At 40.6% G+C, this 130,564-nt stretch overlaps 1 protein-coding gene across 1 annotated transcript; it reads right to left on the bottom strand.

Moving 5' to 3' along the window:
• IPCEF1 (interaction protein for cytohesin exchange factors 1) lies at nucleotides 31,044-122,168 on the bottom strand. Its single transcript, XM_021086620.1, is given in 14 exon segments — nucleotides 31,044-36,241; nucleotides 44,175-44,320; nucleotides 44,323-44,367; nucleotides 61,554-61,730; nucleotides 61,733-61,876; nucleotides 61,879-61,924; nucleotides 72,946-73,034; nucleotides 74,327-74,385; nucleotides 81,161-81,232; nucleotides 82,679-82,752; nucleotides 104,914-105,083; nucleotides 105,703-105,742; nucleotides 119,271-119,323; nucleotides 120,255-122,168. Coding segments are annotated over 14 exon segments (1,404 nt in total). The 5' UTR covers nucleotides 120,337-122,168; the 3' UTR covers nucleotides 31,044-36,034.

Raw genomic sequence — 130,564 nt, 5'->3', positions numbered from 1 at the left:
AAAGTTAGTAGTGGGTCAATGAACACATAACTTTATCCATGCCGAGAGTCAAGCACTAAGATATTCCCTCTGTTTCTCAATGGTTTCTCCATCCTGCATGCTCCCTTTACACCATATTTTCTCTTTTTCAATGCTGCTCAGAATACTTATGCCTTTTGAGTCAGCACGACAGAATGACAGATGTGTTTTGTTGATTTTTGAAATGGTTTAAACTTTTTTAAAAAATATGGATCCAATGAGTTTAATCTCAAAATGGAAAGACTCAAATGACCACAGAGGAAAATGGGTCATCTCCTTTTCACTCCTGTGTAGTTTCTTGGACAAGAAATATTAACAATGACCCAAGAATATTTCCCTGACAATTATGTTGCTATAATGTCATCACCAAAATGTGGGTCTTTTTGATCTTTGCTGAATGTCAAGATTTCCTTTGTAAAATGTCAGTCTTCTAAGTAGTTTCTCTAGGACAGTGCTTCTCTTTGACTGGTTTTCTTTGGTATGGAATATAGTTCGAGATTTAGCAATCACCCATCTTACTTGATCTAGACAGGCAAGAGAGGCAGATGGTCCATGCTAGAAAGCTCTTCACTTCGATCTTTTGTCTGTATTGATTAAATGAATCACGTGCATTGTAGCTTTCTAGGAAGACAAAGAAGAAAACAAGAGTGCCAGCTTCCCTTATAAGAATATCCCTGAGTCTACAAGCTGCCAGTAGACTCAAACTTACAATTTGAATTTTATTCTTCAATCTAACAAGGCACAAATATACACCAGATACCCAAGAGCAATGGTAGCTGTTGTGGATCATCATAAGTTAATTTACTGTCTCATATCCAATTGGCTGTAATTATGTGGACCCAATCCATGTATCTGCTGGATTAGAAAAAAAAAGTCCACGATAAGTGTTTTAATGTTTCCTTTTAATGAAGTCTTATATTTGCCTTTAATAATCTCAGTTTCCAAATATAATGTCCCAGGATGGATATGCATAATTTTTTTTTACATTTTCTGATCAAAGTAATTAAAACCAGGGTCTTAAAAATATCTAGAACGTCTAACAAATGCATTTGTGTAAATACATTTACGTGTCTATGTATATACACAACTAGAGCTTCCACAAGTAAAAGGGACTCAATAAAGGAGAATGAAATGTTTGTGTATAAGTCATGGGAGAGGAAAGTTCTGGTTTTTAATGGACCGTAAGTAATCACATGAGTTTTCTCAAGGGATGACATAGTACTGCTTTCCACTTATAAGGCTGTTTCTCAGGAATCGTTATTTCTGCTTGATGGCCCGGTCTTAGTTAAGATATGTTAAAGTAATTAATAAATTAGTGTGTTTTCAATATTTTTCATTCAAAACCATTTTTAGCATACATTCGCTAGAACTACCTTGCAATGTCACGGTGAATAGAGACATAACAGCCCAAACTTGGATGAGCTGAAGCTGAAATCTGATGAAATCTGGTGAAGAAAATTTAATGTTCTGTTTCGCTCCTTCTTCTCTTATTCCCGTATTTCAGCCTTGTCTTTACACATGGAATTTCTTGCTAGTCTGGCCACCCAGCAATGCAGACGGTAGATGTGAAGGGGAAGCTTTGCTTCTTTGATTTCTTTCTTTTTTTTAATTATTTAAAACATACTTGAATCAGTTACCTATACCCATCGAAATGAAAACATCACAGCGGTAACTTAAAAATCTTTTCCTGCAATACCACATTTCGTGAGAAACAGTTTTAGTCACATTTTTAACTTTTTTATCTCTAGAAGTTTTGCTGACGTCTGGTTGATATGTAAGGTTGGGACTGTTTCTGCTGTTCAACAAAGTGACTCATTTACACATGTACACACATCCCTTCTCGTTCAGATTCTTTTCCCACATAGATGATCGCGGAACACTGGATAGTTTTCTGGGCTACATAGCAGGTGCCCACTGGCCCATCATTCCACACACCTTAGCTACATATGCCAGTCCCACACCCCCACTCCCTCCCTCCACGACCACCTGTCCTCTTTGGTAACCATAAGTTTTTCAAATCTGTGAGTCTTTGTTTCCGTCCTGCAAATAAGTTCGTTTGTATCCATTTTTAGATTCCACAGTGTAAGAGATGTCATATGGTGTTTGTCTTTCACTGTCTGACTAACTTCACTTGGTAGGACAATCTCTAGGTCCCTCCGTGCTGCTGCAAATGGCATGACTTCATTCTTTTTTCTGGCTGTGGGAAGTCTAATCTCCAGTGGGTAAAGGCCTTTCCTCCTTCACTCTCTGCCTTCACTGTTTTTTTGTACTGCCTCCTTCTCTCCTTGCCAATCACTAGAGAGGAAAGAAGAGGGAGATGAGACCCAGCTGGCGCAAAAGTGAGTCACAGAGACTTTACTGCTGATACCCCTGCTGGGGGCATCCTTGGAAGGGATTTCATCAAGCTTTTGCTTTGAACCTTTTGCTGTAATATTCTGGATCCACCTGAACAATCTGATGGTGTCAAATAAAAGCGTTTAGTGGAGAGGCAGTAAGTGTGAACTTCTAGGTCACCTGGATCTAAGTCTGAAAACACACTGTGGCATTTTTTGGCTTTGTGGCTTTGAGCAATGCTTTTCAGCCCTTCGGCTCTTCAGTCTTCTCTTAAAATAGGGCCTAGGAGTTCTCGCGGTGGCTCAGCGGTAACGAACCCAGTTAGTATCCATGATGATGCGGGTTTGATCCCTGGCCTTGCTCAGTGGGTTAAGGATCTGGCGTTGCCCTGAGCTGCTGTGTAGGTTGCAGATGAAGCTTAGATACTCTGTTGCTGTGGCTGTGATATAGGCTGGTGCTGCAGTTCTGATTTGACCCCTAGACTGGAAATTTCCATATGCTGTAGCTGCTGCTCTAAAAAGACAAAAAAAAAGTAAGGCCTGTAAAAGCACCCTTATTGGTTTATGGTCAGGATTACATGAGATAATGATACAAAAAGTTTGGTTCGCCATGTAACAGATGCTCCCTCTCTGCAGTGAAAATTAAATGGAAACTATCAATGTCAAAAAAAAAAAAAAGAGAGAGGGAGAAACTTGCTGAATTCACTGGGAACCACCTCTGATCACCCTTAGCACAAACCCTTAGAGGGACCTCTTTTGAGAAAGCAGGAAGCACCTCAAGCAGAACTTCCTATGATAGAATGGCATTCCAAATGTGCCATCAGAAGAAACAGGACTCTTAATTTGGCCACTTGAAATACTTCTTCACACTGAAATAGACAGTTGGTGGTTTTAAAATAGACTCATCTGAAAAACAGCTTTGAGTTGGTAAGAGGATATTCATTTCCTTAGGTAAGATAACACGTGTTGCTAAAACTGATATCTATTCCCTTGCAAATGTCATTATTATCAATATATAAAACTGATATCTATTCACTTGCAAATGTCATCACACTTAGCTTATTTAGTATCACACCCCTAACAAAATTCAATTTGCAGCATTATCACAGGAGCCCCTTTATACTTCAGAATCCAGGCAAAAGTTGAAATTCAGAAGTACAGATACAAAACATAGTAGGGAAAGGCCACTAAGGTACAAAGAAAATACCTCTGAAAAGGTTCTCTCTGACCAGGTTTATCACGAAGACCCCAAAGTTTCCAAGTCCTTACTTAAGCATATTTACATGTTTGAAAGATCTTGTTGCTCACGCTTGGATTAAATGTTTCATTCAAAACACATAGAAAAGATAAAATGTGTGCAGCATCTCTCATACAATAAAGGTAATCAATTTATATAGATGTCTCCTTGGTCTACCAACAATTAGCAAGATGAGATGACCCACAAGTCTTTTTTCCAACTTCAGCCATGAATACTACAGAAGCTGCTATTTCCAGATTCTGGAGCATTCTAGCCGGAGCAAATTAAGTATAGGACATGGGAGCCTCAACTTCTTAGCTCCTTTACTGGCCACACATGCTCCTGCCCTGGCTGTGCAATTCCAGGGGTTGGTCATGATCAAAAACACTATCCCTGGAGTTCCTGTCATGGCACAGTGGGTTAAGAACTCAACTAGTATCCATGAGGATGTGGGTTCTATCCCTGGCCTCACTAGTTAAAGGAGCTGATGTTGCCGTGAGCTGTGGTATAGTTTGCAGACGAAGCTCAGATCTGGCGTCGCTGTGGCTGTGGTGTGCACTGCAGCTGTAGCTCCAGTTTGACCCCTTGCCTGGGAACTTACACATGCCACAGGTATGTCCCACCCCCCAAAAAGAACAAAACCACTATCATAGAACCTCCACCAGCAGAGTGTCTTGTAGAATCCTTCCTGCTGTTACAGAAACCTCAAAAATTTTGCCTAGATTCTCAACACAATTTTTTTTTTTTCATGAGCCGTATCACTTTGGGTTAGGGAGGATATGGGAGCAAAGATGAACCTTTATTAGTACTTGTCTTAGGCATGGTATTTTCCCTGCTGGGAGAGGCTTCAGGACTCACAGTCACAGAGCGCAGCATTCAGATTCTATTTAAGACTATTGTAATCAGGACCTTGGGGCCTAAAGTGACAAGTGAATTAAAAGGCCTAACTTCGAGACCTCCAGCCAGGAGCCAGTAGAATTTAATTAGAAATAATTTTAACCCATAGTCCTTGTTTTCCACTGAGATCAAATTACTAAAACTGCAAGGAAATATGTACACAACAAACTGTTCAAAATTAGGCAGCGCCAAATGTCAAAAATCTTAGTGTGCTACCGTGTGTGGCAAATACTCCAGCTCTTGTTATGTCATGCCACGGTGTTTCTGCAATGAGTCAAATTCAACCTAATTCGACCAGTATTATTGTTTCTTTGGCACTTGGGTTACAAACATAAGGACCACTGACACTGAGATTTTAGGACTCTGAAAAGGGGGTCTAGAGTGGATTGAAAGTGCACTCTGTAACAACAGTACTTTTCAAACAACATTGGATAGCTACATATGCATTTTAAAGGAATGTTAAGAACTCAGTAATCATTAAAATTAATATATCAATCTTTGAAAGCCTCTCTTGATTCAAATATATAAAAAGGTGATTCTAGACCCTGGGTACATATTCAGAGAAAGATTCAATTTTCTGGGTTCTTTCCCATCACACTTCTGATACATATCTAATAATATGCCTTTCAACTCACTTTGCCTTTCCTATAAGCTTACAGTAAATGAGAACTCCATTAAAATCTGCATCTGGAATTGTTCTTAAACTTTACCAATTTAGAAAGAAGTTGGCAGAGTTATTCTTCTGCACTTTGAGAGAAATTCAGGTTTGCATTTCATAGAAAACCCACCTGGAGACTAATGCTTGGAGTTCTAAGACTCTCATGTCCCAGACCCCAAACCTAGATAAAACTGTTCAACAGGCGTTCCCATTGTGGTTCAGAGGTTCCAAACCCAACTAGTATCCATGAGAATGCAGATTTGATCCCTGGCCTCGCTCAGTGCATTAAGGATCCGACATTGCTGTGAGCTGTGGTATATGTAGGTTGTAGATGCGGCTTAGATCCCATATTGCTGTGGCGGTGGTGTAGGCCAGGAGCTGCAGCTCCGATCTGACCCCTAGCCTTGGAAATTCCATATGCCACAGCTGTGACCCTGAAAAGCGAAACAACAACAACAAGAAAAACAGTTCTGGAGTCTCGTGTGATACAGTGAATGAGCTTTTTCCTTCTCTCCCAAACTCCAAACTTAGCAAATCTCTGATCCTTTCGGATCTAAAACAGCTCCTCATATATTTGAAGACAAAATAAAACTCTACAGCAATAGATTAAGATATTCCTAAAACATACTGCTAGGTGTGACATGCTGTGAAAGGTTTATTATTTATTTGGGAAAAGTGAGTTAAGAATCAAATAGAACCGACATGATATAAAGAAGGAAGGGGAGATTTTTAATTTTTATGGTTGATTTACAGTGTTCTGTCAATTTCTGCTATATGGCATAGGAACACAGTTTATATATATGTGTATGTGTGTGTGTGTATATATATATATATCATTTTTGATCATACTACCATTAGAATTACTTGGCGTCACATGTCCCTGCCATTCAAAGAAAGTGGTTATCTCCTTTATACAAAGAGATTATCTCTCAAAAGTGCTCAGATGTTTTACAGAGCAGGCAGCAATCCGTTCAAAGTTGCAAAGCTTCTACAGAATCCCTTAAACCAGAAACAAGAGGTACTGAAACCACATTTGAGTTCCAGGAGCTACACTGTATAGTTGTATAGCTCTGTATTTCTGGAAACCTCTGTTCTTGTGGCAATAGCACCAACAGCCCTGTATCAGTGTAAAAATGGCCCAATATTTATCACAACATCCCCCAGATGTTCAATGTAAGTATAAATATGTTTGTATTTTTCAGATGGTTTATCTTCAGTTTTGGTTTTAGAAGAATGGTTCTGGGTATTTGGGTTACGTGTATATATCTCATGAAAGGAGATACAATTTTCACATTAACTAAATTTGCCTCTGTACATCCCAACGATTATGCTTTTTAATGGTTCGTTGTCATTCAAAGCTATCTCATGAACCAAATATACTTTGCTTTTTACCCTACAATCATGGGCAAGAAATTTAAATCAGTGCAATCAAAAAAAAAAAAAAAGATGCAGGTGGCTACTACCTGTGTTCCAACCTATAGCACCCCATTCTTAGCAATATTTGCATTGCCCATAAGGAAAAATGCACATTTGATCAGTAATTTCAGAGAAGGAACACAGAGGTTCTTTTGGAGACAGCGAAGAAAATTCATCTTGGTGGATTGTCACATGCCCTGTAATAGGAATGTTTAGCAACAGAAATTTCCTAGGACAAGTTGATTTTAAACATTACATACAAGTTTCTTCTTCTTACCTTGCAACCCAATTTTTGAGAGAACCTAAATCTTGAGAACAGGCTTTCATATTCACTACCAAATCTCTTTAAAAATGAAATTTCTGTTGTTTTGTTTCAAAGCCATAAATGATTACATCATTAGCATCACCCAGTCATGTTAGAAACTTCTTAATGAATAAATAGGATTAGAAAACCCCAAATGGGAAAACACCAAGGGAGATATAAGAAGGGAAGGGACAGGAGTTCCCACTGTGGCTCAGTGAGTTAAGAACCCAACATAGTGTCTATGAGGATCCAGGTTCGATTCCTGGCATCACTCAGTGGGTTAAGGTTCCGGGGCTGCCCTGGGTCATAGATGCAGCTCAGATCTGGCATTGCTATGGCTGTGGCGTAGGCCAGTAACTGCAGCTCTGATTTGACTCCTAGCCTGGGAACCTCCATATGCGGCAGGTGCAACCCTAAAAAGAAAAAGAAAAAAGAAAGGGAAGCAACAGAATAAAGGAGATAACTATTTTCCTAAGAGTCCAGAGGAAATTGAGCTTACCCCGAGTGACATGACTTAGCTGCATCAATTTCAGCACGGTAAAATTATTTTAATTAACAAAGACCAGAGAAGAGGGAGAAGAGATGACATTTGTGTGACCTGATGACTGTGATTTCACCGTCCTCAGTAGAGGACAAAACCAGTGAATCTCTGGGAAGAACAGCAATTGTTTTGTTCCTATTTTGAGGAGGGCAGAAGTGACCCAACACTATATGACACTTGTTTCATCCATATGTCCCCTAGACTTTTCTCTCTCTGGTTCCCTCAGAGAAGAGTTTTTGGGTTCCAAAGATACTTTTTAGATTCCATATCAAGTTGTGGCCATAATGTCACCACCCCACACTGCTGTGACACCAAAACAACCAAGCCTAGAGGTGGTGGCTCTTCTGGGCTGCAAATGCCTGGGTAGATTTGTACCCAGGATCTTCTAATCAGGAAGGTCCACTTATAGGCATAACGTCTTCATTAAGCCCTCAAAGGATCTCCAGTCAGAGGTAAACCCATGGATCCCACCAGTATTTGAGGGACACGTAGAGTTCCTATTTTCTCCAAGTCAGAAAATACAATGAAGTTTCTGTTTTGGAACAAAACATTGCAAGGCAGCATGAAATTCTGTAGTTTTCCTGGCAGAGTAGTACGTATGATTTTTCTCTTGCCGTGGTCTAGACATCAATGCTCTGAAATCGATGCACATTATTGTCTAAGCTTCTGACACTCAGAGACCTCCAAAAGAGCAGAAGTCCCATTTATGGAGTGAACCTGAATACATTGACCAGTTAGGTGACTCAGAATGCCTACTCCTCACATGATGACTCTTGGAGACTTTTGTGTTGGTTGGTTGGCTGGCTAGCTGGTTGGATTGGGGGATTTTGTTGCCGCTTTCGAGATTTTTCCCATCTCCCTAGAATATTGTCATCACACACATACCTGCTCCTCTAGTCTACGGAGTGGGTTTCCCCCTGTAATGATCAGTGTAGGAGGTCGGCACCCCTGGTGCAAAGTGGAACCTTGAGACATACCTTTGCCTGTGGCCTGAGATCAGCAGGGGGGCCACTTCCATTTGTTTCTCCAAATGATGCCCCCACCATCATTTTGACTTGAGGGTAGGTCAGAACTCAATCTCCAATATCCTGTCCAGCCCAAGAAAGCCATGCGCTGATTCTCTGACATTCTGCATCTCTGCAGGTGGTAAACCTGACTGCTATTGCCTGCTCCTCTCTCCACAGGGGTCCTTTCAGAAAACAGAAAAATAACAATGTCTTCCTGTGACTTCTTTGACTGTGAGACAATTTGTTCCCTTCTGCCCCTGGCTCACCCAGCACTCCCGTCTCAGTGGGAAGCTGCTACTGATCACTGCTGTATTAACTCAAAGCTCATTTGCTTTATGGAAATTCATGGCCCTTATTTCTCAAGGGAATGGAGAAAACCAATAGGCCTCCTACCAGCTGGGTACTTTCCATGCAAGCTACTGCAACTGTGTAAATTAGGTCCAAATAACATTATTTTCAGGACTTATAAACTCAGTATTGCAAATAGGAGAACCCAGCAAGTGTTCTTAGGATCCCCTTACTGCTTGGGAACCAATCACATAACTTCTATGTGGACTGCAGAAAAAATAACAATAGTAAGGACAACTTGTGTTTAAATGAAAAACTACCAATGATGTTGTTTGCATACACCCCATCTATTCAGCAGCAGAGGACGGGTTAGGGAAGTTCATCCAGATGACGTGATTCCTTTTTCACTTTTACTGTGAAATCCTTCCTTCTCCAAGAATGCACTAAATCATAACCAAATTCACAAACCCATCTCTGTAGGAAATTGGGAGATCGATTTGGTTAGTTTTCTTATTGATCCTAAAGATCATTGAAGCAAACTTGCTAGTTGCTAAGTGGCTGGTTTTTAACTTAGAGCAATTAAAGACACCATGAGAAAAAGAGGCTGCCTTATCCTTCCTGCACAGCTGAGGGAGAGAAGGAAATGCTTAGTAACAGCCATGCCATCACTGACAAAAACTAAAAACTACAAGTGTTTCCTCTAGCTCTGTTTTTGTAAGGCACACAGATATCTTCGTAAATAATAGGAAACTGACAATAGGTTGGACCTATAAACTAAGTCAATTAAACTCTATTATGTTAAAAGAGTATAGTTTGGCCTGAATCTGTGCTTCATAATATTTGAACCCTAAGAAGTTCATGTCAACATTACATAACACTGGAGACTCCCACGTACAAATATAATCTGAGTTTGAGTGCACTCTGTTTCAGAAAATCCATAATGGGAAAGAACTAAAATGTGGAGTTCTCTAGGCGGGCAGCAGGTTAAGGATCCAGCATTTCTGTAGTTGTCACTGCTGTGGCATGGGTTCAATCACTGGCCCAGAAACTTTCATATGTGGTAGGTGCAGCAAAAAAAACCCAAAAAAACAAACAAACAAACAAAAAAACACTAAAAAAATCAGTCATACTTTCACATTGTATTTTATTTCTAATAAAAAATCTACATTCATTTTTAAAATAGTTCTAGGCATTTTCTCAAACATATTTATTTAGTTCATGGCCTGATAAACATGTGACTTCCCAACTGCTGGAAATAACTCTACAGCATTTGAGGATGAGAAGATCCTGTAATTTTTAAATAACTAGTTTAGATGAAGTTTCTGTTATCCATCAGGTACTTTACATCATACAGCATCCTTTAAAATAACTACCACTGGCACACACGCACACCCCAACACAACACACACACACACACACACACACACACACACACACACACACACACATGCCCTACAGCAAAAGGAAGCCTTGGAAATTATATGGTAATTGTAATCAAAATAGAAAGCAATCAATAAAATGAAGTTTATCAAGAACATAGCCCCTTATTTGAAAATTCAGAATCAATAAATTCCTTGTAAACTCTTTTATATTTATACTCTGGAAATAAACTTAACGTGAAAATTAGAAAATGCTTTCAACAACACATTATCTTGTTAAACCTCAATTTGAACTTTATGCTATTGTCTCCAACCAAACCATCAATTTCGTTGAAAAGTTTGAATGATCATAAATCCTGAATCCATAAAATTCAATGCTGCAGTTTATAATTTAATACTCCCACCATAAAAATTCCTGCTCTATGAATATCTGAGTATAAATTCCCATTAATCTAATGAGAATTAAATTAGAAATACTGGTGTTTATACACATATTTCCATTATATGTCCCATTATGTGAGAATATATATCTTAATACAGATGAAATATATAAAGGTAATATATACATTGATATAAATTTACCCATATATTTATATAGGCATATAAATTCCCATTAATCTAAGGGGAATTAAGAGATACCAGTTTCCACTAACTCATTTTTCCCTTGGTAACACATTTTCTGAACTTTTCATCTACTAACATAATTCCGGAAACTTAAAATGACAAGTACCTTATTTTCATTTTGTTCCGTTAAATGAAAAAAAAGAAACCATTTTGCAAGTGGAGCTTTAAAAGAAAAAAAGAAATCAAAAATCTACTCTATCAAATGTAGCAAATAGAGGAACTGAAAAAAAATGTATGAATCTAAACATTAGGCGCTCTGTCACTTATTACATTTTTCATAACATTATTGACACATTTTCACTTTCTAAAGATAGTTTCCATTAGAAAAGAAAAGATTGCTGCATGCTTTTAATTTCAGTTGAAATTCAGGTAACTAAAAACACTTAGTTTATAAAAGTAACCATAATAATTTCCTTGGGAAAAAATATTATAAAGGATATGTTTAATTAAATGAGATTCTCTGTGGTTGACTTCAAATATTTTTTAAAATAATCCTTGCTTACAAACTGCTTTTTTCTTCCCAGCAATAGAAACGGCAGCAAAAGTGTTACTTCCTGTTTCTATAGCTTAAAGTCAAACCTAGCATAAGCAATCAACTCTGGGCATTGATCTCATTCAAGTGGCTCCCACTCAGATCTGAGAAGAGCAGTATTGATCATTTTCCTTGAAAGTATTGGAGGTGAAAAGGAAAGAAACAGATCTGCTGTTCTGCCTATGCATTCAGCTTCCCTGCTGCAATTAAATATCTAAAGAACAAGTAGAAATGCCAACAAGTAACATAAAAAGAAAGCCTAGAATTGTTCATGTTTTACAGATTTCGTATCCAAGTAAAGGAAATCATAGCAACGTCTTTGGAAACACAGCATAATATCCATGTATTTAACAACAAACACAACGTCCTTTCTGTATGTATTTTCCAGATTCTCCTGTACAACTGCCTTCATCACAATAGGCTAAAAGTATTGCCTGGCATCCGTATTTCAACTCTCTGCCCCTGCCAGGAAAATAGGGACAAACAAATACATTGTTGATCGCACTCACACACAAAGAGCAACGTTTTAAATACATACAACATCCTTTTCACTTTGGTGTCTGGTGGTTTTTCTTTAGCTTTGTGTTTGTATTTTGGCTTGAATGAGTGTGTTAGTCCCATCATCATGTGGTTTTCCGTGTTGAAAAGCAAATATGTTCACTTGCAGTAAAGACTAAGCTATCATTTCACGCTAAGTGCACAGTTCCAGGTAGGACAGGATGATCAACAGCAGCTTTCAAAAGAATGAGCCATCAGATACAGCGGTCTCATGTGCAGCTCATACATCAGACAGTGAGCATGTCCACAAATGAATTTTACATTATTCCTGTTTGACCGTTTAAGATATTTGTATGTAAAAACATAAACTTTTGCACTGCATTTCTCTTGTGTCAAAATACACAAACATTTTGGGCTATATTGTGATTTTCTTGCATGTAATGTATAATGCTATACATGATCAATAAAGAAAACCTGATAGTAATAAAAATCTAGATTTTTTTCTTGTCTTTCTCATTCACACTACAACTGATATGTTTAAAAAGAATACTCTCCAGATAAATGTTCCAACGTACATCATCAGACTAACAGATGACTTTGATACTGAATAAATACTTCAAATGAAGGAAAGAAGTGGGCTTTTTTTCTCTTCATGAATTATTTCTACTTTTAGAGTGAAGCGTCCCTAAACCTGACTTCATGACTCCTTCAGCTAGAACTGCCAACCAAACGAGGCAAAGAGAAAAAAATCCTCTGCCATAAAGTCCCTATTTGAAAATAAACATAGCTACATTTTCTTCTAGTCCACTTTTTAAAAATGAATTTGATACCTTAAGCAATGGAATTCTTTACAAGAAATAAGACGTTCAATACAGTGAAATTTAGAGCATACTTTAAGTAGTTAAGTAGGATTTTTTTAATGTAGAAGCAATCTTGATGGGAAAACACTTTATGGTAAGAAAAAAACTATTTCAAAATAACATTGGATAGCTTCAGATTACATGGTTAAAAGAGTCGTAATCATGAGCCTTTTGAAATGGAAAACCTATGTCCAAATCCCAATACATGCAAGTATCTTCTGTGCATCGCTTTGCTAGATGCAACTTTCTCATTCACAATTCTGTTCTCCTACTCAGCACCTCTGAATGGTGTCCCATTACCTAATAATGAAAGTCCAATCCCTCTGCATGTCATCCAAGGTCCTTCACACTTTGTGTGAATACATCACAATTTATTTGTCCATTCAGCTATTGATGGGTAGTTGGGTTGTTTCAAGTCTGAGGCTATGATAAACAATACTATATAGTATATACACCTCTTCCGGTACACACATATGTGCATTTCTCCTGGGCATGTACCAGGATGGAATTATTTGGTAGACGAATACCAAATGGTTTTCTAAATTAACTTCACAAACTTACTTTCCCTTTAGTAATGTTTGAGTTCTAGAACTACCCAACATTGCCAATATTTGAAATTGAAAAATTTAACAATTTTAGCCATCTCGGTGGTAAACAGTGATATATAACCATAGGTTTAATTGCTTTCCTTTAATAGTAATTATGTTGAGCATATTTTTTGAGAATATACTTTATTTACAATGTTGTGCTAATTTCTGTTGCATAGCAAAGGGGCTTAGTTATACACATATATATGTTCTTTTTTTAATATATTCTTTTCCATTATGGTCTATCTCAGGAGACTGGATATAATTCCCTGTGTGATACAGTAGGACCTTATTGTTTATCCATTCTAAATGTAATTGTTTGCATCTAGTAACCCCAAACTCCTAGTCCATCCCTCTTCCTCCTTCCTCCCCCTTGGCAGCTACAAGTCTGTTCTCCATGTCCATGGGTCTGTTTCTGTTTTGTAGATAGGCTCATTTGTGTCCCTAGGTTAGATTCCACATACAAGTGATATCATATGGTATTTATCTTTCTCTTTCTGACTTATTTCACTTAGTATGATAATTTCTAGCTGCATCTGTGTTGCTGCAAAGAGACTTTTACCCTTCTTTATGGCTGAGTAGTATTTCATTGTGTATATGTACCACATTTTCTTAATCCACTCATCTATTGATGGACATCTAGGTTGTTCACAAGTCTTGGATATTGTGAACAGTGCTTCAGTGAGTACTGGGGTGAATGAATCCTTTCGAATCATTCTTTCATCCAGGGATATGCCCAGGAATGAGACTGCTGGATCATATGGTAGTCTATTTTTAATTTTCTGAGGAACCTCCATGCTGTTTTCCAGAGTGGTCACACTAACTTACATTCCCACCAACAGTGTAGGAGGGTTCCCTTTTCTATGTTTAGCATCTTATCATATCCTTATGGGCATTTGGAAATTCTCCTTTGTGAAATGACTGTATAAATTTTTGCCTATTCTTTATTGGGCTGTATGTTATTTTATGCTGACTTATAGTTCTTTATATTCTCTGGCAGTAAGATCTTGTTCAATAGATGTAGTGGAAGTATCTTTCCCCACTCTACAGCTTGACTTTTTATTCTTTTACAGGCATATTAGGATGCATGAAGGTTCTAGATTTTAATATAGTCCAACTTATCAAGGACGGTGGTTTTTTATCTCCTGTTTAAGATATCTTTGCCTAGTGCCAAATGAAGGAGATAGTCTCCTATATTTTTCTAGAAGCCTTTACCTTTCATAGTCTATAATCCTTCTGAAAGTTATTTATTTGTATTAATTGAACAGAGCACAGTATTCACTGTTGTGTTCTTAGGGACATCCAATTGATACACCATCACTGATTGAAAAGACTAGTCCCCCTCGCCTTGCAGTGTACTTAAGCTACAATTCAGGTAGCCTTGTATGTATGAGTCTGTTTATATTCAATCTGGTCCATGGGCCTATTTTAGATACCGTAAACTTACAATGAGTCTTGACTATCTAACAACATAAGGCCTCCAACTTTTTCCTTCATCCTCAAGATTGGCTTTGCTATTCTTGGCTCTTTATGTTCCCATATGATCTTAGAGTCAGCTTGTAAATGTCTAAAGAAAAAGCCAAAGGGATTTTGATTAATATAAAGTATTGCCTTCTGGGAATGGTTTATGACTGGGGTACAGGGTTTGAGAGCTGAATGATAGATGAAGCTTTAAGTCAGGCTAAAGCCAAATTTTAAGGTACCTGGATGTTATTTAAGAAATGTTTGTTTTATTCAGTGGCCAGTGGGAGACATCAGAAAACTGCAAACAAGGAAGTCAGATGATTAGATTTGGCATTTTTGAAAGATCACCAAGAAGAAGCATCCATACCCAACTTCATCCACCTACCTTGAAAGTAGGGTTATGTTCATACCCAGATGCTGAGAAATGACTTTTTCTTTCAGGAACCTGAAATCAGAGAAGTCGTTCATGCCCAGGGCGGTGAGGGGACGTCCTCTCCATGTGTTGGAGTAAACCACCCCAGCAACCTGCTCTTTTGTGCTGCACCAACATTCAGCCCAAACCTTAGCTTGAGAGGCGGGAGAAGCAAGTTACCCTCTATGAACCAGTTTGTATCTGAAAGGAAGACACGAAGTTTTCTGGGATGTTGAGCTGATGAGAGCAGACACAATAGCCCTGGTGCAAGTGTTGTGCCCAAATTACCCACCATCTACTCTAAACCAACCCCTCCTCTTCCTCTGACCCCCATACTGAGGCAAAGGACATGCTCAGACCTAAAAGATCTGGAAACATAATACATCCAGAAGCCACATTATGTACAATAAGACACACACAAAATGGTAACTCGCTATAAGACATTTAACCATGACTCAGGCTCCTTCCTCTCCAACTTCCGACCCAGATAGCAGGAGCAATCCAGCAGTCCTGCAAAAGTACAGACAGTTCTCTTACCGAAACTGGCTGGAGAGCAGCTTATTTAAAAATTCATGTGTATTTTTAGGACAAGAGTCAAAGGAAAAGACTCTTTGAGAAGAGGAAATGGGAAGAGTAGTTAACCCACTTATCAAAAATAGATGACAGGAACTACCTATCTAAATTAGATTTCATCTAATCATTGGGAAGAGACACCTTGGAGCCCTTCTTTATTTCCCACTCATCCCCTGTGGGGCTCTGGGGTCAGGGGACTTCCAAGTTCAATCTAGTGGTGGACTGAACCCTTAGGTCACCCCTGTAGGTCAAATCTATATGTCACCTCTTGACAAAGCTTTGTTCACCATGCCTATCATGGAACTGATTGTAGGTGTCTTCTGCAAAAGCAAAATAGACCAGAATAAGTAGAAGTCCATGAGAATAGATCTTTTTCCTTATTAAGACTCCATATCCATTATAAGTGATACTTTGATGGACCGATTCTTTGTCCAGATTCAAGCAGAACTTTAATTCTTTTTAAAACTATGTCTTCTCTCTGGTGGCTGGCTCCATGGCCGGTATATGAAAGGTTTGGATCAGCCTTTCCGAGCCACCTGGACCTCATATCCTGGCCTCTAGAGCCCCTTGGCCTTGGCAGGGAGACACAGATGCTCCTGGGCAATGAAAGCAGTATTTGGAGCACCAGCCAAGCTTTTCCTAGTGCAGCCTGATACTGGAGCAGTGCCGAGCTCCCCCAGACATGTCCTTTCTTAGAAAAAAAACTCAAAACAGGCATATTAAAAACACCAGAATAGAGAGAAAATTGAATTATTTAATATTCCCTGAAGAAGCACCAATATAATCATAATAGAAAAATTCATGCTCCCTGGACTTCTTATTGTTTCGTATTGAGTATTTTCTCTATTTTGATTTACATATGGAGGGTGAGGAATGATTGTCTTTTGCTTGTTTAGGACCTATAAAGACATAATTTAGCTCTTCCCTTCCAGAAAGCCTGAGACCCTGTACCTGGAGAAGGGTGGCTGGTCACACGGAAATGACTGAAATAATTTGTTGGGACCTGCTATCAGAAAAGAGTGAGAAGGCGTTCCCGTCGTGACGCAGTGGTTAACGAATCCGACTAGGAACCATGAGGTTGCGGGTTCGGTCCCTGCCCTTGTTCAGTGGGTTAACGATCCGGCGTTGCCGTGAGCTGTGGTGTAGTTTGCAGATGTGGCTCGGATCCTGCGTTGCTGTGGCTCTGGTGTAGGCCGGTGGCTACAGCTCCCATTGGACCCCTAGCCTGGGAACCTCCATATGCCACAGGATTGACCCAGATAAATAGCAAAAAGACAAAAATACAAAAAAAAAAAAAAAAAAGAAAAGAAAGAAAAAGAAAAGAGTGAGAAGCCATATCAAAGGGATCATATGCACAATCCTACCTGTGTCACAACCTGTGGCTAGTGCCGTTTTTCTGGGATGCAGCTTCTCCACCTCTCTGTCACCACTCTCCCTAGGTCTCCCCCCCACCCGCCCCCGCTTCCTGACTGCACCAGCATTTTGTTCTAAGGCTCCATATTCAATATGAAAAATATTCTGCCCTAGGTAGAAGGAGAGAAGTAGAAATGAGAGAAAATTCAGTGGGGACTTGATATCCAACTATCCTTGACACTTCTAGTAAAACAATGGTGTCAAATTTCAGCTGAATCATGTAGAAAGAGATGACAGATGCAGCCAAGCGATTCTGTAGACTAAGCTTATCTAAACCTCTCATGCCCACCTTTGTTCTTTCTTTAGAATGGCTACAGGATCTCAGGTCCCACCTAAACCTTCAGCCCCTCAGCCCCCTTTCTGAGCCATCTTCCCCCACCAGCCCAGCACTGCTGTAGACAGTGGCCAAGGCACATCCTGAACTTCAGGCACACCAAAAATGTACAGCCCTTTAAATTCCACTTTGTGGGGAGAGCATTGAAACCCAGCCCTGCTTTTCATGATCAGCTCTTGCAATGTGGATGGAGCTGGGCTTTGCAGGGGTTCCAACCTGTTCACTTACCATGGGAAGGCAAAAGAGAGAGGCAAGTGGAGTGGTAGGTAACTGCCCACACCTACCTGCCAAAAAAATATCCCACTACTAGTGCGGACTATAAAGTGCCTTTGGAGGACTCTCACTTTAGAACTCTTATAATGATAATAAAGATGTCAATAGGGATATTGTGAACATACATCAAGTACAAATTATTTAACAGTTATTCTACTAAGCGCCTCACAATGAGTACCTGATTTAACGTTCACACGCACGTTCTCAGGCCGTGCTACTGGTACCCCATTTGAGATGAGGAAATCAACATTGAGAGATTATACTCTCCTTCGTAACCCAGGGACTGAGGTATTTCAAAATTATGCTCTTAACTTCCACATCATGCTACTACTTTCAAAAATTATTTCCCAGGAGTTCCCATTGTGGCTCAGTGATTAATGAACCAGCATCCATGAAGACGCAGGTTCAATCCCTGGCCTTGATCAGTGGGTTAAGGATCTGGTGTTGCCATGAGCTATGGTGTAGTAGCAGACGTGGCTCCGATCCCTCACTGCTGTGGCTCTGGTGTAGACGCAGCTACAGCTCCGATTGGACCCCTAGCCTGGGAACCTCCATGTGCTGTAGGTGTGGCCCTAAAAAGACCAAAAAAAAAAAAAAGATAAAAAAAATATTTCCCAAGCATACAAGTAACATTCAAATAAAACATAAATAAAGCCCATGATTGGAAAAATAAAGCTAGAGGTAATCTTACGGTAAAGAGAAGATTTTAGCTATTTACAATTATAAAAAGAAAGAATTACATAGGAGTATTTTTACTATTTTAAAAGGTGTCTAACTCTGAATATGTTTATTTTCTGTGGCATGATTTGTGCAAGATTTTTTTTTTAGGGTTGCACCCATGGCATATGGAAGTTCCTGGACCAGGGGTTGAATCCAAGCCACAGATGTGCCCTCCACCACAGCTGCAGCAACACCAGATCCTCTAACCTACTCCGCTGGGTCAGGGATCAAACATGTGCCTCCACAGAGAACTGAGCCGCTGCAGTCTGATTCTTCACCCGCTGCACCACAGCAGAAACTCCATGACTTGTGCAAGATTAACAAATTATGGTTTATGGTTAAATGGTTTATGGTTAAACCAAGAAATAAACTTTTACGTATGCAGTTTATGGTTAAATCAAGAAATAAACTTTTACATACTCAGTTCTTTGTGCCAATTAATTTTATTTTCTAATGTTAGGGAAAAAATTCTGTAATTTGGACAGAATAATTTACACAGAAATTAATTAGCAAGTGCTCTCTATTTGGAGTATTGGGGGTTACTGGAAATTCAAAATAGGAGATTCTGGTCTATTTACAATCTTACTCCAATTATCTTACAAACACAAAGGAGAGTGTATGGTCTTTATACACTGATTTAGTCATAAGTCAGATCACATAATATATGTGTTAAGGGCCATGAGAGTTCAAAAAAAAAAATCATTTCTGCTAAGTTATCCTGGAAAAGTTAGTAAGAAAAAATAGGTAGTAAAGGAAATAAGTACAGCATGGAGATCAATGGATAGTAAAACGAAGGGCATTGGAGGTAGAGGAATTTGCAGGAGCAGGTACAAAAGAAGTGACCCTTGTTAAAAACCAGGCAACAGGCTTAAAACGGAGTGTCTTATGCTAAGCTACCTGTCATCACACCAAGACTTATTTACAGTTTCAGCTCTCCCAGAAATGGAATCTTAAACCAGTCAATGAAGGATCACCTGGTTAGCATTATTAGGTATCTACCTAATAAAGCCCCACACTTTCCTATATGGAAAGTAACCTGGTGATACCTAATCCACTCTTCTGTCCAGTACAATTTCCTTGCACCTGCTCCCTTCTGTCTGCAAAATCTCTCACCTTGTATAGCCGTTTGGAGCTCCTTTCTATCCGCTATATTGGATGTCGCCTGACTGATGAATAAAGCCAGTAAGACCTTTAAAATTTACTCAAGTGAATTTTGTTTCTTGAGACTTTAAAGACCCCAATGTCGGTGCCAAGACTTGTCTCTCTACTGAAAGGCCCTGGAATTCATGAGCATCATTTAGTATTCATCCTGTCCACTGGCTACAGTCATAACGCTAAACACTAGAAAGAGAGAAAAAGACTTCATCTCCTCTTTCCAGGAGCTCAGATCCCAGTGTAAATTGAAAATTAAAGCAGCCTCTGTAATGGTGTCGTAATTAAGATTCTGAGCTCTAGAATCCACACTGACCAGGCTTAACCCCTCACTTTTCGACTCACTAGCATATTCTTGACCTCTCTAAGCCTGTCGCTACCACTGTAAAATCATTAATAACTGACACAAGGATTAAATTTTTAATTTACATGAAGCTTTCATTAAAAATAAGTGACTGTTATGTGCCTTTTGATAGTGTTAATATTTCAGAATGTCCAGCAATCGCACTCCTGGGCATCTATCCAAAGAAAACTCTCATTTGCAAAGGTAGATGCCCTCCAATGTTCAATGCAGCACTGTTTTCAATAGCCAAGACATATAAGCAACCCAAATGTCCATCGACAGAGGAATAGATAATGAAGATGTGGTGCATATATACAATGGAACATTACGTCAGCCAAAAAAAGAATGAAACAATGCCATTTGCAGCAACATGGATGGATCTAGAAATTATCATACTAAGTGAAATACGTTAGACAGAGAAAAACAAACATCATAAGACATCACATATACAGAATCTAAAAAATACAAATGAGCTTATTGGCAGTGCAGAAACTGACTCACAGACTTTGAAAACTAACTCATGGTTACCCAAGGGGACAGGTTGCGGGGGGATGGAGGGTTTGGGATTGGCATATGCACACTGTGGTATATGGAATGATTGGTCAGCAGAGATAGCACAAGGAACTCTACCCAATATTCTGTGATAATCTCTATGGGAAAAGAATTTGAAAAGAATGGATTGTGTATATGCATAAGTGAATCCCTTTGTTGTGCAGTCGAAATAGTGTCTGGAGCTGGGGCCTGTCATCAGGACTTTTTAGAAGTTCCCCAGGTAATCTCACATCCCTGCCCTCCAGGTTGAACCCACAGAAGGGATCAGGAGCTCTACCCGTGTATTTGGAGGGCAGGGAGACAGCCACAGTGGACATCCTGGAACGGACGAGTCCTGTCTTGGGCAGCGGGTACCCGAATGCCACAGAAAAGGTGGGAAGAGGATCAGATGTGTAACAAACCTTGGCAAAGTCGCGGACAGGTTTCTAATTCTCCCCTGGGGGACATAAAAATGGGTTCTCTTTTGGGGGCATCGCAGAACCATGGCGTTCTCCCCTTACAGTCTCTTGCCTTTTCTTTCAACCAGGAGCAAACCACAAACCAGAAAACACATAAGGTGCTGCAGTGGAGCAGCTGCACTGGAAAAGGACACCAATCAATAACAGTGGCCCTTTGAGTTGTCCCAGGTCCCTGTCCGCGCTCACCATGTTCCTTCCCTCTGTCTGGTCACTGGCATGTCAGAAAGCGCCCCTGACATGGGGTGGGGTGGGGAGCCCCGAGGATGCCCTTGTTAGTTTTGAATGGACCTGAAGGAAGGAAAGGGTGTCAGTGTGGCTGCAGCGGGGTGACAGGGCCGTGAATCTGCAGTAGGCTGATGTATCTTCAGAGAAGCAATCAGAGTGAGAGACACTTAAGGACCCAGCAAGTGTGAGGAGCCACTTAGATCAGCCCCTAATGCCCAGCTTGCTAGAGATTTCATCAGAAGCTTGTCCTTTCTCCCCACTGTATATGAAGTGAAATACACGCTCTGCAGACCGACATGGCCAGAAACAAGGAGCATTGATCCCACGGCCTACATTTCAAATTTCCTAGTGATGACATCTCTTGGCAAAATCCCACTTGAACTGGCCTAACGCGCAGGAGGTCGAGGACGCCGGTGTGCAGCCTCCGGGAACAACACTCCAAGTCCCTGCAGAAAACCAGCACTTGGCGGGGCCTGGAACATTGATATGCAAGTCACTCTCGGGCTATGAGTCAGTTTTCTTCTCAAGGCAATTAGCAATTACCAGCATTTATTCACTGAGCAGGACTTTGGCAGACAGACACTGACAGTCTGTCATTATCGCAACCAAAGAGCCACAGCTTTTATCCCCCCCTGAGGAAGGAAGATTTTTAAGAACTCCAGCTTTCGAGCGCACGCTCTTCCTGGACCTATGACTTACTTCATCGTCACCCTTAAAAACAGTAAAGACCTGCTGTTTATTTCTGAGGGACGGCTCCCAAGAATTACCTGCAGTCTCAGAAGGCTCTGAGAGAGGACTGAAGAGAGATGTATTAGGGCAACCGCCAGGGGGCGCCACCTCTACATTTATGCCCCATTGACTCCATCCTGGGAAAAGGCACCCTTCTTCAAACTTCCTGCCAAAGGGCTTCCCTTCTGTCGCAGCCTAATCACTCCGCTGCTGTTCTGGTGTGCTCAAGCCAGCCATTATTTGTCACATTCCGATTATAAGCCACTATTAGACACCGTTGAAGCCAGTACGAACTAAGGAGGCATTCATGCTCCCAGCTCTTGAGCGCTAGATCCTACAGTTTGGTCAGAAGCTCAGTAATGAAGCCAAAGTCAAACTGGAATCAAATCAAATCCACCTCTTACGGGAGGTAGGATTTGGGGCAAAGTATTTAATCATTCTGGGCTTTAGTTTAGTTTCCCATTTATCAAAAGGCTAAAACCTCTTCATATAAAAAAGTGTACTATCATAATAGCATAAAACCTTCTGCCTTACACGCAATACGCGGGCAATATGTACTAACGTCGCTAAGTCATCAGTGTGTCCCTGCTGTACCAGCTGATGCGTATATTTATTCCAGTGGTCAGCCCTAGCCCTAAATTTTAGTGCTAGGTCCCCCAGGTCCACCATGTCTGAAATTCCAATCCTTCCCATTAATTCCCTCTCTCATTATTCCCTCTCAGGGGTCTTGATGGGGATGGGGTTATGGCGTCTGAAGTTCCCTGGGCCAGGGCTGCAGCATCACAAAACTTTCACGGTCTGCAAGGCTCTGCAGCTGCTTTGCCTTTTCACTCTCATGACCAAGTTTTACACAAGAGGTTCAGATGTAAACCAATGGCACCTGTAGCACCACAGATACAGGTACTCAGGGTACTCAGGGTACGCAGGGTACGCAGGGTACGCAGGGTACTCAGGGTACGCAGGGTACGCAGGGTACGCAGGGACTGGAATGGCAGAGCAGGTGCAAACGGCCCAACCCTCTGTCACTCTGAACCTGGAATCTGAACCCTCCAAACACTGGTCCTCCCTGCCAGACTTCTAGCCTCACAGTTCATCCAAGTTCCATCCAGTTCTCCCAGTCCATCCAATAGATGTGACGTTGTCTTAACTGTCCTTGTCAATCAGCACTTTTTCATAAGCCTCCTAGGCTCTATACCAATCGGGGTATGGTTTTGAATTCTCTGAACATTCAATGCCCAGAGTAGGGAACCTCCAGCCAGACTAACAGTCTCATCTCTGACACAGCAAAACACCTAGTCCCGAATGCCCCTGATTAACATAAATGTAAATATTCTCAACAAAATACAAGTAAACCAAATTCAACAACACATTAAAAGGATCAAACACGCTGATGAAGTGGGATTTATCTGTGGGATACAAGGAGGGCTGAACCTACGCAAATCAAGAACTATGATGCATCACATTAATAGAATGAAGGATAAAAACAATACACATCTCCAGAGGTGCAGGAAGAGCTTATAACAAATAAAACCTCCCTTCATGATACACTCTCTCAGTAAATTAGAAGAAAATGCCCCTCAGCATAATTAGGGCACTCTATGGCAAAGTCACACATTACCTCCTACTCAATGAAGAGTTGAAAGATTTTCTTCTAAGACCAGGAACAAAGCAAAGATGCCCAGTCTTTTCACTTCTCTTTGTTAGGGTACTGGAAGTCCTAGGCAGAGCAATTAGGTAAGAAAAAGAAAAAAAGCACCCAAATTGGAGAGAAAAAGGTAAAATTGTCTCTGTTTGCAGATGACATGATTTTCTGGACAGAAAATCCTAAAGAAGAAAATTCTGTCATTTGTGACAACATCAATGAACGTGGCCGATGTTATGCTACGTGAAAGAGGTCAGACACAGAAAGACAAATACCACGTGATCTCACTTCTCTTTGGAGTCTAAAAAAAGTCAAACTCATAGAAGCAAAGATTAGAATGATGGTTGCCAAGGGCTGAGGTGTTGGGCAAATGGGGAGATGTTTGGAGTCAAAGGGCTCCAATGCTCAGAATTTCTGGCCATCTAGTGCACAGCAGTGTAACTACAGTTAACAATACTGTATTATATAACTGAAACGTGTAAGAGAGTAGATCTTTTTCTTTTTTTTTTTTTATGCGTTTTACGGACGCACCTGCGGCATATGGAAGTTCCCAGGCTAGGGGTCCAGTCGGAGCTACAGAGGCCAGCCTATGCCAGAGCCACAGCAACATGAGATACAAGCTGCATCTGTGACCTACAGCACAGCTCAAAGCAAAGCCAGATCTCTGACCCGCTTAGCGAGGCCAGGGATGGAACATGCATCCTCATGGATACTAGCCAGATTCATTTCCACTGCGCCACAACAGAAACTCCAAGAGAGTCGATCTTAACTGTTCTCACCCCCAAAAATTACAGCTATGTGGGATGGTGGATATGATAATTAGTTTGACTCTAGTAATCATTTTACAACCTATATGTATACAAAAACATCACATTATATACTGTAAATATACACAATTTTTACTTGCCAATGACACCTCAGTAAAACTGGGGGGAAAATTCCAGCAAGGTTTTCTCATAGATACAGACATGATTATGCTAAAATTTCCATAAAAGGACAAAGAGCTAGACTAGCTAACATATTTTGAAAAAGAAAATAAAGTGGGAGGAAGCAGTCTGCCTGATTTCAATTTTTATTTATATAGCTACAGTAATCAGGAGTGTGAGATACTGGCAGAGGGACACACACATATATCAAATGAACAGAATGGAGAACTCAGAAGTAGATTCACGCAAATATGCCAACCTGATTTTTGACAAAGGTGTGAAAATTCAATGGAAGAAAGGTAGCATTTTAAACAAATGGTTCTGGAGCAATTGGATGTCCATACACAAAAATTAACCTCAATTCATAAGGTTTATAAACACCACACCTTATACAAAAAGTATCACACTGTCCTTGATAAAATGGGCTAATGATAAGGAAATATTAGGGTGTGACATCTCTGCAATGCAGTTATGTTTTTAGAGAGATATTTGCTTAAATTGGATGTTTGGGTAAAGCAAGGAAGAAAGTAAATCTGGTACAATCTAGCTCTGATCAATAATTTGTAAGATTAAGTGATTACAAGAGTAAACACTTAAATTCCAACCAATGTTTTAAAGGTAGGAAATGGGACATTCTGTGCATAATGTATAAACGCAAATTGTGTCGTGATGGCTAATGAACAATTCTGACTTCACTCGTGGATTGGACGATACTTAAGGTACATTAAGGTGATGGTTTAGGAGTGTGACGTGAAGAGCATTGCATTCTGGGCTCATTCTCAGGGCCAACAAACAATTGAGCAAGGAGAAACACTCATCCTCAGGCTACGATTACAGAGCAGAGGACAAAAGAGCTCCCCCCGCCCCCCGATGTGAAAGAACTAGGCAGAGAGGTGGGTAAGTGTCTTAGATGAGGTTCCACAGAGGCATGGCGGAGACAGAGATTTTTGTTGTGATGTATTGAGGCGTGCCCTCAGGACAAGGGACAAGGGCAAGCAGGATAGGGAGGGAAGAGAGCTGATTAACAATGTGATCTAGACGTAAGCTAGCTTTGATCTGATCTCAAGGACCACTCTGGAGGACACACCGCACCACAGAGTTGGTCTTGTCTCAGTACTAGAGCAACAAGCTTGAACCCTCTATAAATCAGTTACTGGTCACTGCCTTGTGGGGAGAAGTGTGGAGAAGGAGCAGGGGGACAGTCTTTGGGGAGGCAGATGCTATTCCGTGAAAGGCCAATCTCAAGAGAAGGAGGCAGTTGTGAGTAGCCAATATTCACTGGGTTTGGGGTCTGTCTGAACAAGGATCTGAGCAGTGAACCACCTACATACAAAGGCGTCCACCTCCTGAGCTCTTCCTCTTGATTTTCGTATTGAGTTGATCATATTTGGGCACCGTCACAATTTCTGAGCAAGCTTCCAAGTGGCAAGTTCAGGTGATGCGCTCCAGCCCAGCTGTGCCGTTGGTCCTAAGGACACATTCTCTCCCTCCTCCGAAACTCATTCTGGCTTCCCCTTGCCTTGCACATCTGCTATCTGATGGTCCAGATCCCCATTCCTGAGCTGGAAGAGCCCCTGGATAACTATTTCTCAGCCCAGTTGCTACCCTTGCCATCTTACTGGGAAAGTTATAACTGGGCATGGAAGTACCAAGAGATGGCCCAGTGGATTATGTGAGGGCCAAACAGAGTTCTCCCCCTTCCGTTATGTAGAAGCAATCTTATCTCTTCGTGATTATCACAGTCAATAATCCCACCAGCATGGTAGATCCTGTCAGTCCTGCTGATCTCCACGACCTAGAAGTAAAAGTAAATATGTGGCTGCCATAATCTTTGGTTTATTGGGATTCTTATGGAACCCCTCATAGAGGTAGGACCTCTAGACCCACAGAGACTGACACTGTAGGTATCAAAAACTCAAATTCTTCAGCTGAATCACCTGGAGTGATGGTGAGCTGGTCGTTCCTATTTTCAGCCCCTTTTTGCCCTGACCTACATAATTTAGCCTTTTGTAGATAGGGCACCATACAATGGCCACTGGCTTTTAAAATTGTACCATACTCTGAATGATGGTGCTCCATCCTTATACTGTGTCTTCTACCAGTAGGTGTCCCAACTGCACCTGCAAGAGATCTTCCCAAAGTTCTTTCAGGCCACCAGCTTCTCAACATACAGAATGTGACAGAACCACTGGATCCCATGGCCATGTGCCCACTGCCTCACTAGGGGATATCAGTTGGCTGACTCATCCTATCCACTTGGTTGTTTAGTGCTTCTTCTGAAATAGATGCTCTCTGATGGGTATTGGCATTCAATACAAAGACAGATCCTCACACATTGCGCCCATTCCCACGGGTAGATATTTAAGCATCTCCTCCAGACCTCTTTGTCCTTAGCGTTACTTGGGCCACCTCTCTCTCCACACAAAGTGGATAACCAGTCACACTGCCTGAAGCTCTGACTCCTGGGAAGTTTTCCACTCACCACTGGCTTTCAGAGTCAGCCATAAGTGAAGCTAAAGTGCAGTTGAGCTGTCCGTTTCTTGGCTTGAACTCACATATGAAGTTGACCCCATACTGATCTAGGTTCAGGCATTTTCCTCTTCCATCTGACAATGAGAACTTCCCACAAGGTCAATGTATGAGCTAAGGGAGAGATGACTATGTAGCAGTAGTGAGTGAGATAGGTGTTTGAGTCACCTGTTCATGAAATTTTCTTGTGCCCTCTAGAGCTGCTTGAGCCCAGTCTTGGATGTGGCACTTCCATTTTATGTTGAATTCCTCTGGACAACCCTAGAGTTATATCTATCTAATAATACCCAACCCTTGATGGTTAGTTCTGGCTACAAGTCTGTTGATATGCCACAGTCATACATTCTACAATAGTTGATATCTAGCAGAGCTAAATAGCATGCCAGGAGCTGTTTTGTAATGACGACTCTTCCTCTGTTGTAGATGGCACGGCCTTGGTCCAGAACCCTAGGGATCTGTACCATGACTCTGACATTGGAAACCGGCATGGATTCCACCTTGTTTCTTCCTGTATTGAATATACCTCTACTAACATGGGATCTGCCATATCTCAAGCAAGAAAAGAATGACTTGCATCACAGCCTGTTCTTACTGTAAAGCCCATTCTGTCCTGGGCCTCACTCAAAACTAGAAGCTTCCCTTGTTGCTCATTGAATGAAGTCAGGACCATCTTCCCAAGTATGGAACTTGTTGCCTTCAAAACTGGAAAAGGTCCACCAAGAAAAACCCTTCTTTTTTATTGGTAGAAATCCAAGGTACGCTAACTTGTCCTTTGAATGAGATATCCTGACTTTTCCCAAGCAATTGAACCCCTAAATATTCCACATATTTGGCAGGCCCCTGAGTCTTTGTAGATTGAGATTTATCTTTAAATAGAGACTGAGTTCCTGTGTCAAATCCTAGCCTCCAGAGCTCTTGCCACTTCCCATTCATCAAGTTCTTGCTATTTATTATATGATGTCATAAATGTGGTGAACCAATATGGGTTTCTGTAGAGTGTTCCAGTGGTGTATGAGCACATGGTGTACGTGACACTTTGCAGAAAATCAATACAGGCCTTGGGCAGGACCATAAATGGGTATCGTCATCCATCCCATGTAAACTGTGAAATGCTTCTGATCCTCCTTCGTGGTGTTGAAGAGAATGCACTTACCTAACCAAAGTCTAGGTACTTGAGCTCTGTTCTGCTCTAGTAAAGATACCATAGCCAATACCACAACTTCTGTTAGGATTATAACTTGGTTAGTTTGAAAGAATCCACTATAATTTGCCATTGTCCTTCTTGGGTTTTCAGGAGACCAACTGGTAACCCGAACAGGTATGAGTGGGGACCACTATCCCTGTACATTAAATCTTTTAGGGTAATTACATCCCCCTTGTGCCACTCAGAGTGGCCATTATAAAAAGTCTACAAATAATAAGTGCTGGAGAGGGTGTGAGAAAAGGGAACCCTCCTACAGTGTTGGTGGAACTGTAAATGGGTACAACCACTATGCAGAACAGTATGGAGATTCCATTAAAAAAAAAAAACTAAATATAGAACTGCCATGTGACCCAGCAATCCCACTCCTAAGCATATATCTGTTGAAAACCATAATTCAAAAAGATATATACACCCCAATGTTCACTGCAGTTCTATTTGCAATAACCAAGACAGGGAAGCAATGGAAATGTCCATCAAGAGAGGAATGGATAAAGAGGACATGGTACGTATATACAATGGAATATTACTCAGCCACAGAAAAGAATGAAATAATGCCATTTGCAGCAACATGGATGAACCTAAAAATTATCATATAAGCGAATTAAGTCAGAGAAAGACAAATATCATATGAGACCACTAATATGTGGAATGTAATAAAAATGATACAAAAGAACTAATTCACAAAACAAACAGGCTCAAAGATTGTGAAACCAAATTTATGGTTCCCGAAGGGGAAATACTGGGGCAAGGGATAAATTAGGAGTTTGGGATTAACATAGACACATTGCTCTATATAAAATAGGTAAGTACCAAGAATCTACCAGAGAGCACAGGAAAATCTGCTCAATACTGTGTATTAACCCATATATGGGAAAATAAGCTGAAAGGAATGAATGGATATATGTATAACTGATTCGCTTTGCTGTTCCCCTGAAACTAACACAACATTGTAAGTCAACTAAACGCCAATAAAATGTAAAGCAAACAAAACGAAACAGACTAGCATCAAGGAAATACCTATAAGGATAAGGATGGATGTGCTAGGGTTTTTTAAAAAGAAAAAACAAATACAATACTCACATTTTTTTTTTTTTTGTCTTTTGTCTTTTTGTTGTTGTTGTTGCTATTTCTTGGGCTGCTCCCGCGGCATATGGAGGTTCCCAGGCTAGGGGTTGAATCGGAGCTGTAGCCACCGGCCTACACCGGAGCCACAGCAACGTGGGATCCGAGCCGCGTCTGCAACCTACACCACAGCTCACGGCAACGCCGGATCGTTAACCCACTGAGCAAGGCCAGGGATCGAACCCGCAACCTCATGGTTCCTAGTCGGATTCGTTAACCACTGCGCCACGACGGGAACTCCACAATACTCACATTTTAAGCTACAAGCACCAAAACCTGTGGAAAGTCCATGCTGATCCGTATAGTTGACCATCATCACACACTCACAAGAAACTGCGACTTGGCTGGACCCCTGGTCAGGGTGACATTTTCATCCTCTGCTTCACAACACTCGATTCTCAAAAATCGCTTATTTTAATTCTTTGTCTTTAAAGGTAAGAACTGTTAAAACCTGATGTTATTGTGAAACTACCGTACATGTTATATATGTATATGTGCACATTAAAAAAGCTAGAAAATTTTTCACCCTTCTCCTCATAGAAGTGGAATTACTTTTCTGGTGGTGGACAGATTTTGAGGCAATCAAATTCAAGTCACCAAATATGACAAAGGTCTTTCGTGTTTATAGTTAAAACTTAGACATCCTGAAATTTCTGGAGGAAATGGATGGTGCCGGGGGCCTATGTGAGATATTTGAAATGGAGGTTTGCAGCCGGCAGAACAATGGTCATGAATCACTGGAATGTGTATAGATGTTACAAAGGGGAATTAAAGCTGCAGGTTGTTTCACGTTGCTAAAACAGAGCCGGTCGCCTGGATTATCCAGGAGCGCCCAATGTAACCACAAGGGTCCTTAAGAGTCAGTCTGGGGAAGGTATGACTAGAGAGAAAATGTGTAGAAAGATACAGTGTTGCTGATGTTGGAGATGGAGGAAGGGAGGCGAAGAAGGCGGGTGACCTGGAGAGCACAGGAAAATGTGTTCTTTCCTGGAGGTTCTGGAAGGAACACAATTCTGCCAACACCTTGATTTTAGCTCAAGGAAACGAGTGTCAGACTTCTGAATCCACAGCTATAAGAAAACACATTTTTGTAAGCTGAGACGTGTGTGGTGATGAGTTACAGCAGCAATGGGAAACGAATGCAAGACCGTTCCAGAAAATAAGAACATGCTGTGTGGATGCCTTTGGTAATCCCTTTGGTCTAGAATAATGTTACTGCTTCCAGATGTGTGTAGATAGATTTTGTGGTGGCCGATGGAAGGAAAAGAGGATGGAACTCAGCATGACCCATGAAAATTGGGGGAGAGAGAGAGAGGGAAAAAAAATAACACTTTGTATAGACAGCAATCACCATGTGAGTCAAGCTCAGGGCAGGCTAATTTCCTCTCATCAGTGGATCCAGAATAAAGGCAATTGATTAGGCCATTTCAATACTTTGTGTTCTTTTTTTCACAGAGATTCTTATGTCTCTTAAGGAACATATGTGCTACTGATTGTAACTTTATAATCTGTCATTTTTTTTTAAAGATTCTGTAAACAATATGTGGGGGGGCCTAATAATAAGTCAAATTTTGGGCACCAACAATTTTGGAAAATATAAATATCTTTGTACAAAGAAATCTGTGAGTTGGGGACCAGTGTAGAAGACCACATCAGTTATTGTTGAAATAGAGTCCCTAACATAATTATTTTTATTTATTTAAAAATAAAAGCATCAATCGCCTGGAATCAATTATTTTGAGACTGCCACCAGAGGGCGCTAAAACCTTGGTAGAAGAGAAAAAGCCCAGCCATTCAACACCTCCCAGGGAAGTTTTATTTTGAGGAAGCAATACTGCAGGGCAGAAGAGGAACAGCCATAGGACATTCCCAATTTTTTCCATGTCATTTTACTAGGTATATTTTCTCCTGTTTTTATTATCTTACAAGTCAACCTCAAGCACATAACGCTGGAGAAATGAGTCATGCCTCTTTTTTTCAGTTTGGTCGAAGAGGGTTCGGTGACAGAGAACGAAAGCACAATGAGATTGAAGGTATCATTTCCACATTAACATCTTGTCCCCAGACACCATGCAGTGCTAAATGTCACATCCCCGTCATGCAAGGACATTAAAATAGATGGCAGTTTAAAATCCTGGACTTCATTTTGAGACGCTAACCATCTCGATGGGGCATGCTTCCCCTTTGGACTCAAGATGAAGAAATATCAATACAGAGCAGTGAAGTCTCCTCACGGCCAGAGAAATAGAAAAGCTGGGGTTTTTAAATGTAGAGTCCATTTCTTGGTTGTTCATTTTCTCTGTGGTCTGTGGTGGTGTGAGGAAGAATGAAGATGTGCCGAAGAGGCGAGAAAACTGCTTCCTGTCTCACAGCCTCGAGAAGCACGTAGCTGTTTGTCATCTGGTTCATTGCAGCGACAGGCGACAGGCAGCTCTCTGTGCTGGGTAGAATTATCACCCCTCCCAGTCCATGTCATATGGGTTGTTAGAGTCTAGTTTCAGGGCTTTTCATGTTTGGTGACATGTTACAAAATCCTAGGCAGGGCAGTCACCTCGCATTTCCTAGAACTCCATTCCTCTTGTGAGATAAGTATACAAAAACGATGGCATGGGAAATAAATTGGAAAGCCACAATCAAATATAAGATTCTATTAGGTGGAAGAGGTGCATCGAAAAGCTTCATTTGGATACGGCAGCTTTGCAACGTATCTTGACTGCTGGAGAGACAACCTCTGCACCTAAATTACTAGCTAAATCTTCTGTGTGGCTGCATCAAAACATTACCCTTCAATGAGAGCATCATACAAAGAGGTATATGTCCACGAATTTAAATATGGCTGGAACTTGTGTAGCTTCCCTCTTCAAACTGCTTAAAAGTATATCTCTTTCATCTCTATCATATTGTTTGTGATTTAGAGGCTATCTGAGGCATTTAGCATAATTACATGAAAAGGAATTAAGACAGGAAGCTAAAGCCTTAACATTTAGTCACTAAGCCCAGTCTCTGGCATCTCCTGACAGGTGTGAAAAGAAAAACAGAAAAATGCACTCCAGGTCTTTCAATGTATCCCTTTCCTCTGAGGATCTCCCAGCACCTAAGGAGCAGTGTTTGTTACCCAAGGAAAGAAAGGAAGCCCAGAGCTAAGTTACACCCCAGCTTGCAGCTAGCCCAACAGCAGATGGCTACAGGGGGAGAGTTAGCTTTGGGGCCATGAGGAAGAGAGGCTGCACTCAAGGGAAAGAGTGATTTTCAGCAGACAACCCTGCAAAAGGCACTACGTCCCTGTGCCCCTTGCAGCACGATGCCATTTACAGTCGAGTCCAATGGCTGGTCCCCTGAGCAACGGCACAAGGTGGGGGAGGGGGGACAAGACACTCGAGACTCACATCCTGGCCATGGCCAGCCGAGGGTCTCCCAAGGCACCTCACTCCTCCGCAGGAGGAGTAACGATAATCCACAACCATCCTCGATATGCCCCAGGGAGAGCACTGGGGGGGGGGGTGCTGAAACACACCCATTTGCAAACTACAAAGTGCTCCTTAAATATAAGGCATCATCATTTCACCTTGAAATCTGCCTCCAGCATAGTCTCACTTTCAGGCTTGCTTGCCAGAATCTTGGTAATAGCCTGCTTAGCATCTCTCCAAGCTTTGAGTGCTGCGCTGAGATTGTGGCACAACTAAGAATCATTCAAAGCAAGAGATACCTGCCAAGGGTCGGAAACGACTCAGCAAGCACTCCAACAGCCCGATTATTAAGGGCATCACACCAGGCACCAATTTGGGTCCATAGGCTCTCAATGGAGCCACACCATTCTTCCTGAGCCCCCAGAGAGGTCCGGTCTGTATCCTAAGCCACGGCAGGTGCGGCAGGTTTGGACGTGGTTATGCTCAGAGATCCTCCTCTTCCTGAGCGGCCCTATGGGCACGCCATCCCACAGCCTTCAGACCCGACGCCTGCGGCAGTGGGTTCAAGAGCCTCCCTTTAGACCCCATGAAACTGCCCAAAATCTGTTTCAAGATGCCCCAATCCTCAAGAATACACTGGAAATGAACCAGTTTTCTCAACACCCTTTGCTCCTCCCCGCCCCCCAAAAAATGGCTGGAGGCGGGACACACTGGGATCACTGCTCAAGAATGTCACCCCTCTTCCTCTCACTTCCTTCTCTCCCCCACCCTCCTCGGTGGCCGCAGCTGAAGGTGGAAACACACAACCGAGCCTCTAGCTACTTCCTAGCTCAACACAACACAGCTCGAACATTCACAGAAGGAAGTCCTACCAGCAAGCAGGTGGGTTTAGGTGTGAAATCGTGCAGCTTAGTTTAACTTTCATTCTGGGAGGTTCTGCCAAGGGACTGCCTTCCTAACAAAGCAAAAACATCCAAACAACCCTGAAAAATAACTTACAGGCTGCATTAATCTCATGGATCTATTCTGTCTTTACTTTGGAGTGGTGCTGAATGACTTTAAGAGGCCAGGTAATTTGTATTAATGCAACGTCAAAGTAGAGCATTAGAACGTATGGGCAAGTTCTGGCCAAGAGCTTTTGGAGTGCTTCAACTCAGCACGAACTGGTCTGAAGTGTACAGGCTGGTGCTGCAAACCAAAGAGAAGAAGGTTGAAGAACACCTGAAACTCGTCTTCCTCCATTATTTTTCTCCTTTCTCACCACTGTTTACACTGTGAATGCTAAACAATCCACCTTCTGATCACAGGAAGGGTGCTGCTAATTACAGAAAGAATCAATGATAATTTCTAGAGGCAAGAGAGGAAAGCACTGGCCTCTCAAACCAGAAGCTTTGGGTCCAATCTGAGGACCTGAATGATGGCTGATCTCTGTGTGGCCAGCAAACTCAGGAAGGGAAGGGCCAGGTCCTCACTTGTGCACAGTCTGAGCCTCCCCCACTCACTCAGCCCTCCCCCCCCCCCCGGGCAATGAAATGTTTACTGGGCCAAACTGACTAGTGTAGCCTTTATCTTTCAGAAACCTCTGCTATTACAACTTGCTTCCTGTTTTTCTTTTTTTCTTTCTTAATGCTAAGGCTGCTTTTTGTTTACAAAGTATGAAGACTTCTTAGTAAAGCTTAGGGAAGATTTCGAAAAACTATTTCCATTTAGGTTACAGATAAAATTCAGGGGTTATTTCCACTTGAACGTCACGCCACACACTGACATTCTAGAGCTGACGGTGTCATGCTGACCGTTTGCTAGAGATCAAACCAAAATGGGGTTTGGGTGGGTTGCGGTTCTTCTTACGGGGAGGAGAAGTCGAGGTGATGAGCAGGTGAAGACCTTCCTACCGGCTCTCTGACCGGGGGAGTCCTTTGTAACAATGAACCTCAAAATTTCTAGTGGTCTTTAGTCAAAAGGTTGCATTCATTTGGTTTAGGGTGTGTGGGCATAAATGGTACGAAGCTTAAGGTGTATTTATTAGATGGGATAACATCAGATCAAGTCCTTTTCCAATGAGGAGAAAGGGTTACAGCAGATAGAAATCTAAGCATTCTGGGGGGAGAGAGAGAGAAAAGCCAGAAAGTAAAGATTATTAATGCATGCCCCCATTTACCCCGCGAGATTTCCTGAGCATTCCTCAGACATTATAGTGCAACATAGTAAGTCCACTGAATCGAGAGTATTCCTACTTTTCTCAAGCAAAAAGTATATACTTTGAAATATACACTGAACAAAACATAGGAATAGTATGTCATCCTTTAAAACACTAGTAATCTGAACTTCTATAAATATACTTAAATAACATATTATACATAGCTATTCACATAGGACACAAAGTGATGCATAAACATACAAAAATAAAACAATCATGTTTTAATTCTTGTGTTGGTTTTGTTGGGTTTTTGTTGTTGTTCTGTTGGCATTTTTTTTTTTGAAGTAAAGATACTAAATTAATTGAGACACCAGAATCCTCTTGTCAATATCGATCCTGGGCAAGCTGGATGTACACTTGTACCAGGCATAGGGACCGCACCCAAGGGCGAAGGCAGTAAACATTCCTTCTGGACGTGTTACTGTCCTACCATGATTTAGAAAAGCGAGGAGCAGAGGTCTCCGTGTAATGAGACCATTTAGCTGCTTCCTGGAAAGGAAACAGCAATCAGATCCCCCATCCCAACCTGGACAAAGTACAGACACCTTGAGCTGTCCTTGGAGAGAATGGAATATGAACATGCTTCCTTCTGGGGGGCACCCACACGCCACATCCTATGAAGTATTTCTCGACACATCAAGAAGGCACCACCACGCTGGACCAAAGGCAAGGGGTTTGGGTTCCCATCTGTCACGTCACATCTGTCCTGCTCCTGTGGCTGCTATAGAAAGTATCCCTCCACCCAAAAGATGATTTGGGGACCTTGGCTCCCCAGCCAGATGGAATATGTCTGTTCTTCTTTTGCAAAGCAAAAGACTTCTGGGAATTCATATCCCTGGTAAAAGTGACCTTTGGGCCATGGAAGGCTGTCCAGTCTCTTCAGAGCAAGAAACGGAAGATACAGTTCTCGCATCCCACCTAGACGCTAGCACGGCAGAGAGCTCCCGGGAGGAACAGAGGACGGCTCATTCACCCGGACTCCATCCCTCCAGCTGGGATGGAAGCACTGGAGCTGGTGACGATGCCACCATCAGGGTTTGCCCTCATCCCAACCGCATCCCTAGAGGTTCCACGAACTGGGTCTCAGTTTTCCTTTTTAACGGAGAAGGTCAAGCTCTTCCAACATCTCGAAGAGTTGCTTGGGGTGAGAGAGAAGGAGGAAAAAAATCCTGGTTTGTTCTCACATAGAATTTTCAACGCAGGTAGAGGAAGGTGGTCTCTCGAGTCCCTGGGGGGAGGTTTCGGGAGCAGACGAAGAGACCTGCCGCTGCTGATAGATATCCTGGATCAACATCGTGTTCATGACCTTCCATTCCCTGTATTTTGTGGCTGTCAGCTTCGGATCATCCAGCAACTGGTTAATCATGGCCAGGTCGTGTTCTTTACACTGTGCAAGTAAAAAAAGAGAGAGAAGAGGGTGAGATGTAGTGATTCATCTTTTATCTCTTTTTACAGCTGCACCCACGGTACACGGAAGTTCCCAGGGTCCTTAACCCACTGAGCGAGGCCGGAGGTCAAATGCACAGCCTCACAGAAACTATGTCCAGTCCTTCATCTGCTGAATCCTACGGGGGCTATCTTCATTTCAATAAACCACCTTCAGCCCTTTTACAAATAAACCCACATAGGGAATGTAAACTGGTACAGCCGCTATGGAGAACAGTTTGGAGATACCTTAGAAATCGATACATAGAACTTCCATATGACCCCGTAATCCCACTCTTGGGCATCTATCCGGACAAAGCTCTACTTAAAAGAGACACATGCACCCGCATGTTCATTGCAGCACTATTCACAATAGCCAGGACATGGAAACAACCCAAATGTCCATCGACAGATGATTGGATTCGGAAGATGTGGTATATATACACAATGGAATACTACTCAGCCATAAAAAAAGGATGGCATCATGCCATTTGCAGCAACATGGATGGAACTAGAGAATCTCATACTGAGTGAAATGAGCCAGAAAGACAAAGGCAAATACCATATGATATCACTTATAACTGGAATCTAATATCCAGCACAAATGAACATCTCCTCAGAAAAGAAAATCATGGACTTGGAGAAGAGACTTGTGGCTGCCTGATGGGAGGGGGAGGGAGTGGGAGGGATCGGGAGCTTGGGCTTATCAGACACAACTTAGAATAGATTTACAAGGAGATCCTGCTGAGTAGCATTGAGAACTATGTCTAGATACTCATGTTGCAACAGAAGAAAGGGTGGGGGAAAAACTGTAATTGCAATGTATACATGTAAGGATAACCTGACCCCCTTGCTATACAGTGGGAAAAAAAAAAAAAAACAAATAAACCCACATATACATTGACCATAAAGTTATCCAAGTGCTTTTACACATAAATATTCAAATCCCCGCAACTCTCTGAAGGGATATGACAGGACACCCATCTACATAGGCTAGCCACCAAGAAGGTAAGCAGCCTACCCAAGACTTGGAAGGAGAACTAAGCCGCCTAGTCTCCCATGGAGCTCTTCCCTGATCAATCCGCTGTAATAGTCCTACCTCCGTGTGAGCTTTATTCTTCCAGGAACCTACAACTGCGTTATCATTCTGTTGACCACCCAAACTGCACTCAGTAAAGCTAGGACATAATACGTTTCCTAAGACATAAGACAGTATAAAACATATGTTTTTAATTTCTATTAAATTATCTTACTTTTTAATAAATCACACATTTACTTAATGAATATCTACAGAATAAATATGTAGGCTCTTTAGTCAAAGACTGCCAATCGTCCACCAAAGCAGCGTGTATTCTGATGACGCCAGCAGAGTAAACAACCTATTCATACGATTTCTCCCTGCCGCCTCTGAAACCAGTGATACCCATTTCTGCAATGTCTATTGGGTTAGGAGACTTGGCTGTACCCCAGGAATGGAGTAAAAATAAGATGTATCAGCCTCCACATTCAAAAGGATCGCTCATCCTGACAAACTTATCTCAAATCTATTCCTGCTTCCTCCATTGCTATGACCATAAGCCCAATTCTGGATAGAAAGTCAGACTCGACCCACTGCTGCAGTCTCGCAAGTGAGGTTCCTGCCTCCAGCCCCCACTTTGTATCCACCTGCTGCATAGCAGTGCAGGGGATCCACCTAAAATCCTGCGTCCTCTTAATGGTTCTCCTTCACGTCCAGGGTTCCGCGGACTTGAGCCCATCTGTCGATGCTCTCCTTGCTTCTGATGTGCCACACTAACCGTGGGGATGTGACTTTTCTCCCTCACGTGGAGCTAGTTCACACTCCACAATGTGCTCCAGGGAGGATCTTCCTCACCTTCCTTCACCGATGGACTCTAACTCCTAGAGTGACTTTCACCGGGAACATTCTCCCACCATTTTTTTCTTACTGGATTTTACTGCAGCTCATAAATGTATATTCACTTCAGGCATCATGCTCTCTCAAAACTCTCTGAACCCCTAGATTGATTGGAAAAGTTCTTTTCATGCTAGCCTAGAGCCCTCTTAGAACTTGCCATGTCACCCAAGGATGCTCATGGATCTGTCATGCCACCTTTTCTAAAGCATCTTAAAGAAGGTGACAGGGAACACATTTTTTTCATATTTTTTATTAAAGTATAGTTGATTTACAATGATCTGTCAATTTCTGCTATAGAGCAAAGTGACCCAGTCATACATAGACATACATTATTCTTCTATTATCTTCTATCATGTTCTATTACAGATGATCGGATATAGTTCCCTGTGCTATACAGTAGGACCTCACTGCTTATCCATTCTAAACGTAAGAGTTTGCATCTACTAACCCCAAACTCCCAGTCCATCCCCCTCCCCCTCAGCAACCAGCAAGTTTGTTCTCTATGTCTGTGAGTCTGTTTCTGTTCTGTAGATAGGTTCATCTATGCCATATCTTATACTCCACATATAAGTGACATCATATGGTATTTGTCTTTCTTTCCGACTTGCTTCTCAGGGAACATATTTTATTAACACCTGTATCCCCTGTAGCTGAGTGCCAGGCAGACATTCAATATATGTCCACTATTGAACTAATCTCTCTCTGCCTAGATCCAGGGCAGCTTGTGCAAAGCTAAATATTCACAACTGTGTTTACTGGCTGAAGTTCAAATTCATGACCACTGCCATTGAGTGGACTTCCACTACTATTCAGTAATCGTATCTTCTCATCTGTTTTCTCTCCCATGCTCCCAAAGGACTATTTCAAAACTTCTCATTTCTACCCAAATCTCCTTCCCAATCCTCCCTCGTAGCTGTTGACCCTGCTGTCTATTTTCCGAGGAAAGGAAAACGTGAAGAGTGGCTCTCCCAAGCTCCTACTGCCCTCTTCCTACATCAGCGCAAATATGTGCCCCCTTCCTCCCCGGTCATTTGGGTGAAACATCTGTGCTCCTAGCAAAGACTGATGTCTCCGCTTCTGCTGACGCTTCCTCTCTCACAGTCGAGAAATACACTCCAGCACTTCTCCCCTCTTTCCTGTGACTCCTCAATTCCCCATCTCCGTGTGATCATTCTCACTGCCATAACATGCATAATCTTATTTCTCTCATCTTAGAAGCCCTTACTTTTCTCTTTCTTTCTTTTTATTTATTTATTTACTTACTTTTGTATACAGAAGTTCCCAGGCTAGGGGTTGAATTGGAGCTGCAGCTGATGGCCTACACCACGGCCACAGCAATTCAGGGTCAGAGCCGCATCTGCAACCTATACCACAGCTGATCAAACACCGGCTCCCCAACCCCCTGAGCAAGACCAGGGATCAAACCTGCAACCTTGTAGATACTAGTCAGATTCGTTTCCACTCCACCTCAATGGGAACACCCAAAAGCCCTTTCTTGACCCCACTTTCTGAGTCCAGCTAACGCTCCACTTTCCTCTGTCTCCAATGTCCTTGTGCCCATTCTCCCATAGGCTCACTCCCTTCAGACTTCTGCCCCCATCATTCCACCCAACTGCTCTTGTTAAGACCATCGATGACCCCCATGTTGCTAAATCCAATAATCAATTATTCATCTTCCACTTCTATTTCCCGACAGCATCTGAAACGGTTCACTTCTCCCTCTTGAACACTTTCTTGAACATGTTGTTGCTGGGACAGAGTCTCCAGATTTTTTAGAGATCCTAAGATTAATGAAAATTGGAAAATTGATTTTTCAAAGGCAAAAATGAATTCACCACCACTCTAAATCAGAAAAGAGACCTTAGGAAAGGGTCTCTTCAACTTTGGGCTGACACTTCTCATAGGGTTTTATCTCTAAATAATTCAAATTTCTTACTCTTTGGCCCAAGTCTGTGTTAGCTCTTTTACAGATTAAAAAAAAAAAAAAAAAAGTAGAGAAGAATAGAGGGGAAGGAAATTAACAAAAGAACAGAATCCTCTGAGCTCCTTCCTCGACAGGGCACCCTAGTCAACAGCTTCACATAAAGGCCTCGTATCCACCCCCCGCCCTCCAAGGAGCAGGAGGCTTTGAACGACTTTTACAGCATCCTTCTGGCTTTTTTGGAGGCAGGCAGGGTCTGGTAGGGATGCCAAATAATACCGTGAAAGAATGAAAGTGGAACCTTCATTTTTCACTCCAAATACTCAAAACATAGCTTACTCCAAGACCTAAGCACTGGAAATGTGTCCTACCAGAGCAGTGGGGCAAAGGAGAGCTCATTCCTCTCTTGACCTAGGTGAGAGAACCCTGGGAGAAAATTTCACTTGGACCCATGAATCATGCCATTAATCCTTCAATTTAAAATAAAGACAGGCTTAGCGAAAGTCAGGGATGTGGAGCTGTCAGAAACTCCTAAATATCTAATGGTCTTTAGTATGTGATGTGATAGTTTGCTCAACATCCAAAAAAAATTTCTCAAAATGCATTCATTCCAACACAATCACAGTGTGAGGATTTTTCTTTATTTCCAGAATGTGCTACCACTAATATAAACATGATTATTAAAGTTTCCTTGTTTCTACATGAACCTCTGTCCTTCTTGCTTGTCCACACTCCAGCTTTGAAGTGCTTTTCTTTTCTTTTTTCTTTTCTATTTTTTTTTTTAATTTAGGTCTGCACTTGCAGCATATGGAAGTTCTCATGCTAGGGGTCAATCAGAGCCACAGCTGCCAGCCTACACCACAGCCACAGCAATGCCAGATCCAAGCTGTATTTGTGACCTACACCACAGCTCATGGCAATGCCAGATCCTTAACCCGCTGAGGAGGGCCACGGATCAAATCCGTGTCCTCATGAATACAATCAGGTTTGTTACTGCTGAGCCACCATGGGAACTCCTGAAATACATTCTTTAAATGTATTTTATTTTATTGTTTTGGCCGCACCCACAGCAGGCAGAAGTTCCTGGGCCAGGGATTAAACGCGAGCCACAGCAGTGACAACACTGAATCCTTAACTGCTAAGCCATCAGGAAACTCCTGAAGAACTTTTTAAATAAACATTTATATCGAAACGTAACATACATGAAGAAAAGCACATGTACAATAAGGTTTGTGCTTGACAAAATTATCACAAAGTGAACACATCTGTATAACCATCACCAAGACAAAAAGATTCCTACCCAGAACCTCAAAAGCTTTATTTGTGTCCCCACCCCCGCCAGTCATATCCTCCCTCCTCCTCCCCCCACTCTCCTGACTGCTTTGAGTTTTAAAGACAGTTAAAATACACTTAGAGACGGTTAAAATACAATTAAAGGCGGTTTTACAGTAGGAAAAAAATTTAATAAAAATAATAATTCTGATAGCTTTTTGACATGAATAAACATGCATGTGCCAAATGATGTTTCTCTAATGAATAAACAGATTGATGTGCTTTTTTGCTTTTTTTCAACTGGTCAATTTCAATGTCATCATGTCCTCCTGACTCCTGGGTGGTTCGGAGGAACACAGAATACATTTCATCAGCCCCAGCTCAAAGGATCTATGGAAGGGTCTTCTTTCCAGGAATGTTCAGCTGGGTGAGGCAGGTGGCCTCTGAGACGGCCCCAGTGTTCCTTGCTCCCTGGTAGTCATGCCTTTTATAATTCACCTCCTTGACTGCAGGTAGGCTGACCTAGCAACTTGCTTCTAATGAAGAGAATACTGTAAATGCAGTGTGCTGTCACTCCTAAGATCTGGGGGTGACCCACCCTGCGCCCTCACCCCTTGCACGGGAGGCCAGCTTCTCTCTCTTGAGCTGCCTCAGAAAGAGGCTTACATGGCCAGGAACTGGGGGTGGGCTCTAGCCAACAGACAGTGAACAACTGAGACCCTCGGTTCAACAACATGCAAGGAACTGAATCCAACCAAAAACCACGTGAGAGAGCTTAGAAGCATACCCTTCCCCACCCCGGTGGAGGTATGAATGAAGCCCCAGCTGACAAGTAGATTGCAGCCTTGGGAGAAGCACCTAAGCAAGTCATGCCTAAATTCTGACTCACAGAAACTGTAAAATAAGACATGCTTCTTGCCTGTAGTCACTAAGTTTGGAGGGTATTTGGCTATCTAGCAATAGATACCTAATAACTGGGAAGAAAAGAAAAAGCTACTGGACTCATCAATTCTGTGGCCACAGTGCATGGAGAACAAGAGGTCACAGAGAATCAGCTATAAACCTTTTACTGAACCAGGTCAGTAAAACCTTTGAATCTTTGTACAAACCTGCACTCGCAGCAACTGAGCCCCAAGGCATGGCCTGTAAAGGTCTAGAATCCTGAGATTGCTGCTCTTTGCAAAGCTGAACCCTCCCTTTTTCTCCTTCTAGAAGTAGCCTGAACTGTCCATGCTCTCCTTGGCTTCCATTTCCTGTTTCTCCCAATGTGGGCTGCAGCATCCCATCCACCGATACCCCTCTGCCTCGCCCAGAGGCCGATACCCCTCTGCCTCGCCCAGCTCCTCCTCCCTGAATGCATCTTCTTCTCTTTCTGATGTTCCTCATCTTTCATCACAGGCCAGTTTCAGCATCTCCATGGCATTGTCCCTCAAGGCCTCAGGTAGGCAGCTGCTTCCCCCTCTGGACCACCCAAGTGTCCCAAGCTGATGTCAACTTAAGTACTTATCCCATCTCATTCTAACTGTTTTCCTTTACGTTTCCGTTGTCCAGTGGCATCTACTCAGGGGTCCCAGTATCCTAGAAGAGTGCCTCATACAGAGTCAGGAAATACTTGTTCAATAAAAAATGTATTCACGCCTATCAGTTATTACAAACTAGATAGTAAAATCACAACCTATAATGGTATATTTCATTGATAACCATTGACATTTACCCACTCTGTAAATATACGGAATATAACACATTTCACTTTGAAATGAATGCTAGTGATATCTTTCATCACTAAGTGCTAGGGAATTTCCTCTACATTCCTCTACATTTCTTTATGTTGGTAAAATACACCCTTGCCTTTATTTTTCAGCCTCATGTTTGCAAGGCTTTGAGGGTGCTTAGGCCTTCACTGACTAGCTGGGACACCTAAAGAGTCACTTGGCCATCTTTTGTAGCCCTGTCCTTTTGACGGCTGATATTTCTTCCTGGCAAGGGATGCCAACTCATGATGCCAAAGGATATATACAAAATAGAATGAAAATGCAGGCTTTATCAAGGCTTCTCAGAATCTATAAGTCTTCTGTTAATTCAGGACCATTTTATGAAGTATCCTGGCCTCCACCTGTTTGTGTTTACAATCTAAACCTGAAAGCAGGATGCTTTTGTTATGAAGAACCACTTCAGCTACAGGAGGCCCTGAAAACAGCTTCAGTATAGCTATAAACTGTCCCTCGTTCCCATTATGAAGGCATCTGTTGGTCTGCTACCAGGAAGTGTCTATTTCCCACAGCCCAGCTCTCATGGCGTCTCTTGGCTCCAGGGCCAATAGCTCAGAGATACTATGCTGTTGCTATATCTGAAACACAGAATTTTTTTCTGGCTATAGCAGAAAAGAATGGTACCTTTTAATGAATCAGGTGAAAGCCCAATATCTTATTAAATATGACTGTGTTCTTCCCAATTGACCTCAGGTTCTCAGCATTTGTTCTCTCAGGTAGAAGGGTACAAAAACACATCAAACATGATCCTTGCCTCCTAAAGGAGCTTAATCTTTGAAATTTTATACCAAAGTGAACACAAAAATCAAGGCCTACTGTAGAAAACTGAGTTGGATGCTGCTGGGTGGATGTCCTAGTGCTTTCAGAACGTCAAGGGGCAACTCACCCAGTAGAGCCTGCACTGCCCTCCGCAGCCTCCACCCACGCAAACACTGCGGTTTGCATGAATCCTTCTGCAGAATCAGCATTTTTCTCGACCCACATCCACAGAGTCCATCCATAATCTGAAACTTCTTACCTTTAATGTGCTATTCAAAGTTCGGATCTTGTGGAGTTTCTCATTTATGGATGGATTTTTGCACCGCTTCACAAAGGACTTCCTCAGCTCCTTTTTGGTTGAAGGTCGCCGGTCCCCAAGAGGAGACAGACTGGCTTGCTCTAAGATTTGTAGAGCTTCTCCATTTCATCATCCTCAGACACTTTTGTCTCTTCTGTTAAAATAAAAAAATAGCAATAAACCAAGTTAATCAAGGAGAGAACATTTGAAAGTGTAGTCCTAAAACAAGACCCTCCTGACACCTTGATCTTAGACTGCCAGCCTCCAAAACTGTGAGACATAAATCTTTATTGTCTAAGCCACTCGGTTGGTGGTGTGTTGTTATGATAGGGCCAGGTTCCTTTTGAAGGCACTTATTTCAGGTCTCTCTCCCAGCTTCTCATGGTTCCTTGGCTTGTGGCAGCATAACCTTAATCTCCACGTGGCGTTTAACCTGTGTGCATATCTCTGTGTCCAAATTTCCCCTTTTATAGACACCAATCCTTCTGGATTACAGACTCACTCTATTGACCTCATCATAACTAACTATACCTGCAAAAAAAAAAAAAATCCATTTCCTAATAAGGTCACATTCTGAGGTACCAGGTATTAAGTCTTCAACACAAGCATTTTGGAGGGACACAATTGAACCCATAATAGTGTATGCCCTCTAACCTCCCAAAATTCATGTCCCTCTCATATGCAAAATGCATTCCCTGATCCCAACATCTCCAAAAGTCTTAGCCCATTTCAACATCTAATCTCATCCAAATATCATCTAAGTCAATATTGGTGGGACACAGGGAATGATTCATCCTGGAGCAAAATTCCTCTCATCTGCAAACTATGGAAACAACCAAGTTCTCTGCTTCTCAAATACAATGGCGGGACGGGAAAACCTTAGCAAACTAATACACACCCTGAAGCTTGAGAATCATTGTCCCAGATTGCTTTTTTTATCCTTCCTAGAACTGCCCTTTGAGAGAAGAACTCCACCTGTGGTCTGTGACTCTGAGCAGATAATAATCATCCTTATGCCACATACCTCTGTTCCCTTTCTTAACCATGCCTTGCCACCCTCAGTTCAAATGCTTCTAGTGAAGTGACTCCACCCAGGATCAGGGGGGACTCCATATGATAGACTAAGCCAATGGCAGTTCCATCACATTGGCCACAGTCATCAATCCATCCAAGAATGCACATATGTTTCAGGCCAGACCCACTGGGGCCAAAGAGACTCAATTCTGAGACTCTGGTTTGTGGGTCTCAGGGAATCAATCTCTCTATTTTCCTAAACTGAGTGGTATGATCATGTGACCTGGAAGATTCCAGGAATCATGCCAGAATCATGAGAATGGAGCTAATAAGAGGATACACTGAGATATATATCTTTGTGATACCATTAGAATCCTCTCAGCTTATGGGAACCAATACATTGCCTTTATTAAGCTATTCTGGGTGCTGTTTTCAGTCATAGGCAACTGAAAGAGTCTCAAAGGATGTAGAAAGTTACTCAAAGGAAATCAGCCCTTAATGTTGCTTTAATTCCTTACTAAAAACTTTAGTTCTTTATTCACTTCAGTCTCTAAAATTAATCTTGGGAAAGATACACAGTAAGATTTCTTTCTACTATATACTCCTTAGTGTCTGTGCATTTTAGTTCCTGTCCTGAAAACAAGCCTGATAGAGGACCATAGAAAAAGTATGGCTTTAGGAGAACTATAAAAAAGGGTTTCTTCAAAGGGGAGGGAAAGGCATACAAGAGTACTCTAAGAGCATCAAAATTAAGCACACTCACTTTATAGTTTACTCCTGTAAGATTTAAATTCTTTAGGCAATAGTTTCCCCCCATTTGCCACCAGAGAGCCACCACAGGAGTTCCCAGCACTCTTTCATAAAATGGAGAACCAAGATGTTGGGCTAACTTTTCACCTAAATTATTAGTCAGTAAACTTTGTTCTCTACCAAAACATTCTCCAAAAGGGGAGAAACATTAAAAACTATTCTTAAACACAACTAACTTTTTGGCTCCATCTGTGTGCAGACAGCAAAAGTAGGTTTTTGTCAATAAGCACATGAAAAGATGCTCAGTATCATCAGTCATTAGAGAAATGCAAATCAAAACCACAACGAGATACTATCTTACACTCCCCAGAATGGCTAAAATCAAAAAGGCACAATAACAAGGGTGGGCAAGGATGTGGAGAAACTGGAACGCTTATACATTGCTGGTTGGGAGTATAAAAGACTAGCCACTTCAAGAAACAGTTTGGTAGTTCTTCAAAATGCTAAATGTAAAGCTCCCATATGACCCAGCAATTCCAGTTCTAGCTATATACTTAAGAAAATGAAAAACATATATTAACACAAAACCTGTGCATGAATGTCATAAATAATATGACAAAAGGTCTATATGCTAGGTGTTCATTAACTGATGAGTGGATAAATAAAATGTGGTATAGGCATGCAATGGGTATTATCCGTGATTAAAAGTGGTATTCGATACATTCTAAAACATGGATGAACCCTGAAAAATTCTCTGAGTGAAAGAAACAGTCGCAAAAGACACATACTGTATCAGTCCATTTATACAAAATGTCCAGGCAAGCAAAGCCATTGTGATAGAAAGCAGATTAGTGGTTGCCTGGGGCTGAGGAGGGGACAAATAGGAACTGAGAATGATAGCTAATGTGTATGGCTGTGTGTGTGTGTGTGTGTGTGTGTGTGTGTGTGTGTGTGTGTGTGGTGCTAAAATGTCTTCAAATTAGACTGTGGAGCTAGTTACACAACTCTACAAATATACTAAAAATCACCAAGCTCTACATTTTTAATGTGTGAATCTTTTAGTATCTGAAAGATATCTCATAACCATTAAAAAGTAGGCTTTTATATAAGATTATCATGGTAACTGATGTCACTTGCAAAGCAGAAATATTAAGCATGGCAATAATCCTGGAGTTCAAACTGCTGGAGACTTCAGCAAGTCTTAAGAAATTTATTATTTTTTTATTTTGAAATTTTTATTCAAAATGGGCACAAAAACTAATGAAAACCCAATCGTTCATAGAAAACAACTGCTAAAATTTTAGTACATATCAGTATCAGTCAGAGTTAAGTCAGAGAAATAGAACCATCAGAACAACCAAAAACACCTAATAAAAATCCACTCATTCAGAGAAAATAACCACTAAAATTTAAGTATGTATTAGTTATCAATCTTCAGGTTAACCAGAGAAATACAACCATATATACATATATTTCACTGCAAGATTTATTGTAAGAATTCAGATTATGGAATATGAGGGCTGATAGGCAAGTCCAGAATCTATAGTAGGTCGTTAAATAGGGTAAGCCTGAACTTTTAGGCATGAGCTGAAGCTGTAATTCACGGATGGAATTTCTTCTTCTTCATGGAAGCCTCATCTCTGCACTCAAAGCCCACCCAAATTATCTAGATCAACCTCGTTTAAATTCAACTGATTATAGATGCTAATCACACATGCAGGATAACTTCACAGCAACACCTAATTTAGTGTTTGAATAACGGAGGACTACAGAACAGCCAAGTTGGTACATGAAACTAACCATCATAGTCCACTTCTTGTCAACTTGCTACTAACACATATCTTCTTAAACCACACTTACACTCCGAATAAAGACAACAGCAAAATCATATTTCCGCCTAACATGATACAACTACCCCACATATATTGAAAATACAATAACCTTTTCACCAGAAAAGGATGCAAAGACACCTGACTCTTAAAGGGGTTCATTAGCATCGAGGACTCTGGAAGTTTTCAGACTCACAACAACACAATGATTTTATATACATCCTTTTTTTTATAGATAGGCAGGCAGGGCTCTACTTCAAATAAAGCCTAAATACATAGTTTTTAATACCACTTTAATATTTTTAAGTGTTTTTAAAGTTTTATTTTATTTTATTTTTCTTTTTGAGGCCACGTCTGTGACATATGGAGGTTCCCAGGCTAGGGGTTGAAGAGGAGCTATTGCTGCCAGCCTACACCACAGCCACAGCCATGTGGGATCCAAGCAACACCTGCAACCTACACCGCAGCTCACAGCAACACTGGATCCTTAAGCCACTGAGAAAGGCCAGGGATCAAACCCACAACCTCATGGTTCTCAGTCGGATTCATTTCCACCGTGCCACAACCGGAACTCCAGTATTTTTAAGTATTTCATATTTAACAAACTTCAAGAAACAAATCAAACAAGATATAACAAAGATAAATAGAAAGACTACTTCTCTGTGTTCACTAAGCTAATCAGTTGTGCTAAAGAGATTGTAATAGAAGATAAAGTGACTTTTGACTAATACATTAATTTGTAATTAGACCAGAGTAAAATGAATCAGATCTAATTTGACAGGTAGTAAATCCATAAAGATGAAAATAAATGTTAAAATCTTGGAATAACATGGCATTAAGTACAGTCCCTAAATTAAAAATGAACAGGACTGCCTCTGGATAATTTTATTATTATTTAATTTATTTATATTAAGATATATTACCTTTAAGTTAAAAATATCTGAGATTACCTCCTCCCCCCCCCCCCCCCCACACACACACTCCTTTCTTAAATTAAAATGTGGGGCATTACCTATGAGGGTGTGTGTGTGTGGTGTGTGTGTGTGTGTGTGTGTGACTTGATCCTTCAAGAAATAGCAGAACTTTAAAATTAATACAAGGTAAAGTAGCCTTGGTGGGATTACAAAAAGTTAATACAGAATTCACCTAAAATATGATCAGTGTTCAAAAAACAAACACTCTCTCCTTGGGATTCGTGTAGAAATTGGAGAGAATAGTTAGAAGTATGTTCAGATAAGGTTAAAGCTCTTGGAGAAATGGGGGAAAATTAAAGGCAAACTACCCTTATGGTCTCACCTCACAGCTATTCATCTCTCCTCAGAGAAAACCTAAACTTTAAAGACTATAAAGTCTGGAGTTCCTGCCATGGCTCCGCCGTAATGAACCCAATTAGTATCCATGAGGATGCGGGTTCCATCCCTGGCCTCACTCAGAGGGTTAAGGATCCGGCATTCTGTGAGCTGTGGTGTAGTTGCAGTCACAGCTCAGATCCCGAGCTGCTGTGGCCGTGGTGTAGGAGGCCAGCAGCAGCAGCTCTGATTTGGCCCTGGCCTGGGAACTTCCATATGCCGCAGATATGGCCCTGAAAAGCAACAACCACAAAAAAAGTCTTAATGTCTGATCTTTAATAATCTTTCAGAATCACTCACAGATGTAAGGACAAAAAAAAATAAATGATGTTAGGAGTCAAAAAACACCCTGATCGCCTTTTTTTTCATGTCATAATCTGAAAAATATCAATGTATTGCTAGAGACTCAGGGGATAGATTGTGATCCAACACGGTTCACCACCTGCATGGGGCTTTTATACTGTTTTTTACGGGTGCTAATGGCTGATGCCTAGGTCTTCCCAGGACCAAAAAATGAACATCCAAAAATGATGGACACAAATGGTAAATAAGATCTTAGGACAAAAAAGGACCTAAAGGCTACAAGCACACAACAAAACAGCATGCACCTGATCCCACCGCAGAGGTGAGGGTCCTTCCTAGTCACTGTACGGAAGCCTCGTGCTGGCTGGTTAATCCTCAGGGCTAACCCCGTACCTTTCAAAGCCTTCCCAGTCAAATAAGCATCTCCCTTTCATCTTTTATGTAAATATTTTTCTAAATTATAATTTCGTATTTGAAAATACTAGATTATTTCCCTTATCTTACTAGATTATAAAAAGAGCAAGGAAAAAAAATGATTGGCAGGAACAACCACTGGTCTCTCTCCCACTGGAAACAGAAGCCAAGTTCATTTTTTCCATCTCTCTTATCTTATCTTCTGTGACAAAATTAATGGGCTTTGTCTGACTATCAAGTGTTTCCAATGCAATTGTTCTCCTTCCTCTCAAGTGCATATTCTGGTCTTGTTACATAAAATAACATGGCTTGAATTCCCTTCATCACGTAAGGCACAGTGTAGTCTGTCTCACCAAGCCTCACAAGTTCTTTGCCAAGGAAGATGAAGTTATTTTTATTTTATAGATGAGAAAAAAATGTGAAGATTCTTGAAAAACAGTCCGTGTTCTTTCCAAAATGTAAATCCATGATGGAATGAGGAATAAAAGTTCAGTTCCACAGTGTACAGGCCCATGCCCTTCTGGACCAGTCTTCTCCAACTTCAATCAGCAAACAACCATCTAGGGATCTCATTAAAATGCAGTTTCTGTTTCAGTCTGTCTGGGATGGAAGGCTCTGAGACTAAATTTTTAATGAGCTCCTAGGTGATATCAGAACTGCTGGTCCATGGACATACTTTGGGTAGCAAGGCTAGATTGCTTTCCAGCAATTAGCCATGCCGCACCTCCGCTCGTTGGAAGAGAAAGGTTTGGAGTTACAACTAGAAAGTTGGGGCTTGTCCAGAAAGCAGCATCTATTTTCTCTATGCCATGTCTTTTTTTTTTTTAATCTGGCTTGCTCAAAGAATGATTCCAGAATCCCAGCTGTAAAGCCTCAGTATCTCACATGTTGAGTTGGTGGGAATTTGAGGTACATGTGACTGACCCTTCACTTCGGTTAGACTCGCTCAGAATGCCTGGAAGAGTCAGACTAGGAAATGGTCTCTGAACATAGGTCAATAATCTAATGATTTAGACTCAAGAAAGGTAAGGGGTTTTTTTAGCAAGATCTTTCTTGTTGACATTAGCGAAAGACACAGCAACACTTTTAACCAATAGTGACTAGTTCACTCCTTTCCAAGATGCTGCCAAATGCATGTGCTCCTCCCACGTAGCCAGCCTACTGTCTGCTCCTGACAGGACAGGCACACCCCAGCAGGCCCAGAATTTGGCTGTCGAGAACACTGTATGCAGATTCTCTCTTTAAATGCTGTATTGTCAACGCTGCCTCCCCCACTGTCTTATTTTTGGTGTTTCCTTGTGCTTCCTAGAATGTGATTTTTTTTATTTGCTGTTTAGAACATAAATACCGGCTTCCAGAGACAAGAGGGGACTTTATATACCATATTTTATATCAGAATTTGAAAGGAAAATTTTTGAGATTGGACAAGTCTAAATGATATCCCAAGAAAGATAGTATTAGCTCCCAAAGTGAAACACTTGAAATGGTTTAGGTAGAAATTGGTATTCCCTGTTTCATGTGCAATGTTCTAAGTGTTTGAGAAAGGAAAGACCATGGAAGGCACTTGTTACGAAGAGAAGAAAGAACTTCGTGGTCATTTGGACATTAAGACTTTAAGAATTTACAAATGTCATTTAATACAGCACCTGGTACCAAGAGATCAAAAGCATTTTACAGGCTTCCTCTAATTAATGATTCTGACAACTCTAGGACAAAAATCTTGAAATCCGAAATTATAATGACAGACGAATTTAAACCAGATAACTAAAATAAGTCTGGATAACTTATTTTTAGACACTTAGTTACTTGCTTTAGGATACTAAGGATACTACTAACCAAGTTTAATTTAAGAGACAGATTGCCTGTTTCTGCTGCTGTTGATGCTGGCAGAGATAGCTCTGTGTATTGAGTTTTTAATTATGTCATAAGCATTATGTTACCTGCTATACCAACATGATCTCACTACCTTTGTAACAACCCTATGAAGAAAGTGTTATTAATAATCCTTATATCAAGGAGAGAATGTGAAGACACAGAAAGATCAAAAACTTTGACCAAAGTCACAAAGAGACAAACCAAGGTTCTGACTCAAAGCTCATTGCCTTAAACACTATGCTCTGTACTATAAACCTATTTGATATACTTTTTTGAAAAAAGTTCATTGAAGAGGATTTCTAATCAGATGATGCATAGGCACTAAGATGGTAGCTTGATTGGACTGGAGAGGCCAAGGCTCAGATTCCTGCCCCAACTACTCCATTTTCCAAGTGAAAAATGTCCACCCAGAGTCTCTGCTTCTGAGGGACCCAGTTTTATACATCAAATTCTGTTCTCACAGGGCCACAGGGCAGTAGATCCTAGCACAGGAAATTCATAAGTTGGTCAGCAACCTAAGACACAGGCTGGATAACCAGATTCTCTGCTTTGGCATTTGAACTGGGAACCTGGGGATAATGAACCGGTTTGAATCAGGAGTAGGAGGTTGGAGTCGCAATCATGCTAGGCAACAAAGACATAAGTGCACAGAAATGGAGAATGCAAAGTTGGGGTTTAAAATGTATATACGGCAGGTAAAAGAAATTCTGTAAGAGAAAAAATCGAACAGATTGAGAGAAAGCCAGAGAGAGTGCCCAAGTATAAAGCAGGTAATTTTACTTATGTTCTTGTAAATCTGACAGTAGTTTCACTTTGGTTTCCCTCATTTTCCTATATTTGCTTTATCTTTTCTGCCAGAATCAGACACCTCTTGGATACTTAATGTTTCTATTAAGCAACTCAGTACTCTTACACTGTATTATTATTTTTATTGATAAGAATAAAACCAGCCTATCAGGAAATCGTTAATGTTGTTCTTAGGTTTTATTATTTTTGCCTCTGTGGCACTGATCTTCAGAACTAACCTTAGGGTAGGTTCATTGCCCAGGATTCTAATAAGTAGCTTCAGATTCTTAAAACTAAGACTCTATTTGTTTTTAAAATGCATTCTTCCAATCATATGAGCACCTGGATTGTGTGAAATATTTAATGCAGACGTAAAATTTCTCTATCTGCTCACATCTCTTAGGATGTGATAAGAAAAAAAAGAACATTGGCATGTACATAAAAAAGGCATTTGGTCAGTTTTTTTCTTTCTTTTTTTTTTTTTTTTTTTTTTTTTGTCTTTTTCCCTTTTCTAGGGCCGCTCCTTTGGCATGTGAAGGTTTTCAGGCTAGGGGTCCAATCAGAGCCGTAGCCGCCAGCCTACGCCAGAGCCACAGCAATGCAGGATCCGAACCACATCTGCAACCTACACCACAGCTCACAGCAACACGGGGTCCTTAACCCACTGAGCGAGGCCAGGGATTGAATCCGCAACTTCACGGTTCCTAGTCAGATTCGTTAACCACTGCGCCACAATGGGAACTCCAGTTTTTTTTGGTTTTTTTTTTTTTTTAATATATTTAATGCAGCAGAGTTCGAATGGGAAATAAATGGGGGAAGGGGCTGAAAAACTGCCTAAAATCAAGAATATAAACCCAGAGCATGATAGATAAATGTATCATCCCGCTGGAATCCATCAACCATGTGGATCCATAATAGGGATAAATGAGCATAAAATATAAAAATGAGAGATTCAGAAGAAGAGATGTGAGGGGAACTTCATGACAAGTGCAGTGAGGCAAGAGGAAGGAAGAAGTTACCCCATCTCAACTTCACTAAGCAGTAAATGAAGGTTGGAGCAGATAAAGATGCAGCTCTCTTGTCCTCACACCTACGCTTTGTAATTACTTGCAAAACATCCTTATTTTTGCCTTATCGGAAATCCTCAGGGTACACATTTAGAGTTACATATTTCAACATGGCCATTAAATCCCAACTCATGAACCTTTTCCCAGGAAGTGATAACAGTTCTGCAGAGTTGCAATTATCTTTAAAGCCACAGGGGACTGAATGTTCTCAACAACGACACATCCTTCATCTTCTCTTTCCCTCATCCATCCAATCCCTTCATTTATTCAATCCATCCATCACATATTCTTTGAATGTCCACTGGGCACTTGGGCAGTGGCGTTAAGTGACCAGAGCTAGACCAAACCAGGCAAGAATCCTTTGTGAATCTTACATTCTTACATTGTATGTTGACAATCTATCCCTAATATGTGTATTTCTTTTCTCTCCCTACCCCATTGCTACCAATTTAGTCCAGGCCACCACCACTTCATCAATTTCATCACTGCCTATTTCAGCAGCTACATTCCTAATAAACATGTTCCATACAGTGAAGTGACCTTTTTAAAAGATCACACCAAAACCTTCCTCCAAAAACATTCCCTTGCAATTAGAACAAAATCCAAATATCTTAAAGGACCCAGCAGTTGTCACATTAGCAAAACTCAGCTGCTACTGAGTTCTCCAGTCTCTTCCTAAGCTTCCCCTCTGCTCCAGCCACACTGAATATGTTTCTGTTTCTTGAACCACAAAATTCGTGTCAGTGCTAGAGCACTTAGACTCTATGTTCTCCCGACTGGGGCATTTTGTCAGCTGTTGCTCATACGCGTAAGCTTCCTCGTGCCTTCAGGTCTCAGATCAAACATCACTTCTCAGGGAGATCCTCCCCAACCAGTCATCTCAATAAAGGTCCTTCTTCCAACCAGCTATTATTATATACCCCTACCCAATTTCCCTTACAGAACTGGCTCACTACCAGAAATTATCGTGTTCTTCTATTTACCCACTAATTGTCTCCACATCCTGCCAAAATGGACGTACACACTAGGCTGTAAATTCTATGCAAGAAAGCTATTGTCTTTGATAAATTCAAAAATTATCTCCAAATGCCAAAAACTGATCCACAACTGAGATGTAGCAAAAGCAATTCTAAGAAGAAAACTATTGCAAGAGCTATTGTCTTTGATAAATTCAAAAATTATCTCCAAATGCCAACAACTGATCCAACAACTGAGATGTAGCAAAAGCAATTCTAAGAAGAAAGTTTATAATGATACACACTCACCTCGAGAAATCAACAAACAAAAAAAAATCTCAAATAAGTGATCTAACCTTATACCTAAAGGAACTAGTAATAGAAGAACAAACAAAACCCAAAGTTAGGGGAGAGAAAGAAATAATAAAGATCAGGGCATAAATAAATAAAATAGACTAGAAAAAGATCGATGAAACTAAGAGCCCGGTTCTTTGAAAAGTAAACAGAACTGCTAAACATTTACCCAGCTTTATCAAGAGCAAAAAGGGTCCCAACTAATAAAAACAGAAATGAAAGACACCATGCGACTAAGAAGGCTCGTAGAGATTACTATGAACAAATGTATGCCAATAAAATGAAATCTGGAAGAAATGAACAAATTCCTAGAAAGGACAACCTCCCAAGACTGACTCGGGAAGAAATGGAAAATATGAGTAGACTGATCATCAACGATGAGATTGAATCAGTATTTAAAAACTCCCAACAAACAAAACTCCAGGACCAGAGAGCTCCACAGGTGAATTCTATCAAACATTTAAAGAATTAATCTCTATCCTTCTCAAACTATTCCCCAAAACTGAAGATAGAATACTCCTGGACTCATTCTATAAGGCTAGCACCACCCTGATAACAAAACCAGACAGAGACCACAAAAGAGGGAAATTACACATCAACATTACTGATGAATGTGCAAAAAGTCCTCAGCAGAACCTTAGCAAACCAAATACACTAAAAGGATCATACACCATGATCAAGTGGGATTTATCCCAGGGAGGCAAGGATGATGCAATAAATGTAAATCAAATTCATACACATTGTTAACAAACTGAAGAATAAAAATAATATGATCATCTCAATAGATGCAGAAAAGTGTTGACAAAATTCGTCATCCATTTATAATAAAAACTCTCAACAAAGTGGCTACAAAAGGAACACACCCCAACATAATAAAGGCCATATATGAGAAACCTAGGGTCAACATCACACTCCCAGATGAAAAACTACAAGCATTTCTTCTAAGATCAGGAAAAAGACAAGGATGACCCACTTTAATCAACATAGTGTTGGAAATTCCAGCCACAGCAGATGAGAAAAAGACCAAGGAATTCAAGTTGGTAACGAAGAAATAAACTGTCCCTGTTTGAAGATTACATGCTACTGTACATAGAAAATCCTAAAGATGCCACCAAAAAACTACTGACCTCAGTTATATGTGGAATCTAAAGAACAAAACAAATGGATAAAACAAAACAAAAACAGACTCAGATACGGAGAGCAACAGGAGATTGCCTGAAAGGGGGTGGAAACATGTTAGGCAAATAGGTGAAGGGGCTTCAGAGGTACAAACCTCCAGTTATATAACAACTAAATGATGGGGAAGTAATATACAGCATAAGGAATATGGTCAATTATAAAAACTTTGGGGACAGATGGTTACTAGACTTACCATGGTGATTATTTCATAACATATGCAAACGTCAAACCAGTATATAGGACACCTGAAACTAACACAATAGTATACATGGACATATTTCAAAAAAAAAAGAGTTGAGATTAAAGTCTGAGAACTACAAATGACCTAGTTATATTGCATAAATTCATAGGTAACCTAACCTATTATTTCATGACATCTTCTAGGAATCTTTGGCCACCTGTCATGGAGCAGAGAAAGCAGTGATGGGTCATCCATGTCTGAGACCAATGCCTCTGAGCTCAATAACTACAAATTCAGGATTTTTACAGTAGGAAATATTTACTCCCATTTTCATATCACTTCTCAAATTATACTCAAAAAAACAGGATCACTAGGAAATTTTCTAGGGACTGAATTAAGTAATAGAGATACGAAAACCAAGATTGGTCTTCAACTGGATGGACATGCAGTAGAATCCCTCAAGTAAGCCTCGCCTTTGCTTCCTATTTCCACTGCCACCTACGCTATTACCAAGCTCCCTCATTATTCTAATTTCCTTTGTTCCCTGACTAAAGCTAATGTAATTTTTCTTTCTTTCGTTTTTATTATGGCTGCACCTATGGGATATGGAAGTTCCAAGGCCACGGACTGAATCCGACCCACAGCTGTTACCTACACCACAGCTGCAGCAACACCAGATCCTTTAACCCCCTGCACTTGGCCCAGGATCGAACCCGCACCTTTGCGTCGACCTGAGCTGCTGTAGTGAGATTTCTCACCCACTGAGCAACAGTGGGAGCTCCTTTTCTTTACTTCATTGTTTAAAAATTTTTCCAAATACATAATTTCTCTGATTAGAAATCATCATCCATTTTCTAAAGGAATAAACTAACAATGAGCCCAGGAGTCCACATCATCCAAATTTATCTTCCACTCCTCTTTTCCCTGGCTCTCCTCTCTAGGCACAGATCTTCCCACTTGGGCCATCTTAGATCACTTACAGGCAATCTTTCATATTTTGAGTTCCTGCTCTCTTTACAACCCTCAAGTACTTCGTATCTCTCTGTGGAACTTATTTTATTCTGCTTTATTTTGTTAAGTGAGTCTTATTCCTCCCACTCTTCCCATTATGTGTGAAAAAATTTTAGACCAAAAATTGTATCTTGCTCGTTTTCACAGTCCTGTTAGCACAAAAGTACATCTTGGGTGCCCAAAAAATAACAAAAATAATGCTTAATTGAAGAGTTTATTAATCAACTTTTTTTGTTATTATCTTGCTTCCTAAAGAGACATACTCCATCATTCCTACAGCAATACCTGAGGTATCTAGCTAAAACAATGTAGCGTCAGTACCGATGGCACTAAAATTGTGTAAAATATTTGGTAATTGCTAAATTCTAAAATCTGGCTCCTTTATGTCACTTTCCTGAAATGTCATGCATGCGTTTATATGCATAGCTCTTCATTAAAGATGCATTTTATTCTACCTGATTCCCAGGCCCATTCTGGCTGTATTTATATTTGACAATTTATTTGCATAAATCGGGTATCAGTCTTATTAGTGGTTATCCAGCTTATCAGCATCCAGGGTACAGTCACTCCATGCATGGAATAAGCCTGAGTAAAACTGTCTCCACATTGTCACTAAAATGTAGGTAGAGGCATACAAATGACCTAGTTATATTGCATAAATTCATAGGTAACGTGAGTCATCATCTCACAGACATGACTCATGGGTCAAATAACCTTTCACGAAAGAAACAGTATAGAGTAAAGCTGAGCTGGGATGAACATTCCATTAACCCCATCACCTCTTTTCCCATCATGCTTTGTACAAAGACTCGGCAAAGAATCTGAAGAGCTCAAAAAACTGGAACTCCCAAAGCAGAAAGGCAATAGACTGCAATTAACACTCTGCATTGTTTAAATAGTTTATACTGTAGGTGAAAATGTCTAAAAGGGTTTGAATTCTGTATAAAATTCTACCAAGCACAATTTTAATTGTATACCAACTGCAAAATACTTCTCTCGTTGTCTAAATAAAAAGAAGCTATAATAAGGCTGTCTGCTTATTTCAGAACTCAGTTATTAACTTTTAAGAATCTTTTCTAGCATAAAAGCCTCTTTCTCCAGCAAACACATCTTTAGACTGGGACTTAATCTAAAACCCTAACTCCTGTCATGGTCCACGTTGAAACTTCAATTTCTGTCATAAAAATAACCTGAATAACATTTCAGACACAGGAATTTCAGTGCTTTTCTTTGTTTAATTGGCAACTAAGAAATAATAAGTTTTAGAAGTCGCAAAAATGAAAAGCTACCTTCTTTTCCAACACATGTAAAAGAAAAAAAGCACAGTACGTAATCTGATTACTCAACAGTATGTCATTGCAAACGCAACAAAGACTGGGTTGCTGTTTCCATAGCAATGACTTTATGTGGTTTAACTCTGCTGGGAATTTAACCAAATCCCCAGCAGCAGGAGAAAAATCATCAGCAAAAATTTTGTAACATATGGCAAGTGCCAACAAATCAGTGAGGGGAAAAAATGGTTTTATTTTCTCTTCCTTCCTACCCCAAAGAATAACCTTCATATCAAGCTGTTTGAAGAAGCACAGAGATTTTTGTGGTTCTCTCTGCACCTAACTCAAAATTTTAAAATATCTGGTTTCTTCCTTCTTAGATTAAAGGAGCTATTGGTACTCAGCCAGCCTCTGCAGCACACGCATCCCCAGAAGGACACTGGATGTGGACAAGAACTGCATGCATCTTCCCATGACTATCAGATTATTTGTCCTAAAGGAAAACTCAATCTGCAACATTATCTCTTGAAGAAGAATGCAAATGGAATTTATTCCCTATTTGGCTCTTCAAGCCATCCTCATCCTGGGATGCTGTGAGTGTGAGTGTAAGTGTGTGTGTGTGTGTGTGTGTACACGAAAATTTTTAGCTCTACCAGTGGCCCGGTGATTAAAGTAAGAGTTTTCAGCTGGAAAAGAATAGATATAGTCCTTTTCATTATTTTCTTGAGTTCCACCAGTCCTATATCTGGAAGGATCTTATAACCATCAAGTTAGAGGCCATCTAGTTCAAGATACTTAAATTCCCTCTTCAGCGCATCTTCATAAGAGCAAAAGTTGTAATCGGCAGGAAATACATGGTTAATACCCAATGAAGATGGTTGTCTCAGAATGAGTAAACACCCTCACAGTAAGGAACATGCTGCTCTCCGAAGAGCCTATTCAATTTCGAACAGTTCTCAATGTTAACAAGACATTTCTTATGCTGAACCCCAAATTATCTCATTTTCACTTGCACCATTGGCCTCAAAATTTCCATTTGGAGTTCCCGTTGTGGCGCAGTGGTTAACGAATCCGACTAGGAACCATGAGGTTGCGGGTTCAATCCCTGGACTTGCTCGGTGGGTTAAGGATCTGGCGTTGCTGTGAGCTGTGGTGTAGGTCACAGATGCGGCTCAGATCCCGTGTTGCTGTGGCTCTGATGTAGGCCGGCAGCTACAGCTTCGATTAGACCCCTAGCCTGGGAACCTCCATATGCTGTGGGAGCGGCCCAAGAAATTGCAAAAAGATTAAAAAAAAAATTTTTTTTTGCATGCATTTTTGTTCTTCCAAGGAGGTACAAACTAAGCCCTATACCTTATATGTGGACAGCACCTCGCGAACTGAGGCCAGCATGATCAAGTTTAGTGCCTTCTATTCTATACAGTCCGGTCTGACTCCCTCCTTACTCCTCAGTGGTGCTCTACTCCACCTCATTCACCTCTAAAAGTAGGTTATATTGGCAAGGACTTCATTTACTCCATTTTTCTCTAATGTAAAGTAAATCACTGGCCTAAATTAGGGGTATCCAATGAAAATGCTATCAGAAGCCAGGCAGGTAACTCAACTGTGTGAAACATCTTCAAATGAGGCCACAGGGAGTGCTGACAACTGTGACGACTTAGAGAATGCATTTCCAGCCTGAGCATTCAAATAAAGGCTACACACACACACACACACACACACACACACCACACACACACAAGCTGAGTCTGCAGTTGTCATCCTTGACCTAAATTATTCTGATACCAAACATGAAATTAATAGGGTACATCTGAAAACTTGAGAACTTAAAGAAATCCTCCCTGATTAGGCTAGGGAGGAGAGACAGTCACCCTGGCCACCCTGGCTAGGTGTCGTGAGAATTTAGCCTCTTAACTTTCAGTCAATAGTGCACTGAAAAAAAATACAAATCAAACTCATCATCCTCTCGTTTTTCAGTGCCTTAAATCAAGTAAGCTTGCTTTACACCAGAATGAATAAGGCACAGACCATCAGAAAAGACCCATCCTGATTGAAAACTAAACATTTTTAAAAGTTTATCTGAATAACATATAAGGATCAATTATCACAGAATATTAAGTAAGCTCACACATTTCATGTCTGCACTCCAATGACTCTTCCCTTTGCTAAGACTTAAAATGTTTATTCTTCAAACACATAAGCTGTGCTCTCCTTTGGTTTTAAAGTTCTAGGGCTTCCCTCCAACATGCATGCAATTGCCTGTCTCTCTCTCTCTCTTTTTTTTAAGGGCCACACCTGTGGCATATGAAAGTTCCCGGGCCAGGTGTCAAATCAGAGCTGCAGCTACCGGCCTATATCACAGCCAAGGCAACACCAGGTCTGAGCTGTGTCTGTGACCTACACCACAGCTCACGGCAACGCTGGAACCTCTAACCCATTGAGCAAGACCAGGGATCAAATCTGCATTGTCGTGGACACTAGTCGGGTTCTTAACCCACTGAGTCACAACAGGAACCCCCTGTCTTCCTCTTAACCTCAGGAGGTGGGTCTCAGGAGCTGACTAGCAAGGACCCAGACCTCATCTGAGATTACAGCCGAGGGAAGGAGTTGCCCTGCATTTGTTTGAAATCATGGAGGTAAAGTCATCTGCAAAATGTTGACCTACCCACCACAAGCCCCAAACATAGGACATGGAAACAAACAAAAAAAAACCCTCCAACCTTACTTCAGATAGGTAGAAAAGTAGCATTATTTTATGAATGTCTCATAGTTGCAAGGATTTGGTCAGTGAAACTTACAGTAGGTAATAAATGGCCTTGAAGCAAGAATTTCCCACATGCAACCTCCTCTAAAAAGTGGCCCCTGGACTTAGCCCCACTTGACTGTTTAGGGAGTGAATCATTTGTGACTTTAAATATTCTTTTTACAATTGACACTAGCATTCCACATTCACATACAAATATTCATTCCCTAAGGAAGAATCAACAATTTCTTGGCTTACCTCCGTCCATCATCTTTGGTCCAGCAGGCTTCTCTGGGCCACTAAAATGATCTTGATTGCTATTCAATGAAGAAGTGTCATCACTAGATAAAGAGTTCACGAAGTCACTCTCTGATGTGGCAAAGCTGTTTTCCAGGGCCCTGAGGCTGTTTGCCTCTGAGGGCACAGGTGAGTGGCCTGCACAGCGCACATCACCGATCGTGCCCCATCTTCAGCGGCAGACGAACTATTGATCATGTCGATCCAGGACTGTCTTCCTCTCGACAACGAGGAAGACAAAGTGCTGGATGTCTTTCTTGAGGTTTCTGTGGAGATAAAGAACGCGCTGTTCCACTCAGTTTGGGTGAAGATGAAGATGCCTGCTGAGCAGCCTGTTTTTCACAAATAAAACCAAAGAGAATAAAATAAATCATGAGTACGTCAGCATTCTCTACTTCTCATTTTCAATGAAGCTGCCCCAGTGTTTCAAAAAGTGGCCAATGATAGCAGAGTCAAAAGGAAAACATATGGTATGGACATCCGTACGACAGGCATTAGGATGCCATTTTCCAAAGCCACTTTGTACCACTTCGAGTCACTCCTCTAGGATCCGAAAAACCTTCATAGCATGATTTACCCTATTTTGCAATGCTCTCCAGATGCTTAAAAGACCCCTTTGGGGAATTCTTCGGTACACGGAAGGGCATTCTGAGCAAACATTAGATTGCAGGAGTTCCCTTGTGGCTCAGCAGATTAAGGAGCCATTGCTGTCACGGCTGTGGCTCTGGTTGCTGCCGTGGTGCAGATTTGATCCCTGGCCCTGGAACGTCCCTGTGCCATGGGTGTGGCCCCCAAAATAGATTGTTGTCTATCACTGAATTCTCACGGACCGAGCAAAAGCTCTTGAGAAAGGTTATCAGGAGTAAGAAAGCAAAAGCTGGAACCAGGCAGGAAGCAAAATAATATTAACTGAGTGGAAGACCAGTAATGTGGGCAAACATATATTTACACCCTGAGCTATTTTTCCCACGTTCCTTAGCACATCACCAGAATCAGCTCATAACTGCCTGCTTAGGTGAAATAACGTTAACTCGTTCACGCTTCAATAATTTTAAAATGGCAATAAACCTTCACCAAAGAACACAGGCATACACATGCAGGCTCCTAATTCACGAACAGGAAATCAAAACCTATGAGAAGTGGGTTGAGGATGCAGGGCTTTCTGAAAAGCAGTTCCTGACATACAATCCGAGGGTGAATGACAATCCTTGGCCACACTTTCACCAGTCCAAGGAGAAAACATCCATGCAACTTCATCAATCGTCATCTCTTGGGAAAGACTTCATTTCCTCTGAGACTGTATCCTGTTACCTTTTGATGTAAGAAGTCATGCCTTCTTCTGGAAAATGGTAATGGTAGACAATAGGTTTTGCCTTTTTGGAGATTTTTTTTTTATATATATTCTGTGTAGCAAAATAAAGACTTGGCAACTATATGCTGGTTCCCCCATTTTTAATTTCATTGGTCAATAAAATCCAAAAAAATCTAACCACCACTTCTCTATAGGCCACCCCATATCTCCAAAGGCAGATGAGACAGAGAAGTCTTTTTCCTGTTTCGGTTTCATTGTGTCAGCTACGGAATACTCTCATCAGTTTCTAGCACTTAGAATCAGTTCAACCGCATCAGGATGGCTGCAAGATAACGTTTTCAAGCATTTGCAGGTTCTGAGTTCTGGTGGGAAAAGCCAGTACTTAGCCTACGTGTGCCCGCCTGGCTGCATACAAGACATGGGTTGTCAAATAAGTAAGAAACCCACTTGTTAGTAGCATGACACTAAAATATCCAGTTAAAACACTAACTCATCACAAACACATTTGGCACAGACATGAAAACGTTCACTTCAGGAATGAGTCTATAAGCTTTCAAACCAGCTTCCTTAAATGACCCAAACCACTTACCCTGGAGATCAAAGATCTGTAATTCACTAAATAAGACTCTAATTACCTGGAGGAGGTCATTTCCCCCTACCCTCCACCAAACTGTCCAAATCAATGCCAAGACTTGTTTACTCATTAGCAGAATCTACAGAATAAATATTAACAAAAATGCCCATTCAGGCTTGGTCCTGACATGTTCCCCATTGAGAGCTATTTTAGTAAAACTTGGCTTCAGTGGCATCAGCTTCCTTTTCTGGAAAGAGACCAAACACAAGCTTTTCCTGTGGTTCCTGCTGACACTATTGTAATTTGATGATAACAAAATGGGCTATTTGGGTAAAACGTTGTTGCTACAGCACTTTCCATAGGCTTTTTGAACCTCAAAATTCTGCTTAAAAACTAAGGAAAGACATACTCAGTGAGCATCAGAAATTTCTGTAAAGTGTATTCCTGCTTGTGGTCCCACCCAAACACAGGGCAATTGCTTTGCATCCATTTTTCTCTAGTGTCATGTTATCATTTCTAAATTTGATTTTTAAATGGAGAAAAGAGTGAGGAAAAGGAGAAATAAGGAAAAGAATTCAAGAGATGGAAGAACAAAATGAGATAATTATGTTGTGTATCAGGTCAGAGGGAGTTTTCATGAGAAGAGAGATGGACTCAGATCCAAGGTTACATGGAGTGCCGTTACGGAGGATGCGTGTGGAGATGTGCTTTGCTAAATCCCAGTTCATTATTCCTACTGTTCTGTGTCTACCCATAGGCACAAGTCAAACAGAAGAATTTTTAATTCAGTGTCTTCTATGAGCTGTCCAAGTAACACACTATAAAGCTCCTCACTGCAAATCAAATGAAGGCAGAAAGGAGTGGAAGTCTCCCCTCTCACCCTATCTCTACTTGGCTAACACAAGCCCATCCTTCAAGTGTTAGTTCAAGGGACACCTCCTCCAGGAAGTCTTCTCTGGTGGCCTTGGGGCCAAGTAGGTACCTTTGTCTGATGCTCTGGAGCTTACTTCTATGACACCCGATGGAATATCATTTTATTTGTCAACAAATAGTGCAAGTGCTGATTGATTTGTTCCTCTTGTGGGGTGAGTTACTTGAGAAAAGGCTGTTTTTAATCATTTTTTCATCCCCTTTTCTTGCATTTGTGCCTGGCATTAATAAATTAATAAACAAATAGTTGGTAATAAATTAATGCCAACAAAAAGTGGCCTAGAAAGCCAGAGTTATGTGAAGAAAACCAGCCTGGCACAGTTCAGTCTCTTATTAAGGAGTACCCTGAAATTCTCTGCAAAGTTGCTATGGATGATTTATTTGAGTTTAAATTTTTTTTTTTTCTTTTTATGGCTACACCAGCAGCATATGGAAGTTCCCAGGCCAGGAGTCAAATTGGAGCTGCAGCTTCTGGCCTATCACAGACACATCAACACCAGATCTGAACCACATCTGTGACCTATGCCGCAGCTTGCAGCAATGCCAGATACTTAACCCACTGAGCAAGGCCAGGGATGGAACCCACATCCTCAAGACACTATGTCAGGTTCTTAACCCAGTGAGCCACAATGGGAACTCCTAAAATTTTATTTTAATGGGAAAATTAAAGACATTTAAAAATCTTAGTTTTAATGAGCAGACTCTGTATATGACTAAGCAAAAAAATCAGTATTGCTTTTCCCCATTTTCTGTATGACATTTTTATTCATCAAAGAAGCTTAGTTCAAAAGCTGATTAGCTTTAAAATCCTTTTCTTTGAATTGATTTAAAAACCCAAGTTTGACATGGGGAAAAATAATTTAAAATGGCCACCAAAAGTCTGTAAGTAGAAAGGAATGAGTCAGCATATAAATCTTAAGCCACATTAGTCAAAGTATATGAAAAAAAATAAAATACAGGAATAACTGGACTAAACATAATAAAACCAAATGAGAACAAAAAGGAAAGTACACAGCTTTTCTTTTCTTCTATTGACCAGATTGATAAAAACAAACCTGTCAGTGCTGCTAAGCCCTAAGAGGTGTTGTGTTTCTATCTCTACATATGCTGATAAGAATTTTGCTCTAAAAACCTGAAGACCTTGTATTGTGCACTGCCCTCTCTGTCTCTGACTTTCTGCATGACCTTGGGCAATGAGTGGGCTGAAGATCCACTCCTCACTACAATCTTACTGTTTAAGTGACTTCAGAGAAACCACTTTATTTCCAAGTCCTAGGTTACTGACTTCCTGCCTCCACCGCTGCCCACCTCTTCCCCACCTGAGTCCATCCTCCAAACAACAGATAGAGCATTTTTTAAATAGAAAACAGATCATTTAGGGGTTCATAGATGCAAATGATTACATTTAGAATGGATAAGCAATGATGCACGGCTGTATAGCCCAGGGAACTATAACCAATCACTCGTCCTATATCCTATACATGTATACATATGACTGGGTCACTTTGCTGTATAGCAGAAATTGACAGAACATTGTAAATCAGCTATACTTTAATTTTTAAAAAAATTTTACAAAGAAAACTGACCGCAGTATTCTTCTACTGAAAATCCTCCAGTAATTGCCCATCACAAGTAGGAGAATATCCGTGGTCTTCATCACAGCTGAGAAAGTCCACATGGACCCTACCTACCCCTCCATCATCCCCTGAAGCCCCCGCTTCCCTCTCCTTTCCAATCACATGGTCTTCTTTCTGTTTCTTGAGCACATCTCCAGTTCCTTCTGCTGGAAAGGCTCCCTCTTTGTATTTTTGGTTGGCTGCCTCCTTCCCATCATTTTGGTCTCAGGTCAAATACCATTTCCACAGCAGGCTTTTCCCCAACAGTCAAGACAAAGACGTATCCTCCCCACCCTCAGCCTCATGTTATCTTCCTAATAGAATATTCATCAGTACATGAGACTCTTTGCCCACATTACAAATTCACTGTGACTCTTCCTCCACTTAGAACTTAAGATGCTCCAGGGATGAGACTCTCTCCGTTCAGCATCCTCTTCCCTGCACCAGTGCCTGGCACAAGGTTAATGCAGAAAAAAAATTTATCAGAGGTCGTCCTCCCTGACTCAGACTATCAAGAGGAGCAAATGAGAGAACTTAAAATAGTGTGAATAACAGGTAAACTTAAGCTTGCAAAGGTTACTTATAAGGGTTCTATTTACTTCTCCGCCATGTGACTTTAGCATTTGTAAAAGACAGGACTTGCGTGAGAGTCAAATGAAGTCATCCTCATAGAGGCCAAGTACAGTCACTAGACGGGCGTAAAGCAGTTAGGTTTCTAATTCCTGCGGGGAATTATTTTTACGGCTCCAAATCTGTGGAGTGCATGGATGAATTCACAATTATCATGCATGTGCCAATTGATCGGTCCATTAAATAAATATTTAATTAGGCTCAAACATGTGTTAGGCAGGGTCATAAATGTTGTGGGTAAAGAAAAAGATATAGGACACTGCCTCTGACAGGAAGAATTGAATAATTAGGAGTTCCCATCATGGCTCCGTAGAAATGAATCTGAATAGCATCCCTAAGGATGCAGGTTCCATCCTGGCCTCGCTCAGGGGGTTAAGGATCCAGCGTTGCCATGGGCTGTGGTGTAAGTCGCAGACACAGCTTGGATCTGACATTGCTGTGGTTGTGGCGTAGGCCAAGGGCTATAGTTCCAATTCAACTCCTAACCTGGGAAATTTTATATGACACGGGTGTAGCCCCCACCAAAAAAAACCAATTTAATAATTAGATAAATAAACCAGATACACGAAATATGCATTAAAAAGCAGAGACTAACAACATAATAAAAAGTGCCCAACAAATGCACAATGGGCACGTGGAGTTTAGACGAGAGTAAAATCCTCCTGACTTAGAGGATGAGGAAAGCTTTCATGAAGACAATCACACTTCAAACGGTCTTAAAAGATATTTAGGAGGTGGAATTGGAATGAGAGTAAATGGTTCCTGCAAGTGGGGAAACTTTACGAATACATGTCCTGCAAAGCTTTGGGGAGATGGGGGCAGTTATTGGGCTGATAACAAAGGAGGAATCAGCAGTAAGACTGACAGTTAGAAGGAAACCCAAGGGCCTTAAATACCAAGCCAAGGAGTTGGAAATTAAATTGATAGGCAGTAAGAATTCACTGAGAGGTCATGTGCTGGTGAATCAATTTATCAGAACTGCACATTATGAAGACAAATTTGGCAGTGTTTTTTTTTTTAAGAGAGAGATGAGAGACAGAGAAAGAAAAACAAGCTGCTTTTCCAATAATCTGGGCAAGAGCTAATGCCAACCACAGCAGGGCAGGGGCAGCGTCGTGGAAGGCCTACAAGAGGTTATGGGACAGCCACCATGCCTGGCGACTGACAGCCAGAAGATGAGCTGTTAAAGCAAGAGTCAAGATGTAAAAGCTAATTTTAGAAAAGTCTTAAAATCAGTTAAGTGTTCAACCATAGAGCTTAAGAAAATTCTCCACATTTTGAGGACAGAGGCTGAATTTTTCTTTCTACCTATTCTTTGTAAGTATATGTACTCACTAATAATTTTTCACACACCTCTCTCTGGGGAGCATTTCCATTATTTTATATAGTACTGACCTTTAGTAAACAACTGTGCAAGATTCCTCCCACTAAGATTAAATTTGAATTACTAAATTGATTTTACCACTTTTTGTGTTTAATCTTTAATCTCCTCCTCTGCCACTGGCCAATAAGCCACAACATGCAGAGTTGTTTCTATTTATTGCTTCTTTGATTTGCTTTAGCTGATATATTTTTTTTTTTTTTTTTTTTTTTTGTCCATACCTGAAGCATGTGGAAGTTCCTGGGCCAGGGATCGAACCCCCACTGCAGTTGCAACCTGCACCACAGCTGCTGAAATGCCGGATCCTTAACCTGCTACACCACACGGGAACTTCCAATTTGCTTTAGCTGGTTTTGTTTTGTTTTTTTTCTATTCCTTAGATATAAAGGAATTTTACTTCTAAAAAAGCATCAAAATATGAGGACTATCATGTTAAAATAATCTGCATCGGCTGCTTAAAACATGGATTATAAATATTTATTTTCATAATTTCTCTCTTATCTGACCCACCTATTGGGGCGTCTGCCTTCCAACTACGTTCAAAATCCACCCATTCCATTTCTCAGCCCTGCCCTGATCCCAGTCTTCACCAGCTCCCACACTCGATTACTGCACACTCTCCCTTAGATTTCTTTGCTTCTACACTTTTCCCCCGCCTCCCAAAGTCTCTCCCACACAGCAGCCCGAGTGGTCCTTTCAAAATGGTGATTGATCACATCACGCCTCTGCTCACAATTCCCAGAGGTTAAAGAACTCAAAACATCAACATCCCTGAGGGTCCACAGGCTCTATTTGGCGTGGCCACCACTACCTTCCAACCTCATTGCCTGCTGCTCTCATCTGGGTTCACCCTGCTCCAGCCACACTGGCCTCCTTGCATTGGCATCGGTGCACCAGGGAGATCTGGACTCTAACTGCTCCTTTTGCTTGGAAAACACCTTCCCTGAATATCCACCTGGCTGACGCGTACACCGTCCTCCAAGAGATTTGCTCAGATCTCGACTCTCACTCGGGCGTCCCCTGCTACCCCATTCATTGCCGCAACCTGCCCTGCAGCACTCCTGACCCCTTACTCCCTCTGCTCCACTTCCTCTACTGACACAGCAGATCGCTTACTTCCTATGTTGATGGCTTCTCTTCCCTCAACTAGAAGTTTGGTTCCAATGAAGAAACAAATCTTTGTTTGTTTACAGTTGTATCCTAAGGACTATTTAGAATAGTGGCTCTCAATAAATATTTGTTAAATGAATGCATAAGCAGCATAGATCAAGTTATCAGACAATCCTTTTTCAAAATTAAACTTAGAGGGAAAATATTTCTAACAGACGCTTGATGATCTTTAAACTCTTAAATACTCTGTAACACATAAAACCAATGCATTTGAAATGTGAATGAAGTCAGTTCTTTTTTAGCTCTTTTATGAGTTTTAAGGAATCATGGATAAGTGATTTCCACAAAGACTCTTCCAAAGTAGAACCTACAGAGACTCATCTATTTTGAGCCTTTCAGTGGAGTTTTGTGGTGGTTCAGCGAGGTAAGGATCTGACGTCACTGCTGTGGTTCTGGTTACTGCTGTGGTGTGGGTTTGATTTCCGGCCTGAGAACTTCCACATGCCATGGGCATGGCCAAAAATTTTTTTTAAAAAGCTCTCCATTTTTCAATTCCCTATAAATAAATAGATATCCCTAGGCGTTCCCGTCGTGGCGCAGTGGTTAACGAATCCAACTAGGAACCATGAGGTTGTGGGTTCAATCCCTGGCCTTGCTCAGTGGGTTAAGGATCTGGCATTGCCGTGAGCTGTGGTGTAGGTTGAAGACGTGTCTCGGATCCCGCGTTGCTGTGGCTCTGGTGTAGGCCGGTGGCTACAGCTCCGATTCAACTCCTAGCCTGGGAACCTCCATATGCCGTGGGAGCGGCCCAAGAAATAGCAAAAAAGACAAAAAAAAAAAAAAGAAGATATCCCTTCCACCATCCATCTTGTGGAACTTTCTCAAGAAGAAGTAACATAAACAGAAATTTCTTGTTCACTCAAGGAAGACCCTATAGTGTTTCTTTATTCTCTTGTGGAATAGTGTCCCACTAGAAGCAGAGGTCCCAACTGGTCTGGTGTTGAAGTCTTACTACTGATTTTTATAGCAGACAGAATGACTGGACATAGAATTAAAATTTTAATTAAAGATTTTTAAATTTTGAAATAATTTTCCAGAATAGTATTATTTTATACATTTGAGTTCATCACTCCCAAAATAAAAGTTCATTATCCAAAATGTTTTAAAGCAAGAAGTTGGGAAATGTTTGGGTGTTTTCATTTTTGCTTTTATTCTGTTTTGATCTTTTGCCAATGCTTATATATCTCAGTCATGGCTAGCTTATGCCAGATTGAGCCAAAACAATAAGTTGATTCATGCTCCAGGTGAAAGTTACCATGATTTTTAAGTTTTCGTCTGTTTAAGCAAAAAGCTTAAATGTTATGTGAACCAAGTGTCTTGCATGGCTATTTTTCAGAAATAGGAAAAAACAAAAATAAAATCTGCCTGGGAAGTATATGAGGAGCAACATACTCTGTTTCTAAAGAAAATGAAATCTAACTATTCAGCATTTATCTATTTCTAATATATTTCTTCAGAAAAAAAATGCTAGCCTTGGTGGTCTTCCAAAAAATTCTTAGCTTAAAACTTCAGGGAATAACACTTATTGACATTTAGAATAACATTCTAAAGAATACTCTTACTTCAGTGATCTAAGTTACTGGTCCCATATCTATCCTTCCATTTATTTGCTCTGGAACAAGCAATTCCTGATCTCCCACTGTAACATGAGGTAAGACTATCATCATATAATGCAAGGGAGCCACACTCCTTCATCTAAGAAGATAACTTGGTTCCTTTTATTTTCATCAAGTAGATTACTGGATGTCTGACAATGCTCTTTGTAAACTGTGATACTAGTTTGTTGTTATAAAACTGAAAACCACAGTATTTTAGAACAAAAAGAAATCACCTAAAAGACAGAGATGGAGAGACACAGAGAGACAGATATAAAGACCAAAAGAAACCAAACAAAAATTACACCAACAAGGTACGGCTGTTTGATGACTGGATTAGGAAGATGTGGTATATATACACAATGGAATACTATTCAGCCATAAAAAAGAACAAAATAATGCTATTTGCAGAAACATGGATGGAACTAGAGGCTCTCATACTGAATGAAGTAAGTCAGAAAGAGAAAGACAAATACCATATGATATCACTTATTTCTGGAACCTAATATATGGCACAAATGAAACTTTCCACAGAAAAGAAAATCATGGACTTGGGGAATAGACATGTGGTTGCCAAGGGGAAGGGAGTGGGATGGATGGGGTGCTTGGGGTTAACAGATGCAGACTATTGCCTTTGGAATGGATTAGCAATGAGATCTTGCTGTGTAGCACTGGGAACTATGTCTGGTCACTTATGATGGAGCAGGCTAATGTGAGAAAAAAGAATGTATACATGTATGTGTATCTGGGTCACCATGCTGTAGAGTAGAAAATTGACAGAACACTATAAACCAGCTATTATGGAAAAAATAAAAATCAGTATATTAAAAAAATAAAAAGAAACAGAAACCTCTAAACACTGAAAAAAAAAGAAGAAAAAGACTACATCAAGGGAAAGTTATGGATATATTAAGAAAGGGTACATTGTAAGTTGAGTTCAAACACTGGTCTACATTTTACCATATTCAAAGTTTAATTTTGTTTATATCTTGCTTAACTTTGGATAATCCTATTTAATAGATACTTTAATAAACATTCATTCAACAAATATTTATGTCTGGTCTTAGCTGCTAGCCAAATCAATTTAAAAAATGACCACAATTCTCCACTGACAGTGGATAAAAGTAGCAGAGGTCATTATTTAAATGATATTAACACCATAAATCCAGGAACTGCAAAATGCAAATAAAGATAAAAACTTTATCACACAAAACAGAAGATTTTGGCAGAAGAGATCTGATCAGTGAAGGAATTGCTGTAACCCGTCAGCGCCTATGCTTATTCGAGTCCTTGAGTGGACAAGGGTCATGGCAGAGTGGACGGAGCGTACACTGTAAAGCTGGACAGACGGGGTTCCCACCCCAGAGGCTCCATTTCCTGGATGTGTGACCAGGCCATTCCACTTCTCAGAACCTGTTTCCTAATCCAAGAAATGAGGATAGCAATATCTACGTCCTCGTGACCTGGGAATAGGAAACAATTCTTCAGACAGGACACTGACCACAATGAAAGTGATGGATAAACCTGACACATTGAAATCAAGAACATCTGCTGACAAAAAGAAACAGAGTTAAGGAGTTCCCCTCATGGCACAGTGGTTAACGAATCCGACTAGGAACCATGAGGTTGCGGGTTCCATCCCTGGCCTCGCTCAGCGGGTTAAGGATCCGGCGTTGCCGTGAGCTGTGGTGTAGGTTGCAGATGCGGCTTGGATCCCGTGTTGCTGTGACTCTGATGTAGGCCGGTGGCTAGAGCTCCGATTAGACCCCTAGCCTGGGAACCTCCATATGCCGCAGGAGTGGCCCTAGAAAAGGCAAAAAGACAAAAAGACAAAAAAAAGAAAAAGAAAAAATTATCTTTGCAAGCACTGGCCTATCACCCAGAAGCCCTTTGCATCACCACGAATCCTCTGAACATGATACATCATCTGTGGGTCCCACACAAATACACCGAGTTTGTCATACCAACGGATTGCTATGGAGAAGGCTCAAAATCAGCACCTGAGAACCGTACGTGCTCTTTGGCAGGGAACTTCGCTTAGCTTATTCTAGAACTTCAGCAGTCAAGGTGGTTTCTACCCAACTGGGAGGAATGCTGTCCATGCATTTGATTGATGACCAAGACACTAAGGACATCAGTACACACCAGAGGAAGCAGAGACTCCTCAGCGCAGGGAGGGGGTGCAGTCTCCGCCGCTATCTCAGGATCTTCCTGCTCACTCTCGCTGTAGCATTCTGCAACAAAAACGACAACGCTTAGCGTTTCAACACTGTCATCACTTACCCCATAATGCACGAGCTGAGGTCTACTGCAATTCCAATCCGATGCAGGAAGTACTTAACTAGTGAGCTACCTGATATGTCAGAGTTTCCGTTTCTGCCCTCAAGGAGTGTCCCATAGGCTAAAAGAGGACTAACTGTAGCTCCGGGAAATTCAAATAATCCCTCAAAAGAAGTGTGAGTCCTACACTAAGGGAACACAATTTTGAAGCTAGGAATCACACGGAGCTGAAAATGACAGGGTAAGTGAACCATCGGTGGTGCACACAGAGCAACGGGAGCAGCAGGCTGAGGACAGAGGCTGAGCCAAGTACGCAGAGTCCCCTAAGGTTCACGATGGAGAGAAGCAAAGCTGAAAGGCTGCGCCAGGCCGTATCACAGAAGGTCTTACACACCAGGATAAGGATAAGGTTTTTGTGCAGTTTCTGTGCAACTTTTGCTCACTATCTATAAATAGACTTCCAATACACAATGGGCATTTATTTTACGGAAAAGAGGACCAAGGAGATGACTGGGACACTGCTTTCTGTTACTGCTTTGTCCTTCCTGTGGCTTTAAGTCAAGTTGCCACTTTTCCATTTCTGAATTTATGACATCATGGTTTTGTTATCCAAAGATATAACTCCCTACTTCCAATTCCCAGGTTTTATGTGGCTCTGAGCATTTCAGAACAGCATCAGCTCTGTGACCCTGGCACCTCAACTTCTTTCTTCTCAACATTAAGGAGTAATTTCATCCTTAAGAAGAATTAGCCTCCTGGAACATTTGAATCCTGAAAGCCACAGACGGAGCTAGAAATATGGCAATCTGTCCCAATCTAACATTCAGGCTCTTGGTACAAATTTAGGGCAATTTGTCTCAGCACACACCTAGAGGAAATACTAAAATATCAGAGAGGAAACAGTGGGCTGAAAGTTATCTGTCTAGATCAGGACGAGATCATGTCTCTGAGTAAGAATTCCATAAGTGGGGCAAAAAATCATTTGCACTGGCAATTGGCTGTGGTATCAGTGAAGCCTACAGCTGCTAACTGTGGGTGAAGTGAGAAAAGCATTCTTAGCCAGCATGAGAAACTCTATTCCATGTTGGTGAGCCCATGGGACTATGTCTGCTCTACATATTTTCAGAGGATTTTAAATGCCAAAATATGTTTCATTAGAACAAGACTATGCACAGAACTTGACCTTGTATTTTTACCCTAGCCCAATGTTCTTATTAAATTTTCAGAAATTTAAAAGAGAACATACCTTCATCCTTTGTAGTGGACTCAGGATGGACTACAGCTAATCCAAATTTGCTTAACCACCTAAAATTCAAATAGAAAATAAATGTTTGATCAGAGATATTGGTCCCTACCTACTCAGCTTTACCCTAGACCCCAAAGGAAGGTCTTATAACAGTCTTTATAATGAAACAAAATCATGGTGCCAGAGTCAGTCTAAACATTTCCAGATGGAGCATAAATTTGCAGTATGGAATCCTAAGACCTCTGGTTTCATAGCACTGTGAAATCAGTACATTCTTTGTTGGATAAAAAATGAGGAGTTCCCACCATGGCTCAGTGGTTAACGAATCTGACTAGCATCCATGAGGACACAGGTTCAATCCCTGGCCTCGCTCAGTGGGTTAAGGATCTGGCATTGCCGTGAGCTGTGGTGTAGGTTGCAGGTGCGGCTCAGTTCCCGCATTGCTGTGGCTCTGGCGTAGGCTGGAGGCTACAGCTCCAATTCGACCCCTCACCTGGGAACCTCCATATGCCACGGGCACAGCCATAAAAAGCAAAAAAAAGAAAGAAAAAAATGAAGTGGCCAGCTAGTTACATTAGATATTATAAATATATGAATGAATGTATGCTTTACACTTGTGTATTTGAAATCCTTTGGTAACCATCAAAATGAATTTAGGAACTTGACCTTTTAAAGTTCTAGCTCTTTAATTCTTAAAATGTAAGCTTATTTCACACACAAAAAATGAAGATAGTCTATTTTTAAATCAGGCTCTTTATATCAGTCAGTAAAAAGATCTGGCCAGAGTTTCATAGCTATCCCTAAACTGGGGAAATTTTTAATTCCCTAAAAAAATTTATGTAAGAATAAAAATTGACAATATCCCATCTTCTATTGATTTACCATGTTATTGGCAATGAGCTTCAACTACACATCAGTAATGAAAACAGAGCTAGACAAACCTGAAAGAACACAAGTTGGCTTATGACTTCAGGCCACTATAGCTCTTTTTCTAGGGTTCAGTTAGAAACTTATATGTACATTTTTAAAAGATACAAATGTGTCTATTTCATATATTCCTAGCTGTAAAACCTTCTATTTAAAGGGAAAATATTATTCTGGGACAGTGATAATCTAAGTGATTATTTCCTATTTCTTTCCAGTTTTCTTTATTTTAAAAAAATATTCCATAATGTATTCCACAATGTGTAGTCATCTTTTTTGAAACATAAATAGCCTAGGTCAATCAGTATCAATAAAATGACGATGCTATTCTCTTACTGATTCACTTATACTTTTTATTTCTTCTAACCCTGTAATGCCTCATAAACAATCTAGCATGCTACACCTCCACCATAGTATAAATATTGCACGCACATTCCCAAGTCCATCACTGTCACCAAATTAGGAATCCTTACCTAACTCTCAACCTGCCATGGTCTTGTTGTACCCATTTTTTTTTAAATAGGAAATGTGTAAATAACTTTGATTTTTTTAATGAATGAGGTAGGACTTTTTACAAGAAGGAAGATGAGCTCCAGCCTTATTTAGGAAGTCCCCTTTAGCATATGATAAACATGAGTCTTCAATGGCCACTTAAAACTAGACCAATACCTTGGCCCAGAACGCTCATCAAGATTCAATAGAAAAACAAAGAAACAGAAAATGACACCCCCCAAAAAAATATAAATGACCAATGACTATATGGAAAAAATTCCCAGCCTTAATAGTATTCTGGGAAATGCATATTCAAGCACAGGAAAATATTTTTCGCCACTAGACTGATGAACATTTTAAACATCACTGATCTCTAGATTTTAGGAGGAAGCATTCTCATCCTTTGTCGAGTTGACCATGAAAATTTGGTACAGCTGATACTCAACAAGCAATTTGATGATACTATTCAAAATAAGAGATATCTATCCCCTTCACCAAATAAGTCTAAGTATAAATGCCTATTCTACAAAACACATCTTCATGTACATAAGTAAATGTGGAAGAATTTTTTTTTTTTTTTTTTTTTTTTTTTTTTTGTCTTTTAGGGCCACACCCACAGCCTATGGAGGTTCCCAGGCTAAGGGTCTAATCAGAGCTGTAGCTGCCCGCTACACCACAGCCACAGCAACACCAAATCAGAGCCACAATTGCCACCTACACCACAGCTCACAGCAACGGCAATGCCAGATCTTTAACCCACTGAGCGAAGCCAGAGATCAAGCCTGTGTCCTCATGGATACTAGTCAGATTCATTTCCACTGAGTCACGACGGGAACTCCAAATATGGAAGAATATTAATTCAATAAGGCTTACAATGGCAAAAAGAAAAGGTTGATGTAATATAATTGTCCATTCACAGGAAAATGGATAAGATATGGTAACAATTCTACCAACACCATGTTATAAAGAAGCTAATAAAAAGAGTGAGATCGGGTTAAGGATCTGGCATTGCCGTGAGCTGTGGTGTATTTTCTTTGTAAAATAAATATTAAAAAAATGCTCAGAGTTTTTTTTTTTCGTTTGAAGTCCAGTAATTTTACTAGAGGGTACCTTAGTGATGGTAGTTCTGGATTTAAAATGTCACGTATATATTTGCAGTTTCAAATCTACAATTCAATAAATTTTTCTTAACTACTTAAAAAAAAAGACTGGGCTTGAGTGGGGGGGCTTGTTATGACCCTGAAAATTCTTGACATACTGTTAAGTGAAAAAAGCAAGTACAAAGCGTGTTTGTCCTGATTCAATGGGCCTTCAAAACTATATATTTGCATAGGTGCATGATTCTGTATGCAAAGAAAAGCATCAGGAAAGTGTAGAGTCATATTGTGAAAAGCGACTTAATCTTAGGGAGAGAAGCTGAATTGGAAGGTAAAAGAAGAGTAGGGGGTATGGGAAGGTTTTCACTTTGCATACTTTTATATTTCCCACTTTGCATAACACCGTATTCAGTACTACACACGGTTTTCACAAGAATATGTTGTATGCATTACTCATCTAAAAGAAACACTTGAAAGTACATTTTATTTTTTAATGGTTTTTATTTTTTCCATTATAGCTGGTTTAGAGTGTTCTGTCAATTTGCTACTGTACAGCAAGGTGACCCAGTCACACACACACATATACATTCTTTTTTCTCCCATTATCATGCTCCATCATAAGTGATTAGAGTTCCCAGTGCTACCCAGCTGGATCTCATTGCTAATCCATGAAAAGCATATTTCTAAAAACTGATCAGGCAAAGCGAATTGAATGGCTCACTAATTTCTAGTTTATAATGTGAGTTCATAACTGTGGAAGTTACCCAACCCCCTCCAAAGCATCTCAAAGTGAAATAGACAAAATTCTTTTTTTAACACCTCAAGACCAAAAAACAGATGAATCGATAAAAGCTGAAACAAGAAAAGCTGTTTCTAAGTTCTTTTCCCAGAAATAGAACAGAACAGAAAAGTATCAATGGTAAAGAAAAGATTCCTATCAGCCCTTACCCCAATCTCACATCCTTTTCATTGCCACCACCAGTTACTTGCTGGGAAAAACTGGTGATTGTTTAGAATCTTGTTTGACTGTTTTCCTTCTAGAACCCGTGGGTTTAGAGCACCTCCTTTGCTGGGAACTTTTTTTTTAAACATCCAGGGAGTAGAAAAATTTCTATTTGTGGCTAAATAGGAGGATACTCGGATACACAAAAAGACTTACATTTACATAAAAGAAGATGGCAGATGTTTCCTGGGAGTTTGTTTTATGTTAACTCGATGTGAATGTGTGTGAAGAAGACCCACAAGTGTTAAGAAATTGATGTACCAAACAAGAGGAGTCTTCCTACAAACACTGTCTGGGAAAGGCAGCTACCTTCAGTCTTTGCTAGAAACCAACTCTTTCATTACCCTTAATTACTGACCCCTGAACTTGTAAATTGAGGGTCCCTGCAGAATGCACCACACTTCTGTTAAACTTAATTATGTGTCCCTTCACCATCCCTGGAAACGCCACCACCCAAAAATGCAGTTTCCCAAGAAGGCAAATTTCTAAAACAGGACCCATCTCTCCAAATGCCACCCCCTCCTTCCCCAGCATCTCTGCCTCTCACTAAGAAATACCCAGATGCATTATGTACCAATTTAAACAGGCCTCATCAGTAACAAAGGAAGCTCTTCAGATATTATTGCAGAACAAACCCTTAAATATCCTCTGCATAGTCTTGTGGGAGAAAGAAGAAGTGAATCTGCAGGTCCAAAGAGATGCTGCCTTGTTGGCTATAGAAAAATCATCTTCAGAATAAGAAAGCTTAATGATGATACTACAAATTAAAAATCATGATACATTCAGGCAGAGACAAAATGGGCCGTTTACTTATGAGTGGCCAGATGGACAATTTTTGAGTACAGAGGTCACCAAGAGGTTCAAAAATACGGGGTCAGGACACCACCTCATGTACAAATTTCAGTTCACACCTTGTTTGCAAGCTGGAAAGATTAACAAATACTAAGAGAGTTTCAAGTGAAATGAACAGATCTTTGGGCATAAATAGGCCATGAGATCTTGACTTTGATAACTATAAAAGGCTTTGGGCTAACAGCCAAATAGGTAGAGTCTGTAGCTGATACTCATGCAACTGTACTTGCCATAAGCAGATTTCTGCAACGGGAGAATGTGAAGAGTGAAGAGAAATGGACCAGAAATGTAAACAAAAAACTGGAGTAGTGGGTGGGCAGGGCTATGTGGTGTAGAGAGCAACCTGCCTGAAATAGAACAGCTTCCGATAATTGTGGAAGGGTCTTACACTTGCACTGGTTTAAAATGTGTTTGCTGTGGAGCTGGAGAAATTCTCTAGGTAACAAAACACTTGGCAGTCATTGTTTTTATGGTAAACGCAGTCTTACGCTTCCCGCTTGTCATCGGAGAGAACAGAACAACTTTGAAAGAACCAGCCATGGGATGAAGGGGAAGGCTGTGGGCCAGAAGGAAGCTGGAGATAGAGAAGGTGTCTGGGAGAATCCAGACACAGCAGGAGCCAATGCAAGGGGGGAGAGGGCTCTGAGCACAGCACTGTTTCAGCACCATTAAAGGTCAGAAAGCACCGCTTGGGATCGATGGACAGCTCAGCTCCAGACTGATGCTCACTACGAAATGCTCCAAGGACTGCCCCGCAAGGCGTTAGGCTTTCCACACACCTAGACCTTAGAGTCAATAGGATTCAGTTACCAGCGTAAATAAAAAGAGGAATAAAGAGCTTTGACCGTGAGGTTTTTTATCTTCTCCTTTTGTGCATCTGCTCTTATTTTTCTCAGATGCTTGAGAAAAGCCAGGGCGGGGGGGGGGGGGGGGGAGCTAAAATCAAGAAGAGACTAGAAACAACTTCTCTCTTGGTCCAAGCAAATAAAAGACTTGTTTGGAAGACTCCCTTGTCAATACCTTGCTTTGCTATTTCTCACACAGGCTTATTAACTTTCTGTGGTAAAGAGTTAGTCTGTCCTCATCTGAAGATGTGTGGTGAGGAGATAAATTTAGGGAGCAGATGAGAATGCTTCTAGCAAGAAGCGGCTTCCCTGGGGATGTGATCTAAGGAGGGGTGTGTGTGTGTGTGTGTGTGTGTGTGTGTGTGTGTGTGTGTGTGCTCTTCATCATGCATGTATAATGAAAAGTAGCTTTTTTCAAGTGTCTACAGCAAGAGGGTAAGGAGAGGAGTTCCCACAGTGGTGCAGAGAGTAAAGAATCTGACCTCAGAGGCTCAGATCACTGTGGGCACCCACGTTCCATCCCTGGTCCAGCACAGAAGGTTAAAAGATCCGGCACTGCCACAGCTGCGGCAGAGGTTGCAGCCAGGTAACTTCCATACGCCGTGGGTGTCGAAATTAAAATAAAATAAAATAAAATAAAATAATAAAATAAAATAGGGCAAAGAGAAATTACAGCAGATAGATTAGAAAATCATTATGTTTATAAAGAAATTAATAGGTATAGATAAATGGTATAAATATATAGATAAATAGGCATAAAATATAAATAGATAAAAGTAGGTTAAACCATAAACTCTGAGAGTGGAGGGATTATGACTGCGCGCTTCATTACCAGTGCCCCGGATCCGCTACAAGGGAGCCCCTCGTAGGTACTCCACATGCATATTTTTAGTTAATTATGTGAAAGTAATGAGACACTCCAAATTCTGAGAATAGGACTTACATAGAATGTCCCCTGATGCCTCAAGCACCTCAAATACAGATAATCTCATTCAAATAACACAGCCATTGCGGTCACACTGTAATCTAAACCAAGCGCGAACGTTGCAGGGAAGAAAATACTCTACCTGTATAGCCACGTATTTAAACCCAACAAACAGGAAATGGAGGTAGGGAAATAAATTTTTATATTAGATGTACTCTAAAACAAAGACACTTTTCAAAATGTCCAGGATAAACGCTGAGGGATGGTAAATGCATGAATCATCATGATAATCACACAGCATATATGACGTGTCCTAGAGACATTTTTCACATAGAATTCTGAAAGCTGTGAGATTGGCGACATAATTCTTTCAAGTTTTTCTCCCTGCAATACTGATTCCCATTTTAACCGTTTCTTATCATGTCTTCTGTCTATTCCTTCCTCAACTTAGTGGTTCCCTCAGAAGAAACGTATTACTTCTTCCTAAAATAGCCATTTTGATCTGTCTAGTTCTCCAAAACGCTTCTAAGTACTAGAAAAGAAAGCAAGAAGCCTTTATAACTGCTAAGGAGATCAGTCATTAAAGTAGTGGCGATAAATAAAATAATAATCAACATGAACATAGGCTTAAATTCAGACACCAACCAAAGTAATCTATCCCCATAAAGTCTGGATTTAGCAACTTTCTCTACTTACAGGTTCATTTCCTGCACATTCTCAGCTGCAAAATAAAAGGTCTTGATCTGTGAATGGCTGATCTTAAAAGCACTTGAAGGGGAGAAAAACAGACATAAATTAGACATTACTGTGGTCAACAATGGATTTGAAAGCAAAACAGTCGAATATAAGTATAATAAATTCATCTGCTTTCTTTGTTAATTTACAAAAAAAATTATATTAAATACCTATTTTCTAATTTCTACTTTATGCAGAGAACAGAGGATTAATTCATCATGTCAGAATATCCAGACCAGTACCAAGTCTTGGCTGATCAAGAGTTTCTATTTAAAACACGTGGACATACTCTTTTCATTTGCTAACTGTTTTACTATAAAGAGATTAATATTTGAAAATATAAAGTGATAGACATGTCACTTCAAAATACTCAGATCAACTCCTTCAAGCAAACTATTTATTTGAATTCCATCAAATATACAAGATAATTGTATTTATAGAAAAATAATCAAGTATAAAACTTCTACACTGTAACCACCCATCAAAAAACCTTATTCAAGCTACCCTTTATTAGTAAAGGAAAAATATAACGGAGCATCTTAGTTTAAAAGAAAATATAAAACACTTAAGATAACAAAGTATTTCCCCTTTACCATTTAGACAGGAAGTCCTGCAGTGTGGGGCAGAGTTTTTGCAAATGACCACTTTAGTGAAAACCATGAGAATCAGCACAACCTCACGTACCACTGGATACGCGCAGCTCCACCAGAGTGGTAAAGACTTAGAGCTAACACTAGGGTTTTTTTCTCTTTTTTTTAAGAAAAGCTAATCAATTGCTGCTACGAGGAACACAGGTCCATAGGGAACTGCCCCTTCCTAATAATACAGGAAAAGATGTCAAGATCAGAATAAAGAATAATAAGTAAAAGGTGAAAAGGACACACTCAAAATGCAGCTGGATGCTGTCACGGGGAAGAGCCCTTGATTGGGAGTCTGGGTAGCTGGTCTAGAGCCCTGGGCTGGTGACGCTTGGTTCCTATCGGTTCTTAAATCTTTTGGACTTAAATTACATCAGGCTATAATGCCCCAGTCTAAGACATCTCAGGAAATTCAATTTTAAGGATGCTCCTGACCATTCCAGGAAACAGGAAAAAGAAACTGATCTTGTATCCTCTTCTCAGCTCTGGTGACTCCTATTTTACTAGACATTCTCTTTGCAAGGACAAAACCTTAACATCTGATCCCCCTGCCAATCCTGGATGGCAGCTTGTTTTTCACTGGATCACAGGCACAGTCCTTAACAGCATGCCATGCCAGGGCTCGGTGGGGTTTTAAAATCCATCTGCTCCACCCAATGAAATTCCAGAAAACAAGAGGTTAAAAGCTTCTGTTATCATTTGGAGTACCACCCTATAAAGTCAAAATTCTCAGATATTTGAATGTCACTATCGTTAACTTCCAAATCACCCTATCACTTGAGGAACATGATAAAGGAGTTATCCTGGCTCAGAGTTTTGCAGAAAATGATAGAGAACTTACTGCTTTTTCTTGCATTCAGACGCCCTCTCTACAGTGAAATCAGGCAGGTTGACAAATCCATCAGCTTTCTCTGCCTGAAACAAATACACACCACAAACATGAATAAATGTGTCAATGGCAGCAGTTTCCTTATTGAGATCATATATGTTGAAGAGAAGCAGTATAAACGAAATGGAAGCGTATCAAAAGATACCTTTCCAATCAGCTTTGGACTTATCCCAGATGCACATTTTATAAGGAAAAAAATGATATGCTGATAAATTATCCAGAATCTTTCCCTGAGAAATAGCATGACACAGTTTAGGGACAGCCCTTGTATGGCACACATAGGACCTTCCCAACTTATCCTCCTCCAGGCAAATATCAGAGAGAACCTATCAGAGCTCTACTTCCTGCTGAGCCCACAACCATCCTCAGCATCTTTCTCAAGCTACTTCTCTAGTGAGCCACAGGCACAGATAATGGACCCAATTAGCACCCTATTATATGGTAAACAGAAGCCTAACTCTGGAGTCAGCAAATCAAGGTTCTTATCACAGACCTACCACTTACCAGTTGTTATAAGAATTAAATGAGCTCAGACAAATAAAACACTTAACAGATATTCAACAAACACTATTTCCTCTCCCAAGTCTTTAGGCAGTTCCTTGGGGATTAACTCACAGAGCCATGTCTTGGGAAACCCTGGTTCCCTAGTCACTTCCTAAGGGTCTTTCTATAAAGGAAAAACTGTGGAGGAAAATAGCACTTTTAAGGCATGAACGCCACTTTAAAACATCAAAATTTTTATAGAAAATGTAACCATTGCTTCACTTCTCTAAGAATGTCTTATTCTTTTCTCTATGAATAAAATTTAAGTGGACCACAAGGAGGCTGGATTGTCATAGACAGAACTCGAGTCTTTCATCTCTTGAGTGGAGAAATACAATCCACGAGATTACCATAAATGAGTCTGTGGTTATTGGTGATGAGTAAAAATTGATTTTTTATTTTGTTGTGTTTTTGGCTGCATCTGCGGCATGCGGAAGTTCCCCGGGCCAGAGAGCAAACCTGCACCACAGCAGTGAAAACACTGGATCCTTAACCTGCTGAGCCATGTCGGAGCTCTGGTAAAAATTGATTTTGAAAATACAATCTTAATTTATAAGGTCAGTTACCTACTAAGTTAGCACCATGGGTGCTCATCATTCACTTCTTCATCTGCGTTTCTCTCCCTTACGGCCAATGAGAGTGCAACTTGCACTCTTTGCTCGGAAAAATTACACGGCGAACCTTCCAACCCGAGGCTTGTCCTGTCTTCTCGCCTCTCAAGTCAACTTATCTAAACTCTTCGCTTGAAGTGCTTTCTTTTTATAAGGCTCAAAACTCAATTTCAAAAGTCATTTCCTTCTTTAAAAATTATACGTGTTTTTTCTTTCAACTTATCTATTTTTTGCTGAGCTGCTTAATTACCAGATGGTGATGTCACCAATCCTATCTCAAAGAGAATGTGAAGTACTTGAAGAGCATAGACTGGGTAAGTCAATTTTCCTACAATGCACAGTGCTTCTTGTGGATTCAGCATTATACAAAAGTATAGTTTTGAAAAACTATGTTAGGCTCCATCAGTCCTACTCTTAGATACATAACCCCAAAAGAAGTGAAAACGGTACTCAAATAAATACACGTACGTGCCTGTTCACAACAGCATTATTCACAGTGACCAAAAGATGGAAACAGTCCAAATGCCCATCAGCAGATAAACGAGTGGTTGTGTAGCCATACAATGGAATATTATTCAGCCATGAAAACAAAGGATGTACTGATATAGGCTACAACGTGGATGAACCCCAGAACATTATGCAAAGTGAAAGAAGTTAGACACAAAAGATGATGTATGGTGCGATTCATTTATACAAAATATCCATAATAAATAAACCCATAGAGACCAAACACAGATTAGCAGTTGCTGGGGTCTGGGAAGAGTGGGGCGTAGGGAGTAACTGCTTAATGGGTATGAGTTTTCCTTTGCATGTGATGAAAATGATTTGGAACTAGATAGAGAAGGTGATTACAGGGCACTGTAAGGATATGAAATATTCCTGAACTGCTCATTCAAAAAAATGGGTAAATCTCATGTGAATTTCATCACAATCAAAAAAAAAAAAAAAACTTTGTTATGCTAAGGTATTTCAATGTAAATTCATATAGTTATTTTAGAAAGAATAAAACAATTTATGGTCACCATTTGTTTCTACTTCCTTCCCTCATTCATTTCTATGCCCACTATTCCACAGGAAGGGTAGTTACCATGAACCCCAACGATTTTCATGTGGCTAAATCCCATCTACACTTTTCAGCCCTCACTTACCTGAACTCTCGGAATTGACAGTACAGTCCATCCATGCCCCAGCCCCGAAATGCCTCATAACTTGCTTTTCTGACGACATATTTTTGCACCCACCCTTCTCTAATTATTCCTTGTTTTCTTTCATATGGTCTTCTTCTCCAACCTGTCTCTTAAATCTCAGGATTTTCCAGGTTTCTAACCACAGACCTACTCTCTTCTCATTCCAATACTCTCTGTAGGGGTGCATACACACTGCCATGGCTGCATGTATAACCATTGTGCATGCATCCAAAACCTATACCTAAACTCATTTCAATTCTGGTGCTCCTGTCCCAAGATCCAAGTGCCTAGTGTACCTAATTCGATGGCTATTCCACAGGTTCCCTGTTACGGACCCAATATCTGTGCCTCTCCCCATCACACATTCATATGTTGAAGCCCTAAACTCCAATGTGATGACATTTGGAGGTGGGGCCTTTGAGCAGTCATTAGGTTTAGATGACGTCATAAGGGTGAAGCCCCTATGATGGTATTGGTGCCCCTCTAAGAACAGGAAGAGACCTGCTCCTCCCTACTCCTCCTCCATCTAAAGATATGGCAAGAAAGCAGCTATCTCCAACCAGAAAGAAGTCCTACAGACTTGGAAGCCACCAGAAAACTTGATCTTGGACTTCCCAGCCTGCAGAATTCTCAGGAACAAATATTTGTTGTTTAAGCCACCCAGTCCATGGTATTTTGCTTTGGCATTGCAAACTAAGACTCTCCCCAAGAGTGACAGATCCAAAACCAAGCTCATTACCTTACTCCATAAAATGCCTGCTCCTCTTTCTCCTGTGTTCTCCTCTCCAATGAATGATATCACTTTCTATCCGGTTGCCCAAAAAAAGGGGAGTATGGAAGACATCTTTGACTCTGCAATCTTTTTCTCAGCATCCGTGAAAGTAATCTCTAAGCTGCATCTTTGCTACATCTGTCACAGCTCTTCAGTGCATCACTATCTACCACCTCCTTCAGATCACCTTTAATTTTGACCTGAATTAATGGAAAAGTCTTCTGAACCATTATCCTTCTCTGTAATTCTGTCTTTTCCTCCAATTTAGTGTCCAAGTCACAATTACAGCAAATCTTCACTGTCTGAACTTTTGTTTTTTAGGGCCACACTCATGGCATATGGAGGTTCCCAGGCTAGGGGTCTAATCGGATCTACAGCTGCTGGCCTACACCACAGCCACAGCAACACCAGATCCGAGCTGAGTCTGCAACCTACACCATAGCTCAAGGCAACACCAGATCCTTAACCCACTGAGCAAGGCCAGAGATCAAACCCACAACCTCATGGTTCCTAGTTGGATTCACTTCTGCTGAGCCATGACCAGAACTCCATGTCTGAACTTTTTAAATTAAATCCCTGCATGGTTCTCAACTGCTTTTTGATAAAGTCTAAATGCCTTAGCAGTGCATAAAAGTGCCTTCCTGATCAATCCCTGCTTAATTATACCCTATCATCTCCTCAGGTGTCCCCATTCCTTACTCAACCAAAAGTAAGCTGCCTCAAAAAATTAAAACACAGAAAAAACAAAACTTCCATTAAGCTGAATTAGAATTGACAACCAATTTATAGCATTATTAGCCTCTAGACAATTTATTTTCAGTTTAAGAAGCCCATCTTAAATGATAACAAGTCAATCAACAAACAACTAAACACAGATATATGTAAGAAATGAGTTTTAATCTTCATTTGAATGGATTCCTTTCCTCCAAAATGGAAAAGGCTGAGAGTCCTTTAAATAAGAGCCGAAATAAACTTGAGTAAAGGACACCTTAGTGTTTCCCCAGTAAATCTTTCCTTTGTGAGCAAAGGCCCTTTTCATTGTACCTAAGACATTCAGGCTGTATTCAAAATCACAGGCAACTGCGTCAAAAACTGTCTTTGCTTATTTGACTTGCAAAAAAGACCTCAAAAATGACAATCACACTGGAAAAACCCTAAGGAAATGACAGTTTTCTCCTCTTCCTCCTCCTTTCCCTCCTCCCACCCTCTCAGATCCCTTGTTCCTTATTTCATTAACTAAAAATAATTTTCTCAAATGGCATCCTTCCTCTTCAATAATTCCCAACTTTCTGAAAAGTTACTTGAAAATTCTGCATTGGTACCTGCAATTTTCTCTCTGAATTCTCCATGCAATAAAAATCTTACTCTCTTGCCAGAAGTATCAAACCATCCTTTGGCCATTGTGCAAACTTGTCTTACCAAATACAGTCTTAAATTCTGAAGCAAGACACTGCTTTTAAACTTTGTGATAGGATATCCTACAATCTCAAAGCTGTTCCTCCTGTATCCATCCATCCATCCACTTTTCCCAGCATCTCTGATTTTGTTCATCTCAGCGGAGTTTCATCTGCACTTGGTGTATTATTTGGCAGCATTAAACACACATTTTTATCAAAACTGTTAGCGTTATACAGTTATTTATTCAACAAATAATTACTGAGTATCTTTTCTTTGTGTCAGGTTCATGTCTGCTATTTGGGCTACATCAGCAGACAAGAGAGATCTCATCTATCAAGGAGAAAAGAGATAATAGCTCAACACATGGGTGCACAACCTACAAAGCACAATGTAGGCAATGATGTCTATGAAGCAAAGCCAAGTTGATCTGGGTAAAGGGATGCTAATTACAAGCAGGGCAGGATGCCTTCTGCTCCTACTGCCCTTCCTCCCTCACTTCCCTAGATGTGTCTCCATGAATCATCACAAGTATGACCTTCTCCAAAACATTTCCCTGCTCCTTTGAGCCTGGAATTTGTACCCTTCTCTTTATGCCCAGTATCAGTGATGGACTTTGCTTCCCATACTTCTCTTACTGTATTTAGTTATCTAGCAGTTTCTCTATTTCTCCAACAAACTGTAAGCACCTTGAAGGAAATAATTTTGTCATTTACAGCTATATAATTATTCTTGGGACAAGGAAGGTGTTCAACACTGGAAATAAAGAAATGAGTTTTATGAATGACTAAATGACAGAAACATGGTCTTTTTCCTCTGACAATAAAAAATGTGCTAAAATGAGATGCAGAAACCACTTTGGAAAAAAGTTTGGTGTTTCTAAACAATATAAACATATAATTAACACACAACCCAGAAATTCTATTCTTAGGTATCAAATCAAGAGAAATGAAAGCATAAACCCACACAGAAATTTGCATGCATATATTTATAGCAGCATTATTCATAATAGCCAAAAACTGGAAACAATCTAAATATCCATCAACTGGTAAATAATAGTGTGGGATATACTTACAGTGGAATATTGTTTAGTGAACAACTGATGCGTGCTAAAACATGGAAGAATCTTGAAAACCTAATGCTAAGTAAAAGGCGGACATAAGAAACCACCTAATATTACATGATTCCTTTATATAAAATGTAGAGAAAAGGCAAATCTATAGAGCCAGAAAGCTGAATAGTGGTTGTCTGGAGTTGAAGGTAGGAATGGAAATTGACTGTAAATAGGCATAAAGGATTTTCATCATCATTTTATATGATGAAAATGATTTAAAGCTGATTTATTAGGATGGCTCATCACAATAAATTTAACAAAAATTATTGAATTATAAATTTGAATAGGGTGATTTTTATGATAGGTAAAATATATTTCAATAAAGCTGTTTTTAAAAACATGAGATACATGATATGTTTGGGGAGTGAAAAAAAAAAATCTATGAATGAAAGCTCTCCTGTTTGGCTATCAGAAAGACCTGAAAGAAGGTAAAATATGAGTCCTCTGATGATCCTGTTGATAAGTCAATATGATCTGTTCAAACTTAACACAGAAAATTGGGTTAATATTTCTTATTTGCTTCAATTTGGAACTACAGAAATGTTTGAGTCAAAAGTATTTTACATAGAATTTGCCACACTCAGACATATACTTTAAAAATTAATTAAAAGAGGACATCAAATTTTAATATTTAAATGCAAAATAAGTGTTTATTGCCATCAATACAGTTTGGCTTTTTCCACTACAAAACCTTGCAAAATAGGCAAAATCACTTATTAGGGATCTACGTATGTCAGAACTATAGAAGAGCAAACCTAGAAAAATGAGTGATATATGTATTTCAGAGACTAAGTAGGTCAAAGAAGACCAAACCAGAAACAAATGAAGTACAATACAGGGAATTATTGTGTACTTCATAGTTAAAAATAAAAAGCAGAATTATATCTCTATTCTTAGTGGAATCCCATTTCCTTGATTTTAAGAAACCAGATTTTTTTACACTTCAATAATTCTGAAATCAAGAGGCACCTTAGAATCTAAATGTATATTTCATTGTATCATTCCCCCCAAAAAATCCAGTTATTAAATAAATTATAGGTCTTCAGATGAATAGAATCTTAAATTCAAGGGAAAATAAGTTTAAAAATATAGGCTTCTTTGTAATATGCTTTTGCATTTATGCGTGAATATGGGTTTAACATTCTTGGAATTACTTTAAATAAATTTAAGTGAAGTTACCCAATGAATATCAGAATCAGGAGAAGCTGCAAAATTCCATTTCTCCAAAGAAATCTGTAATTTGCTCAGTTCTGCCCTGACACCTAGAGAAATCTGAATTAAATCCTCTAAAATACAAGGTAAAAATAAATTGAGATGAAAGAAAAGAAAAGATGAAATCAATTTTTAAAGTTCTACTTCTACGGAGAAATAGTCATTCCACACACTGTTGGTGGTAATGCAAAATGGAACCCAGTGGAAGGAAAGTGAGCAGTAATTAGCAAAAATGCACTTACCCTTTGACCCAGAAATTCCACTTCTGGGATCTGTCCCAAATACAAATATGTGGAGTGGCAGAGGCACTGCAACATTATTTGCAGAATAGAAGATGGTAAAGGATCCAAATGTTTATCTTCCAAGGACAGTTGAACAAACTAAGGCATAGGCATGCAGTGAACAACCATGAAAAAGGACACAGATGCATGCAGAGTAATCTCCACAACCAAGCAAGAGAAATAGTAAGTACAGTACAATGGATACAGTATGCTATTTTGTGTAAGCAAAGAGAGATAGAATATGCCTCAGTATACATACTTGCCTACATTTGTAAAAAGAAACAGTAGAAAAATAAAACAAAAACAAACAAAGGGCAGAAAGAGGGTAGAGGAACAGGCATGAAAGCAAGACTTAACCTGGTTGTAATTTGTTACATAGTTTTGACTTTGGAATTGGGTAAACGATTTTTATGAAAAAATGAATAAACCAAAACAAACAAAAAAGAAGCAGTTGACAAAATTATAAACAAATAGAGACAAATGAGCCAGACGGAATATAAACGTGGTGACATAACCCCGCACGAGTGATAATTACGCCAAGGGGACTTGGAGCACAGAATCTGAACTATAATTAGTGGACTGCAGTCAAGAGCTTTTAGTCGTGACATTGCCATTATTTTTAGATAGTTTTAATAGCTTTTCTTCCCCTCAAAAAATTGCCTGAAATCCAAAGCATTCCTCCTTCTCACCAGATAATAGACCATGTGATGCTGCTTTGCTCTGATAAGCAACTCGACTTCCTCTTCCTTTCAGGAAAGAACTTCAGAAGATTATACACCAAGGCAATTTCCATTCTACAAGTATTACCTGGGCCTGCAGGCAGAGAGCTAAGCTTATTAGCACTGGACTCTGACAAGCACTGCAAGGGAAGAGGGAACAAAGATCTTTTGTTTCGTTTTGTCTTGTTTTGTTTCTTCCCCACTTCAGAAGAAGTCCTGGCAGTGAGAATGCTAGAAACCCTTTTAAGAAATACAATCACAATAATCTTGAGTAACATCTAATAATACCGAACACTTATTCAGTGCTAAGCAAGATGCCATCTAGGTACTATCATCTTAGCCTTTAGAGGAAAATGAATCCTGTGTAAGTGTCAGAATTTATGAAATGTAACAGTTTTTAACCTAGACAGCAAAGCAGGCTGGCATTATAAAATAGAAAAGTTCTATGATGTCCTTCGAGTGACAAAACTCAGACCAGAACCCAGAAGTCGGTTAAAAGATTCTAAACAAGAATTTCTTCACTCTCACCCAGGATCTGAACTAGAAGAAAAAACTGCAATTGATGGATAGCCGGGAAGAAAGAACCCTGGATTTGGAGGCAGCATATCTGGAAACAAGCTACTTTCTGTGTAGTTTAAGCAGAGCACTTAACCTCTAGGATTGGCATCCACGAGGTGGATCCAAGCAGCATCTCAAGGCTGGCCAGAGCTAACATGAATCTATGTAATACCGTAACATCGTCAGCGCTCTACCTAATTTAAGACTGCATTATTAACGATAAGAACTCGGGAAAGAAATGGAAAGAAAGTGAAAAAAGAAGGAAGGACCCAGAAAGACAAAGGTGAATTAAATAAGGTTTTCATTCCGTCCACGGTCAGCTGCGCCTTCTGAATAGCTGTTTCTTTGTCTTCTCTGAGTCAGATTAATCGCTGTAAAAAATATTTTGACTTCTCTGGAGAATGATAATGCTAGCCAACTCACTATAGCCTTCATACATTCTCTGGAGTCGGCTTTTCTTAAAATGATATTGCATTTGGGTTGATCTAGAATTACATTATGAATACAATGACATTTTAATCCAAAGGGACCTCTTCCAAATGCTGAGAAATAGATGTTCTTCCACAGAAAACACTGGGTAAATGTTCGTGACTAATAACCAGAAAAGCCTGGTTTCCTAAAACACACAGATTCCTGGCACGAGTATAAAAATGGATTGAAGCTGTTGATGGCTCTGAAGAGGCTGAAGCTCCAACAGGCGGAGAGCAAAGGGGCTCTGGAAGGAAGCAGACCCCTTGTAGCGGATGCTGTGGTGACCCAGCCACCTGCCCTCATCCTGATCACCTGCCATCCACTGGCCAGACTTCACTGCCAGCCTTGCACCTCTCGTGGGAAGGCTTCTCTGGCTGCCAGCTTCCACGTCCACCTGGGAAGAGGTGCTCAGGAATCCCTGTCCCCAGGACAAGCCTTCAGCCAGTGACCCAGGCAGAGGGACCCACTGTCCAAATTTTCTCACCTCCGGAGACCTTTATCCACCCTTTCTCACTTCTTCATTCCCTTTTCAAGTATTTCCGGTATCACTTCCCAAATAAAGGACTTGCACCCAAATTCTCTTCTCAGGCTCTGCTTCTGGGAAACCCAAACCAAGATGCTGTCCCTCTCACAGAAAATGTGCCTACTCACGGGTCCTGCACACGAACAGCGCATCTGCTCAGCACTAAAGGCCTCTTCATTATCTCCTTTTTAAACATCACCTGAGCATATATGACTACCTCAATATCATATTAGGTCATATGTAAGTGGTGACCAAGAAGAGCCTGGCATCTGACTCGATGATTTGTAAATGAGCTCTCCTAGCTAGCCATTCTTACTTGCATCCTTCCATTCTCTCCCTGTGAGATCATATTTTAAACAAAGTTTACTAGTGAACTCTCTGGTCGTGTGACATACAAAGATAGCCATTATCTTCTAAAATATCTGCTGGTCTATGGCCATACCACCCTGAACACACCTGCTCTCGTCTGAAATATCTTCTGAAGTATCATTTTCAAAAACAATTAAGATGGAAACCTTCATGTAAAAGAATTTTTGGCATATAAAACCCTCCCCATGGGCACAAGCCTTAGCATACAAGGCCATGCATGACCTGCCCCATCCAGTCTCATCTTCCACCAGTCTTCCAGAAGCCTTAAAACCCTAGAGATCCTATCACCTTCCTCTTCTTAGAGTGGGTCTCTTTAGCAACATGGGCAGAAAAAAAAGGAAAAAAGCAGTACATAAGATGGAAAAGTTTTTTTTTTTTAATTTTTATTTATTTATTTATTTATTTTTAATTTTTTGTCTTTTGTTGTTGTTGTTGTTGTTGCTATTTCTTGGGCCGCTCCCGCGGCATATGGAGGTTCCCAGGCTAGGGGTCGAATCGGAGCTGTAGCCACCGGCCTACGCCAGAGCCACAGCAACACGGGATCCGAGCCACATCTGCAACCTACACCACAGCTCACGGCAACGCCGGATCGTTAACCCACTGAGCAAGGGCAGGGACCGAACCCGCAACCTCATGGTTCCTAGTCGGATTCGTTAACCACTGCGCCACGACGGGAACTCCAAGATGGAAAAGTTTTAAATGAATAGGAAGGAATTTTATTAAATCTCACTATTACAGAATAAATTACATCTCTTGCTTCCCAATAAATTTCATCTAGTATCTATGGTTAGATCAGGAGTAAGTTAAAAGCAAGTAGAAGAATATAATTTAAGAAAAATTAAAATCTGGTGCATATGCTTCCACTATTAGAAACTCAGGAGAAATAAAAAATAACTTTAGTTCTTGCAAAATCACAGTAGAGAACATAATTGCACCTTCACACAGTGCATATTAAACCTTCCAATACTTTAGACACTTTCAAATCTCTTCAGACTTTTTTCCTGAGTTTCATGAGTGCCATTAAGGTACTACTCAGGCACAACAAAACAACCCCAAATGGGGAAAGATACTTTTCCAAAGATATATTAGTGGCCAAAAGGCACATGAAAGAGGTTCACGGTACCTAAATCATTAGGGAAATGCAAATCAAAACCACAGTGAGACACTACCCCACACTCACTAGTACGGCTAACTATCAAAAAAAAAAAAAAAAAAAAAAAAGAATAACAACAACAACAACAAGGACATAACAAATGCTAGTGAGAATGCAGAGAAAAGGCAACTTTTGTGCACCTTTGATGGGAATGTAAAATGGTTACCAGATAGAATCAGCACGGCAGGTCCTCAAAGAATTACAAATAGGATTAGCATATGACCCAGTAATTAGCCTTAAAAAGGAAGGACATTCTAACACATGACACAATGAACCCTGAAGACAGTATGCTCAGTGAAACAAGTGAGTCCCAAAAGGACAAATACTGCTTGATTCCAAAGATACGGGCTGCCAGAGAAGTCACATTTTGTAAAGACAAAGTAGAATGGTCGTTGCCGGGAATGGAGGGAAGAAGGAACAGTGAGTTATTGTTTAGGGAGGACAGTGTTGCAGTTTTGTAAGACGATAAGAGTCCTGGAGACGGCTGCAGAACAATGTGACTGTGCTTATGAATGCAACTGATCTGTACCCTTAAAGATGGTTAAGATGGGAAATGTCATGTTATGTGGAGTTCTCAGCGGTTTTTTAAAAATAAATTTTAAGCAATGTTAAGATACTACTCTGAAAAGCATTCTTTGTCAGTGAAGGATGAGAATGCATTTGCCACAGTAGGTTTCATCGGGCTCCACCTCCGTGATGAGCACATGCTCTCTGCGAGCACCGCCTCCTTCCCGGGGCATAGCCCGCTATGCGCGGTGCTGCTTAGCAGGAAGGAGAAGGCCCAGAGAGAGTGGGCAGTTGGCCATAGCTGTCAAGGGGCTGCAGCATCAGCGTAGCACCCGTCCTCCTGAGTCTGAACCCAGGGACATCCTCAACTAGAGCCTGTCATTTCCCTGTGTCCTCTTTGAAGATATTGTTTCAAACAAGTTCCAAATTCTGATTCCTTTAAAAACAAATCAGTACATACATACATATATATATATATATATATATATATATATATATATATAATATGTATACCATATATATATAAATTAGTGGTACGTGTGTATACATATACCATATATACATAAAATGTTTTATATTTCCACTGCATAGCTTCTTTTCAAATGTTCTTGAAACACGCTTTATGGGAGTCTAAACACAGCAGAACGATGCCAGATGAATTTATCAGTTAGCTTGTCTACAGAAGCAGCTGGGCCCTTGGCCCTTAAAAAGCTTGCTCCAGAGGGATGGTAAATCTTCCAATAAAGACGTCTCAGGAAAATGCTCACATCTAACCAAAAGTTCAGCTCATCCCATGGGCCACTTCTCAGGCTATCGCTTGGAAAATTCATGCACAGCCTCCGTCACTAAACCACGTGTTACTTCATCTCCTCCTCCAGGTTAGGAACTACTGTCCTACAGAGCCCTCCAGAGAGCCTCCTAATTCACTTTTCTGTTTCATGGCTTAAAGTCACCCTTTACACAGGGTCAGCGGGTATACTTTTAGAATCTCCAACGCATGATAGCCATGCCCTCTCCCCCGCAAAAAAAAATTCCTGCTGTTTGAAAATCCTCAGCACAAGTCTTCCACATCCTAAAACCAAAACAGTGTGCAAGCACATTTCATCTAAAGAACAGGAGTTCCCATTGTGGCTCCACAGGTAAAGAGCCTGACATAGTGTCCATGAAGATGCAGGTTCGATCCCGGGCCCTGCTCAGTGAGTTAAAGATCCAGCATTGCCACAAGCTATGGCATAGGTGGCAGTTGCAGCTGGGATCCAGGGTTGCTGGGGCTGTGGCATAGGCCTGACGCTGCAGCTTCAATTCAGCCCCTAACCTGGGAACTTCCATGTGCCGCAGCTGCAGTCGTTAAAAAAAGAAAGAGAGAGTGAGAGTATATAAAATTGCCTTTATTCATATCTATTCCTGGTGATTTTTTAAATATCGCCTTAATATGCATTTGACCTTCTCAAAATCACTCTGAATTATGTAGGGGCAGCATTCTTGGTCAAAGTGTACTTGTCAGAAAATGGAAGCATACAAAGTTACATCACCGACCTAGGACAGTGCAATTTAATAGAAAAGGGCAGGACTAGAATCCCAGTGACATTTGTCCTTTACATCATGCTGGCAAAACCCACCGTCCTGCCTTCTTGCTTAATAGAATGACTGTGTTACATATACACACACCTCCATCAATTACATTTATAGACACCAATAATCATAAAAACACGCATATAGTAAACACACATACAAATATAAATAGTTGCTTTATAGTCAATTTAGTATGTGTGTGCTTGTCTATTCTATTAGCTAGAAAGGATTTTAACATAACAGGATTTCTACCCTAAATTCTAGGTGCTGATAAGCTACGATATATCCACATGAAAATATGTTGATAATATATTTTCTCAGTGGGAAGATCAAGTTACAATCTCATGCACAGGATAATTTTCTTTTTGGAAAACATAATGAAAGGTTTGGAAGCCCATACATACACCGAAATGTTTACAGTGATCACATCAAGGTGGTTAGATCATGACTCATTTAAATAAGTAAATGATCTGAATAGCCTGCTGGCCTCTATATTGATCAGCTATTTTAAACAATTTTCTTTTTTGGCCAAGCCCACGGCAGGTGGAAGTTCCAAGGCCAGGGATCAAACCCATGCCACAGCAGGAGCCAGGGCCACAGCAGTCACACCACCAAAGCCTTAACCTGCTAAGCCACCAGGGAACTCTAAAGCATTTTCTTAATTATTTAAGGTATTTTTAAAAATTATTTAGGAGTTCCCGTTTGGGCTCAGCTGGTTAAGAACCCAATATATTGTCCATGAGAACGCGATCTCACGGACTTGCTCAGTGGGTCAGGGGTCTTGCACTGCTGTGAGCTATGGCACAGGTCACAGATGCAGCACAGATCCGGTGTTGCTGTGGCTGTGGTGTAGCCTGGCAGCTGCAGCTCCAATTCAACTGGGAACTTCCATATGCCACAGGTGTGGCCATAAAAAGAAAAAAAATTATATAAATTTCCAAGAAGAAAGAGGCTGGATTCCACCAAAGATAAAGCAAGACAAAGGTTGTAGAAATGTCAAGAAAAGTGCCATGCTCGGCCCACCGCCCAGGGAGAGAGGGTAATGTTACATCCTCCTGACTGGGTATGTCAGTCTCCGCTGTGACCTCTGATAGAGCCCGACCTGGGCCATTAACCCTGGCGTCCTCATTAACCCCTGAGCACACCGCTGCCTCCTAAGAAGAAATGAAAAATGTCACAGCCTCACTGTTTCACAATTACTTGTGAGAAGTTTGGAAAGAACCTAAGCGATTATTCCCACCCTGTGTGAATGAAGCAACATTTAGCAAATGTTTAGTGAATGTAGAAGTGATTCAAAAACAGCCTGCTTCAGTTCCTGACAGCCCTGGTCATAAAGATGTGGTGGGGAACCCTTATTTCAGAACTAACATTTTGGGGCCCACCAAGACAAATAAATGCCAGAATATGGTAATAGCATTGTAGACAACGAATAAATGAAACCAAACCAAACATCTGTTTAGAGATCTTCTCCCCATACCTGAAATTATAATGAGGGAAGTAACAGAATTTACAAAGTCCTCAGATCATTCCTGGGTTGAGATTTTCCAGTGGTACCTAAACAGTCCCGTTTACCCCTTCCACCCAGGTCATCATCTTGTGTAAACTGCTCACTGACAGCTCCTGAAAAAGAACTGCTGGGAGTTTCCGTTGTGGCGCAGTGGTTAACGAATCCACCTGGGAACCATGAGGTTGCGGGTTTGATCCCCGGCCTTCCTCAGTGGGTTCAGGATCCGGCGTTGCTGTGAGCTGTGGTGTGGGTTGCAGACACGGCTCGGATCCCGAGCTGCTGTGACTCTGGTGTAGGCCGGCGGCTACAGCTCTGCTTCGACCCCTAGCCTGGGCACCTCCATATGCTGGGGAGTGGCCCTAGAAAAGGCAAAGACAAAAAAAAAAAGAAAGAAAAAGAAAAAAAAGAATTGCTGCTCTTTTCCCCTGTGTAGACCTGTCATCCTTCGACGTGTCGTCCTTCCCAATACAAATTCTAGAAACACATGTTGGCAAAGAGTTCATCCATTTTACTTAAGTGGTTTGAATTGTCTTCACCGAAGTAACGTCTTTAAATATTGGAATTTTGTTCCAGATACACTCAGAAGCTGGTTGTTGGTTTAAAAAATGAACATAGAGATCAAATAAATTAGGAGCCCATAGTTCATAAATCATCTCATTTTGTAGAATTCTGGGACTATATCAGATGTTCAAAATCCTTTGATTAATTGATTTATATAATTAATTGATAATTAAGTAATGGTAATTAAGTAATAATGAGGTAATGGTCTCAAAAAATGACTGGTGCCTAATCCATGCCTACTGGTTTTAAGCTCCAGGGACCCAGGTTAAAACAGAAAGGTAAGGAATACACACCTCAGGTGTTTATGCTGTAGTGCGGAAAAGAAAAAAAGAATATAATAAGCTCTGATTGCAGTTTCATAAATTCCTACAGAATTTTTTTCACCTATGGTAAGCTCACGCAGACATTTTTCCAAAATCTATGCTAATGGGTGATTACCGCTAAAAGACGACTTAAATGTCTCTTTCAAAAGGAGAATTAACCCATTCCTTATATTTCTTATGCTGAAAAAAAGGTGCTCTATATTTGCTAAAACTTTCAGAACATGAAAGGAGATATTCTGGTGTTCAGGTAATGTTTTCTGCAAAAGTGTATTCTATTTAATCTAAAAGTTGATGAGGTCTTTGCTGTGGAGATTCTCCTAAGATCGATTCCAAGAAAATTCCTGCAAAATCTAAGATCTTTCAAAATTCACATAAAGTGCACATACAGCTAAATACTGAAAACCTCTGATACTGGTCACAGTTACTTGAACCCACAGACAGGTGGAACCATTCAGACAGCAAGGACAATCACATTTGGGCAGGAAGGTTGGATTCTCAAAGAACTGAGAAGTCTGTATAATAGGTATTAAATCAGACATTAACCTACAAACCTCACCAGCTGACCAAATGTTTTTATGAAACAGAGTCAGTGATTGTTTTTCCATATGAGGCTCAGGGCCCCCTGGGCTCCCTTGAACTTTTGATGCAACAGCAAAAACGGCATCAACAAATGGTTATTTCACTACTAAAGAACCCAGGTTTCCAATAATTTTATACGAAGAAAGAATGTATGAAACTAAAACAAAATAAAAAATCTACGACGATGAGTCTAAATGAAATTCCACATTTTCAGCCACAAACTTCACACCTTGCCCTTTCTTATTGTATAGCGTGTCCCAAATTTTTAGTTTCCACTCTAGTTTGGGAGTTCATGTCTCAATACCTGCATTTTGTCACCATCTCCTAAGTGACCCTCTGAAAGCTCCTTTATTCTCCAACGCATCCTATTTATTACTTCCGGGTCAGTATTTTCACATGTCAATTTCATTAGATCATCTTCAGACTCAAGAATATGCAGTGGCTCCCTACTGCCTCCAGGATCAAATTCACATTCCTACCATGTGCCTTTGAGACCCCGTTTACCAGTCCCGGCCCACCTCTAAGTGAAGACAGCATGCAGACCCAGGAAATAGCCTGGCTTTGGTACTGGTAGAGCTTGTTTTTAGTCCCAGCCCTGCCATTTACTCCTTAAGTGACTTTGAGCAAGTTATTTAAATTCTCTGAGCTTCATTAAACTCCCTTGGAAAATGGGAATAATAAAATCTCTCTTGTTGGGTTATTAAGAGAATTCAATATAATGGGGTGGCACAGTTCATTTATATATTCATTCCTTTGGTCACATTAGTCCCCAGACTGGACTGTTTATCCCCCTACCCTTTATCTTTGAAAAAAAAAAAAATGCGTTCCAAAGAAGATCATAAGAGAATCTTCTCCATAAAGATTTTCTATATTCACTGTAACCCAGAGGAATCATATTCCTTTGATTCGTGAAAACTATGTTTATCTAGTAAAGAACGCTGGCTTCTTTGACCAAAGAAATTATTCAGCTTTGGAAAATGATAAAGAAAGGAAAAACCCACCTTCCTAGGTGGAAATGAAAGAGAACCTTTCAGGAATAAAAGTTGCTATGGCAGAACTTCCTCACATTCAGCCCCAAATATTTCCCTCACCCCTAGAATTTATAGAATTCATCTGTATTGCTCAATCTCAGTCATTTTTTTCACCAAGTTTTCTTTGATCATGTCTCTTAAGTAGATCTTTCTCCCTCTACCAGTTTATAAGCTCTTAACAGAGAGAAAAAATGTCATCTCTCTTATTTATTTTTAATTCTACACTTCCAACAGCCCAAAATATTTTTAAGTCCTCAGTAAACACTAGTGGATGGATATGTAGGTGCATGGGTAGGTGGATGAATGGATGGATGGATGATAAACTTTTCATGTTGGGTTTACTTAAAAAGAGTTTTTTCCATATCTTTTCTCTGTAACTAGTATTAAACTGTGCTTTGTAATTAAAACTTAATTTGTTTAGGCAAATGCCTCCAAGTTGTATACCAGCATAATGCATATGTTCCCTTGATGTATTTTGATAGTTCACATATGCTCTTGGGTAGTGTAAGAAAACACACCACTAAGATGCATAAATGCTCCCAGAGTAGAAACATTTAAAAACCTCATTGACTTTCAGTGAGTTATATAATGTAATAATATATACTATTTTCCATATGATCTGTCTTGGGTAAAAATAAAATCCACAATATATTTCACAAGGAACGAAGCCAAATTTTAATTAAGAATTCTTAGAAAAGAAAAATAAGACATTATAGCAAAAGGAGGAAATCTAAAACCTTAAAACTTTAAGGTAGTTTTAACAAATAAGCAGTAACATCTTAAGGACCCATCCTGTCATAGTTTCATAGTGACACGCCTGAAAGAAGACAATAATTCAGAATTTTGCTTCTCCTTCACCAGAAAGAAGGTATCCATCCCCAAAGTCACTCTCCAGGTGTGCCCGGAATCCAGGTGAAATGCTAAAGTGGAGGGAATTCCCTGGGAAACTTTCTTTCTCTCTTTCAACATTTCTTCGCCCAGCCCAGTGATCTTGATCTGTAAACCCTTGTTTTTAGCCACAGGCCATGGTTAGCAAGAATGGAATAAAATAAATTCTAATAAGGTGTTAGCAAAATGGGAGACGCTGAAGGGATTTATCTGGGACCTTGCGGCCCTTCTAGCAAATCTCAAATTGAAACTTGTTCTGTATTTTTAGGAATAGATATAGAGGTATTCCCTGGTGGCCTAGCAGTTCAGGATCTGGTATTGTCACTGCTGGGGCTCAGGCGACTGCTGTGGCGTGGGCTGATCCTTAGCCAGGAACTTCCACCTGCACACACACACACAAAGAATGGACACGGAAATGTCTTTACTGGAAAATTATTTTGCGTCACAAGCAATCCTTATTCACCATCCCATTTCTCAAGATTCCTATGGATAAGGTAAATAGTGATATTCCTAAGTCTCCTTTATTTATAAAACCAACAAAAATTACTTGAGTGCCTAGTAAGTGTCAAACACCACACAAGACTCTAAAGATGTCCTGTGGTCCTGCTCCACAGAGATTATTATCAATTATGGAAAACAGCAAGTCTAAGAACATGCACAAAAGAGGAAGATAAATATAATTAGTATAGGCTATATGGGAGCGGACGAGGAGGCCTAATTTAGGTCAGAGGAAAAGTAAGGAAAACCAAGAAGCTGAGCTACTTAAACTAACATTTGACTTATGAGGAAGAATAAGCTTGATGGAATTGAGTGGGAGAAAACTATAGGGCTGGGAGACCAAGGGTTTTCTGAGCAGAAAAACAGCACATGCGAAGGATTAAGGAGAGCCAGTATACATGATATGAATAAGGAATTAAAAGAAGTTCTGTAGTTGAAGCTTGGGTGGAGGTGGGGAGGCTGGGGAAGTAAGAGAGAGACAGGGCAGGAGACCTTCCGGAGCCAGGAAATGAATTTCTACTTTATCCTAGAAGCAGGGGAAAACAACTGTGTGGATTTAACGCCAGGATCTTGAACAGCCTGGATTTTTAAGGCTGTTCAACTTGAATATGGTTTTATAAGACTTGGCATAATTTTCTGTATGCTGCATCACATTCTACACACATAAGATGGGGTGTGAAAAATGGTAGGGGGAATGTCTGAACTTGACCTTTCTCAAGGAAATTTGGGTAGCACTTCTGAAAGCAGCAAAGAGTTGGTGGAAGAGGGGGATACACCCTGCATCAGTTACTAGGTAACAACAATAATAAAACACTGGGAGAGGTGAGGGGTTCCAGAGGTTGTATCAGGGACCAAGAGAGTCAAGCAAAGGGATCTTTGTACTTTCACATAAGAACTGCCCCACATTTCATTTCTAGGGTTGTTCTCTCTGAACTCCCCTGAAGACAGATGACAGGGCCATTGAACCACGTCATTTATTCTGGTCCCAGCTATGGGGTCAGGTTGGCAACTACCCCAGGGGAGGAGTCAAAAAGGCTGAAGGGGGTCTGATTCCCCCCACGTAGGACTTGGCTCACGTGGGACAAAGTACACCAGCTCTCTGAGTCTCAGCCTTCCCAACTTTCAGCACTTGGTGACAATTATTACCTTGGGGGGTCTTTTCGAGGAGTTAAAAAGAGCATGTGTGAAAGGCACCCAGATTCTCCTTTGGCCTACCAAGGTGTTGAGTGAGAGGGGGCTCCAGCTATGATGCTGACAGCTCCATCACTACATATAAGACAGAACTGGAAACGGGGAAGGGAGAGGAGAAGGAAGTTTGCTCCTTAGGCAAAAGTGCCTTGGGAGCTTCTTCGCTGAATCTGAATTCCTTGAGCGGCAGGAAGTAAATAAATGGTCTCAGCTTGAAGGTATGTGTTTGGCTCTTATTTCACAGTTGACATTCTCACAGATAGCAAGGATATGACTGTTAATTAAGTATTCACTGAGTAGCCTTTTTTTTCTCCACAACACACACATAATTAAGATGTCAGGGTGTGTTTTGGGAGCGAGAGTATTGCTCTGCAGCTCAGAGTCATAGAATTAGAGAGTTGAAAGTGTCCCTCTGTTACATACCACTGGTTTAATAGGATAATACTGGGGCCAGGTAACAGTAAACTTATTTTCCATTCACTGTTGCTAATCTAATCCCATTCGAGTCCATGACTTGCCACCTGACTGTTGCTTTGATGTGTCTGCATGAAAGCAAGCCAGGACAGGGGCGCCCGAGGGGTCTCAAGCTTCCTCCTTGTCCTCTTTTGAATCTAGTCTCAGTCAACAGCGTTGCTCCCTGTGGAAGCCTGAGATCCCTAACGCCTGAAAGAGGTAAATCATTGTTCCTCTAAGAGAAGCTTCAACCAAATGAACTGATGAAGCCGCATAAGCCAAGTCTGTAGCTCTCTGCGGTTCAGAGAGGACTCTCAATTCGATGAAGACACAGATGGCACCCAGAACACATTTGGGGACTAATGTGATGGGATGAGGAAATCAAGGGCATGCTTATAATCTGAGCTTTGTCACTTCCCACAGATGTGCCACGCTCCATCAGCACTCAATCCTTCCAACAGCTTGGGAAAGTTCCTAGAGAGCTATTAAAAGATAAATCAGCAAGCCCTCTCATTTCACGAAAGATGCAGGCTATCACTTGCCACAAGTAACCAAAAGCAAGAGCCTAACGTATTATAAATGAAAGAAATTTATATTCGCCTCAATTAATTAATCTTTTTATGGAAGGAAGGTGTACTTGCTTAAGAAAGATCCCTCAGGCTAGAAGGTGAGACCTCACCCCCAGGTTGCCTTCATTTGCATAAAACTATTCCATGCGAGACAAGATGATGAATGTATCCAGGAGGGAAGAAGAAAAGAGAGAAAAAAGGAGATGGTGGAAGACTCCGCAAGGTGGTATTTTCTTGTGGCCCTCCAAAAATATTTGATAAAGTTGTTAAAACTCACCAAAAGCTCAAAAAAAAAAAACCATATTTTTATAAGACTCAGTGAAGAATGTGGTACCATGTGGCAGGTGAAACCAAAGCAATAATCTTGGCACAGAGAAGGGGGGAATAGAGAGAGAAGCAAAAGGGAGAATGTTTATTCCAGCGGCTGGAGTTGGAATTGGGGCCAGTTTAACCAAATTTTTACAGAACAGGTGCCTTGGGACATATGGGTACACAGCCTTTGATTAGTGGCCAGTGAATGTAAGTGCATCTACTAAACATTTCTCCCACAAACTACACAGGGCACTTATTTCATCCTTGTACAGTTATATGCCCTAAAGCTCTGCTGCTTGAGAGTCAGGCATACACAAGTCATTTTAAAAGAATGGTGTCACGTAAAGAGAATTTTTCTGGCTTATGGCATATTTAAGTAACTTCCCCTTAATAGGTTGAAGGACATCCGCTGCTGACCTTCATTCTACCACAAAGAGAAACTCAAGCTCTCCTGAGATCAGCAGTTGCTACTCTAGGTTAGGGACGAGAGTTCCTTCATCAAAAGTCTCTGCTTAAGAGTCAACAATACTGTCGTTTTCAGAATGTTTCAAGCCAGGAAAGATCCGCACGCCTTTTAACAATAACTTTATTTCTAGCCCTTTCAACAGAAAACTAGCCTGAGAAGCAGGCCACAAAAGGGTACTGCCTCTTACAGGATAAATGAGGCAACTTTCTTATCAAGGATTGACCAAGCATCAGAGGTTTAATGCCATCCCTGCACGTGCCAAAGACCCAAGAGACAGCTGTCACCCACACACCACCACACTCAGATGAGCAATTCCAGAATCAACCCACCTAATAAAGAAGGTCAGAGGCAAAGACGGTAATGAAGAAGGAGAAATGGAACAGCTTCTGTGGACTGAATCAGTTTACACCCTGAGCAGGTCTTCAAAGTTGAGTCCCTCTCTGTTTGGGGAGCGATCTGAGCAATGTCAAGTTCCCATGTCAAGTACTGTCCATGGAAATCCTGAAATGATTAGCAGCTCTCATGGAAGAGTCACATGAATAGGTCCAGAAATCCTCCTTCAATCAGGGTAGACATGTGGGCCCCCTCTCCACACAAAGATTAGTCAAGCAGGATGGTTTTCTCCGTTGTAGAGTCCAATCAAATCACCTACGTATCTGTTAGCCCAGAAACAGTTTCTGGAACTTATTTGCTCTGTTCACAGTCCCAGAAATTCAAATGATCTCTGCCATAGGAATCACCTGCTCCACAACGATCTCTCACCTACCCTTTGTTAGGCTGGGAAGGGGCAGGGGGCGGGGGGCGGCCGGGGGGGCAAGGACTCACCAACTGATTGCTGTACCAGTACAGTGACGATCCCTTCAGCACCACCCAGAACTTTTTCCATTTGTTGCCCAGGAAAGTTCCCTTTTCCTTTTTCTTATACAGCCACCCTTGGCAGTCGGCATGCCCGAGGTCTTTACATGATATTCTCCTCCGACTCATGCTGAAAAGACCTGCAACAGTTACATGCAAAGGTAAGGAACATTGTACCCCGATGGATGAGACAGAGTGAAAGGTAACGGTTCATTGTTTACCTCCGGGAAGTTGGATTTTTCCAAGGTTTATGCAAAGTCCATGCCGGGAAAAAAAAAGCATCTATCCATTTTATTTTTAAACATTGATTTAGTGCTTGTAAGGGACAAGATGGGATCAAAGAAGCAAGGAGACTCACGTGCAAGTGTTAGTCTAAGAATATTCTTCAACAGTAGCAGAAAAAATGAAAACCGTGAGTCTGGCAGGCACATCACTGCACGGAGACAGCTTGTTTCAACAATAAGAGCTGTACTTATGCAACAGATGGGAAAGGGTTAATGCCCACCTAGAAACACAGCCACTTCCCCACTCTGTGCCAGTCTTGCTAAGCCCTATTGCATACCGCGGGGGATTAATCCAAATGAACAGCATGCCGTCATTTGGTAAAATCGATCCAAAATAACCCCCCAATTAATCTGCCATCCACCCCCAGATATTAGCATTCAGACAGACCAAAACCTGATCCTAAAGAAGGCATCGGAGAGAAAACGACACTCAACGCACACAAACAGGGGACAAAGAAACAAAAGATCTAATTACCTTGAGTTTTCTTTCTCTGCTTCCGACGCAAGGGAACCTGCTGGAAATGCAGGAAGGAAAGAAAAGAGGAAATTTCTGATTGTGTTGTAACATTTGTAAAAAGAGAAGGAGGGAGGAGGTGGCAGTGTTTATGAGCAGGATGGAAGCTAAAAAAAACTCTCCAAGCAGAGCTAAAGGGGAGCTCCTAGCTGAGGCACAAAATGTGCTAATGAGAATCAACATACATCCAGCTGCACCTGAAAAAAACTACGTAACACGGCATTTATCACTAATGTTTCCTGTTTCCACCCACAGGCAGCTTTCTCATACCACTGCAGTTAGGACAAGACAGGGTTCACTCGAGTTCTTAAAAATAATAAAATGTTTCCGCTTTTATTTATTTGGTGTGTGTGTGAAGAAAAAAAAATTTATGCCGTGCTTCTTTTTGTGCAATTTCTAAATAATAGCAATTGTTTAAATAAACCTGGAAGTTGATCACTGAGATCTCACAATACTACAGGTTCACATCAGGCTATTAAATTCCTGAACCTGCTACCCCATAGGGTTACATCTAAATCACATGAATTAAACATTCCAGAAAAAGAAATTCCACAACCTCTTTTGGTGAGATCTAAGTATTTATCAACCCTCCCTACCAGGGAATTTTTACTTACAACCAGATTTAAATTACTTATTGTCTATACGTATCTCTAAATATTTATCACAGGTTTCATGGAAGACATTAATTACCAATCTCTATTTGATACTAGCTCTTTAAATATTCAAATCAGACAAAAGACAATATCTCTGAAATATACATTTTCACAATACATTTTGAAGAATTCAGGTAAAATCATCAGACCAACAGCAAAAATCAAAAACAAAAAAAATCCTTTCAAGTTATTGTGTGTGTGTCTGTATGTGTCTGTGCGCGCTCAGAGAGACATTTTAGATTTAAAAACTTTCATTTTCTGGTCACAATATCTAAGCTGAATTTATCCAGGTTTAAATGACCCAATCTGTTATGGCAACAAGTGGAGACTTTGAAAAAATATACATTATTGAAAAGCAGTTCTAAAAATTAGTATACAACCTTATTACAACATTTCTTAATGTTATTCTAGATGCACCTGGCTAGTATTATCCATATCTAACTATTGATCTAATAACTACAATGGTTCTACTATATGTTTGAAGAGGAAATATGATGTAGTAGAAACGGGATTTTTAAATCAGAGGTCTGAGAGTTCCTGTCATGGCTCAGTGGTTAATGAACCCAACTAGGAACCATGAGGTTGCAGGTTCGATCCCTGGCCTCGCTCAGTGGGTTAGGGATCCAAAGTTGCCGTGAGCTGTGGTATAGGTCGCAGATGCGGCTTGATCCTTCGTGGCTGTGGCTGTGGCGTAGGCCCGTTGGCTACAGCTCCAATTAGACCCTGAGCCTGGGGACCTCCGTATGCCACGGGTGCAGCCCTAAAAAGACAGACAATAAATAAATAAATAAATAAATCAGAGGCCTGACTCATGGTCGTCATAATTATAGCTGTGTTACCCAAGGAAAAGTCAGTTTACCTCTCCAAACCAACTTCCTCATTTGTAAAGCCAATATGTTTATAATAATTGCAATCCTGTAGCTCTCATAAATATTTATTAAAATACATGAAAATGCGTTGAAAACTAAAAATACTTGAAATGATTATATGTAATATTATATGATTATAGATATAAACACTCCATATCTCATCAACAAAAATTTCATGATCAGCTTTTAGGATAAAGCAGGATTTGTATTTCTTTCAGCAGCCACGATGAAGTTAAAGTGCTCAAATTATATTTCCTGGGAAATGCCATACTGACTTTTCATTTTATAAATGTTGGAATAAAATTTTACCCCTGAAGAAATGAATCATCCTTATGGGGAAAAAAAAAAAAAAAAAGACAAGACAAAAGGAATAACTGCCCTAAATTTTTAGCAAGAGTGGATATGTTACAGTCACAACACATGACTAAAATTTAGACATGTTACCACGACAGAGTCCCAGACTCAGCTTCACTTCACAAAATATCTGCTACACAGCCCTGAATTTTGGTCTGAAATTCCTACCATTCCCTCAAATGGTCTCCTGGGGTCTTTTCTGTATGTAATTATCTAAGATCAGTAAAAACCTATTAACAAAATATTTTAGCTCGACTATATTATTTGGACAATGCATAGTATTCGGAAAGCTAAATTTTAGCTGAGAGCCAGGATTAAAGGCAAGGAAGAGATTAAGCAAATTTTTCTTTTTTTCTTTTTTCTTTTTGAGGACTGCACTTGGGGCATATGGAAGTTCCCAGGCTAGGGGTCAAATCAGAGCTGTAGCCACCAGCCTTTGCCACAGCCACAGCAATGCCAGATCCTTAACCCACTGAGCGAGGCCAGGGATCACACCAGCATTCTCACGGATGCTAGTCAGATTTGTTTCTGCTGAGCCATGACGGGAACTCTGAGAGTAAGCAAATTTCAACAGTGGGAACAATTTGAGAAAATCTGGGTCCAGGAGACCTCAGGGAGAACGCAAGACAAACTAAGAGACAAGGGAATAGCAAGAAAAGGGAGCTACAAACAGAGGCACTGCTAGAGGGTTCTGGCCCCATCCAAACAAGGTAAATCACTTCAGCTCGTACAAAAAAAGCATCTTTGAAAAGGCAAGAGAAAAACTTACGGTAACCAAAGGGGACAAGTGGGGCGAGGGAAAGGTGGACCGAGGGTTTGGGATGGAAATGTTCAAAATTATGTTGTGATGATGGTTGTACAACTATAAATACGATAAAGTTAATTGATTTTTTTTCTACTTTTTACAGCCATTCCCACAGTATATGGAAGTTCCCAGGCTAGGGGGGTTGAATCCGAGCTGCAGCTGCCGGCCTACACCACAGCTCAAGACAACACAAGATCCCCAACCTGCTGAGCGAGGCCAGGGATCAAACCTGCATCCTCATAGATACTGGTCAGGTTAGTAACCCACCAAGCCACAATGGGAACTCCCAAAATGCACTGAATTATTAACAAATCCAAAAGCAAAGATGAGAGAGGAAGAAGCGTGGACAGCTATAGAGAGCAAAGGCTCCATCCCTCCTGACAAGGAGCCAGTGCCACTGCTCCAACCATCCCTTAGGGCTCCCAGTATGACTGGGGGCTCCCACCACCCAACCTTAGGGCTAGAGAAATCCCCCATCAAACTGCAGGCTCTGGCACAGCTTTGCCCCAAATCAGGCTGCACCTGCGCTAGATCCTTGCACCTGGCTTGGGCCAGAAGGGGGGCTGTAGACATTATCCTGTCTCAAGCAGGGTGAGCACCCACACCAGCAGAGGACTCAGACTCTTTCTAAAGGGGAGCAAGGAGTTTAGTCATTGAGTCAACCCCCCTCTGACTGGCAGTACCTCTCCCAAAGCAAATTATTATAAAATCTGTATCAGTGCTCAAACTCCCCCCATCCCCCCCGCACCAGAAGCAGAACTGCATATTATGGAAACAATAAATTATGGGGAATTTCAGTTTCACTATATACATATATATAAAGAATTTGAAACCTAAATTGGTTTGCATGAGAGAATGAAAACAATCTTGAGAACTTTAGTGAGCTGGAGATACATCTAACTCCTGACAACAGGAAGTGGAACCAGCGAACTAGTCAGTTTCAAAAAGATCTCACATGTGGTTTTTTTTTTTCTTTTTTCACTAGGTGAGCGAGAAAAAGCCAAGCCAGCAAGCAGTAAGCATTTTATGAGACAATTTTTTGATAGGGAATTATAACTCGTTATCATAACAAATAGCTGAAGCCTAAGATACTTTTCTCACACAATTTTCTTCCCCTTGAGATGTTGTGGGTAAAACTGAAAAGTTACTCTAAATTCTGAATTTGCCCCAACATGTGAGTTTTTTTCTTTTAAATATATATTTATATATTTATATATTTTTTAAATATATTTTTTATTTAAAAAGTATTTTTCTTGTACTTTTTTTTACCTTTTTTTTTAGGGCCGCATTCTTGGCATGTGGAAGTTTCCAGGCGAGGGGTAGAATCGGAGCTGCAGCTGCTGGTCTACACCACAGCTCACGGCAACGCCAGATCTTCAACCCGCTGAGTGAGGCCAGGGATCAAACCTCCATCCTCATGGATACTAGTCAGGTTCCTTACCACTGAGCCACAACGGGAACTCCCTTCTTTTACTTTTTAAGATGATTTTTTAAAAAAATTCACTTGGTCACTAATCACTCAAAAACACACAAAGGAACTGGTTTAAAATACACAAAGGGACCTACTTTCATGTAGAATACTGGCACTAACACCAAGTACAGAGTAATTCCTATATTGACTTCTAATTTACACACTAATTGTTAACTCTTGCAATTTACCACCATAGTATATTAAAATTCACCTAAAGTGGTCCATCAGTACATGAAACTTGACAAGGATCCTGGTCTTAGGCAAAAATATTCAGTGCTATGCTAGAAAATGGGTCCTGATTTGTGGCATTTATCTGAGTTCCATGGTATAAAACCTCAGTCATTATCGATTTTAAGCTACCAGTACTTTAACCAAGCAACAAAAACGCCTACATGTTTTAGAGCCAAGCCAGCCCCAGCTCACAGAGCTGTTCAGCCTATTTCTGCACAAATACCTTTTCCCCACAAATATCCTTCTTTCCTGGAAAATTGAATTCAACTTTCTAAAGAGAAGAGGGGGAGAGGGAGGAGGAAGGGAGAATGTAAAAGTGGGGGAGAACAACGTCCCAGGGAAGGTTTCTAGCTCAAACCACAGAATAAATGACAACAGTATAGAGAACACGGTTTAACTCAGAAGCAAACCTATTGAGTGTGATGTGCATAGGAGGCATCCGAGAGGAAATAGGGTACATAGTATTTAAGGGTCTAGGGACTTGGAGGAAATCTGGAATAAAGGGATAAAATTAGGAATCATCAGTGCACAGAGGGTGGAAGTCTTGAGTTTGGGTAAGATCTCCCAGATGTGTAGAGTGTCAAAAGGTCGAAGTAAGAATCGGAAGAAAGACCAATGTGTTTACACAGAAGCATCAGGAAAGGACACTCAAGGAGGCTAAGCAGAACAGCAAAGGAAAATAAGAATATCAGGAGAGAGGTTGTCCTGGGGGTGAGGGAGAGCTGAGGGGAAAGGCGAGCCCAAACCATCCCATACTTCCAGGATAAAAGAGAAAGAAAACGTTACTAGAGACCTTGGCAAAGCAGTTTCAGTGTCAAGTTGGCAAGTCAGGGGTTGGAGAAGGAGAGGAATTGAAGAAGTCAACAAAAGTTTCCTTAAAAAAGACACATGCACCCGCATGTTCATTGCAGCACTATTTACAATAGCCAAGACATGGAAACAACCCAAATGTCCATCAACAGATGATTGGATTAGGAAGATGTGGTATATATACACAATGGAATACTACTCAGCCATAAAAAAGAACAAAATAATGCCATTTGCAACAACATGGATGGAACTAGAGACTCTCATACTGAGTGAAGTAAGTCAGAAAGACAAAGACAAATACCATATGATATCACTTATAACTGGAATCTAATATACAGCACAAATGAACATTTCCACAGAAAAGAAAATCATGGACTTGGGGAATAGACTTGTGGCTGCCTGGGAGGAGAGGGAGGGTGTGGGAGGGATTGGGAGCGTGGGGTTATCGGATGCAAACTATTGCTCTTGGAATGGATTTACAACAAGATCCTGCTGAGCAGCATTGAGAACTATGTCTAGATACTTATATCGCAACAGAACAAAGGGAGGGAAAAAAATGTATACATGTAAGAGTAACTTGGTCCCCATACTGTACAGTGGAAAAAATAAATAAAATAAAATTTAAAAAATAAAATAAAATAAAATTAACTATACCCCAAACACATTAAATTTTAAAATTTTGGAAAAAAAAAAAAAAAAAAGTCAACACAGGATTGAAGACACGTCTTTCCAGAATCTTGACGGCAAAGAAGAGACGTGGTAGTAAGAAGAGGGCATGGGGCCAAAGACAGATTGTCACATGCTCTCGTCAGAACCACTGCTCCTCTGCTTACAATTTCTCCTGCAGTAAGTGACAGATACACATCTATTCACTGATAGGGGGATGTTGAAATTGAAAAGCAATTTAATAACATCAAAAGTATCAAAACGTCTCAACTATATTCATATTCTAACTCACTGAATTCACATTCCTTTCATTTCTTACTTTTTTGATTTTATTTTTAAGGGAATGAAACACACATACACACTTGTTTTCCTACCTACAACTTCCCTTTCCCATTTCCCTCTCATTCACCCCAGGTTACACGAAGCTAAATGTGACATTTGCCATTCCATACAATTTTAGTATTTCTAAGCAATATTTAACGATACTATAAACAAAGGCATTAACGGGAATATTTAATGTTAGTATTGTGAGGTTTTTATTGAAGCATAGTTGATTGATAATATATTCATTTCAGGGGTACAGCACATCAATTCAGTTGTATACGTGTGTGTGTGTGTGTGTATGTGTCTGTGTGCAGGGGCGGGTGTACTCTTCAGATTCATTTCCTTTATAGCTTATTACAAAATATGGAGTATAGTTCCCTGTGCTATACAGGTCCTTGCTGATTATCTACTTCTATATAGCAGTGAATATATGTTAATCCCAACCTTTTAATTTGTCCATCCCCCCACCCTTTCCCCTTTGTATTTGTTTGTTTGTTTGTTTTGTCTTTTTGCATTTTCTAGGGCGGCACCCTCGTCATATGGTGCCGGGTAGGGGTCTAATCAGAGCTGTTGCTCCGGCCTACACCACAGCCACAGCGATGCAGGATCCGAGCCGCGTCTGCTATCTACACCACAGCTCACGGCAACGCCAGATCCTTAACCCACTGAGCGAGGCCAGGGATTGAACCCTCAACCTCATGGTTCCTAGTGGGATTCGTTTCCGCTGTGCCACCGCAGGAACTCCCCCAATTTTTTACTTTATATTCTACCTTTCTTAGCATATTTTAAATCTGCTTTGGAGTTTAGGTTTGCAGAGTTGTCAGTGGAAGGATTTCATGTGTGCTCTCCTGCCCTCTCCCCTCTCTCTCTGCCTCTCCCTCTCTCCCTCTCTCCTTCCCTTTCCCCTATGATGCCCACGGCTCCATCTTTATCACTTTGGAAGCTGCCTCCACTTGGTGTAGAATCAGTCCCACAATCACGTCCTCAGGCAGTCATGGAAAATCTTGCTAATCCAGTTGCTGACCTGGCTGGTGACTGGGTTTTGTTACCATGGCCCTATTCCTCCTTCCCTGGGCCCTCAGGGAGCTTGTGTAATTGTATAACCCTAGACAGTGGTTTGACAACCATTATCGTTTCATCGGTAGCCCCTTTCACAAGTGGGGGAGCCCCACGGACCGTTGTCCTCAGGAAGAGAGCGTAGCCCTCTCACATCCAGTGGGGCATTTCATGGCGCCTTAACCTGGGCCAGGGGGCAAACCACTTCCTGCTCCCAAGGAGGGTGGGTGCCCATCAGGCCCACAGCTTCCGTCATGCTGCTGCTTTGCCCTTCCCATCCCTAGACATGAGTACAGTGTTTTCCAGCCTAAATGTGCTTTTCTGGGCTCCTATGTTTCTCTTTGTCTCTCATGACTCTCTATTCGCAGCAGAGTGGGGTCACTGCGTGGGAACCTGCAGGGCTATGACTGGATGGAAACCACTCATTTCAGGTACGAGAGTCCATCTCAAAACACGATTTAACTGGCAAGTGAGTCCTTTCCCACAGGATCCTCAATACACCACCAAGACATCTGTCCATTCCTCTCCTGGGACCTTAAATTTTTTCTATTCTGCAGAAATATCAGGCACTTGAACCACTCCGTCTGTACCTTTGAATGCTCTATTCCCTTCCCCCGGTTTTCATCTGCTTAACGCTTACTCATCCTTTCAGACCGAGTCAAATGCCACCTCCAACCATGAAGCCCTCTCTGACTTTAGAAGGCAGTTAGCTCTCATTACTAATCCCACATTCGTTTAGTGTTATTTATTTGCAATCACTGCAATAATGGACTTACATTATTTCCCAAGATCTTCATGGTAGGCACTATTTTTGTCTTCCTTTTCACTAATAAGGAAATTCACCTTGGTGTGGTTAAGTAACTTCCCCTCAAATTACACATAACTAGTAGCCGAGCCAAGACTAGGACCCAGGTCAAAGGGACTCCTAAACCTATGGTTTAAGTCTATGTTACTCTACCTCTTCTGTCTTCTGTATTCCACAATGCTTTGCCAATGCCTCTGAAATGAGATTATAATCTGTTTATAGACCCAAGTGGTTGCAAACATGATACTACCACAATTCATCCAGTGGGCCAACCCAGAACCTGTGGTTAATCTCTGGCTTTTTCTTCCATCCCACATAGTTACTCAATCACTTCCCCTGTCGATGTTGCTTCTTAAAGTTTATTAAATGTCTTTTAGCAGCTCTGTAGTTGAATGACAATTCTGTTTGGCTTTAATGACGGGTCAAGACTTCAAGAGAGAACTGAGGTTCTTGAACACATCAAGACTTCAAACTCTAGCACATATCCCTATGCCTGGCACGTAGAGTGCTCAATACGTATTTACCCAAAAAATTAACTGTCTTATATCAATTTTCACTTTCTACAATGCCTTAGTAGTGGTACATGGTACCAGTGATGATTTAACAAATATCTGGAAAGCCACCTACTGTTCAGTTACTCAGAGCTGAAAATGCCTTCCATGAACATCCGCAAAGAAAAGCAGCATAAAAGTTGCTCCAACACTTCCCTCCCCCAAGAGAGACACATTGGTAAAGAATCGTCCCTGGAACCAACTGATGCTAAGTTTGAACCCACCCGGAGAGGGGGGATCCTTGGTATTTCCCTAAAGGTAAAATGGACTAGTGCTGAACAAATCTCCACTTCAAGCTAAACTACTAGTTCCTCAAAAGACACAGCTGCTTTCTCCAGCATCCTCTTTTAACCATGTCCTCCAAACACTAAGAATCTGGAGCCCAAGAAACAGGAATGCCTGGGGCAGAGGAGGGATGCTGGGAGGAGGAACACAAGCCTTCCAAGGAAGTTAACAAGCCCCTCGCAGGCATCTGTTCCCCAGACAGCTGTGGTATGCTTCTCCACTGGAAGTTCTACTTGGGACAAAAACCACGCAAAACAGCCTCCTGAGTTGGATCTGTCAGGCTTGTCCAGGGCAGCACTGGCACAGCCGACTCAACATAGAGTTATGTTGATATAGCTTCAAAAACAAGCTGCTAAAAGGTCAGCTCTTTTGAGTTGATCCAAAAATGTGAACAATAGATTCCTCACTTTGAAGATTTCTGGATATCTCTGCACCCCCGAGAGACACACCACACCACCATCCCCGAGATGGGGGGTGTGCAGGGCGTGTTCCCACGGGGGCTGAAATCACGTCTGAGCTGCTCACGGCACAGAGTGCACATACACACCAGGCAATACATGCTACTGAACGATGAATGCAGAGCCTTCTTAGAAGCACACATGCCAAGGACCAGTTGGCTGCCACACGGATCACCACGTGGATGATGGTCCAGGCAGCAGGAGATAACCCAGTGACAGCAGTGCCAGAGAAAATGCCCATTCGCCTTCAGTGAGCATGTCCACATCAGCAAAACCAAGTCAAGCCAAGTAAACCACAATTTATACCTAGAGACGTTTGTTTCCAGAAAAACTTTTTCACTTGACATTTTCTTCCAGGCAATATTGAATGAAGGGAATTTATTTTCAACAATTTTTGAGAAAGCACTGTCATAAAGTTTTGATCTAAGATAATGCTGACATTTCTTCCCCACTGGAGCCATCTCTGGATGTAAGAAATCTCAGAAGCTTTAGGTATAAGAATTATGTACAGTGTTAAAAAGGGATGATGTGTCACATTCCCTCTGAGCCTTGTCATCATTAAATTAAGGCTGTCTTCCTTCCTTAGCTAAAATGTTGTTAGGAAAATCTGAGACTCGAGAACTTTCTCAATCAAACATTCAAGATTCATACACCAAGCTCTCTTTCTCTCTGTTTAATCTATCTATCTACCTATCTCTATTTATTTTAGTAAGAATGAAAATGAAAGAAAGCTAAGTCAAAATGATTTGTGTATAATTTGTAATCACTAAAGTGTGGCTTATGGAAAGCCTTATAAGAATCAAGAACTACACCAATGGCTGTTTAGTGATTGTACCAAATCTAATCATTATGTTGAAAGCTTCCCAAAAAGCTATGACCCAGATTCTAAAGGTGAGTATGCTAGTGCTTTCTTTCAGGCCACAATTTGGTAAATTATGGCCTTTGTTTCTTCTACCACCACTCACTGCACAATGACTCAGCGCCAAGGACCAGAGATTCAACGGCACTCAAGCTCTAACACAGCTTCCAGAGAAACAGAAAAACGAGAACTGAACAAGGATAATGAGGTCTGCAGCCCATTAGCGTAATTGCCCAGAACTGGGGAGTCAGGGAAGCCCCCTTCCTCCCAGATAAAGACCTGCCCATAAGAGGCTGTGACATGGGGATGCAGGTACAAGCCAGGAAGCTTTGACCACACAGTACAGGCAGGGTTTAGGCGAGGTAACCATAGTCAGGGTGGCCGGGTCACATCACAAAGGGCCTGGTAAGTTATGTTTGAAAGGATAAAGTTTATCTGAAAGCCAGTGTAAGTTATCCCACAGACGGAATCAAGTGGCAAAATCACATCTGCATTAAGGAAAAGCCGCCCTGCTGTGGAGCAAGTGGAGACTGGTCGGGGGCAGGTGCAGAGAGAGGCAAAGAGCCGAGTGCACAGAAGGAAAGGCAAGTGTTGTGTCTTGGAGAACTATCTAGGAGGCAAAACAGGCAGAACTTGGTGAGTTAATATTTCTGATTTTGTGTGAAGCTATCGCTTTGAGATTCTGCTGTTTTCCTTTGGAAGAGAGAACATCAGAGGAAGCAAAAGCATACGATCAGATAACAACAACGCAGATTAACGAAAAAGAACAATGCTTTTTTACTACACACATAAGACAATTTCAAATGCTGAGAATCTAGTTTCTTGAACAGTTTTATTAGCACGGTTTCCCACGCCAACTTCAGTGATAACTACCACGTCAGGATCAACAAAGATGCCTTAAAAGTATCACCCTTCCCCCACCAGATGGTGGGCTTCTCACCTTCCTACCCCAGCACCACACAGAGAGTTTAGCACATGTAGTGCAATAAATGTTAGTTTAGTGGAAATGAAATATAATTCAGGATGTGATTAGGTCAAATGTGTCAAGCCTACCGAAACTACCTAGCATAAAAATAGGTCTCCTGTGCTACACTGTATTTAGAGAACAAATGACAGCAGAAAATTGAACTAATTTTCTAAATGGAAAGATAAAATAGGGTAACCACTGAAAACAGCTGGAAGAAATGCTTGAGAAAGACATTAAGCAGCACCGCCCAGACACTGATGGCTGTGAGATAAAAATAACAGGTACACAGACACCCAAGGAGAGCTGAGCTGATTGAATCTAGGAGTGAAAGATGCCTCATGAAATGAGAAAGACCCAAAAATAGCCAGAGTTCCCACCAAGAAGAACAGAATCCACTTGTGCCCAAGGGGAAGCAGATTATACATCATAATGCTAATTTCTCTAGGTTGGAAACTATACGATGATATGTTAATTCTTTGGTGATCATATCTGCCGTCTTTGTTCCAAAACCTAAGGTTATAATTTTTTAAGACATGTAGATTTTAACTCATTGCGGGTCATGAGTAAATCACCAATTCCTACCTATTATTATGGCGGATACATGATAGACTCAGGAGAGGTAATCAATGAATATTTCAGCAAAGAATGAATGAAAGAATTTATTAAAGTCCTTAGATGCTCCCTTATTATCCTATTTATTTTTTTAATTTTTATTTTTTTAGTTGTTATTTCCCCAATACAATTGTTTTCCTACTGTAGAGCATGGTGACCCAGTTACACATATATGTACACATTCTATTTCCTCACATTATCCTGCTCCATCATAAGTGACTAGACAGAGTGCCCAGTGCTACACAGCAGGATCTCATTGCTAGTCCATTCCAAAGGCAACAGTTTGTCCCTTATTATCTTAATTTCTGTCTCCTCTTAAATATAAGATGAACTCTTTCCAGTTGGAAGACTGCCTTTTTTTCCAATGGCGAAAGTGACGCAATATAAGAATTAACCCTGGCACCACCTTTCTCAAGGATCCAACAGTCCTAACTCTTTCTTTTCATGTCTTTGTTCCACATAACACATACACGAGTGCTTATAATCACATGCATTTTTTTCTTTTTAATAATTGTCATAAACTTTGGCATCACTGAACTTGAGTCCCCCTGACTGTCTTTACAGATCTGTGATATCCATTTGCTTTTCCCTTGACCATAGGACCTTCTTTAACACCCTTTATGCCACATATTTTTATATCTAATTCTAGCAAAAATCTTCTCTTGCAGCCACATTTATTCTTAGCTGTTCCTCTTATTTATCTTCACTGTGATTATTCGCATTTTTATTATCAACACATTCATTCATGTCCAAAGAATCAAATTTTCCTCTTCCTGCAAGTTTTAGATAGTGTATTTCCTAGGTTGCATAACAGACAATAATTTGCATTTGCATTTTCAGTTTTCTGCAGCCCTGTGTCCCAAAATTTCCTCCATTTTTCATCATTAGCAAGCTTTTCCTCCTCGTGTAGAAGTAACATCAGAATTAAAGTGCTTGCATTGCCTTCTCTCTTTCTGGGACTTGAAATTGTTAACAAGCAGAGAATTAATATGCTGTGCTGCTTTGTCGTAAGGTGGCCCTTCAAGGAGCTGTCTAGTTCCCTCGATTTCTCCATCACTATTGTTACAACCTACATTGACATCCATGTTCTAATATGCAACAGGAAACCATTGCCTTTGTTTCCTACCTGGCAGGAAGCCTATGCTATGTTCTCTTGACATCCCACGTCTGATTCTGCTTCTGGCTCTACTCCAAAAACTCTGTCCTATGCATCCACCACAAGGTCATTAAATTTGCCAAAAGAGGCACACCATCCAATCCCACACTCCCCTACATCCGCATTTATTAGAAGTGTCATGTTACTTATATCAGTTTTTCCCTACATAAGTTTCCTCCTCTAATAGAGGAAACTTGCTCAACTGACTTACCTAATTTAGGCAAATGTATGGCTATAAAATTATTTTAATAGGAACCTACAATTTCAGCGTAACACTTAGCAGAATTACTCCCATAAAAGTTGCAAGAGAGATTACACTATACCGTAGCTAATTTAAAGAGGAAATAATTTATGTACAGTATGTTAAAATCATGGAGGGGGTTTCCTTTAAAAGTAAATAGCTCGGAATCTTAAACAAATGCTTGATGATCATAAGAAACTCTCAAACTCTAATAAAAGTATCATGTAATTTCATTGTGACTAATCAAATGGAGGACAATAAACAGCTAGCCAAACTCAAAGTCAAATTGATTGTTTTTTAATCATTCATCAAACTAATGATTAACATCTAAAATCTGGAGTTTCCAAAGTACTTACAAGATCATTGCCATCAGTAGCCATGTGTGATGTCAAATTGGTAGGAACAAAAGCTAGAAAAGAAGAAAGATTTTCAATTAAATGTGGGATTAAATTGTTCATAAAAGTATATATCACTTTAACAGGAGGAAAGGCATTTCTATTTTGATTGACGACATTCACAATAAAAGCAACTAAGTACATGGCCTTTAAGCCAAAATAAACCAACTGTTACACACTGAGTTCATAACATAAGCCAGAATTTCATCCGCATGTTTCTCAGTATTCTTTCAAGTCTACAACAAGATGAATATATTTTTATCTTCTTAATATTGTAGTACCTATACACATGTATCTTTGAAAAGTGAAAATATTTTCCTCTTCATGATGGACAACGCACTATAAGATGTGGAAATATTTGATCCATTACTATTGCTCTGATGGTGTTAACTAAACAATTTCAAATATGTAACTAATCCCTCTGCTTCAGAAGTCCCAACTTTAATATGAAGATGAGCCCCTTTTGATGTATTGCACTTTGTAGTGGATTACCTAAAAAGCAAGACACTGTGGTTTCAAGAAAAGGAGATGAAAACAGACAGAAAAAGGTCTCATATTTTCAGACTTTGACAAGCAAGAAACTTGTTAAACATCCACAACCCAACGAAACTCTCCCCAAAGCAGAGAGCCTTTCACCTCTTCCCAGATCCATAACCTATGTGACTTTATTACCAATGGTTCTCAAAATCTGCAAAACATATGTACAACCCTTTTTCATGTCAAAAATGCCATATTTATATTACATAGATATGAATAAAATGTTTACTTGTGAAATTCCAAGAAGAAAAACCACAATAAAAAGACTGACCAATTTAATTACTTAATTTTTAACTTATTTGTTCAAAAAATACACTAAGACATAAATAGAAAATCAAATAACAAGCTGATGAAAATAACTATAATATATATTTAACATATAAGAATCATAACATAAGGAGTTCTTACCAGTAAGAAAACAATAAGCAGACTGGGAGATCAAGATGGCAATATAGAAGGATGTGGAGCTCACCTCCTCCCACAAATACATTAAAAATACATCTACAAGTGGAATAATTCTCAAAGAATACCCACTGAATGCTGGCAGAAGATCTCATACAACCAAAGCTGGAAAAAAAAAATCACCATATAACTGGGTAGGACAAAAGAGGAAAAAATGAATCAGGACCCTCACCCTGGGAACCCCTTTCACTGGCTAGGAGTCGATAGGGAGCTTCAGAGGCTCAGAGGACAGCAACTGGCTTGCAGCAGACAGGACAGAGAGAGAACTGCACAGAAGATCCTGGCACCTCCCTTCATGCCCCAGCCTGAGATGCATACCTGCTGGAGTGTATAGCAGCTGAACGTTGACACTTAGGCTTCAGCAGACAGACCTAGGGAGACGATTTGGTCTGGCTGTGTGAGGACAGTCCCAAGGGCCTCAAGAGTAGTCTGGGCCACAGCTGGAGGTGTGTGCAGGACAGATAGGAGCCCTACTATCAATGCATATGTCAAGGGAGAGCTGTGGCCCCCATCATAGCAGCCCCCTTCTCAGCTTGCTCACAGAGGACACAGCCCCACATCTACAAGCTCTGGAAGTGCACAAGCACCTGGGGGTTGCCTACAGAGAGGTGGAGCTGAAATCTGAGCCAATTCCCTGAAGGTACTCGACTTTCATGGATTTATGCCACTGGCAGCTTTGTGAGCACAGTGCCTGAGGGACTTCCGAGCTGTTTGCTGGCTTTCCCTCTTCTGAGATGGGGCAGAGGGCAGTTTCAACAATAGTGTACTTAGTGAGCACGCACAACAGGTGACAGAGTGCATGTTCCAGTGGAGGAATACTCAGCAGCTCTTTTCCCAGTGGGAGGGTTACAGTCCTGCCTACCTCACACTACAGCTTAGGACCAGATCTGGAGCTTCTGCTCCAACAACTGTGGAGTAGACCTTGCCTCTGACAGGTGTCTGACAACCACTGACAAAAAGGAGACCCCTTGTCCAATGCCCTGTGCAGGCTTTGGTCACCACAACACCAATCACACCCCTTATCAAGGGGATAATGACCAGCATACCTTGAGGAAAGATGAGGCAGGCATCCATAGCAAAAACAGCCCTCATATCAAAAATATTAGATTTAACAGACTACACTGGAATGATTCCACATAAAAACAGCCCTTCGAGACCATATTAGATAACTGTTTCTTCTAAATTCGTAGAGTTAGAGAAATATAAGGAAAATGAAGATGCAGAGGAACCACACCCAACTAAAAGAACAAGAGAAGTTTCCTGAAAGAACAATGAAACTGACTTCTCCAGTCTACTAAACCCAGAATTCAAAAAGAAAGTAATAAAAATCCTGAAGGAATTAAGAAAGGCTATTGATAGAAATGCTCTGTCACAGAAACTAGAAACTTATAAAGAGAAGCCAATCAAAATTAGACAGTTCAACTGCCTAGATGAAAATCAAGCCAAAGGCAAAAAACAGAAAACTAAATAACGTGAAGAATAACTAAGTAATCTGGCAGATAGAACAATGGCAATCCCCCAATCAGAACAATAGACAGAAAGACAAATGGAAAAAAAAATGAAAGCAACATACAAGACTTATGAGATAATATAAAGCATTCCAATCTATGCACAATAGGGATCCCAGGAGAAGAAAGAGAAAAGGGCATCCAAAATGTATTTGAAGAGATTATGGCTGAAAACTTACCAAACCTAAAGAAGGAAACATATCCAGATACCAGAAGCACAGAGGAGGGTCCTAAACAAGATGAACCCAAGCAGACCTACACCAAGACGTATTATAATTAAAATGACAAAGGATAAAGATAAAGTGAAGATTGTAAAGGCAGCAAGATAAAAACAAAGACTTCGTTACAGGGAACCCCCATAAGACCATCAGTTGATTTCTCTACAGAAGTAGTGCAGGCCAGAAAGGAGTGGCAAGACATATTCAAAGTCCTGAAGGGAAAAAACCTAGGACACTCTCTCCAGCAAGACTATCATTTAGAATAGGAGAGATCAAGAATTTCTCAGACAAGCAAAAACTGAAAGCATACAACAATATTAAATCTATCCTAAAAGAAATATTGAAAGGTCTTCTCTAAGGAGAAGAGAAGTAAGGCCCTACAGAAAAGGGGAAATCACAATAGGAAAAGCAAGCACATAAGTACATAGATTTAAAAAAATCAGAACATTTTTTAATGTGATTATAACTACAATGAACAACAAAAGGATAAACATGAATATGTAAAAGAGAACATCAAAATCATAAAATTGGCAGGAGGGGAGTGAGAAAATGTGGTCTTTTTTTAGAATGTGTTTGAGCTTATAAGACTAGCAATATAAAGCAACTAGATACAGTAATGGGCTAACATACTTGAAATACACAGTAACCACAAATCAAAAACATACAATAGATTCACAAAAAACCAAAAAGAAGAGAAATCATGAATAATACAAAAGAAAACAATAAAAGGAAAAAAACAAAAAGAAAAAAGAGAATAAAGAAGAAAGATAACATCAATTGGAAACAAGGTTTAAAATGTCATTAAATACATACCTATCAATAATTACCTTAAATGTCAGTGGACTAAATGCTCTTATCAAAAGACAAAGAGTGGAAGACTGGATAATAAAACAAGAATATACAACATGCTTCCTACAAGAGACCTGTTTTTGGGCAAAGAACACACATAGATTGAAAGTGAGGGGATGGGAAAAGAAAGATATTTCATGCAAATGGAAATGACAAGAAACTGTGGGTGGCACTACTCATATAAGACAAAATAAACAATGAAGGTCAAAAGAAGGACACTATATAATGATAAAAGGATGAATATAAGAAGAGACTATTATACTCATTAACATATATGCATCGAGTATAGGAGCACCTAGATACATAAAACAAATACTAACAGACATAAAGGGAGCAATTGAGGGGATACCATAACAGTAGGAGATTTTAACACCCCACTGACATCAATGAACAGCTCTTCCAGATAGAAAACCAATAAGGCAAAGAGAAACCCTAAATGACACAGTAGAACAATTAGACTTAGTTGATATCTTCAGGACCTTCCCTCCAAAAAAAAGAAAAAAACCAGAACACACATTATTTTCAAGCACACATGGAACATTCTCTGGGATAGAGGATATGCTAAGGCACAAAACAAACCTCACCAAATTTAAGAAGGGAGAAACATTTTCAAACATCTTTTCTTTTTTTGTCTTTTTGACTTTTCTAGGGCCACTCCCGTGGCATATGGAGGTTCCCAGGCTAGGGGTCCAATTGGAGCTGTAGCCACAAGCCTACACCAGAGCCACAGCAACTCGGGATCAGAGCCACATCTGGGACCTACACCACAGCTCACAGCAACACCAGATCCCCAATCCACTGAGGGAGACCAGGGATCGAACCCACAACCTCATGGTTCCTAGTTGGATTCATTAACCACTGAGCCATGACGGGAACTCCTCAAACATCTTTTCTGACCACAATGGCATGAAACTAGAAATCAACCACAGAAAGAGAAACAAAGGGGAAAAAAAACAATTTACATGGAGACTAAACAACATGCTAGTAAAAAACCAAGGATTCAACAATGAAATCAAAGAGGAAATTAAAAAATACCTCAATACAATTGACAATGCAAACACAAACATACAAAATCTATGGGCTGCAAGAAAAGCAATCCTAAGAGAAACATTCATAGTAATAAAAAAAAAAAAGAAAAATCTCAAATAAACAACCTAACCTACCACCTAAAAGAATGAGAAAAAGAACAAACAAAACCTAAAGTCAAATTGTTCACATAGATAAAAACCAATAGTGGGACCCAGAACTCTCAATAATATTTATTATTTTCCAGTAATAAATAATATTCATCCATATGTATGTTTCATAATTAGGAGGGACGCTTCACCTACATCATTAAACAATGCATTTTCAATAAAAACATTTACCTCCTGTACTGATCAGTATTTGTCAAATTTGTAACATATTCATATTATTTGTTATGTACCAATAATAATTGTAATAATAACTCACTCCAAATGAAATCCTCTATGGCTTAAAGAACCATGTCACCTCAAAATTTTTAAATTAATTTCCCTTAAAATATATATAATTGTTGAAATGCATTATAGATTTATCAATAGAAGTTTTCAAGCACAAAAATATTATATAATTGAATGAAAAATCCATGGAATATTGGAATAAAAATATGAGTTCAGAGGGAAAAACAGGGAGGAATATAAAATGTAAAACCCCAAGGATTCTTTAAAAAAAAACACTTATCAAATTTCTTTTGTGTGTGTGTGTGTGTGTGTGTGTGTGTGTGTGTGTGTGTCTTTTTTGTCTCTATAGGGCCACACCTGCAGCATACGGAGGTTCCCAGGCTAGGGGTCAAATCGGAGCTGCAGCTGCCAGGCTACACCAGAGGCACAGCCTTATCAGATCCAAGCGGTGTCTGGGACCTACACCACAGCTCACGACAACACCAAATCCTCAACCCACTGAGTGAGGCCAGGGATCGAACCCACAACCTCATGGTTCCTAGTCAGATTTGTTTCCACTGTGCCACTATGGGAACTCCTCAAATTCCTATTTTTAATGCATAAGTTATATTTAAAGAGTACTATTATCTTTTCACTATCAAGATTTATAATATGCCAGAAATTACATATTTTCAACAATTTAAACATATGATAAAAACTCTGGGTGACAATTTAAACTGTGAGGGAATACACAGGGTTTTCATATTATTTCATGGATACACAACCAAAAAAATGTTTTAAAACTATTGCACACACATGGTTTAGGGTCAAAGAGATTTCACTCTACCACTTGTTAAATGTGGAAACTTCTGAAAATCATTTAATTTCCCTAAATAACAAGTGTCATCTGTTAAACAGAAATAAAACAAAACAGAAATAAAAAAAATAACCAACTGATAGAGTTTTGGTGAGAATTAAGTGAAATATCATATGGGAAACACACATATACTCAATAAGAAGTAGCAATTACCTAGAATGGGAGCAATTACCTAGAAATAGCTTTGTTATAGAGAACTATTCTTCCTAATGGAATTAGCACACAACTAAAGGGTTTGAGCAAGTGAGATAACAGGTTTCATCAAATAAAATAGCTTCCACACTTGAAGGTTGATTAAACTCCCTAGCCTCCTCTCCTGGAGGCATTTTTGGTACCTTATTTCAGAGTTTAAGGGAACAGTTTTCTCAGTCATATTTGAGGCAAGTTATCTCCTTTAAAGAACAATTTCTTAACATACCACAACATGAGGCTTAGCCAAAACAATGAAGTTATCAATATTTTTTAAGTAAGTGAAATGAAATAAAATATATTTCTGATCAGCTCTGTAATTGAAAAGTGGAAAACACATTTCATTACTAAATGAATAATACTGTTAATTTCAGAGAAGAGTTTTTTTTTTCCTCTTAATATATACTAGTTGTTGTGGACTGAATGTGTGTGTTCCCACAAAATTCTCATAGGAAATCTCCTTCTCAGTGTTTTGGTATGTGGAGGTGGGGCTTTGGGGAGGTAATTAGGTCCTGAAGGGGAAGCCCTCATAAATGAGATTAGTGTCCTTAATAGAAGTGGCCAGCTCACTCTCTCCACCATGTGAAGTCACAAGAAGAGCCAGAAGTCTGTAACCCAGAAGAGGGTTCTCTCCAAAACCAGAACATGCTGGCACCTTCATCTTGGACTTCCCACGTTCAGAACTGCGAGAAAAGAATTTCTGTTGTTGATAAGCCACCTAGTTTATGATATTTTGCTATAGCAGTCTAAACTAAGATATTGATGAAATCATTCCCTTTTGTTTTAACACAAACAGAAAAATTTAAAAATTTTAAAAAAATAAAAGTGCATTCTAGCAATTTATTTTAGAAACTGTTTGGTAAATTAGTTAAGTCAAAAATACAGACACTGCACAGATGGCCAAAAAAATACATGAAAAGATGTTCAACATCACTAATTATTAGAGAAAAGCAAATTAAAACTATTATGAGGTACCACCTTACACCAGCCAGAAGGGTCATCATTAAAAAGTCTACAAACAATAAATGCTGGAGAGAGTGTGGAACAAAGGTACCCTCTCGTACTCTTGGTGGGAATGTAAATTGGTACAACCACTATGGAAAACAGTATGGCAATTCCCCAAAAAACTAAAAGTAGAATTACCATTTGATCCAGCAATCCCACTCTTGGACATCTATCTAGAGAAAACCATGGCTTGAAAAGATACATGCACTCCAATGTTCATTTCAGCACTATATATAATAATCAAGACACGGAAGCAACTTAATGTCCATGGACAGAGGAGTGGATAAAGAGGTTGTGGCACATATACACAATGGAATATTACTTAGCCATAAAAAGGAACGAAATAATGGCATTTGCAACAACATGGATGGACATAGAAATTATCATGCTAAGTTAGTCAGACGGTGAGACACAAACATCATACTCTAGCATTTATATGTGAAATCTAAGAAAAGGATACAATGAACTCCTTTGCAGAACAGAAACTGACTCATAGACTTTGAAAAACTTACGGTTCTGAAAAGAGACAGTTTGGGAGAGGGGAGGGACAGGCTGGGATTTGGGATGGAAATGTAATATTGGGTTTTGATGATGGTTGTACAACTACAAATATAATAAAATTCATTGAGTTTTTAAAAAATATGGACTCTGGTCTTATATACTTTTAACCAGAACATAGACCAAGAATATCAATATGCAATAAATGCACTATTGATAAAGCAGGCAGTTAATACTATGATTGATATTTTTAAAGCCAAAAAAAAATTCACTAAAGGCAATTATAGGTTTAATTGATCCAAAAGTAACTGTCTTGATTATTCTCCAATGGACATTATAATCTTTGGGTGAATGCAGCAAAATAAGCACCACATCTACTGTTGTAAATATTTTTTTAAAAAATACAATTTATTGTGATTTAGCAATAATTTTCCAATTGAAAGAAACTACAGGCTAGGTTTACTGTCTTTTTCACAGAGCCTTAGGTGAAAACAGCATAACTGAACAAAAATTTAAAACACCGACAGCTTAACTCACATCATGCTTATCCTTTAGAAATACAACGTTAGCATTTGATGAGACGTCTCAGAACCACAATCCATGAGTTGAGGCAAACAATGTGCAGTATTCTTAATCCAGCTCTTTGGAAACAGAAAATGCTGGTCCTTCTAGAGGCAGAAGTCTCAATCATCAAAAAGCATGTAAAGCCTGTGGCAACAAAGTGTACACTTAATTAGCCATGGGAGTAAATCTCTCCTGTTAAGAGATTGTTCATCCTAGCAATGCCGCAAGAAGTAGGAGAGAAATTTCATCTTTGCTTACACGTTAAAGCCAAAGTGAAGGACATGGAACAATCCATTGATTTCGCTACTTAGCCGCAGACCTCTTGTTAAAGCAGAGCAGGAGAGAAGGGAGCCAAGTGCGAGATGACTTCCGGTGTGCACAGATGCAAGAATACATGGGCTGGGGCAGTCTGGGGTTGTTACTGTGTCCAGGAAATTTACGAAAGGGAAAAATGCCTTTGTCCAAATTATTTCCAACGTCTTTCTTCTAACATAAGCTCTACTGTCATTGTTTCCATCCATTTCCTACACGCTTTAAAAGTCTCCTTTTTCCTCTTACATGCATTTTCTGTTTTTTCCTGCTAACTTTTCCACTCACTTCATTGCATTTCTTTTCTGTGGTCTCTCCACTTCGAGGATAAACTGACAGATGGTTTTAAGAGCAGCAGCTTTTTTAAAACAGAAACTATGATTAAAATACTTTATGTGCAACACCACTGAAACGCTGTGCTCCATCATCGGAGGAGACTGGCAGGCATCTTCCTTACATTTCTCTCACACGTTCCCACATCAGCTGTCAGTCCTGACAATCAAGGTTTAGACATCAAAATCCACAAACCTCAGAGGGAAAAACCCCCTTTTTCAGCCAAATACGTCAATCTTTGTTCCCAAAGGACCATTTTACCATAGTAACAAGCAGGTTGCAAACTGTAAGAGGTCACCAAACAGCTAGCTGCCTCTCCCACTTCCGGGAAGAACCTGCGTCAAACCCAAAGCGCTGCTGGCCAGGCCCCTCCGGGAGGCATGATGCTCCCTCGCGTCTCTGGCCGCAGGCGTCCCGGCTTCCTGCGGGCGACGGAACCTGAAAGAGTCACAGATTAGGGTCTGTGTCTCAGCATGCCCCTAGGGCTCTGGCAACAAGCGGAACTCCGCGGATCCCCTCCTAGGCTTAGCAAGAGTCTGCCCACGTGCGCCTGGTACCCACTGCTCGCAACCGACTGCTTTACCTGCACCAGCTACTGGGGTCGACCAGATGCCCAGAGACCACCAAGCTTCATTTCCAGGCGGTTGATCACGTTCCCACGCCTGTCTTCAATTCCGCGATGCCAACCCTGTGAGTGACCGATCCCACAAGGCCCTTCGGAATTGGGTTAGCACATTGACGTTTGACTGTTCGAATTATTTATGCAGGCAGGGCCCCTCAAAACGTACTTGCACATACCTGCAATACGCGCGCACACGTACACACATCCACATCCAGCCCCCGAAACACCATAGCAGCAACTTCGTGCACCAATACAAGGCACCTACCTCCTCCCCTAAGCCAGTGACAGTTCCAAGGAACCTCTAGGAGCCAGTTATTCTAAGATCCAAACTAGCTGTGTGTTTAGATCTGATTTAAAAGATTTGGGATGGAAACCAAGGAACTTCCTCAAAGGTTTGTACCAGGCCCAAAATGTTCCACCTAGTTGGGGAAGGGCCACCAGGCTTATGATGATGCCACAGGAAGCATTGGGAGGCCCCAGGCAAAGTTCCGTTATCAGGTCCACTAAAGTCTACCCCATGAGCACACCCTGGCTGTCTACAATGGCAGCCCCTAAGTAACAACATCTGACTCCTACATTCCCTTCCCTCCAGCCTGTGTGTGTGCGTGTGTGTGTGTGTGTCCCCCCCCCCGGGGGGGGGTGATAGGTGGCAGACAAGAATGGCAAAGGGTCACCCTTACCTTCCTGCAATTTGCATCCCTCAATTGCTCCAAGTGAGTAATAATCATATATTTTCTCCATATATTCTTTCTCTGGAAGATAGTATATTTTTCTGCCTGTGAAATCTGAACTGAGTGCATGCTGCTCTGAGGCAGCCAATCACTTTAACTCAGCTTTGCCAAACAACCTTCCACTGAACCCTCTTTCTACCAAAGTGAGTAGGTGCACTGCCTGCAGCAGTGGCCTTGGCTACAGGACTATGGCTGACTAAAAGGAAGCCAGAAACAGGAAAACTGCTATAAAAGCTGCCTGCTGTGTGCACCCGTGACTCTGGAGTTGGAGCAAAACTGCCTCTTTTGTCTGGCTAGCTCTTTCTTGGGAACTAGCCCTTTGATGGGCCTTATGATTTTGCAAAAGTAGCTCTCAAGGTCCAGTTGACCATGAGGCATAGAGACCATAAGCTGCTAAACTGTGAAGCTGAGCATCACAATGGGAAATGCTGTCTTTACCAGGAATAGGGGCCACTTCTCTTGGAGGTTTTACACTGATACTCAGCAGAATTATCACAAACTGTTTGCAGGTTTCACCTCAACTCTGTAAAGTAATATTACCTATTCTTTTGCAAATAAAGAAACTGACATACAGAGCACTACACGCAAGCAAGTCAGAAAGTCAGAGTTTGGATTCAGGTCTTCAGACTCAAGCTCAGGGCCCTTTGGATATCAACAGTGCTATCTCATAAAAAGTTTTTGCCTTTCCAGCTTCTGAGAAGCACTCTTAATGTTTCTATAAACAGTAAATCTCGTTACATCCTTACAGAATCAATGGGTCCCATCATTCTTGTAGACACTCCAGGTCAGGCATACCTTAGGCACCTGGTAAATATCTGTTAACTTATATTGACCCTGCCTCTCCTTTAGGACAAATTCAAGAAGGTAAGCTCTTCACCAAATTTGAACAATTCAGAGAAGTCTTATGTGACACACTGCAATTGATACCTTTTACCCAAAGGGTTACATGTGGGACCATGGATCAGCTGTCACTGGGTAGTTTTGAAGGATCTGATCAGCACGGATTATAGAGCCTAGAAACAGACATTGGAGAGCCAAAGACACCTAGTTTGGGAACTGAGCACTCTTGCCAAGGCTTCATTCAGAAATAAGGTAGGACTAACTTCCTAGTCAGAACCCTGCGCGGGCAGGTTATCTGTATCAGCCTGCCAGC

The sequence above is a fragment of the Sus scrofa genome, chromosome 1, assembly GCF_000003025.6.
Source record: "Sus scrofa isolate TJ Tabasco breed Duroc chromosome 1, Sscrofa11.1, whole genome shotgun sequence".
NCBI lineage: Eukaryota > Metazoa > Chordata > Mammalia > Artiodactyla > Suidae > Sus > Sus scrofa.
Note: the sequence above shows the minus strand (reverse complement) of the source record. Positions and strands in the feature narration are given on the sequence as shown.